Here is a 121,896-nt window from a genome sequence, read left to right on the forward strand (position 1 = left end):
TAACAATATTTACCTCCTGCTTTTTTAAACACTTTCATTGCTCCAAATGCTTTCTTCTGCCTCCATCATTTTTCTGTCACTCTCCCTCTTTTTTTTTTTTTAACAATTTATTAGGGGCACATACAACTCTTATCACAGTCCATACATATACATACATCAATTGTATAAAGCACATCTGTACATTCTTTGCCCTAATCATTTTTTTTCTCCTCTTTTCTTTTTTTACATTTTATTAGGGACTCATACAACTCTTACCACAATCCATACATATACATACATCAATTGTATAAAGCACATCCATACATTCCCTGCCCCAATCATTCTCAAAGCATTTGCTCTCCACTTAAGCCCTTTGCATCAGGTCCTCTTTTTTTTCCCCTCCCTCCCCTCTCCCCCCTCCCTCATGTGCCCTTGGTAATTTATACATCATTATTTTGTCATATCTTTCCCTATCCGTAGTCTCCCCTCCCTCCTTCTCTGCTGTCCCTCTCCCAGGGAAGAGGTTACATGTGGATCCTTGTAATCAGTTCCCCCTTTCCAACCCACTCACCCTCCATTCTCCCAGCATCGCCCCTCACACCCTTGTTCCTGAAGGTATCATCCACCCTGGATTCCCTGTGTCTCCAGCCCTCATATGTACCAGTGTACAGCCTCTGCCCTATCCAGCCCTGGACTCTCCCTTTTATTGTATACTCTTTCCCTTCACTGGGTTTTTAAAGTCTACTTGGCTTCCATTTCATTTGGAACTTCCATAACTACACAATTTATTCTTTTACTTTGTAATTATCTTCGTTATGAATTTATAACTTTCATTCCATATTTTCAATCTTATAGGTTTTATATCTGGATAGACTTCTGGGTTGTGTTGTAATGTATTTTAATCTCAGATTGTAATCTGCCAGTGCTCATTCTCTATTTAAGGAATTCCTTTTAGTATTTTTTATAAGGTTGCTCTGGTTTAGCAAATTTCTTTGCCTTCTATTTATCTGGAAATGTCTTAATTTTGCTGTCATATTTGAGGGACAATTTTCCTGGATTGTTTGTTTTTCTTTCAAAGTGTTTGCATGTTATCTGATTGCCTTCTTGGAGAAATCAGAGCTTATTGATTCTTCTTTGTAAGTAATTTTTTTCACCCACCCCCCCCCCAGATGTTCTCAGGATTCTTTTCTTGTCTTTGGTTTGGCAAAGTTTGACAATGATATGTCATAATTTTCTTTGGGGAGCTATACTGTTCAGAGTGCATGGAACTTCTTGAATGTGAATATGCTTGTCTTTCATAAGGGCAGGGAAGTTGTTTACCAACAATGATGTGACAATTTTGTCTGTTTTTGTTTGTTTGTTTCTTTCTTCCTGTTCTAGAATTCAGATCGCAGACAGACATTCCTCTTCTTGATGATATCCCACAGATTTCCTAGGCTTTCTTTGAATATCTAGAATTCAGATCGCAGACAGACATTCCTCTTCTTGATGATATCCCACAGATTTCCTAGGCTTTCTTTGAATATCTAGAATTCAGATCGCAGACAGACATTCCTCTTCTTGATGATATCCCACAGATTTCCTAGGCTTTCTTTGAATATCTAGAATTCAGATCGCAGACAGACATTCCTGTTCTTGATGATATCCCACAGATTTCCTAAGCTTTCTTTGAATATCTAGAATTCAGATCGCAGACAGACATTCCTCTTCTTGATGATATCCCACAGATTTCCTAGGCTTTCTTTGAATATCTAGAATTCAGATCGCAGACAGACATTCCTGTTCTTGATGATATCCCACAGATTTCCTAAGCTTTCTTTGAATATCTAGAATTCAGATCGCAGACAGACATTCTTCTTCTTGATGATATCCCACAGATTTCCTAAGCTTTCTTTGAATATCTAGAATTCAGATCGCAGACAGACATTCCTGTTCTTGATGATATCCTACAGATTTCCTAGGCTTTCTTTGAATATCTAGAATTCAGATCGCAGACAGACATTCCTGTTCTTGATGATATCCCACAGATTTCCTAGGCTTTCTTTGAATATCTAGAATTCAGATCGCAGACAGACATTCTTCTTCTTGATGATATCCCACAGATTTCCTAGGCTTTCTTTGAATATTTAGAATTCAGATCGCAGACAGACATTCCTCTTGATGATATCCCACAGATTTCCTAGGCTTTCTTGGAATATTTGTTGTTGCAGTCTTTCCCCTGATTGCTCCTTTAACAGATTAGCGTTGTACTGAAAGATGTGTCTTCCAATCCACCAGTTTGGTCTTCCAGTAATTCAGTTCTACTTTGCTTTTTCAAATTATTATCTATCCCTGAAATCTTAGTATTAATCTGGATTTCTAGTTGCCATTTTTGTATAGTTTCTGATTTTTTTCCATTTATTTAGTTGGTTTGATGTTTTCTGAATTTTTCCTTCTAAAATGATTTTTCTGTTTTTCTTAATTTTGTGTGCAGTTTTCTTGATCTTTCTTTATAATCCATTGTAAGCATATAAATATCATTTATTTGAATTCCTTATCAGGTAAGTCCAATATAATTTCTTTCTTTCTGGCTAAGTGTTTACATCACTTCTTTGAGTCACTCTGTCTTGTTTATTAATATGAACTGAAATTTTCTGTTGTATCAGACACATTCACAGTGCTGTGTTTTTATTTCATTGATGATTATATGTTGGTTCTTTGGAACTCACCACCTGTCTCCTGGTGAGCGTGACAGAGAATTTGTTTGCAGCTCTCTGCTGGCTTTTCATGTAACAACATTGAGAACAGAATTAGCTGGTGTTGACCACTGTCTATAGATGATTAGATTTTACAGGAGTGGGTAGTGGTCTTCATTCAGTATGTGGGGCTGCAAGAGGTGTAGATTGACTGGACTTGGACATGGACAAAACTAGAGAACATTATGCTTAGCAAACTCAGTTACCGTATATACTCAAGTATAAGCCAATCCACCTAATTTTACCACAAAAACTGCATTAAAAAATGTGCCGAAAAGCTCAGCTTATACACAAGTATATACAGTAGTCTTAAAGATAAATATTTAATGCCACCATTGTTATAAGGTAAAATGAATAAATGTGGTTTATACACTGTGGGAAACTGAGAGGTGGGAAGAGAGTATATGTATACAAATTCTGTAAGCTCATATTTAAGAAGTCTGGGAGAGCAAGACTGGTGGCGGTGCCTTCATGTTTGTGAGTTGGAGATGAATCCCAGTCACCTTCTCCTAACTAAATTTATTTCCCATAATGTCCCCCCATGCTGCTTGTAAGCACATGGTTTCTACTATATGCTTGAAGGTTAACTACTTGAAGGTTATCTGCCTGAAGACTGTCTGCCATCAAGAGCAATCAGACCAACCCACCCTGAGTACAGCCCACTCCCTTATGATAAGGATCATAGCTTGCTCCCCTAAAGAAGAGCTCAGGGATCCTTAAAGTCAAGTCAGCTCAGAGATGACCAAGGTTAAGCCATTATCTTAACTCTAGAACCCACCCCTCTTGTTATGTATGTACCTTCCTGTCACATATATGCCTCTAGTACCTCCCCTTCCTGTTATGTGTATGCCTCCAGGACATCCCTTCCTGTTATGTGTATGCATCAAGGACACCCCTTCCTGTTATGTGTATGCATCAAGGACATCCCTTTCCTGTTATGTGTATGCCTCTGGGGCATCCCTTCCTGTTATGTGTATGCCTCCAGGACATCCCTTCCTGTTATGTGTATGCATCAAGGACATCCCTTTCCTGTTATGTGTATGCCTCCAGGACATCCCTTCCTTAAGCATTATATAGTACCTATGCCTGTCTCTTGTTCTGTCCTGCACCTTGAGATCGATTTTCTCAGAGACTAGAATTGCAACTCCTCATTTTTTTATTGTCATTTCCTTGATATACTTTTTTTTTGCCATCCTTTGCCTCTCAAGTTGTTTTTATCTGTGAGTGTGAGATGTATCTCTTGCAGACAACAGATTTATGGGTTTTGTTTCCTAATCCAGTCTGCTACTCTGTCATTTAATGGGTGCTTTCAGTCCATTAATTTTTCAAGGTAATTACATCCATCGGTGGATTCATTGCTGTCATCTCGTACCTTTTGTGATAGATATCTTCCTACCTACCTCTTTAATTATATGTTGTGTGTGTGTGGGGGGGGGTTGTTTCATTATTGCCTTCTTTTCTCCGTTGGGTGGAGGAAGTTTTGGGTGTTTTGTGGTAGTTATATAATATGTTGTAAATTTGAGAAGATTAAGAGTGAAGGGGTGGAATTTAGCCTGACAGTCGAGTTGCAGCTTGATGACCTCATTTGGAGGTTCTAGGAAGATGGAGGCGGGACACATGCTCGCTCCCTGTGAGACATTTCTGAGTAGAAGCCATACTGTGATGTAGCCAGAGCCGTGGGTGCTGGAGGAGCCACGTAGAAGCCCCTGCCAGCGCTTAGATGCTTCCACTGCCACTGGATTCACAAGACTTCCCACCTACTGGCTGTGAGCTTCCTGCCTTCAATGTCATTGCATGTGTTTCGTGAGTCTGAAGAGGACTTTATAAATTGGTATCGGACATATGAGCTACGATCTGGACTAGGCTGGGATGTTTTCTCAAGATTCAATGACTTTTGTACATAAATCTCTTACCTATACACATATGAGTGTTTATGAATTTGTTTCTGTAGTCTACCTAGACCAGTGGTTCTCAACCTTTGGGAGTCAAATGACCCTTTCTCAGGAGTCACCCGATTCATAACAGTGACAAAATTACAGTTATGAGGTAGCAACAAAGATAATTTTATGGTTGGGGGGGAGATGTGTCACCACAACACGAGGAACTGTATTAAAGGGTCGTGGCTTTAGGAAGGTTGAGAACCACTGACCTAGACTAACACAGTATTACTCTCAGTACAACGTCTTCTGGTCTTATGTTTAAGTTCTATGGATGTTGGTCTTCTGTCTAAAGTGAGTTGAAAAGTTAATTTTGTAGTGGTGGTGTTTTTTTGTTTGTCTATTTTTAACATATTCTTTTTAAGAGTTTTATTATCTGAGAAAATTTTTAATTCATCTATTTTGATGGAAAGTTTGGCAGTTTAGAAGATTCTTGGGCTGCAGTTGTTCTTTTAATTTATTTTATTATTTTTGCAGTTATTCTTTTACAACTTTAAGAAGATGCTACTCCATTTTCTCCTCTTATTCGTGATTTTTGCTGATAAGTCTGAGCGTATTCTTATCTGATGACTGCTATAGGAGCCTGCATTTTTTCTCTGCTGTTATGATTTTCTCCTTTTCCACAAAGTTGGATAGTTTGACTACTGTATGCCTTGGTTGTTCTTTTTGGGATTCAGCCTGCTTCCTGGATAACTGTCAGTTCCTCTGTTATTATATTGGGGAAGTTTTCTTCCCAGAATTCCCTTGCAATTTTAGCCATTGGTTTCTGAGTTATGTCTTGTTATGGTATCCCAATTATTTGGATTTGGTTTCTTTTCATAATGTCACTCATTGTTCTCAGGTTTTCTTCAGCTTCAGTAATTATCTGTTTGAGTGTGTTTCACGGTTGTTGTATTCTACTTGGAGATCGTTAAGGTCACTGACTCAGTTCTCTGCTTCTCCCAACCTATTGGTGAGATCTTTTACCGTTTTCTTCATTCCTGCTGTGTCCTCCCTTAACTCTTATATTTCCCTTTGGTATATAGACAATCCTATTTTTTCATCATTTTTTTCTTTTCTTATTCCCTCATATCCTGCATGCTTCTAAGCAGAATTCTGAAGATTTCTTCCTGTGGTGGTTCAAAGTCTGCTTTTTCTATGTACATTGCTAGGTTTGAGTCATCTTCAGACATTGAGTTTGGTTTCTCCTGTATTCTTGTAGTGGTTTCTGATATGGGTTGCTGTCTGTGTGGCATTTTGGTGGAGCTGGAGGTGGTATGTTGCATGTAGTGCATATGGCACAGGGACAGGCCTGTGGGGGAGGGGGTCTGCAAGGGGCTAGTGGGCACAGAAAGGGGGCTGTGGGTATGGCTTTTGAAAGTGGCTTGTGGATGCAGGAGGAAGCTGGAGGATTGAAAGGCTGTTGGCAGGCATGGGGACCTGGGAAGCTGACTGAGCATGGGAAATGGTAGGAAAGTATGGGGGACCTGAGAAGCGGCTAGTGGGTGTATAAAGTGGCCTATAGGCATGGGGAGCTTGGGAAGCGGCCTCGGGAGGCAGGAGGTGGCTGGTAGACCTGGAGACCCCAGAGAGTGAACTGTGACTATGGGAAACGGCCAGCCGTTGTTGGGGTCTGTAAAGTAGCTTCTGGGTACAGGGAACCCCGACTGTGTGTAGCTGGTGCTTGGAGGAAATGGGGATCATCGCACATATTTCTCCAGGGTGGGAAAACCCTGGGGGATGCTTGTATGGTCAGCACAACTCAGCCATCTGTGAGAAAACTGTCAAAGAGTCCCCAAGATTTTAGGTCAGTATCCCTCCAGTTGATTCCCTCCTCTGCAGATCCGGCAGCCTCTCACAAGGAACTGCTACATCAGTGCCATCTTCCTGGAAGTCTCTCCATTGAATTCTTTGACCATTAATTAGGCATGAGAACAGTCTTGCCCTCAAACAGAATGCATTGGAAAGTGGTTTGCTTCCAGTCAACCCAGGGTAATCTCCCTTAGGGGCTTACCAAGGTGTGATATTGATAGAGATCACTGTACTGGGAGTCACAGAGTCAAGGGTCATGCCAACTGCCTTGATTAGGAGTCCCTGTACCAAGTTCTTCTATCTCACATAATGTAATTCTCTCAATCCCTGTCCCATTTTCCCTTCTGTAGTCACACCTGTATCTCTCATGTATTGATCTGCCACTGATCATGCTTTTATGACAGGTTCCTTTGCCCTCCCGTGTCATTTTTATTATCATGTATTGAAATAATTTATATGTAGCATTAGTCAGGTGCACTCAGTTTAAAGTATTCTGATTTTGTTGGCAACATCTAAAGTATCATAGGAGCCAGTCGAACATATGACTTCCTTTACCCTTCAGGTCTGATCAAAGTGTTGGCCTTGATTATGTCAATGTCATAGAGAGTTCGTCACAGTCTTTTTTATCTAGTACTTGTTGGCCTTGATATCCACAATGAACACAAGTATGTTGTTATCTTCAATCTTCTTTTTTTTATTCATTTGGATTAATACATATATGAAGTAATTCCATAGTTCAATCACGTCCGGCATAATTGTACATTTGCTACTACAATCAGTTTACAAACATTCTTTTTCTATATGGACCCCTTGATGTCATCACCCCTTCACCCTACCATCAACTTTATGTCCCATCCCCCTTCCCAACTCTTATTCCACTTGCTGACTCTGGATTCACAGCTCTGATTGTCATACACCAAAAAATAAAAAAAGATATACTGCAACTTCAGAGAGAGACCCCCCAATGATGACTCAGTGGTCAGGGAGAACTTGATGGTATATTGGTCAAGCTTGTTTCTCCTGGGGCAAGCCTCAGTGTCTTGGGTCAGCAGAAAGTGGTGTCATGAGGAGTATGTGTGTGTATGTGTGCACTTGCTTGGGAATGTCTTTCAGCCTGGCCTCCTTGCTCTTTAATGCATTTGCTTTGGCTTAAGTTTGGAAGTTCAAGGCTCCTTTCTTTACCTTCGGAGCATCTTCATTAAAAACTAAAATCGCATATCCTTTATAAGTCTCAGAATCTCAGCAAACCCTTGGAAGTCATTATTTCCCCAATCTGGAATGCGTGCCTTTGTTTTTTTTCCTATTTAAGACTTAATACATGTTCTCCTTAAATGATATTTGAAATTAGGGGTCTCTCTTGTACCATATAACAGGATATGTTGTGGTTTAAAATCAGAAAATGTGTGCATCGTGGGTTGCACAACTGAAGGGTTGTATCCTTTCACTATATTTATTAAAACTGTATCCTGAGCAGCTAGACAATATAAAGAAGAATGCAGCATCAAGATTGGAGAAGACTCATTAACAGTTTGAGATATTCAGGTTACACAAGCTTGCTTGCTGAGAATCAACAGGACTTGATCTTAACAATGAAGATCAAAGACTACAGCCTTCACTGTGGATTAGATGGCAACATAAGGAAGAAGAAGAAAAAACATAACTGGGCCAATAAGTAATATCATAATAAAGAGAAAAAATGGAAGTTTTAATGTATTTCATTTTATTTGGATCTACACCAATGCCTATCTATAGAACTGACCATCGAGAAATTTAATGACACATTGCACTGAGAAAATCTGTTGCAAAAGATTCCTTTCAGCTGTTAAAGAGCAAAGATACCACTTTCATGAATAAGGCATGCCTGATCCAAGCGATGGCATTTTTATTGCCTCGTGTGCATATGAAAACTGGACAATAAGTAAGGAAAAGGAAAATTGAAGAATTGATGCCTTTGAATGATGGCATTGGTGAAGAATATTAAGTGTCCTCTGAACTACCAGAATAGTGAACAAGAATGTCTTGGAAGAAGTCCAGCCAAAGTGGACCTTAGAAGCGAGGATTGTGTTGCTTTGTCTCTTGAGATCCTGAGGAAGTACATCATGTTTGGTGAACATGTGGAGAGTCAGCAACAAGGAGGAAGACTGTCACGAGATGTAAAGACCCAGTGGCTGCAAGGATGGACTTATGAGGTTACGATGGACTTGATGGTTAAGAGAATGGTGCACGGTTTTGTTCTGTCTTTACAGGTTCTCTAATGCTAAGAGATTACCTGAGGGCGCTGAACAATCCAAAAGGGATTTTTAAAGATCCAAATAAACAGAGCAACAATAAACAGTCAAAGTGGTCAAGTTTTCTATCTTCTCATTGGTTCTCTCTGGGTCATATTGCTATCGCGGAGTCAATGGTTGCACCAATGGGCTTAGATTTGGATTTAGTTTCCCTTTGTAGGAGATTGGGCTCTACCTGCCTTCCCTTGACTAAAAGTAGTGGAGGGGTTATTCACTTTCAGATTAATTTAATCATATCAAAATAAAACTTTAGATAATACTAATACTATTCCCACCCCAAATATTCGAATGTTTGTGGTACTTGGTCTTCTAGTCTCTTCAGCATTCTACAACCTGTTCATGTGCTGGTGTTTCCCATCCCCTACTGCCAGAGGTGAGATCTCTCACATCAAGGGTCCTCCCCTAGTCTTCAGAAGGATGAATGAATGGAGCACAGAGACTCCACTGCCTTTGCCGTTCTGCCTTCCCACACTGTGGCATAGTCTCTCTTCCCTGAGGGTGCCATCTGTTGGAAGGCCCACTGGGGAGAGCTGCCCAGGTCTCAGCCAAGAATCAAATACTTGGCTTTCCCCTCCTGGGAGCTTTAGGCCCTTTAATATGATTTTCTGCTCCTACCAGGTTTCACATATATCTCCACTTTTTTCATTTGTCTTACCCTTTCCCTTCCTCACTTCTCCACACCAGCATGGAAATGCTTCTTTTTCCCCAAAGTGATGGAACTTCTCCTGCTTCAGAGCTTTCTTCTTACCTGTGTTCATGAAGTTTTAAAGTGGGAGAGGCTGGTCTCTTTGTCCCGTGCGATGGTACTGTGTTAGGTTGGGCTGTCTAGAGAAAAAGCAAAAACAAACTAGTGACAATCCTATATATATAAAACGAAGAACTTCATATCAAGAAGGCATCCCAGCCTAGACCAACTGAAGTCCCTATGTCCCAGGCTCGTTTAGGCCCAATCAAACTCACATAGCTGAAGACTGATGTTGCAGAAAGATGAAGAGGCATGCAGGGAGATCTCAGGCCACTGGGTACAGAGTCATGTGGCTATAAAGTCAGTAGAAACATGGCAGGGCACGGCATCCCAGCAAGCAAGAAGGCAAAGAGGCAGAGAAAGAGGAGAGGTCTCCGGTGTTTCTCTTATAAAAGCCCACACCTCCCAGGAGGAATCATGAGGCTGTGGCCTGATTGATAAGTTGAACTCCACCCCATCCGCAAGTGCAAGTTGACATAAAACCTAACTACCACAGTGATTTCCGAAGGATGGAATATATTTAGTTTAATGTTTTAAAAGCATGTTAGACTCAAGCAGTCATCTAAGTGAGGCATCAACTAAGTCCACATGGAAGAAGCATGCCAGCCTGTGTGATTCAGGGATTGTTAATAATAAAATCCATATCTAAAGGAGGGAATCGTATCAGAAATTAAATCGTGAACACCTCAATTGCAGAAGGCTGTAGATGACAGTGAAGCCCCAAATCTAATTGAAGTGGCCATACATAGATTATCCCCTGGTGACTCCCATCTGACCTTACTTGACGGATGTGAACTACCTGGTTATCAGACAGCATTGTAAAGTCAATTATGGCAGAAACAGGCTAAAATATAATATGTTATCATTTTATCTCCTTTTTGACCCATTTAAAAACTGTCTCCATTAAAAAAGAAAGTGATGGGGAAATGCATGTGACTTAATCCTTCAGCAAATCCCCTCTGACCATAGATCAGAGATGTGAATAGTCATCATGCAGACTACATTGAAAAGTAAGTTATTATAGATGCAGTTAGGTTAAAATTTAATACCTCATCATTTGCCATCCCTTTGACCCATTTAAAGTTTGTTGACTTTTTAGATTTTCTGCTTTCTTTTCAATTGAGGTTTTTCTGTTTCACTTTATTGTTATTTGTGGGGTATTTTTGTGGGTGAGGTGGAGGTATGTTTTTCTGTATATGAGATCCAGGATAGGTAAATCTCTATGGATAGTAACTGGATTAATAGATTCTTTTGGGTATGGCAGGGGAGTTGGTGTGGAATGGGGAAGAAATAACAATGATGACACGAGAGAAAAAATATTCTAAAATTGATCGTGGTGATGACTGTACAACCCTTAATATGATGATTTGTATGATATGTGAATTATATCCCAATAACACTGTTTTAAAAAGCATAATTTGACTTTCCATAAGTATATATGCCATATAAGGGACTACTGTAAACATATATGCATCATGAAATTTGTCTTATGGGGTCTTTAGAAAGAGTCTTTGGTTTTTCTTTTTCTTTCTTAGGATATAGTTTTGCCTTATGCCATGAACACATGATCTTCTCTTAGCAAAATGTCCTTTACGTGGTTCCTCAAGCACATCTTGTTGTTTTAATTCCTACATCCTTGGTCACTGCTTCTCAGCCACTTTGACTGCCTTCTCCTCGTACTTGTTGCTTTTCTTTGCTGGTGAGTGAACTTGAACTCATGGTGACAACGTGTATGACAGAATTTGTTCTGTTACACTGCTCATGACCGTGTCCATCTTTGTGGCCATCTATCTCACCAAGGATTCTCCCTCATTCTCACTAATTTGCCAAATTGTCGGTCCTCCTTCTGCAATTGATCCTTCTGGATGATGTCTCCAAAGCAAGTGAGTCAAACAATATATTGTTTTGACTGACAGGATTGTATCGACTGATTTTCAAAAGTCACCAAGTTTTCTCCCTAGTCTGTTTAGTCTGACAGCTCTGCGATATAACCCATCACAGAGCACTCTGCCGGCAGTTTAAATGCCCTGCTGGTGGCTTAGCCTATTTAGTCTATCACAGCAACACAATGACCTCTTCATTTACCTGCCTCCCAATGTGAAATCAGTATCTTTACGCTTTTCGTTCCCTACCTGCTCATTCACTCCCTTGTGATCTTTAAACCCTATTCTGATACTTTCTAAAGTTACAACCTCAGTTCCGACTTCTCTCCTGCATTTATAACTTCCCTTATGTTGGACATCCACTTGACACTACGAACAAGATGTACCCAAACCTGACTTCTTCCAGGCCTTTGGCCTCCACATTCTCTGGTGCTCTGGTCAAATGCTGGAACCATGTTAGACTCTTCATTTTTGTAAGTCACAACCAATCTTTTTGGAAACTTTGTTGTCTCTATTTTCTCAGTACACCCACAGTCTGATGACTTATCTTTTCCACTGCTCCCCACTGCTAAGCCCTTTCCATCTCTCCTTTTCTCAACATTCTCTCACCAGGTCTCCTGCTACTTCTCTGCTCCCCTTCAGTTGGCTCTTAGACTAAGTCACGCAGTCTCCACCTTTGACAAATCAGAGCCTCGCTTTCTTATGCTCAATATGCTTCAAAGTTCTCCTGTGGCACTCTTTCCCCACACCCTGTCCCCACATGCCTCCTGAGTTCACTTCTTCTTTTTTACTGCTCCCCCCCCCACCAACCTTTTTCTTTTACAACTCATTAATAGAATACTCAGAGTTCCAGATTTAGGGCCTTTTGCATTTGCTCTGTGTTAGTTTTGGCAGGAGCCTTGTGTGCAGGGAAGGCAAATCTATATCCAGAGTAGATGTCTATTCCAGTAAAAACAAAACACTGTCCCCTCCATGATGGAAGTGGTCCTATGTAATCAACCTGCCACCAAGTTGCTGGTTGATCTCCCTGAGGAATGGTCCCATATGGGGCACTCAGTAGTGGCAGTGGCCAAGTCAGCCTTGGTGAGTGGAAGTCCATGTTGCTGTACCCATGCATAACCTCCATCCCTGCCACCATGTCCACCTTGTTCATGTACCCATTGGGTGATAACAGGAGTGGCAGAGGAAAGAGGAGGACCAGTCTCCACCGTTTTTGCAGGAAGGCTCACTCCCTACAAGACATCCCTGAGGAGAAGCCACATGGACCTACCGCAATGCAGCCCTGGGTGCTGGAGCAGCCGTGTGGAGACCCCTGCCGGTGCTGAGATGCTTACACATTCACTGACTCAGCTTTCCTCCTGCAGTCAGCTTCATTGTGTGTGTTTTGTGAGATGGAGGAGGACTTTGTGGATTGGTGTCAGACATATGGGTTAATGTTGGACTTGTGGGCTTGGGCAGCACTGGGTTGGGATGTTTTCTTGAGGCATACTTAACCTTTATATAAAATTCTCTCTTATATATGAGTTTCTATGGATTTGTTTCTCTAAAGTACACAGACTAACACATTATGGTACCTTGGGAGTGGGGTACTGGAGAAACAAATCATAAGATGGAGAGTAGATGTTTGTTTTCCTCATGGTAGTCTTTCTTGTCTAGCCAGAGGTCAGATAAAGCCACACTATTTACTCAGTTGTTTTATGGGGAAAGTATGGGAAGTGTGAAAATAGAAAGTTTGTAAGCCCACTTGTTTTGAGCCATTAAAATTTGAACTTTAGATGGGTTTAGGCCACACCTGCAAAGAAAGCTATGCAAAGATATGCCCCACCCAGTGCTCTGGAGTACTCAGGAACCAATGGTCTTTGTCAGAAGCTGGAAAATATCTGGAATCATGAAGAAAACGCCCCTCTAGGACTAAATGTTAAACCTGAGATCAGGCTAAAATATTAATTTTAAGGACTGAATGTTAAACTTGAGAGCAGGCTAAAATGCTTGTTAGGTGACCACCTGGATCTACTTGTTGAGTGGAAGTGGGAGAAATGCAGCAATAAAGACACGGGTTGAGTTTGGCCACTGACACCTGTGGATTTGGTTCACAGAAGAGAAGATGAGAGCGGGTTGACAGGTCTAAAGTTCATGACCTAGCATGAGGGGGCTGGTCTTGTTGAGTATTGGTGAGAGCCCATGGTCTAAAGGCAAGGCGACCAATGGGCACCCTGTGGAGGCTGAGTGAGGCAGCCCACATTGAGTTGACCAGAGCCTGACCAGATGGAAATTTTTGAGCCTGTGAACTGGTGCATACTGTTGCTGACTTTATGGATGGCCTGTCTGGATTTGACTTTGCTTATGGATGCAGATTTTACAAATTCCAACTGGAATGAAGATTCTTCATGTTGGAAAATGATTGCCTCTTCAGAGCACTGGGTTGATGTAAATGGGCAGTATATAAAGTGGATACCCAAAATTGAGGTGATAAAGGGCATGAAATGGTTGGCTTACAAGTTTTCATAGGTGGGGGAACATATTCACAGGATTTTAGGATTAAGGTGTAGGTGTTACTCAATTGCAATTGTGAGGCTAAAGAATTATGCACAGGTACCAAGTTAGAAAGGGGTGGATTGATATAGTTAAAGTTTATTGTGCCAACCTGGCCGATAAACACATGTGGGGTTAATTGAAAGGCTGAGCGCTAAATGGCTTGGTGAGCCTCGCCTTTCAAGTTCTCTGGTCTCTTGCTTTCTGATGGTCGGACCAGGGTGCAGCCTTAGCCAGTTCCCTGCTTCAGGTGACAAGGCTCACTTCCTGCAAGACATCCCCACGGAGAAGCTGCATGGACCTACCCCAATGCAGCCCTGTGTGCTGGAGCAGCCATATGGAGACCCCAGCCAGCGCTGAGATGCTTACACTTTCTCTGATTCGGCTTTCCTCCTGCAGTCGGCATCACTGTGTGAGTTTTGTGAGATGGAGGAGGACTTTGTGGATTGCTGTCAGACATATGGGTTAATGGTGGACTTTGGGGTTTTGGCAGCACTGTGTTGGGATGTTTTCTTGATGTGCACTTAACTTTTATATAACTCTCTCTTATACATGGGTTTCTGTGGATTTGTTTCTCTAAAGTACCCAGACTAACAAACTCTTATTCTGTTGTAATAATTTCCCCTCTGTACCCCATGGTGCCCCTTGCTTGCTTCAGGTCTTCAATTTTAAAACTTTCTGTGTCAGATCTTCCCAGGCCTTGCCAACTAAAACTGATAACCTACTCTTAGTATTCAGCATCTCTTCCATTTCCTGATTTCCCTGACATCATTTTCACTTACTATGTTGTCTGGTTTACTTATATTGTTTATTGTCTGCTTCCTCTACCAGAACACAAACTCCATAAGACAAGAACTTTATATGTTTGCTCACTGCTGTATCTCAATGTCTAAGACAGGTTGGATCTCTTTGTTAAGGAGAGCAAGTGAATGTGTGTACATGCATACTGGGTAACAGTGTAAAATGTGTTTATTGTGGGTTGAAGTTAAAAGAGAAATCTAGAAGGTCCTGATTTAATTTGGCACTATTCTTTGCCTTTCCTGTATCTTTATGTTTGCAGAGGGCTTTGGAATTCATAGTATGTGATCAATAAATTTCTTCTTGAGTTTCTAAGGGTTTGCTTTTGATATATGCTGTGAGAGATTAAAGACCACTGTAATGCCATGAAATCTAATTAGGAGTCTTTATTAAGGCAGCTAGGGGGATGGGGGAACTCGTGTTCCTTAAAACCCCGAAGACTGAAGAGTAGTCAGGCAGGGTTTATAAAGGCAAAAACACTATCCTGTTTATTTCAAGCTGAAAAGTACAGGCCCTAGCTGGCATCCTATTTTCCCACTTTGATTAACCTAGCTGATTACAGAAACTAAGAGAAGTGTTACTCAACAATAACTTCCTGGGGGTACATACATAGAGCCTGGGAATAAGATTTACAATAACATCCTGGAATAGGGTAGAAAGTTATCTGAAGGCTGGAGAATTACCAGGACAGCTTGACATAGAAAGTGGGCAGTGGGATCTAGGAGACATGGCCTTCAGGCAAGATGACATCAACCACATTTCCCAGGAGGGTTGGCCAGAATATTGTGGGTAGGCCAGAACACTGACTGCTCACTGGCAGTTCTTGAAGGCTGTAGTCTTCTCAAGCAGATACTATTATCTCCACACCAACTACTTTAGAGCTATTTGTTTCTTTCAGTTTTGCAAAAACTCTTTTCTAACTAACACCTTCTAAATACTCTGTCATTGAGTATTGCTTTAGCCCTACATGCAATCCTACTTGTACAACTAGTCCACTGTACTAGGGGCTTCCTTATATTGAATCTTTAGTTAAGAATTCATCTTCAGTGGCATTTTCCTCTACACTACCCACTGTTAATAGTCTCTCCTTGACTTTCCTGTCACCAGAAATGAAAATATCTGTGAATTCTCAATTGCAGAATCCCATGTTCACATTATAGATTTCTATCCTTTCATCTTAACTGCACCAATATTCTTTTTCTCAATATTCTTATTGCCATCATTTTTGACTCTGTATATGACTTCCATCCACAAAGCTCACCGTATTGTAAGTAAGCAATACCTTTTTCTGTTGCCCAATCTTCATTTGTACTTTATTCATAGTATTTTATTCTAATCTCTCTTTAGCCAATACTGTCAGCTCTGTTCCATCACTGTTGTGCCTCCCCACTCCACCCCTCTTCCAAATCATCTAGCAAAGCCCTAAACCCTTCTGTGTTCACAGAGGAGGGACATTTCTAGAAAGTGCAAAGACCTTGAGGTGGCTCACACATTCCCTTTATTTTAATTTTAGACCTGTTTAGTACTGCAGTTAAGGTGGGCATTTATGTATAAGGCTAAGTAATTCCGATTTTAGAAAAAGAATCAGCACAGGTCTTTTAGTCATTGACTGTTAGACCACTGGGTGGAGATTTTTCTGGAAAGGTATTCGTGTGCCCTTTATGAGTCATTCTGGGCTTGGTTATATGGAAATGGGCAAGTCTTGGCTCTTGGGGAAGGAAGGGACTTCCTTGGCTCCTGGTGGCAAAGAACAGAGAGGCTAGAGAAGTCAGTGGGTGAAGGGCTTTTCCTGTGAACTTAGTGTCTTCCCTCTAGTGGTAGAACCCTGGAGGATCCTTCGAACCCTAAGAGGGATTATTTGCATTCTGTTCCAATGACGAGCAAAGAGAAGAAGGTGAGGAGATCAGGGATGCTTCCCTGTTTGAGGGGAATATAGTTGACACGAAACCCTCCTCCACTTAGCCACCAGAATCCATGGGAAAGCCGTGAGGGAGATGGCCCTAATGTGTGAACTGGGAGTAGATCACAGAGAGCTGAGTGGCATCCTGTAAAGTTCTCCCTTCATCCTCAGAGGAGCCACTCCAGGAAGGCAGTGAAACAGAATGAGGTGAGGACCATGGAGACCAATCATCAGACCTTGGCTAGTGCATGGATGAGCCAAGGGTTGTTTGCAGGAAGTGGCAACATGAAAAAAAGGGATGATTTAAGAAGCCATGTGGTGTTTGACTTCATAAGCGGACTTTGAAATGCTCTTTAGTCACTTCAATTCCAATATTTTAACTACAGTGACAGGCTTGAAGTAGGAATCACAAGAATTTATTAAGATCAAATGTTACTTCTGAGTAGAACTCTTTGAGGCTTTCTAAAACCAGGTAAACAACTCTGGATATGAAAGCGTTTCCTCCAAAACTTTACCAATCTTATTCTGACCAAACAGAAGTTATACGTGGGGATGCTCACCCTGAATTTCACTCTGTCCTAGGGTGGCTATGAAGTTAAACAATAGGCACTGAAAAGGCCATTCTTGTCACTTTTTGAGTGTATATTTAGGGCTGTGAGCTCTAAAAATGAATTGTTGTAAATTGCAATCCTGCCACCAGGTGGCAATATGGTTTTACGTCTTGAAATTTGCTTAAGGATGGTTTGCTCAAGTTGGTTTATCCCATCTGAATTAATATGCGAATTCTCTTTTTTAATATGTGAATTTCTAAAAACCCTCATCACATACAAAAGCAAACCATTTTGTTTTTTGTTCAAACCATAATTACCAATTGAAGGAGACTTTAGTCTTTTGAAGGTTAATAAGAAGGGGTTTATGGACAATGGAATTTGAAGAATTTTTCTCACCCCCACAAACTTTCGGAAGCTCTCTTGTGTCACATTCCGTCTTCCTCTCAGATAGTTGCTATAAAGTTTGTTTATATTTTATAAAATTTGGATAATTATAGCAGTAATGTGAGCTAACTTTTGTGGCATCTTTGATGAAAGATACTATAGTAAAATACCTTTCATTTAATAGTAACTTTCCTCAGTGTATCTTAGTTTATTGTCAGCATTAATTTTTTTTATAATGCTTATAATTACATAAGGCACTAAGTGTTTATCTGTATCTGGTTCTTCACTAAAACGTTGAATGACTTTTTGTTTTAACAATGGAAACTGTTACATTCTGAGTTCCATGTGTTTCTTTACCGCTGACATTCACATGCATCGACTTGCACATTCATATACTTGCACATGCACATACTTGAATACAAACCTGCACAGGTAAACGTGTAAATGCCAATCCTACCCACAAGTTGTGGAGTGGAACCTCTGATCTGGGGAGAGCAAAACCTTAGATTATGGTTTAAATGTAATAGTAATTTAAAACAAAAGACACATAACTTTATTTTAGTCTTTTGGTGATCAAATCACCTTAATGAATAGTCGCTGAGGATATGGGGTCTGCAATTCAACTGAATTTCACATATCGCTTCTCAGCCTTTTGGCTAAGATCAAGTGTGAATTTCACAACCGCTGAAAACAAGACATATACTTTAGTATAATTAAAAACAATAGGATAATGGTCTTTGATTTTTCTGTTTTGATAATCAAATGAAAGTAACTATATTAACCTAATTAATTTTTGCAAACTTAGCTAGTTTTGATACTCAATTTAGCTGTAGCTCATTTTTGCTCTTAGGCACAATAGAATTTTTTATTGATTATGTGTACACTTGTTTGGAACGTGTCTCACTTAACACACACTCATGCTTGTCCATTGAAAACATCATCTTACTTTGAGGGTTAACCCATATGGTTGCTAATTGGAAGGCTGGACATTTAAATGCCCGAGAGGAGCCAAATAAAACTTTTCTTAAAAAACAGCCATTAACATTGTATGGAGCACAGTTCTACGCCACCATATGATCATGACTGAGTCTCAGTTGACTCCACGGCAACTAGTTTAAGAGGTGGTCGGCCTTGAGTGGAATCACTATTTTTCAGTAGCTGAATAGCATTTGATAAAAATACCACAAGTCTAGGCAATAGTTAGCTGTACGGGCTGCATAAGGATCTAGAGCAGGCTAGCACAGGCCTGAGACCCAGGGCTTGATCAAACCCACTGCGTGACCTCAGGTTACTTCCATTAGATCAGCAACTTCTTCCAACAACTCCACCTTCACTCTACTCCTGTACTTGAGAAAACATGTTGGCCAGATGTGGCAGGCAGGATGACCCTAGATACCTTCATTCATTCTAATCCTGAAACCCGTGACTATGTTAAGCTATGTGGCAAAGGAAAATTAAGGTTGCAGATGGAAGTTAGGTTGCCAATTAGCGACCTTAAAATAGAGATCTTTCTGGGTTCTCTGAACTAGTCCAATGGAACAAGAGCTCTTAAAATGGGATAAAGGCAACAGGGGAGAAGCAGAAATAAAGTACCAGGATAAGGCTTTGGATCAAATCTGCTTTGAAGACAAAGTGCCTGCAGGCAAAGGATGCAAGTGCTCCTGGGAACCTGGAAAAGGCAAGGAAAGTTACTGTTGTCTAGAGTCTCCAGGAGGAATACAACCCTGCTGACATCTTGATTTCAGCCCAATAAAACCCATTTGGACTTCAAACCATCAAAGCTATAAAATAGTGTTATAGTCTACCCTCCCCAAATCATGATCTAGTTATGATGATAGGAAAGAGTGAAATTGATTTCATTTCTCCGATTGTGGTTCTTTAAAAGCTAAAGAAATCCACAATACCTTCCCAATATCTATTTCTCCCATCAATTATCCATCAGTTTGTCATTAATGTGGTGGCTTGTGTGTTGCTGTAATACTGAAAGATAAGTCAATGGTATTTCTAATGCCAGCAGGCTCACTCAAAGTGAACTCAAAAAGGTTTCAGCAGAGTTTCCACACTAAGACTTTGAATAAGGAATCCGGTGCCCATTTCAGAGGAAGTCGTCACTGAAAACCATATGCATAACTTTAAAACATTGTCAGATACCGAAAGGCTAGTGAATGGAAGAAGACATTGTCATAGATTGTGTAGAGTTGCCTTCTCAAAGTAGAGTCAACTATGGTGTCATGACCGGAGTGAAGTTTCTGGGAGTAAAGTCTCAGGGATCCTCATTTGCTGATGAGGCACAACTCAACGTGATAAGAAACAGTTGCAAACATCAATTAATAACAAACTTGGGATGTACAAAGTATAAATCTAGGAAAATTGGAAGTCATCAAAAATGCAAAGGACAGAAGAATTTATTTCAAAGGACGGTACTAAATCTGCAGCTCCGGGAGAGGGAAATATCTGATTGGAGTACACGGGAGCAGATGAAGGGGGAGGAGGAGAGAGTGGAGCACATCCTGGCCCACCAGACCAGGAGGTCGATGTGCTCGCTCAAAGCAGCCAGTCCACAGAGAGGACCACATGGCCGGCCCCACTATGAGACAAGACCGTCCCTCATTGACCCATAGCCTTACAGGGGACAACACTGGAGACACAGTGTGGGAATTGCACCTGATCTGATCCTGCCACACCGAGGCAAAACACCAAGGGGGTGCAACAGAACAGCAAGGGAATGGAACAGTGAGGTGGGGGCAGGGAAACCAACTGGAAATACAAATTCCTCATAAAGCGTGAGTCCTAACACGAACAGACCCAAGACAGACTTCCACAGCAAAGAGAACAGACTCTGGAAATTGCCAGGGGTGGAAGCGGGGGTCAGAAGAGGGGACAAGGGAAGACAGATTAAGTTACAGACTAGATTATTGGTATGTTAACTTGGGTGAAACAGAAGAAGGAGAAGAGAAATGAATTGGAAGAGGGAGAAATAGAAATGGAGGGAAAAGAATAAAGACTGGGGGTTTAGTGGTTTAAACTGTTGAATACAGGTTGATGAAAAAACTTTAAAATTAAATTAAAAATTTACAAAACTGAAAGCTTCTGTAGGCAAAATAAAGAACCCTGGTGGTGTAGTAGGCTCTGCACTGAAGTGAGGTCAGCAGTTCAAGCCCATAAGCTGCTGTGTGCGACCAAGATGAGGCTGTCCTCATCTTGTCTCAGAAACTCACAAGGGCAGTTCTACTCTGTCCTATAGGATTGAGATGAGAATTGATTCCATGACAATGAGTTCTGAGTCTGATGGTGAAATACTGAAAAGTAGAGGAAGTATCAAAAGAATGAAGGAAGTTACTGTACAATAAAGTACTAGTTGACATTTAACGATTTCAATAAGTAACATGAGGGGGTATCTCCCCAAAACGGATTTCTTCCAGTTATGTATTTAAACTTTTTTAAAAAAAAAATCTAATCACCTTGAAAGTATTCTCCATTATACTTAATACTTTAGTCAAATCTGCGATTCCATTCTTGGAAACATTTTTCAAATTCATCTTTGGATGGCTGACAGGGCCTTCCTCATTTTTTTCTTCATTCATTTACATGTCATCAAATCAGTGTCCTTCCATTTCCCTCTTCAGTCAAAGAAACAAAAAGAACTCTCATGGAGCTAGGTCAGGTGAGTATGGTATGTGGGGCAAGAGAGGCATGCTGTGTTTTTTTGGCCCCAAACTGGTGCACTGAGATGGCTGTGTGAACAGGTGCATTGTTGTGGAAAATCAGACCTTTTTTTGTCCCACATTGTTACACAATCTTTTTAGAACCTCTAAATAGAAAGCTTGATTAACAGTCTGACCTGGTGGGATGAACTCCAAATACACTACAAGTTGACATTTTCTTTCGTTTGGGAAGTTGATGTAAGTCCAGAAAGATGATTGTCATCAATTGATATTTCACTTTTTTTAAATGAGAAAACCACTCACGTACTTGTTTTTCGCATAGCACTGTCCTTGTAAGCTGTGTTCAACATCACAAGTTTCTGTGGCATTTTTCCTAAGCTGGAAACAAAATTTTACAGCTGCATGTTGTTCTCTTAAATTGGCCATCACAAAAGATTTGAGGGAAATGACTTTTACAAAATAATTCATAGTGACCAGAATTTTCCCAGGTGATGCCACTGGGTGCACTAATTCAGAGTTGGTCATGCTTGCTTAGCGGGAAAAATATGTGAACTATGAAATCTCTGCTCAGTGGGGCTTTTCCCCATTTTTGGGGGAGGGTATCCCTCATATGATTAAGAACCAATGATACTGTAGGCAGTCCAAGCTGCACTGAAGATGTAAACAAAACTGTAGAGCCCCAGGAATTGATGAAATACCAATTGAAATGTTTCTATAAAGTGTAGAAACATTAGGACTTACTTGTCTATGCCAAGAAATTTGGAAGAAACTTGGTCATCTGAGATTCCTATTTGTACCCATTCAAGAGAAAGGTGACCCAACAGATTGCTCAAATTATAGAACAATATCATTGATATCAAATGTAAGTAAAATTTTGCTGAAAATAATTCAAAGTGGGCTCAGAAGTATGTTGAGAAGGAGCTGAGAGAGTCAAGGTAGATTCAGATGTAGACAATATTGTTGATCTCACTTGGATCGTGGTTGAAGCAGAAAAGGTGTTTGAATGCATGGATCAAGGCATACTAGCTTTGAGAATGGGAGTTCCAGAGCATTTAATTGCACTTATGCAAAACCTGTATGTGGGAAGCAAAGAACAGGAAGTGTGTATATGGATGAATCCTTTATTCTCATATATCACAAAGGTTGGCATGCTGGGTTTCTGGGGTAAAGGGAGGCCTTCACCCTTAAGTTGGATTGTGTCCCAATCACATTCTGTTAATTAATGTTGTTCCTCACTATATCCCCCCTTAATAGTGTTACCTTTAGGACACCTAGTACAAGCACATGGCTGATTGCTATGTAGCCGGCAGCTTTAATTATAGGAGCAGACATGTGCTATTGCTCTCTAGAGTTCAGACAGCAACTCCCTCTTACCTGTCCTGGGGACTAGTGTTAGTTTACTCCTCCCATGGACTCAGGGATTTTTAGGGTTAGTGTACAGCTCACTTTGTTATGTCTGTGGTTAACTGTAATTAGGGGGGCTTGCAAGCCCCTAGACGGTGTATATAAGCCTTGGTTGGAAATATATTCTCGCTCTCTGTGCGGACCTGGTTCCTGAAGCAATCGTGGTTGCAGAGGGGAGCACTTGCATGCTTTATCTCTTCTGATGTCCCTTTAATATTACCCCTCAATTATACAACCGCCCCATGGACCCATTTGACTGTGGGTGCTGGTACCCCATATTTGTACAAGGACCAAAAGGGAGTTGTTTGAATAGAACAAGGGAAGACTACATGGTTTTAAATCAGGAAAAGTGAGCCAGGGTGGTATCCTTTCACCATATTTATTCAATCTGTATGTTGAGCGAATAATCTGAGAAGCTGGATTCAATGACGACCACATCAGGATTGAAGAAAGGTTTATTGACAACCTGCAATATGTCGATGACACCTTAGCTTGCTAAATGGAGATGACTAGAAACCAACCCATCATTGCTGATTAAGTGCTTGGAGGCATCCTACTCTGCAGCTGAGTCTCTTGCCTGATGGCATTTAGCTTTGGCTCTTAGTTCCTGCTGCTCACCCGCCTCTCCTCCCATGAGTATCAATTCACAGATTGCTTGCTATAGAATAGTGACTTCAAAATGAGTATCTCAAGAGAAAAGAGCACTTGCTCTCTTAGAGAATTCCATCACTGGTAGGTTTTGTGGCACATTGCAGTTAAAAAACCAAATTAATATATTCACAACTGATCTGCCATATATTATAAATTCCTGACAATATTGCTGATAAGATGAAAGCACAACAAAAGTTTTAAAAATCCCTTACTAAACTTACTTTAGATACTAAAACCACCTTTGCTTTCCTCCTATTCCCAAATAGAAGAGCCTGTACTTTTTTTGGGTGCCTGTACTATTGTTAATACCTCTTGGATGAACAGTTCTAAAATATACTACCAAATAACATCAAAAGGCTTCTTGGCTACATGGTATTTCCCCCACAAAGACACTTCCCAAATTTTAATAGTTTCAGTTAGTCACAGCAGAGTATTGCCTGGCTACTCCTTTAATCACTGCCAACTGTTATTATAGTGCTTGCTAAATATATTATACATTATGTGTTTTTCATTGCCATAGCCACCTGTGAGACATCAAGCCATGCAATGAATTATGTATTTAAAAGAAACTAACTTAATTAGAATGAACCTTAACTCTGGGAGCGGTCCTCTTCAGAATGCCAAGTTGTTCTTCCATCGTGACCCTGTTTGGAAGACCTTCCCCAACGAGAACCAACTCTCTGAAGACAAAGTCCAAAGCTATCCAGCCAGGTAACACTGGTTGGTGCGTGACCGCCTCTAACAGAGCTGTGATCAAATAGAGCATCTCTCCTCAAAATACTGAATTTTTACAAGATATGGGTAACCCCTGAGTGATCTGCACTCTCCAGTGGCAGGCTTGTTCAAAAAGGGGATAATGGGTAAGCAAATCTGACGAGGCCACTTGTCTAGATGAAAATATACACATACAAAGTAAGCTCCATTTGGAATCAAACTGCAGTATAGCCCTACTTCTGCTGCTTTAAAGAGATCACTCAGCTTTTGTGTAAGTCTAGCTGCTTGTAACCCCTCAAAAGGCCAAGATTTTAACTTGTCTAAATTGTTTAGCAAAAGATATTTGTCCAAAGTATTTTCCTGACCAACATGCCCTACGTTAGGAAATAGAAATGACAATTGTTAAGAATGATTGCAGTTTTCAAAAAACACTTTAAACTTTTGCTCTTGTAATTTCTCAGTTCTGGTGGGTTTCCTTGTTTGAGATCTGTTTTTGGTAAATTTCTTTCATTTCTGTTTAAGATGGGTGCATCATTGTAACAATATATACAGCCAGCTTTCCAGTGTCAGTGATTTAACTGCAACTCCAAGTCACCCCATGGATTAGTGCAGAACTACTTCTACGGTTTCCTTAAGCTATACTTTTACACGAACAGATCATTCAGCTTCTCTTTCCTGGAGACACTGGATGGAATTGAACCACTAAGCTTTTGGTAAGCAGCTGAACACTTAATGATTATGCCACCAGGGGGTTGTGGCTGGATCCAGGGCTGGTGAAATTCTAAAGGTGGGAGCAGAGTCATAGCCGATATAACCAAAAAAGCAAATTACTCATTCTCTTGGCAGCCCACAAGATTTGATATTTTTCACAATTCAAATGTATCAATTATTTTGTCTTTCATTATACAGCTTTTGTATCTATGTGAGGTGATTAAAAAACATGATTTGAATCTGGCTTACCTTAGTCATTAAATTGACTTCACTTTTTAAAACTTTAAATTGGTGTTTTGCAGATTTCTCCAGGGAAATATGACAATTTCTTTACTGCTGTTTTCCTAACTCTTGATTATTGATCCAAGTACAATGCAAATCTTGACTTCAAAGTTTCTTGATTTATCCTGATGTCGTTTATCAGTTCATTTGTAAACATTTAAATTTTTTTCATGCTCAGGCATAATGCTACAAAATCTTTTCAAAAGACCATTATTAGCATCTCAAAACCCATTCAAAATTATGGAGCAGACTTCTGTCAAGATGAGTTAGGCAAATCAGCTATAGACTCTATAATAAAGATGGCAAAGACCAAAGAAAATGAATGATATTCCTGTACCTCAGAAGAAGCACCAGCTAGGCACTTACTTAACAATAATATGCAGTGGGTGCTGGCAGAAGGCAGTTCTAAGTAGCAGCTATAGGCAAGTGATCAGTTGCAAAAATGATAATGTGAAGGAAAAAAAAGGTTATGTGTTGGGCTATAACTGCAGGGTCAGCCGTTCAAAACCACAAGTTGCTCCCCAGAAGAAAGATGGTTTGTTCTTTTACCCCTATAACGAGTTAGTCTCTGAAATTTATATGGGCAGTTCTACCCTGTATTATAAGGTAACTGAGTCACCATCAACTTTATGACATTGAGAATTGCCCTCTAATGTATGAATCAAATATTTTTATTAACTTATAAAATATAAGATGTAAAAATACACAGAGTACACTGTCAGTAGTATAGGAGTTAGTTGTATCATGTTAGATGCAAATATGACTATAGTTCTTTTTATTTAGATGTTATATATGGTTTAAGAGGATATGCAGAAGTGCCAAAATTGACAAGGAATGGACTATGGGTTAGCCAGGGTTCTCGGTGATTTGTCAGTTGAAACTTAGTAATTACTTATTATAACTCTAACCTAATGCAATCACTTCCATAGTGGAATTTGGTATGATAGCAAATCAATCGGTAAGAAGATGATCAGGTTAGGATGTCACATCCTTATTATTTATTTATTTTTTAAGTATATAAAACCACTTTAAATGTTTCTCACAATCTGTCACTTGTAGTGTGCATCCTGCTTGATTGCATCACTCCCTTGTAGGAGGGACAATGCCATCACTGTTAGCCCCTCCTCCCTCCTGCTTCCTCCCTCCTCCCTCCTGCCTCCTGGTCGCTGAAAGTTTCTTTCCTTCTGCTTTTCTCTCTTAAAAAGAAAGTCATCTTTTCCAGATGGAAATGACACATTAGTTTATTCAATATTAACTTTTAAAACTATAGATCAATATCCTTTATGAAAACAGGCACATATAAAATACTAGTGAACAGAATCTAAATGCACGTCCAAAGGACCATATCATAATCAACTGGGATTCCCCCACCGCCATTAACTATCAAATGGAATTTTATAAGTAAACGCCCATCTTCCTTGCAATGAAGCAGCTGTAGATTCAGATGTTTATATCTACATTTGCATTAACTTTTCTTTGCCAACCATCTGTGATTATGTTTTGTAAAGTTGCCCTTATTGTTTCATAATGTTCTCTTAACCTATGAAATCACAATGACACCTGAAATTTATTTCAAAATGATATGAACCTTCATGTCCAAGGTGAAGTGCCCATGACTGTGATGACAGTAATCCAGCTCCCAGGACATCTGTGAAATGTTTATTCACGTCATTGGGAGGGCAGATTCAGAGCCTTTTTGATTGACAGTATTTGATTCAGCTGCTACCCATTTGTATAAACCAGTTTGGGAAATCAGGGCAATAGACTTAATTTTTTTAGCAAAATGGTGGTGGATTTGTTATTCTGTAAAATCTAGAGTGCTGATGGGTGTTGGCCCTCCCTCCTGATGGGAGAAGATAATATGTAACTGTAAGTCCTATGAAGGCAAAGTATCTGTAGAAAGTGATAGTTAAGACTCTTTTTAAAAATCATGAACCATTAGATATATTTTTATGTGCATGCACTGTTAAAGGATTTCACAATGGTGAATGTTACCGGCTTTTCAACAGCTCTCTTCTGCACCTTTTGTTTTCTTCTTCACAAATGTTATACAGTAATGCATGGATGTAACATCCTTGAGATCACAATCTTGTTGTAATCAATTGTAAGGAAGTTTCCTCAGGGGGTGTGGTTTGTTCCCAGTAAGTGTAGGCACCATGGAAGAACTTGCTTGCTCTTTGATGCTGCCATCTGGATCACCAATCTCAAGTTCTCTGAACTTAATCCAGTGGTCTGCAATTTTGAGCATTTACAGGACAACCGTGGATTCATTTGCACCTGCAACCACAAGTCTGACCTGCGGGCCTTGGACTCATGAACCTCTGCAGCCACAAACCTGTGGTCTTCCTATAACTCTTGGGGTAATCAGTACTGGCAAGCACATGTGTCAGTAGAAGCCTCCAGCCTAACATCTAACCCAAAGACTTGAAACCTACCTGGACTTGTACTTTCAGAACTGTGGAAGCCATTTCCTTGAAATAAATTTCTCTCTATATATACATATATTGACATCACTGGTTTTGAGAATCCAGCCTAACACAGACTTCGTCAGTGGATAGACAGCTCAACAAAACCAAGATCTTTGTGTGTGCGTGCGCGCGCCCGCACACACACACACACACACACACACACACACACACACTCCCCCTAGAATTCAGGAAAACACTATGGAAACAAAGTAACAAAATAAATGAGAAAAAAAAAAAAAGAAACCATACAAGCTCATCAAGTAGAAATCTTGATGACTTAATCTTAAGATTTCACAAATAGATAATACACTGAAAAAGGAGTAAAATTGAATCAGTAAGTCACATTAGTGAGCTTTAAGACAAATCTCTCAATACTAATCTGCTTGTGGAGCAATGGTGGTTACACATCACGCTGTTAAGGCACGGCCAGCAGTTCAAAACCACCAGCTGTCTCTGTGGAGGAAAGGCAGGGCTTTCTACTCTCTAAAAGAGCTAAAGACTCAGAAACCGCCAGGGGCAATTCTACCCTGTCCTGTTAGGGTTGCTATGAATTTGATGAAATAAATTTGGTTTGAGTGGGAAAAAAAACACACCAATCCCCTCTAAAAAAAAAAATACAGAAATTCTGTGGGATATCAGTAAGAATAATTTACATGCGATCATATTTCCAGAACAAGAAATAACAAAAAGCACCTAGAAAAATTTTGAAGAGTTGTTGGAAGAAAACTTTTCTAAGCAAACCTCAAACAGAATACACTCAAAATAAAATCACCACGACATATAATCAATTCTCCAAATCCAAATGCAGGATCCTGAGAGTAGCTTGGGAAAAACAAACAAGCAAACAAACAAAAATATGTACAAAGGGGAACCAGTAAGCTTTTTCAACAGAAGTCATTCAAGCAAGAAAGCAATAGAATGATTATATAAAACTCAAAAAAAGAAAACATTAAGAATTATATACCTAGTAAAACTGCCTTTCAAATATGATAGTGAAATTAGGGCATTTCTATATAAACAGAAATGAAAGCAACTTGTAAAAATCAGAATGAAATTACAAGATGTCCTAAGGCAGTGGTTCTCATCTTGTGGGTCACAATCCCTTTGGGGGTTGAACGACCCCTTTCACAGGGGTCGCCTGATTCATAGCAGTAGCAAAATTAGTTATGAAGTAGCAATGAAAATAATTTCATGCCTTAATCATTCTCAAAATTCACCTTCCGCTTGGGTTCCTGGAATCAGCTCAATTTCATTTTAATAAAGGCGCTTCTGATACTAAAAAAAAAAAGAAAAGAAAATAATTTCATGGTTGGGGCCACCACAAGTGAGGAACTGTATTAAAGGGTCACGGCATTAAGAAGGTGGAGAACCACTGTCCTAAGGGGAGTTCTTCAGAGACCGAACAACAGGACATCTAGGACACCACCACCAGAAGGCAACCCAGACTTAGAAACGCCCAAAGTAACACAGACCTCCAAGACTGAAAATAGGGAACCAGAGGTGTCAATCTTTAATTGTTAAATTACAAAGTAAATAGAGGGAATAATGTAGTTACAGAACTTTCAAACGCAGAAGTAGATTTAGAACAGATGGTTTTAAAATTATGAAGAATTTAATCAATTACAGTATATCTTCAAAGGAAATTAGTAACTCCATCAAAATAAAGAGGAAAATCATTAAGATTCAGTAAACACAGAAACAACAAGCACTGAAGAATATGACTAAATAAAGTTAGAAATCAATGAACACCAAGGGGGTAAAAATAATGGAAATTGAGTTATGTTTTCAAAGTACTGAGTAATACCAGAACAAATTAACATATTCAGTCCCATGAAGGGGGACTTCCTCATGCCTTAACTTTGTAAAGGTAATGTATAGAAACTCATTAGCAACAGAGACAACCTAAATAGCTGAGTCAAAAGAAAAAATATTAGTACATAGGAAAGAGAAATACATAGGAAATGCATTTCAATGAAAAGCTTCTATGTATCATCATTTAATATAGAAAACAGGCAGCCAAGAAATACCAGAGCTGACAATGAGCAAGGAAATGGACTGTTCCCTAGAACTTCTCAAGAAACCAGCCCTACTTAACACCTTGACTTTAACTCAATGAGGCTGATTTTGTAATGTCTGATCTTCGAAGTATAAATACAGAGTTGTATTTGTTTTAAGCCATTAAATTTGTTACAGCAGTCACAGAAAACGAAGAATCTGAGTTAAAAAGCAAAACAAAAACATTTCAGACAAAATCGTTTTAAGTACTTACTGTACAAAATTTACATTTGTTAATATATAATGACAAGTATGGCAAAATGACCTTCTGTTTACCATTTCTTCTTTGGAATTATCTATGAAAAATACTTCTTTCTTCAGATAGTTTCAGATAGTACATTCTGTCTAGAATGTTTACCAGTTGTATTGGTGATGAATTATGTAGACACATGTGGTATAAAACGGAAACCACATTAGAAAAGTGCAGGAGGAAGACCACTGCCAAACAGTAACCTCCAGGAACTTGGTATTTTCCATGGCAAGACAGAAGCTGTGGGGTCATCAATCTGTAATTAAAAAAAAAAAATCTCCTTTCAACACACATTCATTCTGTAACTCTCTTCTCTAGTTCTTTGTTCCTGGCACTCTTGGCCAGGTTTTACTGGTAATAAAAACAAAGCAATCATTCTATGTTCTCAAGTCAAATGAACATAAATTTTCCCATTCCAAACCACAATTCTGTTAGAGTGGCTGCATATGGAATCTAGTACTTAAAATAAAATTCAAAAGGAAAAGTGGTTAATAAATAATTGACTCAGTTGTGCCATTTGTCATATAATTCTATAGGAGCACAAATTAAAAAATCAGTTACTTATCACACACCTTATGGTCATTTTGTTAGGCTGGAAGGCTACCAGACTTATCATGTGTAATGATATAATGGAGGAGAGTAACTCTATAACAAAGCACATAAAGCAAGCTATAAACAGCTACAAAAGCAATATTTTATGCTTCCATTAAAAAAAAGAAGGGAACTCCAAAGAGGATTTGCTTATAAGAATTGTCTAATAAAACAAGAATGAAAACGTCAGATTTTCCTTTTAAGATTAGTGCTGTAATTACTTAATTTTAATTCGTCATTATATTGGGAACTCTTACAGATGTCATAACATTCCATAATTCAAATAGTTCAAGCATAATTGTACAATTTTGACTACAAATAGTTTAAAAACATTTTCTTCTTGAACTCTGATGTCAGCTCCCCCCTTTCCCCTTCCCTCCCCCCCAGGAACCCTTGTTATTGTTATATTATTATTAACATTCGATTATATATCTATTTTTTCACTTACAATTTTGTTATTGACTCCTCTTGAGTGGAGTTATACAGTCATCATTGCTATCAGCCCCCTTGCCACCCCCTGAATTCCCATATCCTCAGGGAATCATGCTCCAGCTGCTGTTTCTGTAAGGTCATCTACCGTGGCATTCCTCCATGAACAATCTTACTTAAACACCTGTACTTACAGAGGGCTAACAGTAGTAACGAGGTGAAGCATAAGCCTGAAAAGTAAGGGAGGGAATATTAAAGAACCAGAGGATAGTTTGAGTTCATCAGCGCCTGGTCTGATGCGCACCCATGGGGGCAAACCATAAAGAAGTGCAGCAGATCAGCGATGGAAGTGAAGCCTCGAAGTCCTGGAGAAATTCCGATTGTAGACATCTGAATTGGGGCGGGGGGAAGCACGTGGCACCTCACCTGAACTGGATGGGGCTACTAAAAAAGGGGGTCACACTGCAAGTCTAAAGGTGTAACGGAGTGGGGGCACTAGACCACTCCATCCCTAACTGCAAGAAGAGCAATAGGGACCTGCAGGGTGTGCGTCTATCAGATAAAAAACGCCGAGGACTAAAAGGGAGTAAGTGCTGTTAGGGAAGCAGGTCCCGGGATACGGATCACTGAAATAAAAGGGTAATGGGATGAGGGATTATAATAGGGCCTGCCCACTATTTAACAGCGAGATAGTCATCTCCTCTGGGTCAGGACATCAGTTAGACTTGGAACTATTTCTATGGTCTTTCTCCTTTTTCAGGGTCTGTCTATATAATATAAGCAGGACAAGTAACCCTATGGAGACAGCAAAGGAACCAATGGTTGGGGGACGGGGGTTGGGGATATGGGAGGAGAGGAGGCAGAGGGAGGGGAGTGGTGAGCCAATAATGACAAGGATGGGAATAGCAAGGGTTATAATATTGATAGAGGGTTTAGCGTTCCTGGTCAGGTTAGATCCATCAAAAAGTGTCTGAGAGGAATCACTGAGAGTTGAATCAGGGGTAAGCATAAGAGTTGGGCAGAAGAAAAAAAGAGAAAGCAAAAAGAAAGCAAACATATACACATGTAAATATAGAACTACATAAATACAGGTATTTGTCTATACATGTACATAGATATAAATTCAACAAGGAAGCAGATAGACTTTGGGTCTCTACTGAAATCTCACCTAAGTATAAGAACGGTTTGTTCCAGTAAAGTGGCACTGTATGACACTCATCTTCCCGACATGATTGCTTAAGACAAAAGGGGTGCATAAACAAATGTGGTGAACAAATACTTCCTGACTATTAAAAAATATAGCATCTGGGGTCTTAAAGGCTTACAGTCAAACAAGTGACCAATGGGCAGGGAGGCAACAAAGCTCACATGGAAGAAGCACACCAGCCTGTGTGATCATGAGATGTTGATGGGAACAGTTACTAGAAGTAAAAAAAACGAGCGGTCAAATGGATGTGAAGGAGCAGGGACAAAGCAGAGACCCAAACCGACCTGCAAGACAATTGGGCAGGCCTGCAGAGGGGCCGTGTGTGGGGGGCTGAAGAATTCAGGCTGTGGCATAGCAAAGATTTTCTGTTTTCAGAAGCACTACCAGCTTTAATAAAATAAAAGGAAGAGACTAAATTATCCCCTTTTCAAAAATTCAACTCAAAATGTTATGTAAAAGTATGTCTGTACTTAACATCAACTTCACTTTTTTTGGTCTCCGTAAATAAGATTAAATGTGTTGTCAAGTCAGAGCATTAAGCAGTAGTAAAACAATAGCAAAAATTAAAAAACGAAAAAACTTACACATGGTTTGACGATCTGAAGCCATTCGTTAAGATACTGAACAAGATCTAATGCATCTGGGATATTGTCTCCTTCAGAAACAAATTTCAGAAGAATTGCCATTGGAATTTCTCTGGAACAGCTACAACAAATAAAGTAATTCAGAGTTCATTCACTGTTAAGACGCTAATTTAAGTTGGGACTTGTACGCTTTAGCTATCACGTATTTCTTTCTCTTTGCCAAAGAATTACTATTTTATCTGTGGGAACAGGGCACGCAGTTCTTTGGTGTCCCCTGTACTTCACACAGTGGAGTTGCCATCAGGAGCTGGTGTGGCACATTACGTAGGTCCTGACCTATGTCCACAAATGGTGTAGATTTAGAAGATAGTGATTTCTTTCTTGCTCTCATGAAGAGATCACTGAAGGAGCTGCATGAAAGTGTGGTTAAGGAAACGATGGTGCTTGGCTATCAGAAAGATTAGCACAGGGTCTTCAAGGCTTGTCTTCAAACAATCAGCCATTTAAGTGAGGTACTAAATCCATATGGAAGAAGCACACCAACCTATGGGATCTAAGGGTGATAAATCACAAAATGCGAATCTGAAGGAGAGGATGGTTATTACAGCTTAAATTGTGAATACCCAATTTCTAGAAGGCAATGGCTAACAGTGGGAACCCAAAATTCATTTGCAGGGCTCCTGCATGGATTAAACTCTGACTATGGTTGAAAAATGTGAATAGCCCTGCTATCCAACAGAAATGTCATACATGTAATCATGGCTGATATAATCGGGTTAAAATGTGATGCCTGATCATCTGATCTCCCTTTTGAATCACTAAAAATGTTCTAGTTTTTAATAGTCCCTGCTTTTTCCTTGTCCTGCCCTGTACCTCCCGGTTTATTATTGTCGGTCCCCTTCCCACCAAATATATGAAGACCAGGGTAAGTGAAGCTAGATAGACAGTAACAGGATTAGGGGCTTACTGTGGCATGCAGGGATGGGGTGGGAGAGAAATGGGGACGTAATAACAAATACAAGAGGGAAGGAGATATTCTGGAACTGATTTAGAGATGATTGTATAATTATTAATATGCCAGAACTATGGAATTGTATGTGAACTAAATTGTCAATAAAAATGAATTAAAAAGTTTTTGAGCACTGCACCAAATTGAAGGAAAGAGTGTAACAGTCTTGTTAACATGAAAGCAGTGTAGGGAAACTTTCATAGGAGGAAATAAACAACTGCATTTGAGTAATATGAGTCAAAATGACTTGATAGCAGTGAATTAATTTTTTAATTCTGACAAATATCACTTATTCAAGTTAATGGTGACAACAAAAAAAAAGGTTTAGCAATAATAATCTCTCATAAAATCAAGACACATACAACTAACCAACTGCATCTTTTAGACATACAAAGCATTCCACCCAGTAACAGCACAGCACATTCTTTTCCAGTGAACATGAATGATCTGTGTAGGCAAGTTTCTTTTGTAAATGGGAACTAGACATAGATGCCCTTACCACTACTCCTACTCAATATTATGCTGGAACTCAAGACAAAAAGCAAGCTATTAAGGACCTCCAAATTGGCAAAGTAGTAGTAAAACTTAATTTTAAAATGACTACATAGAAAAACTCAAAGATTCAACAAGAAAACTGTTGGAAATAAATAAAATATTGGCAATATAGCAAGGTACAAGATCAATATTAAAAATATTAATTAAATTCTTTTATACTAACAAAGAAAGCTTTGAAAAAGAAGTATTTAAGAATAAGCCTAACTAGAGAAACAAGGACTTACACAAAGAAAACTACAGAACACTATTATAAGAAGCCATGAGACCTATGCAAAAGAAAAATTATTTGATGCTCATGGATAGGAAAGTTTAATTATTGTGAAAATACGAGTACTATGCAATGCAACCAATAAATACAATACTGATCCAAATCCTATCGTTAGGTGTACTCTGACAGTCCTTAAAATAACATCCTTACTCTTCAGCATTTTAAAGAGGTTTTGTCCAATGCATCATTTGACTGCTGCTTCCACAAGCACTGATTGTGGATCCAAGCAAAATCTCTATCATGATTTTATGTTTGGTCCAACAGTTTTGAAGATTTTTGGCTTTGTTTATATTGAGTTGCTATCCATCCTGAAGCCTGCAATCCCTGATCTTCAACAGAAATTGCCTCATGTCATGCTTAATTTCAGAAAGCTGGGTTTCATCATCAAACAGGGTTATTAAAGCCTTTCTTGATCCTGATGACCAGTTCTTCTTCACATAGGCAGTTTCTCAGATTACTTGTCTAGCATACAGACTGTAGAAGGATGGTGAATGGCTCCAACCTTGACACACACCTTACCTGATTTTAAACCACAGTATTCCTTGTTCTATTTGAACCTGACCCTGGGTACAGGTTCTGCATGAGTGCAATCAAGTGTTCCGAAATTCCCATTCTTCTTAATGTTAACTAGAGTTTGTTATGATCCATGCAGCTAAATGCCTTTGCAAAGTGATAAAACACAATAAACATCTTTCTGATATTCAACACTTTTGATTAAGTTCCATCTGATGTCAGCAATGGGATACCTTGTTCCACATCCTCTTCTTGTTCCACATCTCTTCTAAGTCCAGCTTGAATTTTTGGTAGCTCCCTGTCAATGTGCTGCTGTAATCATTGTTGAACAATCTTTCACAAAATTTTACTTGCATGTGATATTACTCAAAATTTCCATTCTTTCGGGTGATTTTCTCCCTCAGTACGAAAAGGTTGCATGTTTATATGTATTCCTTCCATGTTTTAGATATTTCCTGCATTGTTAAACATTTTACTCAGGAATCCTTCAATATTACAACTCAAACCGTAACATTTTTCTTCACTTTTTTTGAACTTAATATATGCTGGTCATGCTCTTCCTGCTTGGCTTTCTGATTCCAGGCTTTTGCATAGTTTCATTATTTATTAATACTTCATTTTGTGATTTGATGTGAGCAGTCATTGGCTGACAGTTTATTTTCCTTAGACGGGTTGCCTGCATCCAAAGTATACAAGGATTATCTAACACAGCCCACTCTCTCTTTCCCTGCAACCTGTCTTGTTACTTTCTAACCTCTGATTATTGGAATTTGTACAGTCTTCAACAGGCTACCTGACTTGCGGATTTTGAATTCCTTAACTTCTGCAGCACAGCAGCCAGCAGCCTTCAGCCTGACTATATGGATTTGGGACTTGCCAATTTCCACAACTGCATGAGTTATTTCCTTGAAATAAAACTGTACACACACACATACACACACACACACTCTCTCTCTCTCTCTCTCTCCCCTCAGTAGCTTTATTCCTTTAGAGAACCAAGCCTAAAATAAAAACCATCAAGAACTCAGAGGAGGTGATGTACGTGAGGGTACTACCCACCCCCAAATGGAATTTCCGCCCCCAAAGAGATATTAGAAAACAAGCTTATTACCTTCAAAGAACTCTCCATCACAATTAATACATTCATCTGTTTGGATGGCTGACAGCCTTGTGCTTTTCTTCACTCCCTTGTTTTCTGATTCACTTCTCCACTGTCAAATTGCTCTCCTTTCATGTCCCTTTTCATTCATGGAAACAAAAGGAAGTTGCACAGAACAAGGCCAGGTGAATAAAGTGCGTGGGGCATGAGGCATGCAGTTGGTTTTCGTTTTTTTTTTTTTTTTGGTCCAAAACTGGTGCACTGAGATGACTGTGTGAGCAGGTGCATTGTCGCGGTGACAAAACCAGGTGTCTGCCACAAATCAGGTGTTTTTAATTGAACACTGTTATTCTATCTTTTCAGAACCTCTAAGTAGAAAGCTTGGTTAACAGTCTGACTTGGTAGGTCGAAATCCAAATGCACCATGAGTTGATATTTTCGTCCCTTTGGGAAGCTGATGGACGTCCAGAATGAGCTGTCATCCATCAATGTTTCACCTCTTTTGAAACAAGAAAACCATTCGTACACTTGAGTTTTTTCCCTAGTGCTGCCCTTGTAAGCTGTGTTCAACATCACAAGTGTTTCTGGGGCATTTTTCTCGAGCAGGAAACAAAACTTCACAGCTGCATGCTGTTGTCTTAAATTAGCTATCACACACAAGGTTTAAGTGAAACTGCTTTTATGAAAAAATTCACTGCGACCAGAGAACTTTCCTAGGCAACGCCATTGGGTGAACTAACTCAGAGTAACTTGTTTGATGCTTGCCTAATGGGAAAAATGCATACTACGAAAGCTCTTCCCAGAGTTTTCTTTTTTTTGGGGGGGGGGGGTACCGCTCATATTTTTAAAAAATTTAAGAGAACAGGATTTGGGGTCAGAGGTCTGGTAAAACCTGAGCTAAGATCTTGGCTCTGTCCCTCATTACATGTATTTTGTTTTTTAACCAAAATTGGGTTGTTCTTCAATTTCCTGTGCATGAAAAGGAGTTATTAGTACACAATGCATCTATGTAGTTATGAGAGTTAAATGACTGATTAAATAGAGAGCACACGGAAGAATGCCAGAAACTTTAACATTACTAAAATCTTTATTACTATTACCGCTACAATTAATCCTAGAATTTTACATAAATCAGTCACCGATTTACGAGCAGATAAATGTGTGATTCTAATTTGCACTGCTCGGCTTATCCTCTTGAAATTTCCTGTGATAAGCAGCAGCAGCAGTTGAGAGACAACTTTTTTCTAGTGTTAGCTCTGTCCAATTCTCTAAACCCACTGATTAGGCATTGGTAGGGCATTCTCATTTATTCATCGCTTTATGGGAAAGGATGGAGCAGAATACATTGCCTTGAGAAGCAGCGGCCACTCTTGGTTTATTATCTTCCAAAATGCTCCACTTCAATTTTTCATACTTACTCGTTTTGTCTGAACATAAACTTATCAGTCATATTAAACCATAGCATGGAAGAAAACTCACGGCATTAAAGCATATACAAAGCATCGGGTTAGGTCTAACATTGCCTCAGGCCTTGTGAAATATGAAGCAAAGTAGGAAAAGCTTGTCTAAATATCTGATGAGACACAACCCAATAAAAAATAGATAAAAGAGGATATTCAAATGGCTAATAAATATATAAACATAAGCCTAATATATCACCAGCTATTAAAAATAGAGCAAATCCAAACCCACTTCCTTTGAGTCGATTCTGACTTATAGCGACTTTACAAGACAAAGTCGAACTGTGGGAGTAAAAAGCTTCATCTTTCTCCTACCATTATAGTACAGCTCTATGGCAAACAGCTTGGCAGTTCCTCAGAAGGTCGAAACAGAACTATCACATTACTCAACAATCTCAGTACTATGCATATACACAAACGAAGAGGAAGAAACCTCTGTACACCAATGTGTACTGTAGCAGCTTTCACAGTAGCCCCAACCTAGAAAAATATCCACCAACAGATAAAGCAAAATGTGGCACAAACATTCAGTAGAATATTACCCTTAAAGGGAAAAATACACGCTGACCTTGAAGATCACAGCCCAACTCATCACTACTGTCACTGTTCTTAAAAACAAATGCATGGCATCAATTCTATTCTGACTTGAGACCCGGTGAGGCTTCTCAGATAATAAAACTTGACGGGTGTAGACAGCCTCATCTTTTTCAGTGGAGCAGCTGATAGGCTTTTACAACTAACCTTGAACTTAGCTGCCAGCATCTAACTAGGGCTACCAGCCTGAGCTAATTCTAAGTCACAAAAGGACATATATCACATGGCCTAACTTATATAAACTGTTCAATTAGCAAATATTTTGTTGTGTCTATTTGCATCAGACATTTAAAAAAATCTAATAGTATACTGGGTGTGAACATATAAGCCAATTTTAAAAGGGGAGAGGCTAAAAGATTTCTAATTTTAATCTTCAGCTTTTCACCTTAAAAGTTCACAATCCTAAGTCTGAGTGGGAATAATGACCCTAATACCTACAAGGACACACATAATAAAACACTAAACACAGATTTTCCAGAAACCAACCACAGATGACATTTAAAACTTTCCCGAGTACATTTTCTTTGGTACAGTCTTTTTTTTCCAATTTAAATTTGGTTGTGTTTATTGTTTCAAAATTGTATTATGTTATAGTATTTATTAGAGTTATACTTTTCTCATGTGCTCCCCGCCCTCAACATGGATTTTTATTCAGACTATAAAAAAATAACCACCAAGTATGGTAATTAAAAAATACCCAACTATCATTAGTCATAAGGGAAATGCAAATCCACACCAAAATAAAACAGCATCCCAATGCTGATCTGCCTGTTAAGCATTGTAATGCTAACCATAAGGCTGGTGTTCCTTGGACGCACAGGTTAACTGCTCCAGTAAAGATTTACAGGCTTGGGAATCCCATACAGCGTTGCTAGGAAACACCACTGACTATATAGCAGTGTTGTTTTATTTCAATTTTGTGATGATGATTATTTTTTAAAATACAAAATAATGAGTGTTGGCAAAGATGGATAGGAACTCAGAACTTATGGATTGTTTTTAGGGCTGAATATGATACAGCTGTTATGGAAAACTAAATTTCTCAGAAAGTTAATATATGACTCACAAGATCTCATATACTTCTTAGTATCTTTAGATTATTTTGTTAACAAATTGGTTATTTTTGCAAATTAAGTGGGGATTTACATTCCAGATCATCAACTTTGTATTCAACAATTTTTTTACTAAAAAATTTCAATTAATCATTTTATTGGGGGGCTCTTACAAATCTTATAATAATCTATCATTCAACTATATTAAGCACAATTGTACTTACGTTGCCATCAACATTTCCAAGACATTTTTTCTATTAGAGCCCTTGGTATCAACTCTTTTTTTCCCTCCCTCCCCTACCTTCCCACCCTAGTGAATCCTTGACCAATTATATACTATTATTTTGATTTTACATTGTCCGTTGTCTCCCTTCACCCACATGGTATTCATTCCCCTTGGGAGGCTATATAACCAACTTTAAGATGGGTTCCCCCTTTCTCATCCACCCCCCACTATCTCCTTACCCTCCTGATATTGCTAATCCCTCTTGTTTCTGAGGGGTTATCTGTTCTAAATTCCATGTGTCACGAGTTCTTATCTGTACCAATGTGTGTACTCTGGTCTAGCTAGATTTGTAAGGTAGAACCGGGTCACGGCAGTCTGTGTGTGAAACATTCAGGAATTAGAGGAATGAAGTTTGTTTCCTTGGTGCTATACTGCACACTAGGCAAATCGTCCCTTTCTTGTAACCCTTTGGTGGGGGATGTCCAATATCTACAGATGGATGGGCTTTGCGTTTCCACTCCAACCCGCCTCTTTGAATCGACATAATTATTTGCTTTGGATCTTTTAATACCTGATCCTGTTGACACCTCATGATCACCCAGGTTGGTGTGCTTCTTCCATATGGGCTTATTTGCTTCCCTGCTAGATGGCTGCTTGTTTAACTTCAAGCCTTTTAAGATCCCACCCAGATGTTCTATCTTTTACTAGCCGGGTACCACCTGCGGTCTTCAACACATTTGCTATGCATCCATTTTGCCTTCAGTGATCATATTGGGAAGGTGAATATCAAGAGTACAAAATTATTAGAACAAAGTGTTCTTGTATTTAAGGAGGCCTTGAGTCTAGAGGTCCAAAGTCCGTCTGCTATCTTAATACTTAACATACATGTACAATGACCTCTATCCCTATCATTATAAATGAACATATTTACATGCCTATAGCTATACCATTATAAATAGCTTTTTCCTCCTAGTTCTTGTTTTTTTGGTAAATTAAGTGGGGATTTACATTTTACTCTGTAATATAGTAACCACATCTCCCAATATTTGGTATTTGAGCGTTATTACTCTTTAAAAAAAAATTTTTTTTTCTTCTTACTTTTGTAGACCACCAATTGCCAAAGTGGGTCAACTGTCAACCATCTACTTTATCACTCTGTTTTCCCTTCCATCCCCTCTCAATTTGGCAAACTCCTTTGGTATTAAAGTCTTTGTTTTGTTGTCCCCCTCCCCCCCCCCATTTATAACAGTGGTTGCAGACAATAACTGTCCTCTGGTGACTTGCTAATTTTATTCAGCATGTTCTCCAGGTCCATCCATACCATGAGGTACTTACTGGTCCCAGTACTGTTTTTTTTACTGATACATAGTAATCCACTGTGTGTATGTATAATACGTGTTTCACAAATATATTTTGAATGTTCTAATAAACAATCCAGTATGCCCTCCTAATAATTCCAATTTCATTTTAATCAATGTGGTACACAATTAAGCAAGCAAGCAATCAACATACCTTTCATCATATAGTGTTTTTGTGATACCTCCTCCAGGAATACGAACACAAAATTCAGAATCCTCAATTCCAGGAACGCACTGGCTTTTCTCCATTTCCTCCCAGTTAAGCTTCTTTATTTTATTCTGAACGCTTTTTTGCATGGCAGGTGTAAGTAGGTAACGAAAAGGAGTACTGGAAACAACCACATAATTTTTTAAAAATTCACAAATAACATTAATATCTATTCTTTTGGCTAAAATTTTCTTGAATATATGTCAGGACGTTCTACATTAGAAAAGCAATGAGTGTGATCTGTCACATAAATAAAATGAAGGAAAATAACTATAGGATCATATCAATCGATGTAGAAAAGGCACTTTACTAAATCCAACACTCATTACTGAGGAAAATTCTCAAAAACAAGAATAGATATGGACTTCTTCAACACAAAAAAGGACATTTATACCAAAACAGCCAATATTATCTCAAAGAGGTATATTTAAAGTATTCCCCTTGCAATCAGATACACATTGTCACCATCTCTATTCAACATTGTGCTGGAAGTCTAGCTAATATACAAGGCAGCAAACGGAAATTAATGATATCCGAATTGGCAACGAAGAAGTAAAATTTTATTTCCAGAAATCTGGTGGCACAGAGAGTTACACATTGGGCTGCTAACCAAAAGGTTAGCATTTCAAAACTACAAGATGCTCCACAAGAGAAAGATGAGGCTTTCAACTTCTCTTATAAATCATTTAATTGTGGGCTCATACAACTCTTACCATATATACATCCAACCATTGTGTAAAGCACATTTGTACATTCGTTGCCCTCATCAGAGATTTTCAATGTCTATAAGGGTTTACAGTTTCGAAAACCCATAGGGGCAATTCTACCAAATCCTAGGGTGGCTATGAGTCAAAATTGACCCTATGGCAGTGAATTTTTGGTTTATACATAAAATATCCCAAACACTTGGCAAGAAAAGTGTTGGAACTAATTGAAAGATTCAATAAATTAGCAGAGTATAAGATCAAGATGCAAAATTTATTTGGATTCCTTTATACTAACAAAATGGAAAAGTAAATTGGGAAATGTGTATTATTTAAAATAAGCACTCCTAAGATGAAATACTTAGAAAAACCTCTAACCTGAAAAACAAAAGACCTGTACTAAGAGAACTAGTAAAACACTACTATTAAGAAAAAAGAAACCTATATAAATGAAATATACCATGCTCATAGGTAAGACTAAACATTACGAAAATGTCAATAATGCCCAAAGCAATCTACAGATAAAATGCAATCCTGACCCAGATTCCAACATCATTTACAGATCAACCCCTATAAGGAAAGTATGGACAGAAAAGGTGCCCCAGTTAAGCAAAGCACTACTAAAGAACAACAAAGCAGGTCTCTCACATCCTGATGTAAAGATCAATTCATCATATAGCCATGATAGTCAAAACAGCCGGGTACTGCCCCAACAATAGACACACATAGAGAAATGGAACAGAATTGAGAATCCTTAAGTAAATCCACCCGCTTACAGTTAACTGATCTGGAACTGAACTCACCTCTGTCTTAGGATAAGCAATCACTTAATATCAGAAGGGTGGCATTTAACTAAGGAAAAAGTGAAAAGGTGAAAAGGAAACTCACACAGGAAGATGTGGGACAACTGAGGGTGCGTTAATGAGTTGCGATAGATTAGTTGAAACAAAGTATGCATCTACTGAATATAAAACTGATTATCTGCTCTACAATCCTCTACCTAATGTGTAATCAAAAGTTAAAAAGAAAAATAAGATTTCATTTTGACATGCCAGGGATTTTCACTTGGAGGATATGGAGTTTAAGTAACACATGGTTGCATATAATTATATATGCAGAAATATTGAAATCATCAATTGCTCTTTCAAAAATTATCAACCAATAAATCTTGGGTAGCTTTCCAACTAGGCCCCTTTCACTTCCTTTTCTTAATCAGAACTCTGTAACATTTTCATGTTTATCCTAAAGTATTATATCAAACAGCAAACCAAGTTTCAGGGCATCTCTATCCTTACTTCTAAGTCTCTCCTTTGTCCTAACTTGTACCAAAATCTCACAGGAACTAATACTCTCCCTCTAGCTTTCCTTCCCTTTATCTTTGGACTTTTGTTTAACTCAGTGGTTCTCAACCTTCCTAATGCTGCGACCCTTTAATACAGTTCCTCATGTTCAGTGACCCCCCAACCATAAAATTATTTTCATTGCTACTTCATAACTATAATTTTGCTACTGTTATGAGTCAGGTGACCCCTGTGAAAGGGTTGTTCGATCCCAAAGGGGTCACAACCCACAGGTTGAGAACCGCTGTTTCAACTGCTTCTTTTTAAATTCCAATGAGAAAATCATAAACCATGGCTTAAAAACAAAAATTTTAAATAGTGAAATTATAATAGTGTACAAACTATATTTAAAAATACATTTTCCAAGACAAGAACATACCTGCGAAGCTGTGCATCATTACGGTGATATGAATGACTGCTTGAAAGAACAACAACTCTGGCACAGTTACTACTTCTCACCCAGGAAAGCAGTTTTTCACAGAATGGCTTGGATTTATACTTTATATACCAAAGAGGAGAATAAAATCAAAAGTTAGACCTTAAGTTGTATTAAGAATATTCTGCATATCTTAGCAACTTTATGTCATGATTATCTATAAAATTACATATATATATATATATATATATATATATATATATATATATATATATATATAGAGAGAGAGAGAGAGAGAGAGAGAGAAAGAGTAGTCTCTGGGATACAGACATCTGACTTATGGACAATACTTGCCCTTGAATGTTATATAAATGTGTCTCTAAATTGAAAAACAAAACACAGAACCAATCCTATTTATAACAGATTCATTAGCACAATCACCGTGACTTATAGCATGTGCATGCAGTCTTTAAGTCACTGAAAAGACTCTGAGATACATAATTCTTGCACTAAAGACTAAACTGAAACCAAACCCACTGCTCTAGAGCGGATTCCAAGACTGTAAGTCTTTAGGAGTGTAGAAAGTCTTATTGTTCTCCTGAGGAGTGGCTGACGGTTTCAAACTGCACACCTTGCAGTTAGCAGCCCAAAACGTAACCGCTATACCACCAGGGCTCCCAGCTCTTGCACTGAACTAATAAGACGTAATAAGAACCGATGCCCCTATTCTTAATAACCTACAAATTCTTACATTGTTAGGAACTGACCTCATTTATTAAAGGGTCTGCTTGTACTAAAATCATCTTACTATTTTCAAATCAATTTATTATCTTTACACTGAAGGTGAAAGATCAAGTAATTAATATATAAGCATGTTTACAATTAAGAAATGAACTATTTGTGAGGAATCTAGATTCTAAAACATTTCTATTCTAATAGATGAAAAACTCCCAGTCTCCACTAAGTGATCCAAATCTACCATTATTTCAAAAACCTTAGCATGGCCACCTCTAAGATGTTCTTGCCAGATATTTCAGACCCGAATCTGATTATGAGGAAACAATCAGATGAATCCAGAGACAGCAGACTCCTGTCTGCTGGAATCAAGACTGTAAATAGAAAAGAAAGGCTGATTCTAAGCTGAAGGACACTATTTAAAAAGATGTTAAATAGCCAAAAGTTCACGATCCTTACTTGAACCCTGACTTGAGAGAAACAAAATATAAAGGCCATTTAAGGAACAAGGGTAATTTGAATGTTTTGGATATTCCTTATTTCTGACCTATTGAGCAGATGACATCTGAGTCATTCTGAATAATCCATTCAGTCACTACTTCCTGAGAGCCTCTTATTGTATAAGGTACTATTTATTCTAAGAGTAGTGACTTAAGCTGGAATGAGCCAACACCAATTCTCTAAGGAAGTTTATTTTCTAATAGGTGGCAGTAAGCTGTGAAAAACAAAGCAGGTGAAAGATAAAAACTGTAGCCAGAGCAGCCTTTCTGGTGAAGTAATGCTTAAACCAGGTCTGAAAAGAAGAAACATGTAGCTATTTGAAATGAAGCACTCTGGCAGAGAAATTAGTGCAAAGGTGTGATGGGAGTGGATCTGTTATGTGTGAGTAACATGTGGCGGCCAGCGTGACTGAGAAAATAGGCATTGGGAATATACAAAGAGTTGACAACAGATTAAGTAGAACCTTACAGTCTAACTGAACTTTCTGTGGCAACGATGGACGTGTCCTTTATGGTGGCTACTAACCAGATGTGCTATTAGGCACTTGAAATGTGACTACTGTGACTAAAATTTAACATTATTTAATTATGTAAAACTTAACTAGTTAGTAGTGGCTTCAAAAATTAGTGGAAAATATGGATTTGAAATGCAATGAAATTCTATGTATTTTTTGAAGCCTCCTCATACATGTGGCTAGTGGCTTGCACATCAGACATGCAGTTGTAGGGCCCAGTAATCTGTGGCCAAGCGATGGCTTCATTGTGTGTGAGATAGGAAGAGAGGAGGGATGTAACTGGATTTAAGTTTAAAGCACAGGTTCCTACTCTTATTTGGCCTATTGCCCCTTTTCAGAAAAAAATTTACTCACTGCCCTGCAGGCTATTAAAAACTTTTGTACCTTAGCTCATTATCCAAAATAAAGTATAAGTATCTGCTCTTGGATTGTTCCAGTGCACGGCAGTATCACTCACTTTGGGAAAAACTGGTTTATTGGAGTACTGGTGTTCTGTTTGAAACAACTATTAAGTGTATGGGGAGAGTGAGGACCAGAGTAAGTGTAGAATTAGGGGCATGAGAGATAATGGATTGTACTAGCTTACAAAATTCTCCTGTTCAAACATTTTCACCAAGGTGTGTAATTCTTTTCTACGTGTTCATACAACAATGGTAATACATCTGAAATCTGACAATTTTTTTTGAAATCTTACAATTTTTACCATAGAATAACCTTTTATTAAACTTAACTCTGAATATGGTAAAAACATTATAAATGACTTTTTATCCTGTCAATGATATGAACTTGGCATCTTATTTTGTTAACTTAAAAAGGCACATAAAATATACTAACCTTGATAAAAATAGACCTTAGCTGAAGAGCCACAAGCTTCTTTGAAGGTAATACATATACTACAAAGAAAATGAAATTAAACAAGGAAAATGAAAATTATATAGAAATTAAAGATAAATAACAAAACTGAAGTATAAGAAATTTTGTAATTATTTTCAAAAATTAAATTATGAACAGGGATCATTTTGTTAAAATACTTTTGAACTACCTTAATATGTGCCACTCAGATTTAGTTTATGAAATAGATTCCCTTATGAAAAGTTAACTAAGAATGATGACATTGTTTAGCTGAAACTAAGTGTTTTTGTTCAGCTACATTTTATCTGACAGCAAGACAGAAATACTCTCTAGGATTGAGAAAGAAGAAAAAGTGTTAGAGAATTCTAGCCATATAAATATAGGTACATCTGTTATCTTCAGGAGTTTTCAAAAGACCTAATATGTAAAATTTTCTGAACACCAGCGGGCTTGCAGTTTCAGATTCTTCAGGGGGAAACTCGAGGAATGTTGGAGACACAACTTCACCACCAAGAATTAGAAAATTCCATATGTACCAAGGAACACATAATTAAGCTACTGTACTAAGGGGTAAACTCCCAGTTATTATACAAGGATTATGAAAGACTAGGGCGAATCCTCCAGTGGATCGCATCTCTCCTGGCTGTATGCTTTTGAGGCCTATCTCCTTGGTTCTAGTGTGGTGAGGTTGGGAGCTATTTCATACTCTCAACAAGTCTTGTGAGCATTGGGATGTTTATATAGCTGGTTTAGAAATGAAGAAACAAGGGTATTAATTCAGAGAAAATGTTTTCATATACACACAATAATTCAACTGAGGTAAAATATGTCTATAAGGGGGGGTTGGGCAAAGTATGCTTTAAACCAGCGGTTCTCAACTTGTGGGTCGCAACTCCTTTAGGGATTGAATGACCCCTTCACAGGGGTCGCCCGATTCATAACAGTAGCAAAATTACAGCTATGAAGCAACAACAAAAATAATTCTATAGTTGGGGTGTCACTGCAACATGAGGAACTGTACTTAAAGGGTTGTGGTATTAGACGGTTGAGAACCGTTGCTTTAAAATGTGCCACATCATCTAGAATAGGTGGCACCTAAATTAAAATGGGAGTTCCATTTTGACAAGTTATTCAGTTCTAATGTGAGTCAAATGTCATCACCATCATGACTACTGCCTTTAAATATGTTTCTTTATAAATCATAACACTGAACTTCTGAGAATGATAGCAGCAAATTTCACATTAATACTTATCACTACTAAGATACACAAAAATAAAAACTGCAAAGAACAGATCGCTAAGTGCAACTGGTTGTAACTTTAATACATTTTATTTATTTATTAAAATCCTCTGACTGGGGGCTCGTACAACTCTTACCACAATCCAGACACTCATCCAAGGTGTCAAGCATATTTGTACATTTGTTGCCCAACTTTAATGCATTTTAAGTCAGGGACTAGTGCAATGATATAATACATCAGGGTATAATGTAACTAACAGTTGTTGTTAAGGCACAGTTTTTCCATCTTTTTCTTCTGATGGGATGCAATATGAAAGTAACATCACCCTTTATGTATTCTAGTCAAAGTTTTTAACGTCAATCTAATCAAGAGTTTGGATATACCTTACAGTAGTTATAGAAAAACCAGGGGTAGGTGAAGAAGCCAAATGACTCCACAAGGAAATAATCAGATAAATGAAGTAGGTGGGACATTCTGTAGGACAGTGAGACTCAGTTTCGTGAAGAAGGAAAGTAAAGGGACGATAGGCATGCCTCTAGAGATATTATGAGTTTGGTTCCAGACTGTCATAACAACGAAACCACAAAAAAACAAGTGGCAATTTTTTTGTTTTCCATAGAAGATAGGAGTTATGTTTATATTATATTGTAACCTACTGTTTTGTTCTGCTGTATTTGAGTTGCTATGAGTCAAAACCAACCCCACTTCACTTAACAACAAGCCAATTTGAACAAGGATAGCATGTAGGAAGATAGTAAGAAATTAATAATTTTGTTAAATGTCTTACTATTTTAGCTATGTAAGAACATGCTATCTTTTAGAGATACATACTTAAAAATATTTGAGAACGGAATGTCATAATGCTTATATTTCAAAATACCTTCTGAAACAGAATAAAATAAATCACAGGACTTTACCAGTACAACTGGCTTATTGCAAAGCAACTGAATTTTACTGGAGTTGAAGTGAATGAGCAGAATGGTGAAGAAGCAAAATTAAAGTTACAATGCCTTGATTACAAGCTAAGCTAAACTAATAATCACATATTATGAACAAATTCTGTAATTACTCTGTGCCACGGTTAACTCATCTATAACGCTATCTCTTAGTTGTGAGGATCAAATTAATACACATAAATACATACAGCTTGCTGCCTCTAGTAAATGTTCAATAAATACTCAATAAGCAATAGTTATTATTTTTAGTAGAAAGCATTTAAACTCCACTAACCTACCATTTATAGTCCTTCACCCTTTTAGGTAGTAACCAAAATCCAGTGTCCTATCAACAAAGTAACCTTTTCTACAAAAAATTCAGCAGTAATTTCTCAAAATTAGATTTCCTTATTGCACACTAACAATAACGACAAAGTTAATAAGACTATGACAAAACAAAATACTTCTTTGTCCTTCGACACATTCGGCTTTGACTCAAAAATGGTCGTAGAAGACCGGGAGGTCAGTAGTTAGCCACCAAAAATAAACACCGCGCCGTGTGAGCTGGAGAAAGCCTTGGGTCATAAAACAGGAACTGTTTCACAAAACAGACGAACATTAGTGTACTGTAAGTTGTGTTCCCTATTCAATCAAGTCTTACCTGGCCAATATGTGAAGGAAAAAGCCCACCCCTACTGGGAGGATTTGGCAAGTCACTGAATCTTTTGGCCTATAAACACATTATGCTTTCTGTAACAATGTAACTGGATACCTAAGAGGTTTCAATAAGGAAGAACGTACTATACATCAGGTCAGTGGAATTCTTGTTTCCTCACTCTCCTTGTATGAACAATGATGATTACACATACCAGTTAGAAAATTAAGCTGAGGATAAGGGGTGGGGGGAACCCATGTAGGGGAAAAAAAGGAGAACACATATTTTAATTCTGTCTAAAGATACACATATACTTATGTCCATGAGAGTTGCCATTTAGGTTAAGACCTAAAGCCACAAGTAAGAGAAAAAGACCACATGTCTGATAGGTCACCCACACTGACTACACAAAGCTGCATTATGTAAATGTTGGCTTCAAAACAGTTATCTGTGAGTTTATTTCAAATTTAAAACAACTCCACAGTAAAATAAAGCATACATACCCTCAGCATTTGTACTGAGTTCTGTTGAGTTTTCTTCTGTGGTTGCATATGGATTGTTTCCAACCACTGGTACAAGACAATCAGTATAGAAGTAACCAACCTTAAACATATTTAGTGTGGAGATAATCAGGTCTATTGAAAGCTGACCAACATTTCCAACAGATACTGATGGCTGAAATCATAGAAGATAAATTTGACAAATATAGAAATTAGCAATATTTAAGATAAATAAGCCAAAGATAGTAATCAAATTACTAGTACTAAATCCTTATGCATAATTATATCACAACTAGAAACTGACTGATTAGCTATAACTGAGATGTCTATTGGGGCCTCCACAACATTCAAGAACATTTATTTGACCAAATACTTACTGAGCATCTATTGCAGGTTAATCACTACTTTAGGTAGCGGGGATGAAGTAAAAAAAAAATCAGAAAAAAAAATTCCTGGCCCTGAGCAATTCTTGGTTCCTTCCTAATGCGAATCATTTTTACCTGCAATAAACTAGGTAAAATGTCTATTATACAGTAGAAAGTGCTATGGACAAAAAAGAACTGGTCAACATTCAACCATTTCAAGAGGTAACATGATTAAGAACCAATGGTACTGAAGAAAAAGGCCCAAGCTGTACTGAAGGCGTTAGTGACAAACAATTCACTCACAGCCATCAAGGTGATGGCAACCTGTAGCAACCTGAAACTGTTAACTCTTTACAAGAGTAGGAAGCTTCATCTCTCTCTTGAAGTAGCAGCTGGTGGGTTTGAACTGCTGCTCTTGAAGTTAGCAGCTCAATGTGTAACCAACATGAGCCACCAGTGCTACGTTAGTGAAAAACAAGGGTAGAGGAATTGACCTTTTGCTTTCTTCATGAGTGGTGGAACAGCGGTTACATGTTGCGCGGTACATGTTGCGCGGTAAGGTCAGCAATTAGGAATCACCAGCTGAGCCACAGAAGAGAAAGAGTAAGGCTTTCTATTCAGTAAGTAGTCTCACGAATCCATAGTTCTACCCTGTTCTACAGGGTCACTGTGATTCAAAACTAGCTCAATGGCAATTAAGTTTTTTGGTTTTTTTTAAGGAATTCACAGAATATCCATTGAAATGTTTTCATAAATTGAGGAAGCACTCACTCATCTATGCTAAGAAACTTGGCTGTGTTGCTGTGTAAATTTGAACAGTCGTGATATTAACTGGTCTTCCTTGCAGGTGTTTATGGATATTATCCTGGCACTAACAGCACTCCACATCAAGAAAAATCCTTTTTTTAAACAGCAGATGTAATGCCATTCCTATTCAATGTGTCATTCCTAGCACAGTTGACTAGTAGTGTCTGACTCAAAACGGTCACTTCTGGTTAATTCCAGCTCATTAATACTTAAGGTATTAATCTTGATGGGTTCCAAATCATTTTTGACAACTTTCAATTTTCCAATATCCATACTTAGTATTTTCCAATTATTAATAGGTCAATAATCTGAATGCTTATAAATTCAAAAAGAGTACTAAAAATACTATTACAAGAAGTCAAACTGAATGTTTGATTTACATAACTGAATGTCTTATGTTCACGGATAGGGCAAAAAAAGGCCATACTCTCTTCTTTGGTAGCTCAATGCACTTGACACTTAATGGCTGGATAAAAATGATTATTCTGTCTCTAGCAATTCTCAAGGAGTCATTTCAAACTCCTTTGGTTTTCCTTATCCTTCCAAGCTTTTTTGTCTCATGGTTAAATAGCCAACTTTCTGAAATGACCTATTTTCCTTCCTGATCATCCGATTCTTCATCTTCTAGACATTCTTACAAATGATGATTCTTAATGAAAAGTTTTTGTACTCCTTTCCCCATCTTAGGACCCCATTTATCGCTCACATTTGCTTACACGTGTTTTCAAATATACTGTCAACTTTCAGATAAGGACATGCTAAGCTAATGGCCAAAAAATTATCATCATCATTAAGTTTAAGTTTTTGAACAGCCAATCTCCGTTTGATTAAATTCAGACAACAAAAAGGCGGTTTAAGAATCCATGGATGTTGTTTCTTTAGAGACAATCTGTGGCGCATGACACTCCATTTGCTAGGTTAAGATCATGCTAAAACCAACTGGGAAACATAAATGCAGTTTATGGAAAATATCTGCACCGATGCCCTATGTATCGATGACAACCCAGTATTTTCCGTTTCAAGAAAGTGCTAATAAAAATACAAAGGATCGACGTGACTAAATTATAATTCCCACAAATTTGGACCGCCTACTCTGGTGACCATCTGCTCTCCTTCGGTGAGGGCAGAAAACCAGACATTAGGAACGAGCGCTGTCTTCCTCGCAAGTCCCTGCGGGCCCGAGATTGGGAGGCGGCGCGGTGGGCATCTCCCAGAGGTCGCACAGAGCAGCCAACGGGACTCACCATCAGAAGCGTGAAGCCCGCGAGGTCGGGCGCCGGTTCTGCGCAGGGCACAAACATGGCCGCAGCGAGGAACGCAAGGATGGAAGGAACAAGAGTCCAGGCCTCCTGGGAGCTTCCAGAGCCGACGCGAGCGGCCTCAGCGGCGGGAACAGAAGGCGGTAACGCCGAGTCGCCTAGCGGGAATTGAACCGGAAAACGGCGTGGGCCCGGCGGGCGGAATAGAAACGTCAATGGGCGTGGCCCAGCGTCCCCTCGGCGTCGGGTCCTCAGGGGCTTTCCAAGTTCACTGCCTGCTCCGGGGAAGGGGCCACGAGTCCAGGCCAAACAGTCGGGGCGATCAGGCAACGCCGTGGGCACCCCAGGGCTCACTTCCCGCCCTCCGGCTCCACCCCGCCCGGCGCCTGGTCCAGCCCCCCAGTGTTTCTGCAGGCGCGCGGGCTGTCTGGACGGTTCTGAAACTTAGGTTGCTCTCCGGTACCGTGCGGCGCCCCAGACGTTGGGACGACGTGGCTGCGGAGGGGTGGCGACGCGGCGCTGCCCGCGACATGTCGCTACCGGCAGACAAAGCCTCCGAGCTGAAGCAGCTCATCCATCAGCAGCTGAACAAGGTGAGGGCTCACGCTTCCCTCCCTGCCTTCGAATGTCAGCGGTAGGGCAAGGTGGGCAGAGCAAGGCAAGGGGAGGGCAGGTAAGGCAAGGGGAGTAGGACTAGAGGAGGGCAGGGAGCGCAAGGGAGCAGGGCGCATACAAATGAAGCTGGGGTTTCATGCCAGGAGAACTTGTGGCATTGCTACCGGAGAACATGCGAGTGCAAGTCTGAAATGATTGGTCTCCTCTGGTACAAACGTACGTAGGGCTAAAATGAAGATGCGTTGATCTGGCTATTTCTAGAAATCAGAATGTTTGGAATAGGTTTGTGTTCAGGCATGAGATATAAAGTAACAAAATTTTAAGGAGGGAATGAGGTAGTGTTATTGAAATTGAGCCAATAGCTGACATAAGCAACTCCCCGAAAAGTCAAGACTATGTAGAAGTATTTGCCTTGCTTCTGACAGCATGGAGTATTTGAAGCATTTAACAGAATGCAGTAAGCTGAGTGCAGAAAATTGCCATGTGTTGTGCATTTGAATGCCAGGCTTGTGAGCAGCTTCTATTTAACTCACAATCTTGTTAGAGGGCAATATTTTCCCCCATTTTAGAGAAGGGACACCATTCAGAAAGGATATATTTATTTACTCCAGGTTCTTTTGACTTTGCTGTATTTTTCAAAAATACATTTTACTCAAATATTTGTGCTGTAGTGGCAAGTAGCAAATAATAGTAGATAGCTAGCAGTGTAGTTCTATTACTTGTACTGAAATTTTCATCTTTAAAAAGTGCCTTTTTGTTCACAAACTTATTAGATTGCTTCTCTGTCACACCCACAGCATAATTGTTTAAAATATTAATTTGTGAAAGTTTACCCAGCACATTAGGTTCGTGTTTGACAGTTTTTCCTGTGATTAATGAAAGTTTTTCACATAGTGTCAACGTTTCCATAAATTACATGGTGTACCCCATTACTGTTTCCTGTGTTACTTTGCCAGTATTTTAGAGAGAAGTTGGTTAATTGGTAATATTAGGTTGCTTTGATACCTGTGCTCTATCAGGAGAAAAACAAAATGTAATGGGAATTTTCTACGTAGATGGATGTTCATGGTAGAATACGAGAGATCCTTGCTGAGACTATACGTGAAGAATTGGCACCTGATCAACAGCAATTATCAACAGAAGATTTGGTCAAAGCTCTTAAACGCAGAGGAATCATTGATGATGTGATGAAAGAACTTAATTTTGTTACTGTGAGTACTCATTTTGGGGTAAAAATTGAGCGTAAGTAGATACCTATGCCTGACATTGTTTATAGGGTGCATATTTGAGATCACTCCTTTTAGTAAAACCATTTTGTCTACTATCTGTGTTTCAAATATGCAATAAATACTTCCAAATGTAGGAAATCATATTATCTGCCATGAGGAACACTGGTGGTGTAGTGGATTCCTTGTTGGACTGCTGACTGCATGGTCAGCAGTTTGACCTCACAGTGGTACTACAGAACAAAGATGAAGCTCCCTAAAGAGTGACATCCTCCAAAACCCAAAGGGTCAGGTGAACTCTGTCCAGTAGGGTTGCTTTGTTAGAATGGGCTCTGCAGCAGTCCATTTGTTTTCAGTTATTATTTGCCATAATTTCTATGATTTTGGAGACTATATCATTTTCTCTATGACAGGGTTTTCCCTTAATATGCTGTAAGTCTTGTAATTTAAAGAATATTTGTTTTAGTCAAATTAGTTCACCATAATAAAACTATTTTTCATTAATATTATTCTATAATTTTTTTTCAAATTGGTTCAGATTAAATACACTTTTAGGGGACTGTTTTTATCATGAACAAATTACTAATTTCTTTAAGAAAATAATGTCCTGCTTTCGAGCCCTGAAATCTGTTCCTTCAAATAAACCAATAATTGGGTGATAGTGTCTCAGAACAGTTAGGAACTAGGCTTTCTTTTGAAAATGAGGCAATAATGAGAAGCTGTGACCTCGATACCTTAATAACCTAATGTAAAAGTTGGAATGAACTTTATAATACACCGAGGAATAAATATTTAATCCAGTATCCTTTTTTTAGTGTTTGAGATCTAGAAACCTACTTATTACTAAAAATGACCTGACAGCAGGTCCTGTGTGAATGCTGCTCCTTCTTCAAATCTGTTCCTGACCAGTCACAAATCAACTCTTCGCGGAAAGCATAAAAGATTTGGTTTTAGCATGGTTTTCAAACAACTTAATTCCTTAGTATTGGACTGTTAGGTGTGACCAGTTTCATGTTTTATGCAGACTATTTTAAAAAATAATTTTATTGGGAGGGTTGTATAACTTTTATCACAGTCCATACATACACCTGCAAATTTTTATTTTTGTTACTTTAATTATACAAGGAAAATAAAGTATATTGGGGAAGATAAGGCTCTTGTCCTAGCTACTTGACCTTGTTGTTGGCATTTTCTTTCTTACTAAAACAATTTTGTTCCCTAATTTGTTTTTTGTTTTATTTTGCCTTTCCAGGACAATGTTGATCAAGATCTCCCTATATCTCCAAAGCAGCCAGCTTGTTTTTCTGATAGACAATCAACATTATTAAAAAAAAGTATGTGTGTGTATATGTTCTTCACATTCATTTATTTAGCTCGATGTTACAGTGCAGGGGTCCTCAAACCACGGCCCGCTGAGGACATTTATCTGGCCCGCCGGCTGTTTTTGTCCGTTTTGTTTTTTTACTTCAAAATAAGATGTGCAGTGTGCATAGGAATTTGTTCATAGTTTTTTTTTTTAACTATAGTCTGGCCCTCCAACGGTCTGGGACAGTGAAATGACCCTCTGTTTAAAAGGTTCGAGGACCCCTGTTATAGTGGATCTGTTGTGTTTGTTATTCAATAGAAGCAGTTCAGTTTCTTGGGATTTGTTTTTTGTTTTTCAAAATGAAATGTTTCTGTTTTGCATGAGTTATGTATAGCTGTGGGTTAGTTGTTGGACCACTAAATAAAGGTTGGCAGTTCAGGCCACTGTCTCAGGTGAGGCTGGCTGTGCCTAGACAGATGTACAGTGTCAGAAACCTAGATAGGATTGCTAGGAGTCAGAAAAACTGGCAGTGGACAGGTAATGTACACTATAATATAAGCAGAACTAGGAACCCTTTTTAAAAATGAATTTTGTTAACGTTATGCAGCCTTGTGTTTTTAATGGCAATAAATTAGTTGACAAGGATGCTAATTTCTCTCTGATAATTGGTTTATGGACATGAAGGAATGTTGGGGATAGACCTAAAGATAACAAAGGCATACGAAACCTTGCCTCTATGCCGAAATATCTCTCCCAGTAGATATCTGATCCTTATACACGGTAAATTTCTTGTTTTTTAGTCTTTGGCTTTACTCCTGTCAAGTTACTATTTCCTATTGTCTTGATCACATTCCTTAAATTATTTTGGCAGTTTCCTCATATATATTGCTACACTTTACAGCTAATATTGATCCAACACGGAGGTATCTTTACCTTCAGGTTTTGGGTGGAAAAGCTTTCCTGGAACATCTACAAGAACCCGAGCCTTTACCAGGACAAGTGTGTTCGACTTTTACTTTATGTTTACATTTTCGAAACCAACGTTTTCGTTCTAAACCTGTTCCGTGTGCCTGCGAACCAGATTTCCATGATGGCTTTTTACTTGAAGTACACAGAGAAAGTTTAGGTAAGTTGTTGGATCATCGACCTAGCCCTTGTGGGGCTTTGTTAAACTTTTGTTGTAAGGAGAGATTTATAATTCACAAGTCTGCATTTTTCCCCTCTGCTTTTATTGTCAATTTAAACAAATACTCACCTTCTAGTCTTCTTTTTTTTTTAATTGATTGACTTTTCTTAAAAGTTACTTTTTGACTTGTTTTAATTGTGGTTCTTTTGTAAAAACACGTAGTTATACTGAGGTTATCATGGAAAAATAAGATATTGTGATTTTCTTCATTTATGAAGGAAGTATGGTTAGCTTTGTGATGATGTGTGTTCTGAAATTCACTCTTAAATATGAATCTTTAGTTATTTTTATAACTTTAAAATTGTCATACTTGATTTTGTTAGTAGTAAATGTGGAAATCTTTATAAACTTTATGCTGTTGTAGAATTTTCTATTCAGAATTTTAGATGATTAACATGGCTAATACTATAAATCTTTTTCTCATTGAAAAATGTTAGCCAATTATGACAAGTATGGAATAAATTGCTTGATTTAAGAAACTAGATTTTTCAGCCTTCTGATGATACGAGCAATTGTTCCTGGAGACTTATGAATGAATGTAATTTGAGAATTAATGTTAATACAGGTGAAGGTTTTTCATTGTAGTGGTATAATCTTTAGTAAGTGCTTAAGAAAAAAATTCACATCTCATCAGAAAGCATTGATAGAGTTAGTATACACAGTTCTTCAGAATTCTACCTGGTCTCTTGAAAATTAGTGATAGAAATAAGACTACTTTTATTTCTAGTCAGCTACATGCTTTTTGAGGCATTTATGCAATTTTTCTATTCGGTTTTATGTAACTTTTTACTTAGTATAACTTTGAGTAAAGTTTATCATTTGTTGACCTAAATAAATTTATCATATGATATTTTCTTTGGATTATATTGCTAGGGGATGGAACAAGGATGGCCGACTCAACAACAATGCTATCAATAAGTGATCCCGTTCATATGGTGCTTATCAAAATGGACATATTTGGTGAAATCACTTTAGTAGCATCCTATTTTCTTGAATGGCGATCAGTTTTGGGCTCAGAAAATGGAATGACCAATCTTTCTGTGGAACTTATGGGTGTAGGTATGATGACTAGTAACATTTTCTCTTTTGTGAGTCATAATTTATTTATAAATACATTTGTAAGAGTCTTGTTGACATATAATTCACACACCATGCAATCCAGTTATTTAAATATATTTTAAAAATTGTGCAGTCATCACCACAATCAATTTTAGTACATTTTCTTCATTCTTGTACCCAGTATTATTAATTTACCAGTACCCGTAGCCTCTCCCATAACCATAAGGAGCTATTAATCTAGTTACTTGCTCTCTAGATTTACCTATCTTGGATTTCATTTAAAGAAAATCAAACAAAAACTAAAACAATGGTCTGGTAGGTCTTGATCAAGGGCAGTGTAACCAAGAGGAATTATGGAAACCCAAATGAAGGCTGAACATGATAGTGGGACAAGAGGAAAGCAAATGGAAATAGAGGAAAGAACTAGGAGGTAAAGGGCATTTATAGAGGTCTAAATACAGGCATGTACATATATAAATACATATATACATATATATACATGGATGGGGAAATAGATCTATGTGCATATATTTATAGGTTTATTATTACGGTAGCAGATGGACACTGGGCCTCTGCTCAAGTACTCCCTCAATGCAAGAACACTTTGTTCTATTAAACTGGCATTCCATGATGCTCACCTTTACAACACAGTCATTGAAGACAAAGCAGATGCATAAACAAATGTGGTGAAGAAGGTTGATGGTGCCCGGCTATCAAAAGATATAGCATCTGGAGTCTTAAAGGCTTGGAGATAAACAAGCAGCCATCTAGCTCAGAAGCAATAAAGCCCACATGGAAGAAGCACACCAGCCAGTGTGATCATGAGGTGTTGATGGGATCAGGTGGTAAAGACCCAGAGCAAAAAATCAAAATGTGAATGAGGAGGGGGAGTGCGGAGTAGAAGCCCAAAGCTACTCTGTAGGCAATTGGACATCCCCTTACAGAAGGGTCATGGGGAGAGGATGTCAGGGTGCAGTATAGCACTGATGAAACATTCAGCTTTCTTCTGGTTCTTTAATGCTTCCTCCCCCAACTATTTCTTAAATCATTTTATTAAGGGCTCATACAACTCTTAGCACAATCCATACATACATCACTTGTGTAAAGCACATTTGTACATTCATTACCCTCATTATTCTCAAAACATTTGCTTTCCACTTAAGCCCCTGGCATCTGCTCCTCATTTTCCCCCCTTCCTCCCTCCCTGTTTCCCCTCCCTCATGAACCCTTGATAATGTATAAATTTTTATTTTGTCATATCTTGCCCTGTCTGACGTCTCCCTTCACCCACTTTTCTGTTGTCCATCTCCCAAGGAGGAGGTCACATGTAGATCGTTGTAATCGGTTCCCCCTTTCCAACTCACCCTTCCTCTACCCTCCCAGTATCGCCACTCACATCATTGGTCCTGAAGGGATCATCTGCCCTGGATTCCCTGTGTTTCCAGTTCCTATCTGTACCAGTGTCCATCCTCTGGTCTAGCCAGACTTGCAAGGTAGAATTGCCTCCCCCCACTATTATCACTCTAATTCTACCTTACAAATCCAGCTAGACCAGAGCATATACATGGGTACAGATAAGAGATGGAAACACAGGGAATCCAGGACAGATAAACTCCTTGGGACCAATATTGAGAGTAGCTATACCAGGAGGGGAAGGTGAAGTGGGGGGAGGAAGGGAGAACTGATCACAATGACCTACTTATAACCCCCTCCCAGGAGGATGGACAATAGACAAGGGGGTAAAGGGAGAGATTAGACAGTGCAATACATGAAAAAATAATTTATAAATTATAAAAGGTTCATGAGAGGGGAGGGAGGGGAAAAAATGAGCCAATACCAAGATCTCAAGTAGAAAAAAAATGCTTTGAAAATGATGATGGCAACATAATGTACAAATGTGCTTGACACAGATGGATGTATGGATTGTGATAAGAGTTGTATGAGCCCCCAATGAAATTATTTATAAAAAATAAAACAAAAACCTCAGTCCAAGTGAGCAGAAGATTATTTTAAGTATGATTTAAAAATGGGTCAAAGGGGAAAACATTAATTTTTAACTATATTCAATAATCTACTTTCTGATGCACTTTTTCTCAAGAGCAAGACTATTCATATTCCTGGTCAGTGGTTTGAGGAACTTCAGTGGAGGTGTAATTCAAGTGGAGACTGCAAGTGGATTTAGGCTTTTACTGCCATCCACAGTCTTCTGCAACCAAGTAGTCAGAACTTAAGCTTTATTCCAATTCCGTCTTCTGATCTCAGACTTTATTATTTACAGTCCTTGAATCACACAGGTGGTGTGCTCTTTGTGGAGTTAGGCGACACCTCACTTAGAAGGCTGCTTGTTTTTAGACAAGCCTTTACAATCCTAGACATTGTTCTTTCTGATAGCTGGGCAGCATCTGATTTCTTTACTGATCTTGGCTCTCGTACTTATGTTTTTAGTGGCCACTTCATGGGGATAAGTATTGAGGAGGGCCACATTGTAAGAACCAATTATTTCTAGATTAAGATTAAGTCTGCTTAAAATCTATATATCTAAAGCTTACATAACTGGTCCACTTGAAAGATAATATTATCACCGTGTTGAGAAGTAATTTCACTTCCAGGAGTTATTTGATAGTTCAAACAATAGTATCATTAAACTAGGCAATGGTGTGTGATTTAAAGTACTGCTGAGAAGAGAAATATACATAGATAGGAAAGCTTTTTGGTCTGAAATACATGGGATGTTAACTTGGCCAAGTTAAAAACTTAAGTATTACAACACTTTAAGAAAGCAACGAGGGTGAGTCATTCAGTAAAGCAAAACTGTAGGAGTAAGATATGTAAAAAAAGCAATGACTGTGAAAATAGCTTTAAGTCCCAAGGAGTCTTTCAGCTGCTTTAATCTGCAAGAGGTATATTTAAGATAAAGTCTGGTGTGGATTTCCAAATAAAATAATTCTGATATGGTCTATGAAGATTGTTGTTCACCTTGAAAAGACATATTCTAAAATCCAGGTAGCCTATCACAACGAGCCAGGGTTGCAACAGTACTAGTCAAATTCTCTCGTTGGCAGTGTATTAAAATAATGTGAAGGATCTTCCCCAAGGGCAGGCTGGCCCCCTTGGTATGCCCACCAACAGAAGTGCAGCCTTCTCAGAGAAAGACATACCTGTTAGGGGAAGCCAGTCCCTAACACATCATTACGGGTCCGGTAGGTGCAATTGTACAGCGATAATAAGTAAAGATCATAGTAAAGTTATAGAGAGCATGAGAGACAGAAGTGAAGTATTGAAATAAATGGGAGTCAGTCACAATTCATGGTAACATGCTCACCTCTGCCCCGCTGATGGTCCATGTGAAGGGACAGAGAGTTTAATGGTAGTCCCGGCCCCTTTTATATTCTCTGGGGACATGCAAGCCCCCTAATTACAGGTGAGGACATATGTCACTGGAAGGGGCTGTCCTATAGGTAATACAGTAATTAGAGGGGGGTGGTCTAGGGACATACACGCAATAGGAAGGGGAGGGATCCTAGGTTCAGGATGGCGGCCTAACTTTGACCTATTCCCTAGCTCTCCATAGGAACCATTATCAATAGGGTGTGAATGCTTGGTCTCAGGCCTCACGGAGGAATAGTTTATTGTCCCCAGTAGCAGGGAGTGAGGCCTGCCATATAGTCTGGTGGACTAACTGCCCTAGAGGCCTACCCTGTAGTCTGGGGTAGGCCTCTAGGGCAGTTAGTAAGCGTTTGACCTCTCCCCACACATACCCTCTGCCCTCTCGGTGTTTACTGACCACTGTTACTGAAAATATAAAAACTCACTGCCATCAAGTCGATGCCAACTTAGAGAATATAGGACAGGGTAGAGCTGCCCCTGTGAGTTTCCAAGACTAACTTTACAGGAGTAGAAAGTCCCATCTGTCTCCCTCAGAGTGGCTAGTGGTTTTGACCTGCCCATCTTGCAGTGAGCAGCCCCACGCATAACCACTACACCACCATGGCTCTCATCACCTTATAGGAATATCTTAATTTGGGGGTGACCTTGGGGACAATGCTGTATGGAACTATTTGGTCCTGCCCTTTTCCCCTGTAAATACATTTTTAGTAGAGGATAATTTCATTTGATACGATGAAAATTTCACTTTCCTGGTAATGTTTGATGGATTAGTTTGAGTTTTTTTTCTGTTAAATATTACATAAAATTAAAATTGGACTTCTGTTAAAATGACAGTTGTCATTACTGAATTGAAGGGTTAGCCTTATCATCTGGGTATTCTAACTAGAAGGTAAAGGCCTGGTGTCTCATTAGAATAAATCCCTGTGTCCCTAATGAGACAAAGCCTCATAGTTGTGTTCAGCAAGCAGTATGTGCATTACAGATGTTGTGTGGTATGTAGTTTTTAAATATCTTTACAAACCTCATGTTACATGAAATTTTACTAATAACAACTGGACTCCAGTATTGTACTCTTTGTACAATGTCTTGAACAATAAGTGTAGCATTTCAGTCAGCTGGGCCTTAATTTTTAAAACTAAAGACATTCTGAAAGTTTTTTTCCAAGTCTATTTGTTATATCTAAAAAGGTATAAAGAAAATTAATATTGACAGCTGTTTTTAAAATCCTACTCCATTCCACCTCAATACCACTAACTCAAACAGTAGTACCTCTTAGAGAATATATGAAGTAGATTTATTTTTCCAACTTTTTTAATGTGGGAAAGATAGTTCAATGTCAGTATCAATTAGTATTGCTTTTAGACAGTAGAAATAGAACCTGTCTTCTTTATCACTCTCTCTGTGGCACTTTGCACATTGCCAGATACCAAATAAATATTGCTAATGTAATGAAATTCAACATAAAGATTCCCCATGTTTTATGGATAGCACATAACACAATTATTTTCTGTTGATTTAATATCTTGTATTTTGATAAGTCAGACCTTAAATGTGATTGTGTTATTTTTTTCTTTAAGAAATACAGAAAAAATTCTAGGTGGAATAGTTATTAAAAACAAATGACCACTGCATGTTTTTTGTCAAGAATAGACCAAGATTATTATTTTGACTTGGAAGCTAGCATATTTGATCTTATTATGAAAATATTGCTCTGGACGAAGCAAAATTATTCTAATTCTTTAAATCTAGGCATGAATGTAAAATTTGTATTCACATATGGTCTGATAATAAGAATAGAGTAACTGAGAATTTACTGTATATGACAAATAATAGATGCTGTCTGACTTTTCTCCCATGTGGCATCTGAATTGGGTGTTAATAGCATTAACTCTTGTGTTTACTGGAAATCTGATTGTTATCTATACATTTAATGAAGATAAAAATTAAGAACTTCAAGTTGTTTAGAGCTCAGTAGTTCCTTTAAAAGATAACCAGGAAACTTAAGAAAATAGATAATTTCATAATTCAATAAATTACTTTGTTAAAAATAATGAAATCTGTCATCTGATTTGGATCCTTTTTAAATAAGAATTTTAAGGCAACATTGAGTGTTATCTTTATTTTGTAAGCAGTAAAACACCAAATTTCTTATTTAATTAAACCTGGGTGAGTAAAATATAGTTAATATTGAAAACTCTAAATTTCTAAATATTTATATTTACAGGCACAGAATCAAAAGTTTCTGTAGGAATTTTAAATGTAAAACTTGAGATGTATCCACCACTCAATCAAATGTTATCTCAAGAAGTAGTGAATACACAGGTAAATACTTTTGAATTTTCTGCATGTTTGTTATCAATGTTGTATAATTGTCGATAGAAATGATTATTTTTTAGAAAGTCATCACTTCATAATTAGTTTTTAAAATAGTCATCACTTCATAATTAGTTTTTACCTTCAAAGGTAAACAAAAGAAGTGAGAAAGAAAATAAGTCGGTTATTTATTTAAAAGATGGTGGAGTCTATTATGGGAAATTCTGTAAACTTTTATTGAAACAATGTAACAATTTAAACATAAGAATTACAAAGTTCAACTCTGTGGAAAGGACTAAGGGAGTGACATCAATAGTGAGATCCAGCTGCCTTTCTGGAGAAAGATGAGGTATCTGTTTTCAACAACATTTACAGCCTCGGAAACCTAAAGGCGCAGTTTTACTTTCTACTGTAGTTTCACTACGAGTCAGAATGAACTCAGTTGTCATGGGGTTTGGGTGTATGTGAGTGGGTTCTGAAATGAAGCACTCACCAAATGTTTTCTAGTGGGTATGATAAACAATGTGAGTTTCTGCACAATTCTCTTAGTTGTTCATAGAAAGCAATTTAGGGTGTATTTGACCAGGTGGTAAGTAATACTTAAAATTTTTAATTTAGCAGGTGGGGTTATATAAGATACAGGCTTGACTGGGCCATGTGAACACAGTTGTTGTCTTCTACTGAGTCGGAAAAGAAAAGGAGAAAAAACAAACAGCAAAAGGCAGCTTGTGGGTTTAAAATGCTGCCCTTGTAGTAGTTAGCAGACTAATGCATAACCTACTATCTACCAACAACTGACCATTAAGTACACAGATAACACCACTATAATCTTTCAGAGACAACACTATCAGTTTACATGAAAAAATAAAACAAGTGGCTCAAAAAAGGTGACCATAACGTAGAGCAAGAAAATGTTTCTGAGGAAGAAATGGCATTTGGAACTACCTCAGAAGGAGTTTTATAAAAAGGATATTTAAGATGCTTTCAAACCTTGAGAAAAAAATCAGAGCTGCATAGAAAATCAAGGAAAACACAGACAAATCTTTAGAACTCAGAGGAGAGAGAACAGCAAGATAAACTGAAAAAGTAACTGAAAAATCAAGTCATAAAACAGCAGCAAACAGTGATCCAGAAGGTTAATTCTAAGATGCTAGAAATATATATTACATTCATTAACCAAAAGAGTAGAATTGCATCAATGGAAGACTAGATTGAACATGAAGACATCTCTGAATTGGTTTAGAGACGCTTAATAAGGAAGAATGGAGACACATCAAGTTGATTCTAACATACAGCTGAGTAGACCTGCTCTGTCTGGTTTCCAAGTGTTTAATCACTTGGGTGCTTATTACATGATTCATTAGTTTAAAGTCTTTTAGGGAAAGTGTAGATCATTCTATTTACGGATTAACTAGAGGGATGTGTAGGAAGATGTGAAAAAGGATGATGGTCACTTGCTTGGATTATAGTGATGGTAGAGGTAGACAGAAGTAGATGATATATTTTGTAGAAATTATGGACGCTAAATTGACTGTGTAGAAAAAAAATTTTTCCCCCCCATTTTAAGCTTGCTTTGGAACGACAGAAAACTGCAGAGAGAGAACGATTGTTTCTTACATATGCCAAACAATGGTGGAGAGAATATTTGCAAATTCGACCCTCACACAACTCACGGCTGGTGAAAATTTTTGCACAGGTTTGTACATTGTATTTGAAAAGTTACCTATGTGTATTTAAGATCTACTGTGTATATGTAAATTTCTTTGAATTCTTTATTCCACAACAAAAAAGTTTTTTGTAAAATAGGATACTGAATTTTTAATGGTGCTTTGTATTGAGTATTGTTAGTATAAATATTTTAAAACTTCCCTTACATAACAATCACTGTGTTTTAAACCCTTTATTTAATTTAAAGGAGATGAGAATTTATTTTGTTTACTTTGAAATATGTTGGTACTTGATACTTTAAAAATTAGCTACCAGGACACTAGAGTAAGTAAAAAAGTACTGCTATACTTTTATGCAACAAAGCTTACAAAATATGAAACTATTACTTATCAACATATCTTCCATCTACATATGTATGTTTCTGAAAACGCTCTCTTTTAATCCTTCTTCGAAGAATTCTGCACATTTTGATTTGTACCCTGTCAAATTGGTAGTTCTGGCATCTGAGGGACTCAAATTATTTTCCTGAAAAGAAATCTGAAGTGGCAAGATAAGGGTGGATGGCTTAAGGGCTTCCTAAATCTTAGGAGCGGCCTTGCTACCCTTCAAAGAATGTCTATTTTCCTAATGGGGGGAAAAAATTTCTACTCAGCACGTTTCCTGTTTTTTTCACTGAGCAATTCAATTCCATTTCCTTAAAACCTTTCTTGTAAGCCCCTGTGATTCCGTCAAATGACCCTTTTGAGATCTCGAAACACAGCTGCTGTAACCTTCTCAATTGACCTCCCCGTCTCGAATTCGTCTTTTCCATCGATCAAATCTTGCTCTCTGGGTCATACTGTAAATCCCTGGGTAGGATTTCTCCCATGACATCATCTCCATTAGCTTTAATCTTGCTTAGAAGGCTGATGGGAATATCAGCTCTTTTAGATAGCTGGAATTTACACATTTCTGGGGGAATGGTGTGGGGGTTTTTTGGTTATTTTTAAGATTCCTTATGAGACTAAGACACGTGTATTCCAGAGAGAACTTGTCTGCAGCCATCCAATGATTAAAGAGAGATGTTTGAACATGTTTTGTTCAGAATAAACCTATACACATACGAACTGGAATCCTAGTTGAAGTACTTATTTTTCAAATCTATTTTATTGTGAGCTAATACAGATATATTGTTCTACAGTTCATTCACATCAAGCAATATTATACAATTAGCTACCACAATCAGTTTAAAAACATTCTCTTCCTTCTTGAACTGCTTGACATCAGCTCCTCTTTACTCCCTACTCCCCCTCGGGACCCCCAGGACCCTTATTCTACTTGTCTCTATAGGTCAGCGGTTCTCAACCTGTGGGTCGTGACCCCTTTTGGGGTCAAACAACCCTTTCACAGTGGTTGCCCGATTCATTATAGTAGCAAATTTATAGTTATGAAGTAGTAACAAAAATAATTTTATGGTTGGGGGTCACCACAACATGAGGAATGGTATTAAAGGGTCGCGGCATTAGGAAGGTTGAGAACTATTGCTTTAAGTGCATCAATCCTAGGTTTCATGTATGAAAAACAGAAAAAACATGTAACAAAAATTCAAGAGGGTTACCCCAGTGACAAAAGACAACTCTGATAAACCCCAATATGAAAAAAAAAATGTTGAGAACTGGATGTGGGAATCACCTGACCATGATTTAACCCTTCCAAGTCAGGTTTACCATTTTTTGATCTCTTAAACTCATCTTCAGTGTACTCTGGTAACTAGTTTATTCCCATCCCTCCATTTGGGGTAGCGGGAAATCATCACAGGCTTACTTCCTGTGTAGGTCTTACAAATGGATCCTGGGCTTCCACTGTCACCCATAGCCTATGCAAACTGGGTTCTCCTTCATTTGTGTGTTATATTATTTGTAATCCTTGGGATGGATGGTTGGTGTCCTTTTTCTCTGTGGACTTTGACATCTCACTTAGAGGGCTGCTTATTTGGAAACAAGCCTTTAAGATCCCAGATGCTGTTTTATTTGCGAGCTGGGCACCATCTACTTTCTTCTCCATATTTTGCTAGAGCACCTTCATCTTTAGTGTTCCCTTCCTGAGGGCAGTATTGAGCAGACCACGAAGTGAGAATTGCATGTTTCTAAATTGGGCCTAGGATTTAGTGTGAGCCCAAAACTCATTCCTGGATATATGTTTTTTTTATCTGCCTTTGGCTCCCTATAGAGAACTTCTTGTTAATTTATGGTAGAGTCTTATCGATCATCTCCCTGGGGCATGAAGATCTTCCATGAACATTGTCATTGATTAACCCCCGGTACTATTTTTTTTAAACTGTGTAGAGAGAGAGATTGGGCCATTGTAGGCAAACTCCATCACAATGCCTGAATTACTCACTGTACAGAATAAATCCTTTCGTGTCTGCATGCTATTTCATGAAATAATTTTTACTTATACAGAACATGTCATTGGTGTTGACAAAAGAATCTTTTTACATCTTGCAATACGCAGATGACCCAAACTTCATTGTGAGGAAAATTTGTTGCACTTATTGATGAAGATCAGACTTCCATCAGAATGCATTACACCTCAACATAACACAAAATCTTCACAACGGCCCAATAACCAGTGTCATGAAAATAGAGAAAGCACTTCAGCTTGTCAAGGATTTAATTTTACTTGGATTCACAATTAGTGCCTATGTTGTTGATTGGTGCCATCGAGTTGCTTCCAACTCGTAGCTACTCTGCACAACAGAACAAAACACTGCCTGGCTCTGTACAGTTATCACAATTATTCTTATATTTGAGCCCATTGTTGCAGCCACTGTGTCGATCCAACTTACTGTTTTTGCTGCTCAAAGCATGATGTCCTTCTCCAGGGGCTCTTCTCTCTTGGCAACTTGTCAAAAGTACTTGAGATGAAGTCTTAATATCCTTGCTTCCTTTTTTTTCCACCTACCATCTTGACTATTATTTTTTCTTTTTATTTATTTGTTATTATATTTTTAAATACTTTCATGGGGGCTCTTTTTCCCCCTTTTTTATTGGGGGCTCTTAAATCTCATCACAATTCATATGTTCCTTCAATGGGTCAAGCACATTTGCACATATGCCGCCATCATCATTTTCAAACCATTCTCTTCTCTCTTGAGCCCCTGATATCAGATCCCCATTTCTTCCTCCTCCCTCCCCCACCTACCCTCCCTCACAAACCCTTGATAAGTTATAGATTATTTTTTCCATATCTTACATCATCCTCTGTCGCCCCTCATCCTAGTTTGATCCTTGTGATCAATTTCCCCTTTCTCCCCCCACACTATCCTTGCTTCTAAGGAGCATTCTGTCTTTACTGCTTCCAAGACAGATTTGTTTGTTTCTTTTGGCAATCCATGGTACTTTCAGTATTCTTTGCCCACACCACAATTCAAATGCCTTCAGATCTTCTTTAGTCTTGGTTATTCATTGTCCAAATTGACATGCTTATGAGACAATTAAAAATATCATGGCTTAGGTCAGGCAAACCTTACTCTTCAAAGTGACATCCTTGCTTTTCTTTAAAAAAAAATTTTTAACCGACAATTAGGGGTTTATTAGGGAAGTTAATATGTAACCACAAGTCAGGACAGCTAACAGTATAAATAAAGTCATTGGTCGACAGCAACACTTCCTCAGTCAGAAGCTACGTCTCCCGTCACGTGGTCCTCACTCTCTCAGCTACCTTGGTCCCTAGCTTCTGTCTGTGTACACCAGGAAGCCAGACCACCTGTTGCTCTGTCTCACAGTTCCATAGTCTTCGGCCAGATGAGGAGAATGTAGACTGTAGTCTCAGCACTGCCTTTCTGAGTCTCCTTTCCACAGTCTCTGGTGAATCTAGTCCCTGTGGCCTCTAACACTTCAGTCAGAAGTTTTTTTTAGGTTTTATTTGGCTGGAAATGTTTTCTTTTTGTACTTTTTAAAATCGTTTTATTAGGGGCTCATACAACTCTCACCACAATCCATACATACATCAGTTGTGTAAAGCACATTTGTACATTCATTGCCCTCATCATTCTCAAAACATTTGCTCTCCGCTTAAGCCCCTGGCATCAGGTCCTCATTTTTTTTCCTTCCTCCCTTCTCCCTCCTTCCTCATGAGCCGCTGATAATTTATAAATTATTATTTTGTCATATCTTGGCTTGTCCAACGTCTCCCTTCACCCACTTTTCTGTTGTCCGTCCCCTGGGAGGAGGTCACATGTAGATCCTTGTAATCGGTTCCCCCTTTCCAATCCCTCTACGCTCCCAGTATCGCCACTCACACCACTGGTCCTGAAGGGATCATCTGCCCTGGATTCCCTGTGTTTCCAGTTCCTATCTGTACCAGTGTCCATCCTATGGTCTAGCCAGACTTGCAAGGTAGAATTCGGATCATGATAGTGGGGTGGAGGAGGAAGCATTTAAGAACTACAGGAAAGTTGTATTTTTCTTTTCTTTTTTTTTTTTTTTTTAACAATTTATTGGGCTCATACAATTCTTATCACAGTTCATACATATACATACATCAATTGTATAAAGCACATCTGTACAGTCTTTGCCCTAATCATTTTTTTCTCCTCTTTTCTTTTTTTACATTTTATTAGGGACTCATACAACTCTTATCACTATCTATACATATACATACATCAATTGTATAAAGCACATCCATATATTCCCTGCCCCAATCATTCTCAAAGCATTTGCTCTCCACTTAAGCCCCTTGCATCAAGTCCTCTTTTTTTTTCCCCTCCCTCCTCCCTCCCTCATGTGCCCCTGGTAATTTACACATCGTTATTTTGTCATATCTTGCCCTATCCGGAGCCTCCCCTCCCCCCTTCTCTGCCGTCCCTCTCCCAGGGAAAAGGTCACATGCGGATCCCTGCAATCAGCTCCCCCCCTCCAACCCACTCACCCTCCACTCTCCCAGCATCGTCCCTCACACTCTTGGTCCTGAAGGTATCATCCACCCTGAATTCCCTGTACCTCCAGCCCTCTTATGTACCAGTGTACAGCCTCTGTCCTATCCAGCCCTGCAAGGTAGAATTCAGATCATGGTAGTTGGGGGGAGGAAGCATCCAGGATCTGGGGGAAAGCTGTGTTCTTCCTCGATACTACCTCACACCCTAATTAACCCATCTCCTCTGAAAGTTGTATTTTTCATTGTTGCTACATCACATCCTGACTGACTCGTCTCCTTCCCGAGACCCCTCTGCAAGGGGATCTCCAGTGGCCTATGAATGGGCTTTGGGACTCCACTCTGCAACCCTCCCCCCCATTCACAATGATATGATTTTTTTGTTCTTTGATGCCTGATACCTGATTCCCATCAACAACTTCATGATCACACAGGCTGGTGTGCCTCTTCCATGTGGGCTTTGTTGCTTCTCAGCTAGATGGCCGCTTGTTTACCTTCAAGCCTTTAAGACCCCAGACGCTATATCTTTTGATAGCTGGGCACCATCAGCTTTCTTCACCACATTTGCTTATTCACTCACTTTGTCTTCAGCGCTTGTATAGGGAAGGTGAGCATCATAGAATACCAATTTAATAGAAGAAAGAGTTCTTGAATTGAGTGGAGACCCAATGTCCTTCTGCTACCTTAATACTAAACCTATAAATATATGCACATAAATCTATTTCCCCATCCTCATATATAAATATATTTGCATATGTACATGTTTTTATCTAGACTTCTATAAATGCCCTGTGCCTCCCAGCTCTTTCCTCTATTTCCCTTGACTTTCCTCCTGTCCCACTATCATGCTCAGTCCCCAACAGGGTTTCAGTAATTCCTCTTGGTTACATTACCCTTGATCATGCCCTACCAGGCCTCCCACACCCTCCTCACCACCAATTTGGATCATTTGTTGTTCCCTTGCCCCTGGGTTTGTTAACACCACTTCCTTTCCCCTCACGTTCCCCTATCCCCTCTCCCCCTGGAACTGTTGTTTTCTCCTGCAGATTGTTCATCCAGCCTATCTTATTTAGACAGACCTGCGGAGATAATAACATGCACAAAAACAAGACAGCATAACCAAGCAACAATATGTAACAACAACAACAAACCAATGACAAAAAAACAAAACAAAACACAAGAAAGAAAAACTTGTGGTTAGTTCAAGGATCATTTGTTGACCTTTAGGAGTGTTTTCCAGTCCAGTCTGTTGGAGCACCATGCCCTGGCTCCAAAGTCCACCCTGGGTACCTCGCCGCTCCATTCTCTTGCTGTTCTGTTGTACCCCTTTAGTGTTTTGCCTTGGTGTGGTGGGATCAGATCGGGCGCAGTTCCCACACTGTGTCTCCCGTGTTGTCCCCTGTTAGGGGTATGGGTCAGTGAGAGACATCATGTCTCATAGTGGGGCTTGCCATGTGGTCTTCTCTGTGGACTGGCTGCTCTAATTGGGATCATCGTCCTCAAGGCCTGGTGGGTCAGGATATGCTCCACACTCTCCTTCTCCCCCTTCATCTGCTCCCGTGTGCTCCGATCAGATATGTCCCTCTCCTGAAGCTGCAGAATCAATGCCTTCTTTTGAAATAAATTCTTCTTGGGGGTTTAAAAATTTTTTTTTAATTATTTTATTGGGGGCTTGTACAACTCTTATCACAATTCATACATATATCCATTGTGTCAAGCACATTTGTACATTTGTTGCCATCATCACTCCCAAAACATTTTCTTTCTACTTGAGCCCCATCCTTGCTTTTCAACACTTGAAAGAACTTGTGCAACAGATTTACCCAATGTGACATGACTTTTGATCTCGACTGCTGCTTCTGTGAGCATTTTTATATCCAAGCAAGATAAAACAGTTGACAATTTCAATCTCTTCTCCATTTATCATGATTTTATCTACTGCTCCAGTTGTGCGGATATACGTCTTCTTTACAGTGAGGTGTAAACCATATCGAATGCTGCAATTCTTGCCTTTCCATCAGAAAATGCTTCAAATCCTCACTTTCAGAAAGCAAGATTGTGTCATCTGTATATTGCAGGTTGTTAAATGAGCCTTTCCCCAATCCTGATGGCACGTTCTTCATTATATAATCCAGTTTCTTTCTTTATTTGCTCAGCATACAGATTGAATAGTATGTTTAGAGTATTACAACCCTGTGGCACACCTTTTGTGATTTTAAACTCTGCAGTATTCCCTTGTTGTGTTTATACAAATCGCTGTTTATGTACAAGTTCCGTATTAGCTCAACGTATTGTTCTGGATTCCCCTTTCTGAAGGCTGGCCTTACTTGGTTATGGCCCTCATAATAGATGCTTTGGCAATGTCTGCCCTGATCCATAGCAGACTTACGCACAACAGCATGGAAAACAGCACGGCCCCGTACCATCGTCACGGTTCCTGTGCCTGAGCTCACTGTTGCAGCCACTCTTCCCAGCCCATCTCATTGAGGGTCTCCCTCTTTTTCACCACCTCTCTACTTTACCCAAAATGTCCTTGGCCAGGGATTGGTCTCCTGACATAATGTCCAAAGGGTAGAGGAAGAAATCTTGCCATCTTTATCTCTTATGAGCACTCTGGCCTTACTTCTTTCAATGCAGATCAGTCAGTCCTTTTAGCAGTTCATGGCACACTGAATATTCTTCTACAGCACCACAATTTAAATGCGTCTTCCGTGGTCTTCCTTATTCAGTGTCCAATTTTCACAACAGCCTGGGCTAGATGCACCGTAGTCCTCAGAGCAACGTCTTTATTCTTCAATACTCTCAAGAAGTCTTGTGTAGCAGAGTATCTAATGCAATACATCTTTGATCTCCTGACTGCTGTTTCCGTGAGCATTGATTGTGGATCCGAGGCAGACAAAATCCTTGACAACGTTAACCTTTTCAGTTCTATGGATTTTCGTCTTCCTTACATTGAGTTTTAATCCATACTGGAGGCTACAGTCCTTGATATTTATCAGTAAGTACTTCAAGTCCTCCTCACTTTCTATAAGCAATGTTGTGTTATCTGCATACTGCAGGCGTTAACAAGCCTTCCTCCAATCCTGATGCCTCACTCTTCTTATAATCCAGTTTCTCTAATGATTTTCTCGGCATATAGATTGAATAAGTATGGTGAGAGGATACAACCCTGGCACACACCTTCCCTGATTTTAAACCATGCACTATTCCCTTGGTATGTTTGCTGAACTGCCTCTTGTTCCATGTAAAAATTCCAAACGAGCACAATGAAGTGTTCTGGAATTTCCATTCTCCTAAAGGTATCCATAATTTGTTATGGCCCACACAGTCAAATGCCTTTGCATATCTTAAGTGAGATACAATTAAACATATTTTATCTTTCTAGTATTCTCTGCTTTGAGAGATCCTTCTCACATCCACAGAGAGACTCCTTGTTCCATAGCCTATTATGAGTCCGGCCTGAACCCCTGGAAGTTCCTGTTAATATGTTGCTGCAACCATTGTTGGATGATCTCCAGGAAAAATGTTACTTGTGTGCAGTATCAGTGATATCATTCTGTAGTTTGAACATTCTGTGGGGTCACCTTTCTGTGGAATGGGAGCAAATACGGATCTCTGCCAGTCAGTTAGCCGCGTAGCTGTCTTCCAAGTTTCCTGGCATAGACGAGTGAGTGCTTCTAGTGTTTCTTCAACTTTCTGAAACATTTCAGTGGGCATTCCGTCAATTCTTGGAATTAGCCGTGTTTTGGGCTAATGCATTCAGTGCAGTTTGAACGTCTTCCTTCAGCGCTGTTGGTTCTTGCCACATGTGCGACCTCAAATGATCGACTGTTGACTACTTCTTTTGGGTACAGTTTTCTTTCCATCTGCTCCTGATGCTTCTTTCATCACTCAGGATTTTGCCCATAGCATTGTTGTGGTTTCAAATAACCAGAAACCTGTTACAGGTCGATCTGGGTTTCAATCTTAATTGTTTCCTTATAGCTATAGCAATTTCCTCCTCTGTGAAGCAAAAACAACGGCAGTATTGAGAGAAATTGTGTCCACAGCTCTCAGCAGTCTGGCTTTGGGTGTTAGTTAGTTGCTTAGTAGTTTCTAGGATTACTTTATCTATATTCTTATGTTCAAGAAGAGGTATTAAAGTTAGAGATTACTAAATTATCACTACGTAAACTATCTTCCCCCTCTTCCTTTGCAAGGATGAAAATGGAATAAACAGACCAGTCTGTTCCTATGTTAGACCACTTCGAGCCGGACGACTTCTAGATACTCCAAGGCAAGCAGCAAGATTTGTCAATGTCCTGGGTTATGAAAGAGCACCTGTTATTGGAGGTGGAGGCAAACAAGAGCAGTGGTGCACTCTCCTGGCCTTTCTCTGTAGAAATAAGGTATCACATATATATAAAAGTATTTAAGAGAGGACACCCCCGTTGCTTTTAACTTTTGTATATTTTTATAATTACTTTTGGAAAATATGTCAAGTTGAAGTCAGAATCATGTTTCATCCATTTTTAGTAACGTTTAAATGACAACATGTAAAGAAACCTTAGTACTTACTATCTTTTTTCTTTCTCCTTGTAGTCTTTAAGTATAATGTGATTTCTGCATAGTAGGGACATAGAAGTACTCTTAAGACCGCGGTTGGCATAGTGGGTTATGCTTTGGCTGCAAACTACAAGGTCAGCAGTTCAAAACACCAGCCTCTACATTAGTGGCTCTCAACCTGTAGGTTGTGACTCCTTTGGGGGTCGAACGACCCTTTCACAGGGGTCGCCTAAGGCCATTTGAAAGCATAAATATTTCACAATATGTAATTACTTATTGTTTTGTGATTAACGTATATACTCGTGTATAAGCCGAGTTTTTCAGCACATTTTTATGCAGTTTTGTGGTAAAATTGGGTACCTTCGTTGATATTCAGGTCAGTTTATACGTGAGTATATACAGTAATCACTATGCTTTAATTATGTTCAATAGGTAACAATGCATAGCAGACATTTACATTACGATTCATAGCAGTAGCAAAATTACAGTTAAGAAGTAGCCGCAAAAGTAATTTTGTGTTTGGGGGTCACCACAACATGAGGAACTGTATTAAAGGGTCGCGGCATTAGGAAGGTTGAGAACCACTGCTCTACATGGAAGATGAGACTGTCTACCTCCCTAAAGACTTATAGCTCTTCTTTGACAATAGGCGCGGGTCACGTTCTTGCTTGATCTCTCTCTGCCATCATCTTGGTTCAATGTTCCTTGTACAAAATGCCCAGTGAAGCCACAGAAACCATCCCTGCTACAGAGCAGGTGTTGAGTGATGAAACAGTACCCGACCTTGAGGAACAGGATTCCACCCAGGGAACCACACAATAAACCTAGCTGATGGCGGCAGCTGAAATCGATAAGGAATCAGCCACTAAAGGAAGGCAGAGTCAGCGTGAAAAGAAGGTATTCAAGGCTATGTCCAAACTGGTTCTTCAGCAAATTACAGGGGTTACTAGCGAGTCTCTATCTGGAAAGAATATCCCCTGTGTCATCACAAAGCCAGATGTCTACAAGATCCCTGCTTCAGATACCTTCATAATTTTGGGGGAAGCCAAGGTCAAGGATTCATCTAAGCAAGCACAGCTAACAGCAGCTGAGAACTTCAGAGTTCAAGGTGAGGCTGTCTGGAACATTCAAGGAAACACAAAGGCCAGTGGTTCAAGAGGAGAGTGAAGAGGTTGATGAAACAGGTGTGGAAGTTAGGATATAGAATTGGTCATTTCAAAGCAAACATACCAAGAGCAAAGGCACTCCAAACCCTGAAGACAACAGTAGTGATGCTGTAACCGCTATTATGGAATTAACCGTGTAACCATCTGAAAACAAAGACCTCGTTTGTTGTGTTTCAAAAGAGTAACTGCAAAACTGTTTGGTTTGAATCATTATAAAGTTATGGCTTCTTGTTGGATTGGGGGGGCGGGGTGATAATCTCGGAAACTGACAGGGACAGTTCTACCCTGTAGGGTTGCCCTGAGTTAGAATTGACTTGGTGTAAGTGAATTTTGGTTGGAGTATTTGTGTGTCGTTTTAGAAATACAGAAATTCTGTTATAGAGATTGGACCAGGACAAGAACCATGGTTTCCTAATCTTTAAAGAAAAAAATCCAAAGTCACTTCCATGGAGTCAGTGCTGACTTACAGCAACCCCCGTGGGTTTCCAAGACTAACTGTTTACTGGAGTTGAAAGTCCAGTCTTTTTCCAGTGGAGCTTCTTGTGATACCTAATCTAACTCATGTTAAAATATTCATAGTTAATTGCTTAGGTAATACATTTTTTAAGGGAAAATGACAGTATAAAGTGAACATATAACAAAAATCTTGACATTGCATGGTAGTTTGTTTAGTTCCAAATACAAGTAAATTTTAGTAAATCAGTTTGCTATAATGGTAAAAAAAAAAAAAAGTCACCGTAATGGGAGTTTATTGTCTAACAGTTTAGATGGCTAAGAGTCTGGGTTTAGAGTATCAGCAGGGTAGGCTCTGTGAATCATAGGAGAAGATTGTTCTTTGGCTTGTAGATGAGTCCTGAAATCGGGAGCACTTCTATCCTGTCCTATAGCGTCACTGAGTAAGAATCAATGACAGTGAGTTTGTTTTTCTTCATTGATCTGAGGAAATATGTGTATCACAATGTAAAGTTTACAGAGTAAGAGACCATATGGGTGAGAGAACAATTTGTCGCAACTAAGAGTATGTCTTTAAAACGTAGCAAAACAATTAAGCCTAACTTATTAAACAGTTATTTTTATTTATTTCAAGATATAGTTCCCAAAAGTAAGGTTATATATTAAAATTTTTTATTAAAGTTTCATTTAAAATAGAGTAGGAATGGCACATTTAAGATCATTTCATAAATATTAGTTTGTGTTTGTATGTATGTGTTGATTTTTATTATGATTTTGATGATAGTTTACATACAAATTGGTTTTCCATTCACATGTCGTACACTTTTTAAAATGTTAATTTGCAATCCACACAATGCAATAGTGTACTCTCCCAGATTCTGCTCTGGGTTTACTGTTTGCAGTTGTCCTCTGCTGCCTTCTGAGCTTTATCCTGGCAAATACTTTTCTCTTGATCTCCTGGCTGATTGTTCTAAGAGGTGTGTGCCTCCATGGTGATAGTTTACAAGTACAGGCTCATACACTGTTTGACTCCCAAGAGCCTTGTTTGCATAGTGGCTATGTGTTGGGTTGCTAGCCACAAGTTGAGCTATTTAAAACCACCAGCTGCTCCAAGGGAGAGTGACAGAGCTTTCTATTCAGAGTCGTGGAAACTACCCTGTCCTGTAGGTTGCTATGAGTTGGCATCGACCTAATGGCAGTGAGTTTGTTTTGTGTTTTTGGTTGAAAGTTGAGTCCTGGGGCTGAACTTGGTTCCAGACTTGAAGGGTGTCTAAGGGCCACAGTGTTAGGGTTCTTCTGGGTTCTGTCAGTCTAGTAGTCTTCTTTTCCCTTAATGATTTTGAGTTTGTTCCATACTTTTATTCCTCTCTGTCCAGGACTTCCTCTTGTGATCCCTTTCAAAGGGATCGGCAGTGATAGCTGGCTTCTGGTCACAGGGTCATGAAGACTGAGGTTTCTGCCTTCCTTTGGATTGTTTTCATGGGTCTGATTTTCTCCTTTTTGCTTTAGATGGGGAGAGATCAGTAGAAGGGCTTTTGATGGCCGCTCGCAAGTTTTTAAGATCTTTAGTTGATAATCATCAAAATTTGATGACCACATTCAAGGTTTAAGGCCTGTCACTGTTCATTAGAAGGTACAACATTGTCTTGTGGACTATGCTGTGCCCCTTGACCTTGATGTTCCTTGAGACTATGGTAGTAAGTTCCCAGGCCCAGTGACTTATTTCCTTAAGGCAGTGGTTCTCAACGTGTGGGTTGCGACCCCTTTGGGAGTCCAGTGAGACTTTTACAGGGGTCGCCAAAGACCATCGGAAAACACATACTTCTGATGGTTTTAGGAACTGAGACACCGCTACTCTGTCTGTCTCCAGGTGGGTCTGCCCACATGCACACATACGCATACCTGGCGTGAAGACTGTTAGCCATGCTATAGAAAACATTTCATTTTTTTTATAATTAGAAATAAATATTTCACAATATATAATTACATATTGTGTTTGTGATTAATCACTATGCTTTAATTATGTGCAATTTGTAACAATGAAAATATATCCTGCATATCAGATGTTTACATTAAAATTCATAACAGTAGCAAAATTACAGTTATGAGGTAGCAACGAAAATAATTTTATGGTTGGGGGTCACCACAACGTGAGGAACTGTATTAATGGGTCGCAGCATGAGGAAGGTTGAGAATCACTATGTTAAGGTGTTTGATTAGTGCGTAAAATGTTCATTACTCCCCACCCCTTCCACCATGTTTTGCTATTCTTGTATATAATTCTTTTGTAAAGTAACTCTACTTCCTGTACAAGTAAAAGCTTGAGAACTAAACATTTACTATATATATAATTAGGGGCTCATACAGCTATTATCACAATCCATACATAAATCAGTTGTGTAAAACACATTTGTACATTCCTTTCCCTCATAATTCTCAAAACATTTGTTCTCTACTTAAGCCCCTGGCATCAGCTCCTCATTTTTTCTCCCTCCTGGCTCCTGCCCTCCCTCATGAACCCTTGCTAATTTATAAATTATTACTTTGTAATATCTTACACTGTCTGACATCTCCCTTCACCCGCTTTTCTATTGTCTATCCCCCAGGGAGGAGGTTATATGTGGATCTTTGTAATCGATTCCCCCTTCCATCCCACCCGCCCTCCACCCTCCCAGTTTTGCCACTCTCACCACTGGTCCTGAAAGGATCATGTGTCTTAGATTTCCTGTGTTTCCAGTTCCTATCTGTACCAGTGTAAATCCTCTGGTCTAGTCAGATTTGTAAGGTAGAATTGGGATCATGATAGTGGGGAGGAGAGGAAGCATGTAGGAACTAGAGGAAAGTTGTATGTTTTATCATTGCTACTCTGTACCCCCTAACTGGCTCTTCTCCCTGCAACTCTTCTGTAAGGGGATATCCAGTTGCCTACAGATGGGCTTTGAGTCCCCAATCTGCACTCCCCCTCATTTACAATTATTTGTTTTTTGAAGCCTGATACCTGATCCCTTCCACACCTGGTGATCACCCAGGCTGGTGTGCTTCTTCCATGTGGGTTTTGTTGCTTCTCAGTTAGATGGCTGCTTGTTTACCTTCAAGCCTTTAAGACCCCAGACACTATACCTTTTGATAGCCGGGGCTTTCTTCACCACATTTGCTCTCCACTTAAGCCCCTGGCATCAGCTCCTCTTTTTTTTCCCCCTCCCTCCCCACTCCCCTCTCCCTCATGAACCCTTGGTAATTTATAAATTATTATTTTGTCCTATCTTGCCCTACCCGACATCTCCCTTCACCCACTTATGCACCTGCTTTGTCTTCAGCGATCCTATCAGGGAGGCGAGCACACAATAATAGGAATTTTTGTTCTTTGATACCTGATCCCTTCAGCACCTCGTGATCACAAAGGCTGGTGTGCTTCTTCCATGTGGGCTTAGAGTTGCTTCTGAGCTAGATGGCCTCTTGTTTACCTTCAGGCCTTTAAGACCCCAGACACTATCGTTTGATAGCCGGGCACCATCAGCTTTCTTCACATTTGCTTATGCACCTGCTTTCTCTTCAGCGATCTTGTTGGGAAGGTGAGCATCATACAATGCCAATTTAATAGAACAAAGTGTTTTTGCATTGAGGGAGTACTTGAATGGAGGCCCAATGTCCCTCTGCTACCTTGATACTAAACCTATAAATATATGCACATAAATCTAGTTCCCCATCATCATATATAAATATATTTACATATGCATATGACTTTATTTAGACTTCTATGAGTGCCTTTGTTTCCTAGTTCTTTCCTCTGTTTCCTTTTAGTTTTCTCTCATTCTACTATCATGCTCAGCCTTCATTTGGGTTTCAGTAATTCCTCTCGATTACACTGCCCTTGATCACGCCCTACCAGGCCTCCTACACCCTCCTCACCACTGAGTTGGATCACTTGTTCCCTTGTCCCTGGGTTTGTTAACACCACTTCCTTACCCCTCACCTGCCCCTCTCCCATGTCCTCCTGGAACTGTGGTCCCGTTTTTTCTCCTCCAGATTGTTCATCCAGCCTATCTTATTTAGACAGACCTGTGGAGATAACAACTTGCACAAAAACAAGACACCGCAAAACCAAGCAACAAAAGAAAACAAAACAATAACAACAACAAAAAGCTAATGACCAAACAAAATACAACACAACAACAAAGAAAAGCTTGTAGTTAGTTCAAGGGCTGTTTGTTGCCTTTTAGGATTTTACAGACTTTCAAGTTGTTTCTATTTTTGATATTTTCTTTCTGTTTGATTGAAGTTTTTCTCTGTCTAGTCATTGTTGGTTTTTTTGTTTGTTTGCTTCCTGTTGGAGTTTTGTCTGATTTTCCGTATGCATTAGGCTGTGTTGACCAGAGAAACAAATCCAGTGACACTAAAATATGTGCAAGAAAGAGTTTTATATCAAGATGTAATTCTATGCATTCAGGAAGCATCCCAGCCCAGTCCATAAGTCTGATACGAGTTCATAAATCCGGCACTTGTCCATAAGTCCCTATTCAGACCTACTCAAGCTATATGCAATGATTGAGAACGCAGGAAGTTTGCAGGCCAGTGGGTACAAAGGCCTGTGGATCCAATGGTGGTGAATGCATCTGGCAGGTATCAGAATGGCTTGCAGCAGCAGGAAGGGGAAGGCAGAGAAATGGGGGGAGGTTCCCAGGGCGGTACCATCAGGCTGTGATTTCATCGACAGGCTAGACTCCATCCCTACACTTGCGCATGTCAAGTTGACGTGAAATGATGTAACTACCACCCTGTTTAGGAAATCCAGGATAGGTGAATCCATAGAGACAGTCACTGGGTGGTGGCAAGGCAGGGAGATGGGGGAAATGAGGGGCTAACAGTGATGAATGTAAGAAGATGTTCTCAACTTGATTGTGGTGATGGATTGCAGAAACGTTAGTATGATTGAGCAATTAAACTGTCTGACATGTAAAAAAGGTGGGGAAATGTGTGTGGATAGGTAAATAGTAAATTTATGTGTATCTAACTGTATATGTGGTATATGTATGACATACATTATATCTATATAAACACAAAGAAGCATGAAGTAGAAATGTTTCAATTGCTATCATTATATGATCTCCTTTTAAAAATCCTTAAATCTTTGCAAGTGTGAATATTCTCTGAAATATAAAAAATAAATTTTAGTTAAAAGATATATATCTGTAAGTATATATATATATATATAAGTCCTTAATTTTACTTAATGTCATTCCCTAGGGTGACTGTGAAGACCATGCTAACCTTCTATGCAGCCTTCTTCTTGGATATGGATTAGAAGCCTTTGTCTGTGTTGGGACGAAAGCTAAGGGAGTACCTCATGCTTGGGTTATGACTAGTGGGACTGATGGTACCATCACTTTTTGGGAGAGTTTAACAGGACACAGGTTAGCTACGTTTAAAGGAATACTGATATCAAGATGTCAGTGATTTCAATTATAGGCTCTTCATATTGTTGTTTCTTTAAAGTATCTACTAGTAATTTATTTATTAGTGTTTTTACAAGACTAATTTTTTTTATTAAAGCAGGTATGTAAATAAATTCTGAGAAACTTCATACCCCCAAAATATTCATTACCAACATGATATTCTTAAAACTGAATTTATTTGATGAGTATTCTTTTTGGTTTTTGTACTAAGCTTTAAAGACAGTAGGTTCTCTTCATATTTTTTGTTCTTCCACTTCTGTTAATAATCATTTTGTTTAATTATAACTAAGGTATACGGAACTGTTTTGATTAACTGTTCACAAGAGAATGTATCATTAACTGTTAACAAGACAATGTATCGTACAATTCATAGAGAATAATTAAATGGTAGACACATTAGAAAATCAATTATAAACCCTGCCATTAGAAAATAGTTATGACCTAAATGTTAGAATAATTTAGAGTTGCTGCTTTAATTTTTACGTTCTCATTTTATAAAATTATGATTCATTTTCTTTTAGGTACATCCATAAACCAGTTAATCCTGATGAACCTGCACTTGCTGAACAGCCTAAACCTTTGTACCCATATCGGACAATTGGTTGTGTTTTCAACCATCAGATGTTTCTAGGAAATTGTCAGCCTTCTGACTCAGTAGAAGTCTGTGTGTTTGATTTGAATGATGAATCCAAATGGAAACCAATGAGTGAAGAGGCGATCAAGTCTGTGTGTGCTCCCGGAGCTACAACATCGCTGCCTCCCTTTCCACCACTGTGTGCCTCGATGGTGGATGCTTCAATAACAAGTAATGAAATGGAAATGCAACTCAAACTACTAGTGTCAGAACACAGAAAGGTAACTGATACTGAAATAGTTGTAATTGGTCAAATCTTTATAGTTATTTATGTGTTTAACCTTTTCTCTCTCTTTGGTGTATATTATAATGCTATATACTATCCTAGCCAAAACAGAAAATGTGGGGGATTTTTATACAGTTTATAGAATATATTCCATCTTTCCCTTCGATATTTCCACAAAATTTTTGAAACTCCCATTTATAGATGCTACCATTATGAGAGTATACTTTTGAGTTAGGCGTGGAGACTCAAATTTCTTCAAATTTCATTATTTTTTACATTCATTTTAATGGTTTTCCGTATTGTTTTTTGTTTACTTATTTTGTTTATGCTATATTCAATTAAAGGAAGTTAATTTACAAGGTTATAGCAATTTTTTTGGGAGAGATGTAAAAATTATAACTCTAACTTGAAAAACTATATATCTCTGATTGTTAATGTTATTCGATCTCTTGCTGTTTAGCCATTTATATTTCCTTTTTGTTAACATTTTTGGTAACCCGCATTTTGACACAAAACACTAATCATAAAGAAAAAGACTAAAAGAAAAAAAGAAAAAGACTACTAAATTTTGCTACATTAGAATTGAGAGACCTTGAAACATTGTAATGTTGGGGAAAATTCCTCAATGCATTTTTTCCTGGCCTTTTTCTCACACTTGCAGTTTTCAGTTTTTATCAAACTTCCTGCATCCTGGTGATCATCCTGTGCCCTTTGAGGAAATTTATCAAGATTACCTAAAAACAATTGCCATAACCTTCTGAATTAATTTCTTTTCCTTGAATGTAACTGAGCCAGCAGATCCCCTGCGAAACCACTGATGGTGTTTTTGGCAGCACCCTATCGGAACTAAGACAACTACTGTATATACTCATATATAAGCTGAGTTTTGTTTTTGTTTTTTCTTTTTAAATTTTATTGGGGGCTCATACAACTCATCACAATCCATACATCCCTCCATTGTGTCAAGCACATTTATACATTTGTTGCCATCATCCTTCTCAAAACATTTGCTTTCTACTTGAGCCCTCGGTGTCAGCACCGCATATTTTTACCCTCTCTCCTCGTACCCTCCCCCCATCATGAACCCTTGATAATTTACAAATTCTTATATTTTGTCATGTCTTACACTGCCTGACGTCTCCTTTCACCATCTTTTCTGTTATCTGTTCCCCAGGGAGGGGGTTATGTGTAGATCCTTGTAATCATTTCCCCCTTTCTACCCCACCTTCCCTCCACCCTTCCAGTATCACCACTTTCACCACTGGTCCTAAAGGGTTCATCTGTCCTGGATTCCCTGTGTTTCCAGTTCCTATCTGTACCAGTGTACATCCTCTAGTCTAGCCGGATTTGTAAGGTAGAATTGGGATCATGATAGTGTTAGAAGGAAGCATTTAAGAACTTGAGGAAAGTTTATAGTTCATCGTTGCTATACTGCACCCTGACTGGCTCTTCTCCCCGCGGTCTTTTTGTAAGGGGATGTCCAGTTGTCTACACATGGACTTTGGGTCTCCACTGTGTACTCCTCCTCATTTACAATGATATGATTTTTTTTTTCTTTGATGCCTGATATCTGATCCCATCGACACCTCGTGATCACACAGGCTGATGTGCTTCTTCCATGTGGGCTTAGTTGCTTCTCAGTTAGATGGCTGTTTGTTTATCTTCAAGCCTTTAAGGCCCCAAACCCGTTATCTTTTGATAGCCAGGCACCATCAGCTTTCTTCACCACATTTGCTTATGCCCCCGCTTTGTCTGCAGCGATTGTGTCAGGACCTTGAGCTTCGTGGAATGCCAGTTTAAGTGTTCTTGCATTGAGGGAGTACTTGAGCAGACGCCCTATGTCCATCTGCTACCTTAATACTACATCTATAAATATATGCACATAGATGTTTTACCCCACCATCATATATAAATATCTTTACATATGTACATGCCTGTAAATTTAGACCTCTGATCAGACATGTCCCTCTCCCTGAGCTGTAGCTTCAGTGCTGTCCTCTGAAGTAAATTCTTCTTGGGGCAGGATGGCTGTCCATGCAGTTGGGATTGGGGCTGGCTCCTCAGACCTCTACTGGTTCCCTGCTTCATGCCAGTATGTTGCATTCACATCTTGGAGCACCGGGTTGAAGTCTGGTCCCTCTTTCTATGTGGAGATATAAACAATACCCTCCCCTTTGAGTGGGTTAGTACCCTGTTCCCTTCCCTGCTACCCATTTTATTCTTCCCCCCGTTCCCCCTCCATATGGTAGTTGGCTACCATATGTATCCCTGCATTTGGTCTGGCACCTGCCATACTACCTGGACCTCACCCTAAGAATGTTTGTGTACAGTAGCTTTTTCCCTGTGCCCCTTTTTGAATTTTATTTTAAAGCTTACCTGAGCGGACTCATGTAGTACTTGTTCTTTTGTGCTTGGTTTACTTCACTTAGCATAATTTCCTCCAGCTCTTCCCATGCGGAGATGTGCTTCATGCATTCATCACTGCTTTTTAGAGATGCATAGTACTCCATTGTGTATATGTTCCATGGTTTTTTTAATCCATTGTTGATGGAAATTTGGGTTGTTTCCAACTCCTTGCAATTGTGAACTGTGCTGCGATGAACATTGGAGCACAGATGTCTGGCCGTGGTTTGTTTCTTGCCTCTTCTGGGTATATGCCCAGTAGGTAGATTGCTGGGTTGTATGGTAGCTCAATTTCCATCTGTTTTAAATACCACCAAATCAATTTCCATAGTGTCAGCACATTTTTTATGGTAAAATTAGGTGCCTCGGATGATAATCAGTTTGGCTTATACTCGAGTGTATAGGTACCTTATCCAGCGATCTCTACTGGGTATATACCCTAAAGAAATAAAGAATACAACACAGACTTATGCACACCTATGTGTACTGTAGCAATTTTAATAGTAGAAAAGACATGGAAACTACCAAAAACTCAATTATAGAGGAATGGATAAACTACAGTATGGTCATACTATAGAATATTATACATTAGTAAAAAACGATGACAGCTCTCAAACACTGCAAGACATGGAGAAAACCAGAGAACATTGTGCTAGCAAACTTAGTCCGTCATACAAAGATAAACAGGGTCCCCCTGCGTGGCAGCTCTGTGGGTGGGTGGTCAAGGTCTCCACTATTACGAAGAGCTGCAGTTGGTTTGAGGCAGTTAAAGCACAGGCCATACTAGAAAGGGCACTTTCTCCACCACAGATATTTCTCTCACTCGTCTATGTGCCAGCTCCTGCTACTTCCCTGGGTCTCATTCCCTCCATGCAGGTGACACATACACCTATTTGTCTAGCTGCAGACCACCTCACCTTCATTCACCCATTTGGGGCAGTCTAGGAGACCTAAGCCTGGCAGAGGCAGGGCTGGCTGTGTCTCACGGCAAGGGCAAGGGTTGGTCAGCCCACTGCACCTGTGGAAGGCTGCAGAGCGAGTGTTGTGTGCTTGGCCAGCATACCTGGGTCCTGACTGCTGGAGTCTATCACAGTGGTACCTGTCTAATAATACTACCAACTGTTCTGATCAGGGCCACAATAGATGGCCCCTGGTAGAATATCAGTTGAGACTGAAGGAAGAAACACTATTGCCTTGAGATAATCTTTAAACCTTAAACCTCGTTGAAGTTACCTGTTAACTAAATAATAGGTTGGTTTGCAAAACAATGATTACCTGTTTGAGACAATTTCTTTAAAATCAAGATAAGGATGTTAGAGGGGCAGAGAAAGTAGATTTATGGAAATGGAGCAAACAAAACAAAATATTGAGTGTTCATGCACTGTGGAGAATATAACCAGTATCACTGACCAGTTTGTGTAAAAATTGTTGAATTGGAACCAAATTCGCTGTGTAAACCGTTCACTGCCATTGAACTGATTCCAACTCATAGTGACCCGATAGAACAGGGCAAACTGCCGCAATGTATTTGAGCCCGTGACATATGGGGGTAGAAAGCTGCTCTTCCTCCTGTGGAGCAACTGGTGTTTCACGTTGCTCACTTTATGGTTAGCAGCCCAATGTGTAACTGCTGAGCCACCGGGGCTCCTGCCACAAACAATAGCTTTTTTTTTTTAAGTATAAGATTTAGAACCTTTGGAAAATCATTATATCAATGTTTTTTGGACTATTTCTCCAAGTAAAACCTGTTGTCTATATTTCCATTTAGATTTTATTGCTGTGCATCTCTAAAATAATAGTAGCTGAAAATTTTGAAAGTATTCATTTTTTTCTTTCTATTACAATTGGCTTCTTAAAAAATGTGAATTTTATTCCCCTTCTCTTTTGATTGATACAGGATCTTGGCCTCACTACCGTTTGGGAAGACCAGCTTTCCTATCTTTTATCACCAGCCTTGGCCTCCTATGAATTTGAGCGTACAACAAGCATATCTGCCGGCAATGAGGAATTTCAGGATGCCATAAGAAGGGCTGTCCCCGATGGTCACACATTTAAAGGGTTCCCAATACATTTTGTATATAGAAATGCAAGGCGTGCGTTTGCCACATGTCTTCGGTACAGTGCCATTTATGGAATACTAAGTGTTATGTTTCTGGCTTAGAATGCTTACATATCAGTAGTTTGAGTAGTAATTCAGGAATGACATCAGAGGTACATGGGAGCTTTATAAAATAAATGAGGGAGTACCCCCCAAAAACTGGTGCTTATTTGTTTTTTATGTGAGGAGGATAGTGCATTTGGAATTCATTCCACCGGGTCAGACTATTAATCAAGCTTTCTTTTTAGAGGTTCTGAAAAGATTGTGTAACAGTGTGCGACAAAAAGGCCTGATGTGTGGTGGACAGGGAAATGACTTTGCCACCTTTCTTGTCTCATCTTTGAGATCTTCCCAACCTGCCTTAAAACTTGCTCAACCTAAAAACTTTGTATAGGCTAGCATTTCTGTGAACTTGTAAATACTTAAGTGATTTGAATGTAAATACTTAACTTATTTGAATGACTGCTTGAGTTTTAAAATTTTTGGTATTCTAACATAAAAATAATTTTCCCCATGACATAAAAGTGTCCGTTTTGAAGGCATCCTAATGAGGCTTAAGACAAATGGAATGCTGAGAGAATTTGTCTGCACCCATCCACTGATCAGAGACATGCTTAAACTCCTTTTGACAGGGATAAACCTGTGCATGGATGAACTGGAACTTCAGTGGCAATAGTTTTTGACTTCCCTTTGTATATAAGGAGCCTTCAGAAAGCTCATGAGAATTTTTTATTGTCTTTCTATTCATTTTTCCACAATCTTCTGAGGCCTCCTTGAACTTAGCATGAATTTCCCAGTGTGTATGTGGTAATCTCAATCGGGAGTCTTCAAGTCTATTTTCAGATACTGATTTGTCAGTGTTGCAGATGAAAGGCCTGATGCGTTACATCTGAATACTCAGGCATTGACCACCGAGGCGCCCGGTGTCCCAGCACGTATTTGTGTCCTTGAGTTGACCCCACAACAAAGGGCATGGGTACTTTTGGTTTTAACTTGGAATATGAAAGTAAATACTGTGTTCACTTAAAAAAATCATTTTATTGGGCCTCATACAACTCATCACAATCCATACATCCCTCCATTGTGTCAAGCACATTTGTACATTTGTTGCCATCATCATTTTGAAAACATTTTCTACTTGAGTCCTTGGTATCAACTTCTCATTTTTTCTATTCCCTCATGAACCCTTGATAAATTATAAATTGTTATCTTGTCATGTCTTACACTGATCATTGTGATTGGTTCCTCCTTTCTCCCCTCTCCTCCTTCCCTCCTAGCATATCTACTCTCATTATTGGCACAGAGGGGTTTATCTGTCCTGGGTTCCCTGTGTTTCTAGCTCTTATCTCTACCTGTGTACATGCTCTAGTCTAGCCAGATTTGTAAGGTAGAATTCGGGTCATGATAGAAGGGGCGAAGAAGCATTAAAGAACTAGAGGAAAGTTGTATGTTTTGTTGGTGCTATATTGCACCCTGACTGGCTCGTCTCCTCTTTGAGACCCTTCTGTAAGGGGATGTCAAGTTGCCTACAGCTGGGTTTTGGGTCTCCACTTCGTACTCCTCCTCATTCATAACGATAAGATTTTTTTTGTTCTGGGTCTTTGATACCTGATCCTATGGACACCTCGTGATCACACAGGCTAGTGTGCTTCTTCCATGTGGGCTTTGTTCCTTCTGAGCTAGATGGCCGCTTGTTTATCTTCAAGCCTTTAAGACCCCAGACAGTGTATCTCTTGATAGGTGGCCACCATCAGTTTTCTTCACCACATTTGCTTATGCACCCACTTTGTCTTGAGCAAACGTGTCGGGAAGGTGAGCATCATGGAATGCCCGGTTAATAGAACAAAGTGTTCTTGCTTTGAGGGAGTACTTGAGTGGAGGCCCAATGTCCATCTGCTACCTTAATACTAAACCTGTAACTATATGTCATAGATCTATTTCCCCATCATCATATATAAACATATTTACATATGTACATGCCTGTATTTAGACCTCTATAAATGCGCTTTGCCTATTTCTTTCCTGTATTTCCTTTTACTTTGTTTTCACTTCTTAATTGAGTATATTTTATTCCTCATACAGATCTCCTTTCTGTGAAGAAATCATTTGTTGCCGTGGAGACCAGGTGCGACTGGCAGTTCGTGTCCGAGTGTTTACATACCCTGAATCTGCTTGTGCTGTTTGGATCATGTTTGCTTGTAAATATCGCTCAGTGTTATAGGAGTAGCATTTCACAAATTATACCTGCGTTTTACTAGGATTTTACACATTGTACATTACTAAGTATTTGGTCTTTATTTTAAAATTATAATCTGGCTGGATATTACATTACAGTTTTGCATATAATAATAATGTTTGCAAATATAATGATTGTGAAGGATTAGAAGCATGTGTAAACTTTATAAATTAAAGGTATATTATATTTTAATAAATATTTTGTTGTGGATACATATTTAATAGTTTATAAAATTTAGTCATTTTTCGTTTTGTTGGTAAATAACCAGATATTTGTCCAAGGTTTTAGCCAGGGTAAAATCTGGCTTATCATTTTCATAGATTAATGAGATTATTTTATACAGATCTAGAGAAATTGATCTTAGAATAGATTTATTACATAAATGAAAAAGCATTCTGATGAATTGTCACCTTTGTTATTTACTCTTAGCTCAAGTTATATTTGCGACTTTTTAGACTTATAAGAAGACCTTAAAATAAGATTAGGAAAAAAAAAGATTAGGAAAAAGTAAAGCAGAAAAGCATAAATATTAATACTTAGAGATTTCACATGTATAAATTTACAAATATTTATTGCACCCCTCTTATGACACGTGTGTTTTCTGTAGTTCATATGGGGTATCATGGATTTTCTATGGTCACAGGATTTATTACTAAACTATTTGATGAGTTTTATCTTTTGAAATCACTTTTCTGTCTCTTCCATTGTGGTGTTAAAAATATCAGCAAATATGTGACCAAGTTAGAGAATTATTGTATGAGAATAAGCAGGTGCAACTTGATGCTATTTGTTTTTAAATTAGAAAATTTAAAGGTAGTTCTGAAAATGAGCAAAAGCTAGCACTGAAAAGACTACAGTAATTTGACTTTTTGTAAGCAACCACATGGTATAAGTGATAGGTTCGACTTCCCATTTAGTTATTTTGTTTGTGGTTTTTAATTTTGTTGCTTCATCCATCTGTCTTCTTAGACGAATTATCCTTTTCATCACTAATTTATCATTGCAAACAAAATGATTTCATGTTTTAAAAATTAAGATCTAAGGGCACCCCACATTTATTTTTGTTTTACGATATATATGATTTAGTTTGTTTTTTATACCTTTAAAATTTATTTGCTCTTTGACCATTTCTTCATTGAAAATGATAATCAGCCCAGAGACTGAAATGATAAGGATGACTAAAAAAAATAAGACTTTTATTGTTGCCAAAATAAGCTCTCAACAGAGAGAAAACTGGTTACAATGTGCTACTTGATGCAAATTATTAAGGTTAGGTTGTCAAAAAGGATGAGGAAAATTTAAAGTGAAAATTTTATTTCTCAACAGTAACTCTAAAATTGAAGATACTGTTGTAGGTGATGATACCAGTTCCAACCTTCCTTAAAGAACTGAGCAGCATCCTGGGAATTTAATCACAGCAGTTGTATTCTTTTTTATTTTTTTAAACATTTTATTAGGGGCTCATACAACCCTTATCACAATCCATACATACATCAATTGTGTAAAGCACATCTGTGCATTCTTTGCCCTCATCATTCTCAAAGCATTTGCTCTCCACTTAAGCCCTTTGCATCAAGTCCTTTTTTTTTCCTCCCTCTCCACTCCCCCCTCCCTCAGGATCCCTTGATAATTTATAAATTATTATTTTGTCATATCTTGCATATCAGTTGTATTCTATTTTAAATTGTTAACTGAAGAAAAAAGTGCCCTATAAATATAGATATTTTAAGATTAAGAAAGAAGATCTCAAAAGGTGTCAAATAAGTGGATGCCTAAACTCTTAGCGTGAAAAAAATAGATACTGCCATTCTTTGGCCCTCTAGAAAAAGTTGTCAAGCACAATACCTTGAGAATTCCCCAAAACTATTTCTGTTACAGTTGTTCTTGACATAGCTACTGTTACTTTAAGTCAGTGGTTCTCAACCTTCCTAACGCCGCAACCCTTTAATACCGTTCCTCACGTTGTGACCCCGAACGATAAAATTCTTTTTATTTTAAGCATATATTTTTTAATCATTTTATTGGGGGCTCATACAATTCTAATCACAATCCATACATACATCCATTGTGTCCAGAACATATGTACATTTGTTGCCATCATCATTCTCAAAACATTTGCCTTCTACTTGAGCCCTTAATATCTGCTGCTCATTTTCCCCCTCCCTTCCCCACTCTCCCCAACTCATGAACCCTTCATCATTCATGTATTATTATTTTGTCACATATTACACTGTCTGATGTCTCCCCCACCCTCTTCTCTGCTGTCTCTCTCCCAGGGAGGAGGCTATATGTAGATTCCTGTAATCAGTTCCCCCTTTCTACCCTACATTGATAAAATTATTTTCATTGCTACTTCATAACTGTAATTTTGCTACTGTTATGAGTTGGGAGACTCCTGTGAAAGGGTCGTTCCATCCTTTGGGGGGGGGGGGTCACAACCCACAGGTGAGAACCGGTGCTTTAAGTGAACCACTTACTTTGGCTGTGCGTTGTATTCCCAGATCTTGTTAGTAACTCCTGTTCCACCTGCTGTAAATAACTAATTGTTCTAAGAAACGCTTCAGAATCTTGATCCTGCTTGTTTAAAATTTCCATTGAAAACTTTGCTCTTTTTTGTAGCTGATTTGGGTCCACCAATTTTGGGACCCACTGAGCAGAAAGTTTGCTAATCTGTAATTTTTCAGCCAGAATAGTGTAAGATGAAATGATGGAAATGCTAGTGTTATTATCGGCTGTTCATCAGTGGACTTCTTCCATAGGAAGTGAACAAGAATTGCCATTATGTCCTTCATTTCCTACACGGTGTTATCCCTTAGAATGAGTTTTCCATTTTTTGTTTGTTGAGATCATTTTATTGGGGGCTCTGACACTCTTTTTATAATCCATACATCAATTGTATCCGACATATTCGTACATATTATTTCCATTGTTATTTTCTAGACATTTGCTTTCCTTTGAGACCTTGGGATCACCTTCTCTCCCCTGTCCCCCCTCCCCCTCACAAACCCTCGTGGCCCCTCAAAAGATTATAGATTGTTAATTATTTTCAAATCTCACACCGACCACTGTCTCCCTCCCCTGCCCCCCTGGTTTCTATTGTTCTTCCCCATGGATGTGGGTGTGTGGTTATATGCCATTCATTGCCATCAAAGCCCTCGGTCCCCACCTCTCCCTCCCTTCCCCCTACCTATTAGTATATCTATTTCCATTCCTATTCTTCAGTTCCATGTGTTGTGAGTTTTATCTCCTAACTAAACCTATGTACATGGTCCCGTCTAGTCTAGATTCGGAGGTGACACAGAGGTTGTGATAGCGGGGGAGGGGAGATGAGGAGGCCTCTAGAGGTATATTGCGTGATCCATTAGTGCTCTACTGCACCCTGATTGACTTATCCCCTCTCTACAACCCCTCTATGGCGGGATGTTCCGTTGTCCACAGATGGGCTTTGGGTCTCCACTCCAACCCCACTCCATTCTCACCAGTGCATTTTTGTTCATGTGTTTACTGTTTGTTGTGAATCTTCAGATGCCCATTGTCTGGTCTCGATGGCGTCTCACGATCACACCAGCTGGTGTGCTTCTTACATGTGGACTTATTGCTTCACTTTTAGATTGCCACTTGTTTAACTTCAAGCCTTTAACACCCCAGACACTATATCTTTTAATAGCCGGACACCATCCTCTGTCTTCACCACGTCTACTTATGCACTCATTTTGTCTTAAGTGATCATGTAGGGGGTGGGTATCACAGAATGTCAATTTGTTAGAACAAAGTGTTCTTGTATTGAGGGAAGGAATGAGGCGAGGCCCAAGACCCATATGCAGCCTCAGTGTATTGCCTTATAAATATATGTACATAGGCCAACACCTCTACCTTCCAGGGCCATTGGCCCCATTGCCTTCTTCCCGAGCTTCCCTCCCATATTCAACCCATTTAATTAGGCAAACCAGCAATGTTCTAGTCCAAATAATATGGAAACATATGGTTGAAAAAAGAGGAAAGAGAAAAAGACGACGGGAAAAGAAAGGAAGGAAGGAAAAAAACCCCTACATAGTTCCAGGTCTGGGCTAGTTCTGGTTGGGGAGTTATCAGTTTTTAAACTGAACTGATACTTTCTTATTTTGGTACTGTGTCCCTATAATATCCCCCCCAAAAATCATTCTATTGGGAGCTATACAAATACAGCATTCCATAGTTCAAGCACATCAAGCTATACTGTACAATTGTCATCACAATTAGTTTCAAAGCATTCTTTTTCTCCCTTTTATGCCCAACCTCACTGTACCCTTCAGAACCCCTCATTCTACTTCCCTATAGGTTAATCAGTCCTGGGTTTCACATACTGGAAAACACAAAATCATATAACAAAAATTCAAGAGGGTCACCCCCAATGACCAAATACATTCTGATCAACCCCAATATGAACAAACAAAAACAAAAAAATACAGAAAATGTTGAAAACCAGATCAGGTTCAAGTTGCACCAAAGGGCGGGGGTGGGGATCAATTGACAATATTTTAACCCTTCAAGTCAGGTTTTTCATTTTATCGCCTGTAGTCATCTCTCCATTGCACTATTTGGTAACCATTTCTTCTCATATCTCTATTAAGTAGAGGGAAATCACCTGAGCTTATTTCCTGTATAGATTTCACAAATGTATTTTGGGCTCCTATTGTCGCCAATAGCCTTTTGCAAACCAGATTCTCACAATTTAGGTTCTGTTACTATTCCCTCCTTTGGCTTTGGATTATATGATTTATAATCTTTTGGTCACTAATGTTGGTGTCCTTTAAGACCTCTGACGCCATTTTATCTGCTAGCTAGGCAACATCTTCCGTATATACTCGAATATAAGCTGAATTTCTCAGCACATTTTTAATGCCATTTTGGGGTAAAATTAGGCGCCTTGGCAGATAGTTGGGTCAGCTTATACTCAAGTATATACTGTAATTCCGTCATCACATTTTGCTATCGCACTCATATCATATGTGTTCCTTTCCTAAGGGTGAGTGTCGAGCAGGGCCATTGATGTAAGAACTAATTGTTCTTAAAATGGACTTAGGATTTAGTGCAAGCCCAAAACCCATTCCTGTGTCTATTTTTTTTTTCAATCTGCCTTTGGCTCTTTAGAGACCTCCTTGTTAATTTATGGTAGAGTCATATTGTTCCTCTCCCTGGGGGAATCTTCTGTTAATTATGTCATTGATTAACTCCTGGTACTAATTTTTAAAGCACTGTTGAGAGAGGGATATTGGGCCAATGTAGGCCAACTCCATACATATTACCATACCCGAATTATTCACTTGTGTAGAATCAATCTTTTTGTTGCTGGGTGCTGTTTACATGAACAATGGAAGTTGATTGTCAGGGGAAAATTTACAATAACATTCACTGAGAATGTCAGCCACAGGTTTGTTGGGCTAATATATGTTTTAATGCAAGACCATGATTGCCCACAGACAGTTCAATGATCTTGGTATAGCTGCTTTCTATTTCCTCAGACACCATGAATTTTCAGTCTTCAGTTCTCAGGTTACAAGTGTGTCTGCGGTAGAGTCCAGTTCAGGCGTTGTATGCCCTGAAGACTGAGATGTACCCGGGCCTGTGTGACCTAGTCTGTTCATGCCATCAGGGACACTCCCCACATAGAGCCCCCAGGAGCATTTTCAGTCATTTTTACCCCCACCTGGAAGTTGGTCCTCCCACTTTTCCTACCAACAGGAATGCATGCGTGCTCCCCCATATGTGTCTTCTCACTTGACTTTCCCGTCAATATTCCTCATCCTTCTGATAGGGAGGTCTACTTGTACAGGGACCTCGTCATAACTGCATGGCAACCACTCAGTAGATCCCCTCCCCTCCCCCTCCCTTACCAATTTGATCCCAGCTGATGTGAGGAGCCCTCTGCTAAAGTAACCTTCAAGAGACCTGGATATGAAGGTCTGTGGTTTGTCGACACCATTCAGGAGCTATCAGGCTTTCTGGCCAGCAGAGTGGATGCCCTGCAAGCCCGAATTTGTGCCCATCTTCTTGCTTGGTCTTAGAGAACTCATACAGTATTTGTCCTTATGTCACTGACTAACTTCACTCAGCATAATATTTTCCAGATCCCTCCATGTCCTGAGGGGTTTTATCACAGTTTTGCAGGGATGTGTAGTTTTCCATTGTGTGTAAATACCAGAATTTTTCTATCCAATCTTCCTACTGATGGCAATTTAGGCTGCTTCCAACTTCTTGTTATTGTGAACTGCTGTAATGAACATGGGGGGGCATACATCTGTGCATGATCTGTTTCGTATTTCTTTGGGGTATATACCACTAGTGGTATTTCTACTGCCATTTGCTTTAGGAATCACCACATTGCTGTTCAGAGTAGCTGTATGTATTTACAAGCCATCCAGCAGTGAGTAAGAGTTCCAGACTCACTATACCCTCTCTAGCATTTGTTCTTCTCAGTTTTTAAAACTTGGACTGCAGTTATGGGTGTTAGATGGTATCTTATGGTTGTTTTGACATGTTTTTCCAGGATGGCTACTGAATGAGAGCATTTCCTCAGGTGTCATCCTTTGTGGCTCATCTGTTTAGGTCCTTTGTTTACCCCAGAGAGTTGTTAGTTTTTTTTCTTTGTTGTAGGCTTGTAGGATACTGTGAATTTTAATAATTAGTCCTTTGTCTTTTATGTCATTGCTAAATATCCTTTCCTAATCTGTGGGTTCTTATTTCACTTTTTTAATGAAATCTTGCGAGGTACATAAATGTTTTATTTTTAATAGGTCCTATTCATCCATTTTGTCTTCCTTGGAGTGTGCTTCCTTTGTTATATATGGTAGCCCATGTATTTCCCTATACTAGGGAACTTAGATTTGTCCCAATTTTCTTATTGATGATCCTGATAACTCTGGTCTTTGATCCACCTTCTGTTTGTTTTGGGGCTTGGGGTGAGATACGGGTTGTTTCATTCTTCTGAAGGTAGATATTCCAGTTTTCCCAGCACTGTTTATTGAAAAGGGCATCTGGTTCCCATTTAATGCTTGGTGGTCCTGTGTCAAAAATCAGTTGTCTGTGTGTGACTCCATTTATTCCTGGGTTTTCTGTCCTGAGCCATTGGTCTGTGTATCTGTCATTATACCAATGCCAGGCTTTTTGGCAACTGTTAGTAGGTTTTGAGGTCAGGTAGTACAAGACCACCTTTTTGAAGAGTTCTTTGCCTGTCCTTGATTTCTTCCCTCATATGAGGTTGATAATTTTTCCATTTCTGTAAAGGATGATTCTAGAATTTGGATCGAGATTGCATTGAATTTGTAGATTGCTTTAGTTAGTATTGACATTTTCACAATATTGAGTCTTTGGATCCATGAACAGGGGATATGCTTCTATTTGTGTAGGCCAGTTTTGGTTTCTTGTAATCATGTTCTATAGTTTTCTTTGTACAGGCATCTCATTTGGGGCTTAGGTTTATTCCTAGGTCTTCTGTCTCTTGTGCAGCTAGGCATCTTTTCTTTCTTTTACTCCAGAGTCTTTATTGAGCTCTTATGATGGCTCTGGTCTAGGCATTCTTTTCTTGATGTCTTTTTTGCTATTCTCCTCAGGAGCATATAGGAGTCTAGTTGATTTCTACTTTTTAATTTTGTATCCTGCTACTCTAGTCAACTTCCCAGTTGTTTTCAGCAATCTTACTGGGGACATCTTAGAATTCTTTCTATATAAACCATATCATCTGCAAATAGTGAGAGTATTGTCTTTCCTTGATTTCTTACTATTGTCTTATGGTTCTGGCTAGCACTTCCAGCACTGTGCTAAATAAGAGTGTGAATAAGGAACATCCTTGTTGGATTCCCTTGTTCAGTGGAAATGTTTTCAGCTTTTCTCCATTGAGTGTAATATTGGCTACTGTTTTTCATAGCTGGCCTTACTTCTTTTTTTTTTTGATGGCCTTACTTCTGTTGAGTATTTTTCCTTCTATTCCTATTATCTTAGGGATGGATGTTCATATGCTTTTCTGTATTAATATGATTGTATGATTTTAATCTTTTTTCTTGTTAATGTGATAGATTATGTTAATTGTTTTTCAAATATTGAAGCATCCTTGGCATAAATCCCACATGTTCATGGTGTATTTTTTTCTTTGATATGTTGTTGGATTCTATAGGCCAAGATTTTGTTGAGCGCTTTTGCATCTATGTTCATGAGTGATATTGGTTTGTAGTTTTTTATCTTTGTGGGATCTTTTTTAAAAAATCATTTTATTTACATTTCATCCCTATGTCATACAGTTCAATAATTCAATCATATAAAAAAGCTGTACAGTTGTCACCATATTCAATTCTAGAACATTTCCTTCTTCATTGTAGTTATTGTTATTCATGTAATTTTTTTCTAACTAAAATCACACCCACATCAGAACATTCTCCAATTCCACAACTTATTGTATAATTCAGTGCCATTGATTATACTTTTTATCTTGTACAACCATTATTGATATCCTTTTGAAAATTATTCTATCACCATTGATATAAACTCAGTGCCCCCATGCAACAACTCCCCCCTTTGCCCATGGTGATCATTGGTCAAGCTTGGTTTCTTGCTTCTTTTTTTCCTCATGGTTTTCCTTGTATAATACTCACACATCATACACTTCCATGGTTAAACTGCTTTTAAAATATGTTGTATATACATAATCACTATCAGTTCTAGTCTTCCTTCCCCACTCCCTCATTTGTTGTTTGCTCCCCAAATCCCCTCACCTTCCTGATCTCCTCCCCCATCCCAAATAAACCACTGCATCAGTTACTAGCTCTATGCATCTACTCCTGTGCTTCACAAACTGTGAAACCCAACAGAAACAATAAAAAACAATAAAATGGCAAGGATAAAATAATATAAAGATAAAAATACAAGTAACAAGTAAGAAAGAAAAGACCGTCTTAAATATTTAAATAGCCAGGGAAGAAATTTTTGTCGCGGAACAATCAAGAAATACTTGTGTCTAGAACAAATTCAGGTTGGGTCAAGAGGGAGGTCAACTGACTCAAATATCAAGTTCGACTGAGCATAATCAAGTTTACAATGATCTCTGCCTGATAGCAAAGCTGTTTGAGCCCCTTGCCTGTGGTTAGAGGGGTCTGCCAGTGGCTTACTCTTGACTAGATACTCTGCAGATGAGTTTTGGGCTCACACTGTCCTCCACAGCCTTCTGTAAATTGAGCATTTACCATTTAAACTCTGATACTTGCCCTTTGTCATAGTTGGGTTTTGTTATTGTTACCTTTGGATCTCACAGCTGGTGTGCTTCTCCGTGTGGACTTAGTTAGCTCTTCATTTAGATGGATGTTTGTTTCAATTCAAGCCCCGCATACACTATTCCAATGGTTAGGCAATCATCTATCTCCAGGACACGCTTCTGTAGCACCCTCTCATCATTTCATGAAGGTGAATATGGAACAAAGCTGTTTTCAGAACTAAGTGGTCTTGGATTGGGGCGAGAGCTAAGTGGGAGCAATCTGCTTGTGCACGGGTTATGCACTACTGTGGTTTACTATAGTGGCTGTATTATGACAAAAACAGAACCTCTTAAGAACACCACCAGTTGTAAAAGAGGATAAAACAAAACACCACCAGCAGCAATAAACAGACTTCCAGAAAACAAACACAAAAACAAAAGACAGAATCTGACACCCAAAGAAACAAAAAGGAAAAACATAGTCAATCATTCCCCTGGGGGTATAAGGCAATCGATTACATTAATAGCTTCGATAATGTTTCCAATGGCGCAGAATTCCAGACACTGTCTGTATGAGGAGTCTGTGCGGTACAGCGCCACTGCCCATGAGTTCTTGTCCTGCAGTTCTAGCTCCTGATTGATTGAGCTCTGTTTATCCTGAGCATGGGATCAATTCTTCCAATTGCAGGTCCCTGCCCAACACATCTAAACCTGTCATAGCAATTCAAGGCAGCATCAAGGTGGTTCTGGGTCCCTTTACATTGGACACCCACCAAGCCAGGGGTTCCTCGCCACGATCTTATGACTGCTAACTCTACCACCTGGGGCCCTGCTTCCTCTCCCATCAGAGAGGACCTCCGTCCTCAGTTCAAGGGTACAGGCCACTTGGAGGCTTGGTATCAAGGCTATGCTGCTTTCATAGAATGAGTTTGCTGTCCCTTTCTGTATACTATATGAGTTTGTGTAGGCTTGGTGTCAGTTCTCCGAATACTAGGTAAAATTCTCCTGTGAAGCCATCAGGACCTGGGCTTTTTTTAGTTGGGAGTTTCTTGATGATTTTATGTAATTCTTCTTTTGCTATGGTCTGTTCAAGTTCTTAATGTCCATATGTGTTAATTTGGAGAGACAGTTTTTCTAGGTATTTGTCCGTGTCATCCACATGATTAAATTTCTTGTTCCATAATACTGCCTTAATATTATTAATTTTCATTTGGATGTGTTGTGGTGCTGCCTGTTTTATTCCTAATTTTAGATATTGTCATTTGGTATTTTTCTTTGTTAAGTTTACTAGCAGTTTGTTGATTTTGTTGAGCCTTTCAAAGAACCAACTTCTTGCTATGTTGATTGTTTCCCATTGTTTTTCTGTTCTCCGGTTCATTTATTTTTGCTCTAGTTTTTATTTCTCTTGCTGTTGGAAGTTTTGTGCTATTGACCTTGTTCTAGTTGTTGGAGGTTGTGTTAAGGTGTTTAACATGATTCTCTCCTCTTTCATGTGTGTATTAATTGCTATAAAGTGACCTCTGAAAACTTTGCTGTGTCCCATAGGTTTTGGTATGTTGCGTTATCATTCTCATTTGTTTCTAGGAACTTCCTAATTTCATCTCTTACTCATACCCAGTCCTTTTTGAATTGTGTGTTGTGAGTCTCCAAGTGTTTATCTTTGTTTTTTTATTCCTTGTATTGTTGATGTTGAGTTTTATGGCACTGTACTTTGAGAAGATGATTCAAATGACCTGTATGTGTTTGAATTTGTTCAGGTTGCCTTATTGCCCAGCCTGTGGTCTATTTTAGAATATGAGCCATGTGTGTTGAAAAGAATGTTTACTTTCTTGCTCATGGTTGGAGAACTTTGTAAATATCTAGGATTTCCTTGAACAGGTTCCTTGGTCAAGGAACATATTATCTCTCATATCAGATTATTTCCTGAACTCAAAACTTTGATCAGAAGTTTACGTCTTGTTTACCTTATCTCTTAGTGGCAACTTGGCATTTTTTCTCTGTCTCCATCCAACAGATGGGTTTGGAAATATTTTTACAATACGAGGAAAGAGACACTATTATCTCTACTGTTTAAAGCTAATCAGAAAAGTGCTGCTCACACGTCAGCCAACCATCTGTATTTTTGTTTCTCATCTAGTTTATGGAAGGCATCTGTCTGCCTCTTATGGTGACCTATGGAAAATTACAATATACAGGGTATCAAGTCTCTGACAGATGGAATTAGAACTATACTTTGGGGAAGATTCCTGGGAAGTTTATTTAGTGAGCTGCCTAAGGTGATGTGATTGCTCAATTAGATGGAGGCATGTAGACTTTTACTCTTCGGTTACTTACAAATTCAGTGAACAACTGAGGATAGTACCCACTAGTCTGTATTCAGAAAATATATCCGTTATATTCAGCGCTTTCAGGGGGGATTCTGAAATCCAGTCACAAATTAGATGTAATTAGCCTGTTTTTATTAACTTTTCCATCATCTTTCCTTTTTTTGTTAAAATGTCTGATGAGAGGATCATAATATAATATAAAATAAGGAGATGGTTCTCAGAAATTATAAAAATCTTATTTGATTTGATTATGGGCTATCAGATTTTATCACCAGTTTTTGATTTTTAAATAGCTTTATTGAAATTAAAAAAACTCACTGGCATCTTGTCATTCCCAACTCATAACCACCCTATAGAACAGATTAGAACTGACCCTGTGGGTTTGAGAATATAGGGAGAGTAGAAAGACTCATCTTTCTCCTACAGAGTGTCTCTGGTGGGTTCACACTGCTGACTTTGTGGTTAGCAGCCTAGTATGTAACCCACTACACCACCAGGAATCCTTGTATTGAAATGTAACCACATAAAATTCATTCTAAGTACAGGCACAGCTTGCTGTATTGTCCTTCACAGATACTGCATATTTTATAAATTAAAAGTTTGTGGAAATTTTGTGTTCAGCCAGTCTGTCAGTGCCATCCATTTTCTAACTGCAAGTGCACACTTCATGTCTCTGTGTCATATTTTGGTACTTCTCACATTAATGTAAACGTTTTCATAATGGTACTGCACACATAGTAGTGTGCAACTTAATGTGAATATGGACCCAAAAATGCTGACTTTATTGGAATACTTTTTACTTCATTAAAGTAGCAGGAAACATTGCTTACACCTGCGCCGTCCTTCCATTCATTGCTCTGTTTGAGTCCATTGTTGTCGTCACTGTGCCAGCCGTTTTGCTTTTGATTATGGGCAGTCAGATTTTATCGCCAGTCTTCCTCTTTTCACTGACCTTACCCAGCATGATGTCCTGCTCTAAGAATGTTCGAAGGACATCCTTAAAGTCATCATCCTTACTTCTAAGGAGCATTCTGACTGGATTTCTTCCAAGACAGATTTGATTATTATTCTGGAAGTCCATGGTATGTATTTACTATCCTTTGTCAGCACCATAATTGAATGGTATCAATTCTTCATTCTTCCTTATTCGCAGTCCAGCTTTCACATATGAGGTCATTGAAAATTCCTTGACTTGTGCCAGATGAACATTATATGCCTTTTAACACGTAAAGAGGTCTTTTTTTTGGCAGTAAGTTTGCCCAGTGCAATATGTTTGATTTTTTAAAAATCATTTTATTGTAGGCTCATACAACTCTTATCACAATTCATACATACATCACTTGTGTCAAGCACATTTGTACATTCGTTGCTCTCATCATTCTCAAAACATTTGCTCTCCACTTAAGCCTCTGGCATCAGCTCCTCGTTTTTCCCCCTCCCTTCCTGCTCCCCCCTTTCTCATGAACCCTCGATAATTCATAAATTATTATTTTGTCATATCTTACACTGTCTAACGTCTCCCTTCACCCGCTTTTCTGTTGTCCATCCCCCAGGGAGGTTATATGTAGATCCTTGTCATCGGTTTCACCTTTCCACTCCACCCTCCTGGATCAACACTCTCACCACTGGTCCTGAAGGAATCATTCTCCCTGGATTCCCTGTGTTTCCAGTTCCTATCTGTACCAGTATACATGATCCGGTCTAGCCAGATTTGTAAAATAGAATTGGGATCATGATAGTGTGGGGAGGAAGCATTTAGGAACTGGAGGAAAGTTGAATGTTTCATCGTTGCTACATTGCACCTTGACAGGCTTGTCACCTCCCTGCAACCCTTCTGTGAGGGGATGTTCAGTTGCCTACAGATGGGCTTTGGGGCCCCACTCTGGTCTCCCCCTCATTCACAATGATAGGATTTTTTGTTCTTTGATGCCTGATACCTGATCCCTTTGACACCTTGAGATGACACAAGCTGGTGTGCTTCTTCCATGTGGCCCTTGTTGCTTCTGAGCTAGATGGCCATTTGTTTACCTTCAAGCCTTTAAGACCCAAGATGCTGTATCTTTTGATAGCTGGGATCCATCAACTTTCTTCACCACATTTGCTTATGCACCCACTTTGTCTTCAGCAATTGTGTCAGGAAGGTGAGCATCATAGAATGCCAGTTTAATAGAACAAAGTATTCTTGGATTGAGAGAGTCCTTGAGCGGAGGCCAAATGTCCATCTGCTATCTTAATACTAAACCTATAAATATATGCACATAGATCTTTTAGACCTCTATAAATGCCCTTTGCCTCTTAGCTCTTTCCTCTATTTCCTTTTACTTTCCTCTTGTCCCACTATCATGCTCAGCCTACATTTGGGTTTCAGTAATTCCTCTTGGTTACATTATCCTTGATCACGCCCTACCAGACCTACACCCTCCTCACCCCTGTTTTGGATCACTTGTTCCCTTTTCCCTGGGTTTGTTTACAGCACTTCCTTTACCCTCACCTGCCCCTCTCCCATGTTCCCCGCAGAACCATTGGTCCTGTTGTTTTTTCCTCCTGATTGTTCATTCAGCCTATCTTATTTAGATAGACCTGCAGAGATAATGACATGCACAAAAACAAGACATAGCAAAACAAAGCAGCAAAATAAAACAAAACAACAAAAAGCCAATGACTCAAAAAAACAAGAAAATCCCATTTTTAGTTCAAGGTCTGTTTGTTGGCCTTTAGGAGTGTTTTCTGATCCAGTCTGATGGGGTGTCAAGCCCTGGCCCCACAGTCTAATTTTGGTATTCCCTGGGTACTTCATTGCTCTGTTCCCTTTACTGATCTGTTGCATGCCCTTGGTGTGATGTTTGATTTCTTGACTGCTGAGTCTATGAACATTGATTGTGAATCTAAGTAAAACAAAATTCTTGGCAACTTCCATCTTTTCTCCATTTATCATGTGTACTGGTTCAGTTGTGAGAATGTTCCTTTCCTTTGAGTTTTAATCCATACTGAGGCCAGTAATCTTTGCTCTTTATCAGAAAGTGCTTCAAGTACTTTTGGCTTTCAGCAAGCAAAGTTATTTCATCTTGTTATTGAGTGTCCTCCAATCATGTTGCTATGTTCTTCATATAGTCCAGCTTCTTGAATAAATATAATGAAAGAATGCACATCTTTAATGATTTTAACCAGGTAGTATTCTCTGTTCCTATTTGTTTTTCATCGACTATGCCAAGGCATTCGATTGTGTGCACCTTGATAAACTGTGGATAACTTTGAAAAGAATGGGAGTTCCAGAACACTTCATTGTGCTCATTAGTAACTTGTACATGGATCAAGAGGCAGGTCTGCAAACAGAACAAAGGAATACTATACGGTTAAAAATCAAGAAAGGTGTTGGGGAGAGGGGCCGACCTACCATGCCCATACAGAAGCAAACCAAGAAGGAAAAAGAGCAAAGGACAAGACCCCCTAACTGACACCAAGCTCTGTGGATGATGTCCCTTCACGGAGTTGCTAAAGGACAAACAACAGCTCGAGATATGATGCCCCCTTGCTGGAGCATACTGTGAGAGGACAATACTGGGGACACAAGGTGTTCTTATTTTGCCTGCCTATATAAGATAAGCATGGGAAGCAAGCCCAAGGAGAAAGCAACGGGATTGACGGTTCTGGAGTGACTTGTGGGGAGGAGGAGATGGTGGAAAGAAGCGGTGAGCAAACAACTCCATAGACAGGGAAACAACTAGAGAATTAAAAGCAACAACAAGGACTGTAACTTTACAGGAGTAGAAAGCCTCAGCTTTCTCTCAATGAGCAGTTGGTGGTTTTTGCAGTTAGCAGCTCAATACGTAACCCCTATGCCACCATAGCTCCTCAAGATGGAAGACAACCCTGTGAAAAAGATGTAGAGAATGGAATTGTGCTGCCACCAACCAAGGAATGCCTGGAGCTACCAAACGTTGGAGGAGACAAGGATCTTTCCACAAAGTCTTCAGAGAGAGGGTGACTGCTCACAGCCTGAATTCAGACTTACTTCCCAAAATGAGAATATACTTCTGTTTTAAGCCACACCCTTGTGGTAATATTTTAAAGCAGCCCTAGGACACTAATACAATCCCCATGGAACAAAAGAAATGGATTTGCTAGTAACTTTTCTAACTTCACTTAAAACCTCAACAACAATGCAATTAATGTTATACATAAATAAGGCAATTTCTTAAAAAAAAGCAACAAGCATGTTGAGATCCTTGTGATGTTGCAGCAACATCAATCTAGCTGAGAGGAATTACTAAGAGACAGAAGAAGGGCAATTGTGATGGTGGGGCAGGAAGAAGGTAAAAGGAAACAGGAAGATCTAGGAAGCAAAGCTATGGATAGAGGTATAAACATAGGTGTGCACTTATGTAAATATATTTATAAAAATAGAGATATTGGCCTATGTACATATATTTATATGGCACGACATTGAGGAAGTGGATGGACTTTGGGTACCTCCCTCAGCGCAAGAACACTTTAACAATCTGGCATTCTGTGATGCTCACCCTCCCGACACAATTTCTGAAGACAAAATATGTGCATAAGCGAATGTGATGAAGAAAGCTGATGGTGCCCAGCTACCAAAAGGTATAGAATCTGGTGTCTTAAAAGCTTTAAGTTAAACAAGCGGCCATCTAACAGAAAAGTAGTAAGCCCACATGGAAGAAGTACACCAACCCGCATGATCATGAGGTCAACGGAATCAGGTAATAGGCACCAGAAGACCCCAAACAAACAAGCATTGTTGAGAATGAGGCGGGTCAGAGCAGAGACCCAAAACTCATTTGTAGACTATTGGATGTCCCCTCACAGAAGAGTCACAAGGACGTCAACCAGGGCACAGTGTAGCATCAATGAAATACTCAATATTATTCTGGTTCTTTGAGGCTTCCTCACCTCCCAACTATCATGACCTCAATCCTGCCTTTCAGTTCTGGCTAGAGGGGAGCAATGTACACTGGTACAGTTAAGTGTTAACGACTCACAGAATCCAAGTCAGATAAACAGAAATGGGAGGGTCGGGGAACGTGGGAGGAGGAGGGTGGAAGGGGGAACCGACTGCAGTGATGGATGCATCACCACCACCAGCAGCCCCAGTGGATGGACAACAGAAACTGTGGATTAAGAGAGAGCTCTCAGTGTGAGATATGAAAACAAAACTTTTTTTACATAGACCATAGGAAGTAGTTAGAACAAACCAGGGGATGTTGTTAGGTGCCATCAAATCTACTCAGACCCGTAACAACCTTATTCACAACAGAGCGAAACACTGCACAGTCCTGTACCATCCTCACAACGTGAGAACACTGTCAATCCTAATCATCAAGGGTCTTCCTGTTTTTATCCTCCCCACTCCACTTTACTAAACAAGATGTCCTTCTCCAGGGATTGGTCTCTCCTGACAAAAGGTCCAAAGTATGTAAAATGAAGTCTCACCATTGCCTCTAAGGAGCACTTTGGCCTAACTTCTTCCAACATAGATTTGTTTGATATTTTAGCAGTCCATGGTATTTTCAACATTCTTCTCTAGAACCACAGTAAAATGCACAGGTTCTTTTTTGGTATTCCTATTCAATGTCCAACTTTCACATGTAGATGACGCAATGAATAATACCATGGATTGAGAAAGGCGCACTTTAGTCCTCAAAGTGACAGCCTTGCTCTTCAATGTTCTACAGCGGTCTTGTGCATCAGATGTACCTAATGCATGACATGTCTTGATCTCTTTACTGCTGCTTCCATGAATACTGATAGTGGATGAAAGCAAGACAAAATCCTTGACAACTTCTACCTTTTCTCCCTTTCTCATGATGTTACCTATTAGTCCAGTTGTGAGGATTTCAGTCTTCTTTACATTGAGTTGTAAACCAATACTGAAGGCTACAATGAGGTGTTTTGGAATTCTTGGTTTTTTGCAGTATTATCTTTTATGATGTCACTATTGGATATTTTATCTCGATATTTCCCTATTTTAGATGTCTTAGATAAGTGGAGTCATTGCACGTGATCTTTTTTGACTGGCTTTTTTACTGAACATATTTCAAAGGTTATTCTTTATTGTAACATGTCAGTGCTTGCTTAGTTTTTAATAGCTGAATAATAATACATAATATAGATATACCATATTTGTGCATATATTTTTTATCCATCCATTTTCTCCACTGATGGGCATTTGAAGTGTTTCCACTTATTTTGCTATTATGATTGATGTGGTTTGCAATATTTACTTACAAGTTTTTATGTGAATACATGTTTTTCTTCTTGGAGTAGAATTGTTGAGTCACTTGGTAACTATATTTTATCGTTTAAGAAATTACTGAACTGTTTCTAAACGTGATAACATTATGCGTTCCTAATGAGCAGCGTAAGAGTTCGGATATTTTCACATTCTAGTCAATATCTGCTCTCTGATTTTAGCCCTTGTATTCTATGTAAAGTGGTTCCTCATTTGATTTACATTTCTTTGGCGACTGATGATATCAAGCAGCTTCTCATGTGCTTATAGGCCATTTCCGTATTCTCTTTGGGAAATATTTTTCATATTTTCTACCAATTTTCATTTTAGTTGTGTCTGTATTGTTGAGTTGTAATCGTGTTTACGGGAGAAAGGTGAAGGCTTCTACTCCATCCAGACTTACAGTCTTGGAAACCGACAGAGTCGGGTTTTTTGAGACCCTTGTCTTATAGGGTCTCTGGGAGTCACAGTGGACTCATTGACAGTGAGTTCAGTTTGGTTTTATGGAAGAATGTTTAAACGATACAGGTCCTTTCAGATAGGATTTGTAATCGACACCGCCCTCCCCCCCCATTCTATGAGTTGTCTTTTCACTTTCTTGATGTATTCCTTTGAAGTATAAAAGTTTTCAAATATGAAGAAATCTAATTTGCATATTCCTTTTTTGTTTGTGCTGTTTTCATATCTATGAAGCCCCTGTCATTCAAAGACATGAAGATTTAGCCTTATATTTTCTTCTGAAAGCGGTATCACTTATATTTAATTTTATTATTTATTTTTAGTTAGTTTTTGTGTATGTTATGGGATACGTGTCTACCTCATTGTTTTGGCATGTGGCTTTCTACTTGTCCAAGCACTGTTTGGTGAAAAGACTACTGTTGGCCCATGGTGTGATTTTTGGCACCATTACCAATCATTTACGTGAATATTAGTTGACCATCCATGGGTATTAAAGGTTTATTTGGGGATTCCCAATTCTACATTGATCTATATGTCTATACTTTTTATATCACTATACTGTTTTGTTATTTCCTTTATACTATTCATTAAAATCAGAAAGTGCGACTCCTACTTTGGTATTCTTTTACAAGACTGATGGGGATATTTTGGATCCCTTATACTACCATATGAATTTAAATCATCTTGTAAGTTTCTGCAATGAATCCACTGGGGATTCTGATATACAGTACCTACGAGTCTGCAGTTAACTTTGGGAATATTGCTATCATAACTTTTAATCTTCTGTGAGCATGGAATGCATTCCAACTTTATATCTACTTTAATTTTCTTCAACAGTGTTTTGTAGTATTCATAGCAAAAGTTTTATATTTCTTTTGTTAAATATTTTATTTTTGATATTTTGGAATTGTTTTGTAATTCTCTTTTTAGTTTGTTTATTACAGCTAGAAAATATAGTGAATCTTTTTACATTTATCCTGCGCCTTGCAACCTTGCCGAACTCATTTGGTTTAATGTAGATTTCCTTTAGATTTTCTATTTCTAAGATCATGTCTATATATAGAAATCTCTGTGAATAGATATATTTTTACTTCTTTTCCAATATGGATGTCATTTATTTATTTGTCATCCATGTCTATTTGCTTATTTATGTATTTACCTAATTGCCGCAGCTAAAGTGTTCAGTGAATTTGAATAGAAATAACAAAAGTAAATATCTTTGTCTTATTTCTGATTTTTTCAATAAAGCTACTAACCTTTCAACCTTATGTTTTACATTAATTGTTAAGTTGTGAGAATTCACTTCTACGCCTACTTTTTTAGTGTTTGTTATAAAGTTGTGTTGGATTCTGTCAAATTCTTTCTGTATCTTTTGAACTAATCCAATGATTTATTTTTTATTTTTTAAATTGATATGACTTAATTGATTTTCTAATGGTAAACTAGCTGCATTCTTGGGATAAACTCCAAATGTTCATGGTGTATAATTCTTTTTATGTTACTGATTTGATTTGTTAGGGCTTTTTGTGTAGATTCATAAAAGATCCTATCTATATATTTTTCCCACTTGATAATTTGTATCAGGGTAATTCTGGCTTCAGAAGGATTTCTGTCTGCATGTTTTTAAAAAGACTTTTTGGAACGTTTGAAATTAGCTCTAGAAATTGTTGATAGAATTTAATGGTGAAGCTGAGTTTTCTTTGTGGGTAGTTTTTTTTTAATTGCTAATTCAGTCTCTTCACTTGTGACAGATCTGTTCTGGCTTTCTACTTATTCTTGAGCCCATTTTACTAGTCTGTGTCCATTTTAATTTAAATTACCTCACATTTTGGTATGTTATTTTGCATACCATTTCTTTTTCACCTTTTTTATTTCTGTAAGAACAGTAGTAATGTCTACTTTTATTTCTGATTCTAGTAATTTCGAGTTCTCCCCGCAGTCCCCCAACACACCCCTTGTTTACCTGAAGGTTTGTAATTGTACATCTTTTCAAATAACCAACTTGTGGTTTGATTTATTTTTCTCTTTTCTAGACCCTGTTTACTAATCTCTTCTATACTCTTTATGATTTCCTTCCTTCTTGACATTATAGTTATGTCGAGGGCTACTAATTATAAGTCAGCAGTTCAAGAGCACCACCCATTCTGTGGAGATAGAGGAGACTTTCCAATTCCAGAAAAGAGTTATAGTCTAAGAAACCAACAGGACAGTTCTACCTGGTCACCATGAGTCAGAACTGAATAGATAGCAATGAGTTTGAGAGGGTTTTTGTAGTACTTTCGGTTTAGCTTTTATATTCTTTTTTCCTTAAGTGGAACGTTAGGCTTCTCACTTAATGCCTTTCTTCTTAATATGTAAGCAGCTGTGAGTTTTCCTCTAAGCACTGCTTTAGGCACATCCTATAACTTTTGTTGTGTTGTATTTACATTTTTATTTATTACAAAGTATTTTCTAATATACCTTTTAAAATCTTTGACCCATTGGTTACTTATGAATGTGTTGTTTAATTTCTGCATAGTTGTTAGTTTCCCAAGGTTTTCCCCTATTTTAAAAAAACTTTCATTCTATTGTAGTTAGGAAAATACACTGTATTATTTCTATCCTTTTAAGTGTATTGAAATTGTTTCATGATCTAGCACGGTGTCTCCAGAGAATGTTCCATGGTTAATTGTGCAGAGTTGACTTGGCAACTAATGACAGTGTTTATCTTTTACTATTTTTCATTTGTACTTAGAGAATAGTCTAGAATATAGCATTTTTATTTCTTTAATGATTTTCTCTATATTGTTTGGATCGTTTCTTTTTTTTAGGTGTTCTTGTATGGTTCACCTTATTCATTTAAAAAGTAACTTTAGATTTGTACTGTCCAAAGTCCAATAATCTGTGGGCTTTTTAATGTCTTAAAGTAGTAAAGAATGTTTAGAATAAGACTTGATTAATTTTCACGGTAATATTTTACTAAAACTAGTATCTTTCGGTTATCTAAAGATGTTTACTTGAAATATTCATTGTATAGAACTAAGTGTGATACTAAGAAATAGTTACCATATATATTTGAGTATAAGCCGACCCAAATATCAGGTACCCAAGGTACCTACTTTTACCACAAAAACTGCACGAAAAATGTGCTGAAAAACTTGGTTTATACTTGAGTATACATGGTAATTACCTTATAAGTAGAGATGATTTGAAAAATGGTGAAGAAATTATTTTTTGTAATTTTGCCTGGTGTTATTAGAAATATAAGGGTATTTTCACATAATTTCAGAATCAATTGACATCATTTCAAATGTCTAAGTGGTTTTTCTGATAAAAATATATAGAGAAGAGTTTAAAATCATTTGGTATCCTTCTTAATCAGTGCTAGTTTTTGTGCTGTGCAGTTGTGTTATTAACTACATGCTAAAACTAATAGTAGGATCCTGATTTTCTAGTCATAAGATTCTGATGTTACCTAACCCAGTAACTTTAGGGCTGAGATAGCTAATCTTCCTGGGCCTCATTGTTTCTTTGTGAAACTGAGATTGTGATAGTTGACTTGCCTGGATCAAGTAATTCTCTTGAGGTCTTTTATCTTTTAGTAAACTTCTCTCTGCTATTACTTAAACTCGTTTGCTATTTCACAATTTTAAGATGTTTTGAAATTATTTTTGCTTCTAGTATTCTGATTAATTTGCTTTTATTAAAATAAATGTAAGATGTTAATGTCCTATTATTGGACTTTTAATTATGTCATGGTTATTTCTTGGATAAAGACATACTTAAGTGAGAGAATTAAATAGTGATAACATTTGGAATTCTGTGTGTGTTAATTTCCTTTTCTTTTACATTTTAAATCCGAATAAAGGTTACAAGCAGTTAGCCTAGATGTCCTGAGTGATTCCTTTCATGTTAAACTTTAGCTAAAGAAAGATTTTATAATTCTAAGACAAACAAAATTTTAAAATTACTCCTATTAAAATGAAAATAAACAATACTGTGTAATAGAATGAATACTGAAATCGTATGGCATTATAGCAATGTCACAATTGAAGATGACCAATATATTTTGCAAGGGACTAATTATAATACCCCTAAAATAATAATGTTAGGAAGTTGCTTTAAAATATTCCCATATGACTTTCCAATGACATCTGGGAAGTTGTTGCTTATGAATTTCGCTGTTTCTGATTTTTTTCCTACCATCTAATAGGAAGGACTATGATTACTAGCAAAAAATAGGATCGAGGACTTCATTTTTCTAGTTCCATAGAGGAATGTATACATATAGCAAAGAAAGGACAGACATTGTGCACCAGTAGTAACTCTTGAGACAGACAGGATCAAGAAGATAGAGGAATTAAGGTTAACAGAACAATTCTTAGAAAAGCCTGAGGGAAATGTATGACTCAAATAAGGAGCAGAGTCTGGCAAATACTCTGTGGTAAAAATTACCAAGACAAGTGTAAATGATTACTAGAATGTTCCTAATTCATTCTTTATTCAATTAAACTAAAAAGTAGGGTAGGTTATTGTGGATTATACTTTGAGCTTGGGAGATAAGTGAGCCATCTACCAAGTCAAAGTAGAATGTGAGCATCAAGAGCAATTTCGGAAAGATGAGAACATGAGCTAGACCTAGTTCCCAAACGTATACGATAAGAAATACCGGAGATCTGTGCTTTAGCCCTACAGAATTCTGAATTGGTGGATGGTAGACTTGCAAATAGACACAAATCAACCATAAACCGCCTCAGTAGGAAAGATACTTCTTCCAGGCTCCTTATGCCCCCCATCATGTGGACTGTTGGCACCTACAGACTATCATAGTGTGGCATGCAGAATAACAACTGTAGCAGAATCTGCTCTCCCAAGGACCACACACTTTCCTGGAAAGGGCCCCAGCCTCAGCTCTGAAATTAATGACATTGTATTGATGACCTATTCGTGGTGTACTCATCCTTCCCACTCAATGTAGGACATAAAGATAACTGCCATGGCTTCAGTTGACTCATGTCCACTTGAAAACACTAAATGACTCCGAGATAAGTGAGCCTACGGATAATGGAGGAGGGAGGAGCAAAGACAGAGTAGTATGAGCTTTCTGCTCTGTTTAGGAACCACAAAAGGACTAAGAACCTCTTTTGGGGAGTTATTAATGGACCACCTTTGGTCAGTTTGTCTTATAGTGGTGTCATGGTGTATTGCTAGGATGTTGAAAGCAAGGTTGACAGAATTTCAAATATGCAAGGGTCACCCAAACTTAACAGATTTCAGCTGAGCTTCCAGACTAACAACAGACTACAAAGAGGACTAGGCTTCTTAAGGATTAGCCGCTAAAAACTTTATAACTAGCAATAGAGTATTGTCATCTAATTTACCGAATGAATAGACTGTGTACTTTGAGACATGAACCACTGAAAATCTTACAAATAACAGAGATAACATGTTTGGTAAAGGGAAGGGTTAGCTAAAAAGAAGGAGACCATTGAGGAGATAAATTGACACAATGGCTGCAACAACAGGCTCAAAGATAACAGTGCTTGTGAAAATAGCACAAGACCAGGCAATTTTTAGTTCTGTTATACATGGGGTCACTTAGTTGGAATCAACACAAAGGTACCTAGTCCAACAACCACAAAGAACTGAGAATGTACCCTTCTCACATAGCAGGCATTAAAGTAATAAAGCTGTGCCACCTGGAGAGTAGATTGATTACTACATGTTCTCTATTCTTTTTGGGATCTCTGAAAGATGGAAACATTTTTCTGTTTTATTTTAGACACAGGTAGCAAGAAAACTTAAAAAGCCACTGCCGTTGAGTTGATTCCAATTCATAGTGACCTGATACAGAATTTTTGAGACTAAATCTTTATGGGAGCAGATAGCATCATCCTTCTCCTGTGCAGCTTCTGATGGATTTGAACCACTGACCTTGCAGTTAGCTACCCAATACAAAGACTAAATCCTGGGCACCACCTTATTAGTGTTTCTTGCAGAAAGTACTGCACACTTGGGAAACCAGAGAAAGCCAACAACTTGTAAAATTAATATTAGAAGTCACGCAAAGAAAATAGAATGTGCATGAAATGGAGTAAAATTTTATCTATGGAAGCTCAAATAATGAACAGACTGGAAGGATATAATTCAACATTGAATAAGTTCAAAAACATAAACAAAGTATCTAAAGAAAATGGAAATAATGTTACATGAACAAAATGAGAATATTTACTTACTCTTTTCTTCTGCCCTACTTGTCTTTTCTGCACTGTTGCTTTTTCCTCATTAACTGTACTTCTATGAAACCTATTCTGATTACTCTTCTTTAAGTAAAATTTCCCATTACAAATCTATTGGCCTATCCACATGACCAATTATTGCTGTCATTACTTTTATTCTCTGTTCCCCACCCACACTTTCCCCTCCTACCTGGCAGGCAAGAAGATAGTACAGTGGCATATTATATATTTCTGGAAGAAAAAAGGCAACCAAGAATCGTATATCCAACAAAATTATCCCTCAAATACGAAGTAAAAGTGTTTCAAGAAAAAGAAGAAATACATAAAAACAAGAATAATGTAACAACAAATATTGACCATATCAGTATGGGCAGAGAAAAAACAATAGGCAAACGCGAGAGCATCACCCAGGAAATGGTCACCCAGAAACCAATACAATGAAAGCAATCCTCCAAACAAAACTGCAATAGAAGAAGTACAAAGACACCAATAAAACCATCAAAAAGGAAAAGAAATTAAATATAAACAGCACAATGACAGCAACAAATCAACATATACCCATAATGACACTACATACTGATGGATTAATCATACCAATAAAAAAACAAGAGTAACCAGCTAGATTAGAAAATAAGACCCATCTATAACACAAATTTAAATGCAAAGACAAAAAGGATGAAAATAAAGTATGGTGGAATATCTTCCATGTTAATGACAACTATAAAAAAGGCAGAAGTGGCCATATTAGCCTATGATAAAATAGACTTCAAGGCAAATAACAATCGGAAACAAGAATAAACACTACATAATGCCTGAAAAGACAATACAAAATAACATGACCATAATAAACATTTACGCACTCAATGAAAGCCCTCTAAGTACGTCAGTTAAATGCTCACAGAGTTGAAACCAAAGTGAAAAACTTCACAATAACAGTAGGAGGTTTTACCACAACAGTCCTTTAGGAAAGACAGACCATAAAGAAAAAAACAAGAGCAAAAGAATGCCACACAGTCAACCACCTAGACTTCCTACTCATACACAGAGCACACTACCCAACAACAGCATAGTAACAAAACCAAGAAGATGATTCTTTGAAAGATTGACAAACACTAGCAAACTCAGACAAAGGGGAAGATGCAAATAGCAAGATAAGATGCAAATGAAATGAAAAAACACTAAAGACTGTATTCCAAGAAATTTGAACGACTAGAAGAAATGGACAAATTACTAGAAATGTGCTATCTACCTAAATTAACACAGACTGACGTAGAAAACCTCAACAAACTCATAGCAAAAGAAGAGATAGTTCATTTAAAAACCTTCCAGTGCTAGATAACTCTACTGGGAAATTCTATCAAGCATTAAGAGAAGAGTTGACACCAATTATACATAAATTGTTGCAGAATGTAGAAAATGTTGGCAAACTCCCAAACTCATTTTATGAAGCAAGCATAATCCTGGTAACCAAACCAGGCAAATACATTACCAAAAGAGATCATTACTGGCCAGTATTCCTCATGAACATATGTGCAAAAGTCCCTAACCAAGGCACCATAACCAAGTGGAATTAAAATCAAATATATAATGATAGTTCAATATTAGAAAAGTTAATGTAATCTATCACATAAATAAAACAAGACTCATATAATCAACACAGACAAGGCATTTGACAATATCTAACACCCATTCCAGATAAAACATTCAGGAAAAATGGAGAAGGGAGATTTCTCAACCAAATAAAGACTATATAAGAAAACTAATGGCCAACAACTCGCTCAACTAGGAAAAAGAGAGCACTCCCCTTGAGATCAGGAACCAGACACAGTTGCCACTTATCACTATTATTTTTAAACGTACTAAAAGTCTTAGCCTTTAGACAAAGAGAAATCAAAGGAGTAAATACTGGCAAGTGAAAACTTCTTGCAGAAGATATGATTTTTCCCTCCACATTACCAAATTACCAAGATTCTAAAAAACTCTTATCCCTGAGTTGATTCCAACTCATAACAACCCTACGGACAGGGTAAAATTGACCCTGGGAGTTTCCAAGACTATAACTCTATGGAGTTAAAGACTAAAACCTTTCTTTCTCCTGAAGAGTTGGTGGTTTTGCACTGCTGACCCTGTGGTTTGCAGCCCAAGAAATAATCCATTATGCTACCAATACTCCTACCTCAAAGATTAGACAGAAATAACATCAAAATTGTTGGAAACAATTGGGAGATTCGGCAGCATGGCAAGTGTATTATGCTGTGTTCTCTAGAGAAACAGAACTAGTGATGCTTGTTTGTACATAGTTAGCCAAAAAATGGCTCATACTGTTGAAGTGGGAATTCCTGTCTAGTTCAAGTCCATGTGTCTGATGTAAACTGAAGACTTCTCCCAACTTCTCTAGCTACAGGGGTGATGAACAGAAAGCAGGAAGACCACAAGTTGGTAGATGCTGAGCTGAATGAATCCGAGATCACCCAAATGAACCTAGGGTTGGCTTCACAAAGGACCCCATAATGGAGTTGCCCACATTATTATCAAGGAAGAATCCTGACCCACTGATGTTGGCAGTCAGTCTACCTATCACAGTCCACTCCTTGTCCATTTGGCACTTTTACACATCTCCTTACACCACAAATAGTCTCCAAACAAAGATGTGCCTAACGTGATAAAATTAATATGCATGCCACCAAAATTGCACTAACCACATTTACATATTATAAACAAAAATTATGCATATGTACAAAGAAAATATTCATGACAAATACAACCTTTATGTCTACAGCTGTTCACTTGGCCTTAGCTGGTATTTAGAACTACCGTATATACTTGGTATATGCCGAGTTTTTCAGCATATTTTTAATGCAGTTTTTGTGGTAAAATTCATTGCCTCGGCTGATATTAGGGTTGGCTTATACTCGAGTATATATGGTACTTTATGCCACCTTTCATTTTTTATTCCCTTTGCCTTCAGCAAGTACCTCAACTGGTTATGGTACTTTGCCAGTGGGTGACCCAAATATTCATTCTGAAGAGTCAGCCAGTAGTAGTAGTAATGTCAGAAATGAGTTGTAGCTTACCACTGACTAATCACTGTCCATGAAATTTCCTGGGTTCAAGACATACTCTTCTTATATTTCTATTATACAGTACCAATTCAATTTCTTCTTGGTGATCAGAATCAGTCTCAATCACACTACTCAATACAGTAATACTCTTTGTTGATCCAGAGACATGACGAGTCCAAAATGGCCAAGAAGCATTCTTAACTTGCAATTCAATGGAATCAGAGCTGTTTTTCCAGTGGGAGTAGTCCTCCCATTGATACTAAGACCATCAAATCTGAAGAGCATACGGTTGCATGGACATAAGTTTTAAAATGCCTTGGGTGAGTCATTAGAAGTAGTAATGAGTGATGCCACTACCATTTCCATTCCTGGATTCTTAGACTGAATTCTGGTTTTTGGTTATTTGAAAAATTGAATCATATATTGGATGCTGATTTAGAGCACATTCAGCCTCCTAGAGAACTGAACTGCAAGGTGTTTAGAAGGCAATTCCAACATTTTGTCAAGCCACCTGCTTCAGGATGATTTGGAACATGGTGATATCAGTGGTTTTCATAAGCATGGGGCCATTGTCACTCTTCATTTGCTATGAATTGAGTCCCTGGACTTGAGGTGATGCTGTGTGGTATACCATGCCTGTGAACAAAGCATTCTGTAACTCTGTGAATGGCAAGTTTGGCAGAAGCATTGCATGCAGGGAAGGCAAATCTGTATCGAGTGTGTCTATGCCAGTAAGAACAAAAATGCTGCCCTTTCCATGATGGAAGTGGCTCTATAATCAACCTGCCACCAGGTTGCTGGTACAGGAGTGGCCCCATATCTTAGACTAAGTATTGATCTCTTCCATTGATAGATTGGACACTCAGCAGTGGCACTAACCAGGGCACTCAGTAAGTGGAAGCCCATGTTGTTGAGCCCATAGACAACCTCCAACCCTGCCACCACGGTTACTTTATTCATGTACCTATTTGAGCAACAAAAGGAATGAGTGGAAAAAGGAGGTTAACTGGTTTCCACAGAACATGTATCCTATGCACTTGCTTGTTAAAATCATCTACTTCAGAGGTAACCCTTTGCTGACCATTCACGTGAGACTCAAATATCTTTACTTTTGGGGGCCCATTCAGAGAGGTCTAGCTACGTACCTCTTCATCACAACCCCTTGTCATTAATTTTCTAACCATACTCCTGCCAGGCCCCCGAACATCCAACCAAACTGAATCAGTACACTTGCACATTTGGCCATTTGTCCTTCGAAGTAAACTGAATGACTGGCTGTACTACTCAAAGTTTTGCCCGTTGGGAGGATTTCTCTTCACCATTGTCCTTCAGGAAGGTCCTGGAAAGAGGCTATAATGCTGCTGCTGTCCACTTTCAAGTGTTACCTCCATATTGGGCAAAGCCATGAGTAACCAAACATGAGTCTTGCTCAGTGAACTGATTATAAGGAATTCCCCATGACACCATAGGTGCAGACTAGAAAGGAGAAAGGTGGTCATGTGACAGGAGTAGAGACCCTAGCCATGTGGCCCACTTCCTCATGCATCTTGTCCCTTCCAGTACTGTGCTAGCCCAATCTCATATATACCACTTCCATTTAATGATAAAGGGCTGCTGTACACATCCAGCGTTATAGCTTTCTGGGTCAAATAACACCCCATTTAGGATGGGCAGCTCAGGATGGACGCTGACTCACTTTGTGGCCCATTTGGAAGTGTTCATTCTTCACTAAGGCCCAATAGCTGGCCAAAGACTGCTTTTCAGAAACAAGAGTAGTTATCTGCAGAGGATGGCAGAGTTTTTCTCCCAAACCCCAAAAGTTTGCACTGTGAGTTCACAAGACACGTCAACCACTATTGAATCAACTATCATATGGCACAAAGAGCAAAGTGCTTGCACAGAAGCCTGAACCTGTTGTAGAGCCTTCTTTTGTTCTGGGCCCCACTCAAATTTTGGCAGCGCTTCAAGTCACTTGATAAATAGGCCAGAGTAGCACACCCAAGTGCTGCTTCCAAAATTCAGAGACCCACCATGTGTTGTGCCTCTTTTTAGTTGCATGGGGGGCAAGATGTAAGAATATCCTTCACTTTAGTAAGAATAAGGAGCCCTCATTGCATAGTGGTTGCACATTGAGCTACAAACCACAAGTCCAGAACTTCAAAACCACCAGACACGGTGGTAGAAACAGAGGGCTTCCTACTCCCATAAAGAGTTGTCATCTGAGAAACTTAGAGAAGCAGTTCTGCCTTGTCCTACAGGATGAGTTGGAGTCAACTCGATAGTAGTTAGTTTGGTTTGGGGTTTTTTAATAATAATGTCTCTGTACACCACTGTTTATACCCATATCACTAACACCTAGAAATTTCAATGAGGTAGAAGGTGAGTTGTCTCAATTAGCATTCTCTATCTAGGTTCTAATATCCATTGCAATGGCTACCCAAAACTCACAGAAAATATGAATGATTAAAGGGTTTATTAAGGAAGTTGACAATGTAATGCAAGTGAGAAATGCTCAGGATACAGTTGCTTATCAGGACATGCTTTAAAGTTCCTTCAAGTCTGCTAATAAATGCTCAAAGGGGCATAGCGCTCCAGTGCAAGCCTCAACTCGGAAGGTTTTCAGCTCAATCTCTGTGCGTCAATAAACCCAGCCCCCTGAATTACGTACCGAGAGGTACCCTACTTCAATGACTCTTCGTCCAAAGGCACTCAGCTTGACTTCTGTGGGCCACCTAGCCCTGTGCTATAGTTTATTGTGCCAGCCTGGCCGATAAACACAAGTAGGATTAACTGAAGGGCAGAGGGATAAATGGCTCGGTGAGCCTCACCTGGGTTGTTCTGTGCCTCAGTTTAAAGGGGTACACTACCTGTGGGATGCCTAGCCTGTGGACTGTGTCGCTGTAAATTGAGGTCCCTTTAAGCCCACACGATTAGAATGTTCATCTCTGGAGCTGGGGACTGACAGTTGATGACAGTTGGGGACCTGCCTTGCTGTTTGCTGCCTGGGTATATATAGCCCAGCTCTCTCTACAGAAGGGAACTGGCAACTGGCAGCTCTCAAAACTTGAAGGACTGCTAGTATCTCACTGCTTTATAATTTAACTGTTAATTTCTTGTATTAACTATCTGTATATAATTTAATGGTTTATTTCTTGAATTATATATCTATCTTTATAAATATATTTATATATAATTACTAGCAATCTGGTTTCTCTCTCTAGAGAACCCTGTCCAATACACCCTGCTTCCTCACTTACGTGCCCAGAGGCATCCCCAGTCTACAAACCAGCCTCCACCACAAAAGGACAAAGCTTTACCTGCTCTGTGAGTTGGGAAGTCCATTAATCTGCTCCATGCTCTGGCTCCTGGTTTTGCTGCTGCTGCTGTTCCTTTGATGTCCCAAACGTCTTTTGGATCCAGAAAGTTCCAAGCGCAGAGATCTTGGGTCCAGAATTCATGCTCTACTCCTGGCTCTTACTGATAATGAGGTCCCTCTTCCTGCTTCTCAGAGGATTCCTTTTGTACACAACAGGATAGCATTCTAGGGAATCATGTTCACAATTACTCACAGGAATATATATCTTCCCCCACCTTCTTACCAGACCCATGCAGGAAAAGGTCATTTGGTGGGAATTAGAGAGTTTGGCGAGAAGAACCATGTTAGAAACAACAGGCCCATGTGGAAGAAGCACATCAGTCTATGCGATTATGAGGTGTTGATGGGATCAGGTAACAGGCATCAGAATACCCCCAAACAAAAACATTGTTGAGAACGAGAGGGGTTAGAGCAGAGCCAAACCCATCTGTAGACAATGGGGCATGCCCTCACAGAAGGGTCACAAGGAAGGGATGAGTCAACCAGGGCGCAGTATAGCACCAATAAAACACAATATTCCTCTGATTCCTTGAGGCTTCCTCATCCCCCACTATCATGACCCCAGTCCTGCCTTTCAGTTCTGGCTAGATGGAAGCATGTACACTGGTACCGATAAGAGCTCACAACACATTGAATTCAGGTCAGATCAACCCCTCAGAAACAGAAATGGGAGTAGCGATACCAGGAGAGTAAAGGGAAGGAAAAGTTGGGAGAGGGAAGGGGAGAAAGAGGGACCGATCACAATGATCAATGCATAACAACAACACCCCCCGCCTAACCTGAGGGGGACAAACAACAGAAACATGGGTGAAGGTAGACAGTCAGTGTAAGACATGAAAACAATAATTTATCAAGGGTTCATGAGGGTGGGGGAATGAGGTGAAAAAGGAGCTGATACCAAAGGCTCAAATAGAAAGTAAATGTTTAGAAATGATGATGGTTGAGGATGATGATGGCAACAAATGTACATATGTTCTTGACACAATGGATGTATGTATAGATTGTGGTAAGAATTGTATAAGCCCCAACAAAATGATTTAATAAAAAGAAAAAAATGATGGAAACATATGTACAAATATGCTTGACAAAATAATTGATGTATGGCTTGTTATAAGAGCTGTGAGAGCCCCCAATAAAATTATCTGTAAAAATTAATTACATCCTGCCCAAGAAAAAGGGGCCTGAATTTTTGTAGGGTCCAGCTCCTACCGTCTTGCACACAGATGCTTCACCAATATAAAGTCATAGATACTTCTTCGTTACTGGATCCAGTCAGCATAATGTCATCAATATAATGGCCCAGTGTGACATTTTGTGGAAGTGAAAGGTGATCAAAGTCCCTTCAGACTAAATCCTGGCGTAAAGCTAAAAATCTCTCCAGGAACGTGGTATTATGTTGGGTTTATTAGTTTCCTAGGCAAAGGCCATTCTAATGGCTTCCACTTGGCTTTTCAATCTGGGTGTTCTGACAGTTGCTGAAAGAGCCCTGGTGGTTACAAGTTGGGCTGCTAACCACAATGTCAGCAATTAGAAACCACCAACCCCACTTTGAGAGAAAGATGGGTTTTGCTCTCCCATACTTAGTCTCAGGAAATCAAAGGGGTAGTTCTCTGGGTCACTATGAGTCAGCATGACTCCATGGGAGTGAGTTTGATTTTGGTTTGGCCAGTTGCTGAGTAAGCCTATTCCAACGATGCATACTGGAACTGGGAAAATTACAACAAGATACGAGATGCACCTGAGCTACAACTCCAAAACTACCTTGACATCCACATGCTCCCACTCTGACTGATGGGCTTTCAACATGTTTTGAGTCTCCTGGAATTCATAGTCAGTGTCCAGTAGGATTTTCCTTTTCACCAGTGAAAATGGATGCAGATCCCTTTGAGGAAAACTGGGAGAAAGACAAACATGAACCCTTCGTGGTAAAGTAACTCAGCATTCCCCTTTCACTGTGGCTTATGTATCTGTACACTGAGAATTGACTGAGGAATTGTGACTCTAATCTGGCAATTCAAGTAAGACTACCCCTCACCTGATCTAGAATTATTCTGCTTGTATACCAAAACCAAAAAAATAAACTCACTGCCATCAAGTAAATGCTGACTCATAACTGTACTGTAACTGCTTACAGGACTTGAACACCCAACATCCAGTCTTTCTGTTTCAGAGCTGCTGGTGGTTTCGAATTGCCAACCATGCAAATCGAATCTCAAAGAATAACCACTACACCACCAGGTACAGATAAAGTAAAACTTTAGTAGGGTTCCCATTTATTTCACTCCTATGGACACACTGCCTAAGGGGTTAACACCATAGTCCATAGGAGTCAGGCTTTCTGATTATGACTTTGATGTCCAATACAGGAACTATTCCCACCTTATCTTTGTCAATTAAATGCTGCCACTTGGTCTCTACTCCTATGGGCTCAATCAG

At 38.8% G+C, this 121,896-nt stretch overlaps 2 protein-coding genes and 1 pseudogene across 3 annotated transcripts; 2 read left to right on the forward strand and 1 right to left on the reverse strand.

The window, feature by feature from the left end:
• Positions 1-26,234: 26,234 nt before the first annotated feature.
• PSMG2 (proteasome assembly chaperone 2) lies at positions 26,235-51,868 on the reverse strand. Of its 2 annotated transcripts, XM_075532947.1 has the most exons (7): positions 51,646-51,866; positions 49,233-49,404; positions 45,881-45,939; positions 43,300-43,418; positions 40,823-40,996; positions 32,535-32,655; positions 26,235-29,979 (listed from the first exon to the last, which is right to left on the reverse strand). In XM_075532947.1, exons 1-7 carry the CDS (start codon positions 51,700-51,702, stop codon positions 29,887-29,889), a joined length of 795 nt encoding a protein of 264 aa, XP_075389062.1. In that variant the 5' UTR covers positions 51,703-51,866; the 3' UTR covers positions 26,235-29,886. The 2 variants fall into 2 exon arrangements, with proteins under 2 accessions (XP_075389062.1, XP_075389063.1); XM_075532948.1 differs by lacking the exons at positions 26,235-29,979; positions 32,535-32,655 and adding an exon at positions 35,980-36,117 and having other exon boundaries at positions 51,646-51,868.
• CEP76 (centrosomal protein 76) lies at positions 51,830-110,560 on the forward strand. Its single transcript, XM_075532946.1, has 12 exons — positions 51,830-52,253; positions 53,331-53,486; positions 54,754-54,835; positions 55,709-55,933; positions 56,867-57,052; positions 62,664-62,761; positions 64,320-64,448; positions 73,534-73,722; positions 80,743-80,909; positions 81,473-81,806; positions 86,112-86,329; positions 88,395-110,560. Exons 1-12 carry the CDS (start codon positions 51,876-51,878, stop codon positions 88,531-88,533), a joined length of 2,301 nt encoding a protein of 766 aa, XP_075389061.1. The 5' UTR covers positions 51,830-51,875; the 3' UTR covers positions 88,534-110,560.
• On the forward strand, positions 74,569-75,159 carry LOC142428052 (nascent polypeptide-associated complex subunit alpha pseudogene; annotated as a pseudogene).
• Positions 110,561-121,896: the final 11,336 nt, after the last annotated feature.

Source organism: Tenrec ecaudatus, chromosome 15, assembly GCF_050624435.1.
Source record: "Tenrec ecaudatus isolate mTenEca1 chromosome 15, mTenEca1.hap1, whole genome shotgun sequence".
In the NCBI taxonomy this organism is placed as follows: Eukaryota; Metazoa; Chordata; class Mammalia; order Afrosoricida; family Tenrecidae; genus Tenrec; species Tenrec ecaudatus.

Bases quoted from the DNA above. Each gene is read 5' to 3' on its own strand.
- PSMG2 (XM_075532947.1), bottom strand. From the start codon at position 51,702: ATGTTTGTGCCCTGCGCAGAACCGGCGCCCGACCTCGCGGGCTTCACG. The intron at 40,997-43,299 runs GTATGTTCTTGT...GGTTGTTTCCAG, and splicing joins AATGATGCACAGCTTCGCAG to TACTCCTTTTCGTTACCTAC. The intron at 32,656-40,822 runs GTATGTTGATTG...TATTTGTTGTAG, and splicing joins AAAACACTATATGATGAAAG to CTGTTCCAGAGAAATTCCAA.
- CEP76 (XM_075532946.1), top strand. From the start codon at position 51,876: ATGGGCGTGGCCCAGCGTCCCCTCGGCGTCGGGTCCTCAGGGGCTTTC. The intron at 64,449-73,533 runs GTTTGTACATTG...TTCCTTTGCAAG, and splicing joins TGGTGAAAATTTTTGCACAG to GATGAAAATGGAATAAACAG. The intron at 81,807-86,111 runs GTAACTGATACT...TGATTGATACAG, and splicing joins TAGTGTCAGAACACAGAAAG to GATCTTGGCCTCACTACCGT.